Source organism: Aythya fuligula, chromosome 1 (assembly GCF_009819795.1).
Source record: "Aythya fuligula isolate bAytFul2 chromosome 1, bAytFul2.pri, whole genome shotgun sequence".
NCBI lineage: Eukaryota > Metazoa > Chordata > Aves > Anseriformes > Anatidae > Aythya > Aythya fuligula.
Window position 1 is genome coordinate 81,763,392 of NC_045559.1, and position 105,251 is coordinate 81,868,642.

The following is a 105,251-nucleotide window of genomic DNA, read 5'->3' on the forward strand; positions in this document are numbered from 1 at the left end:
AAGTCATGCTTGACTAACCTCACTGTTTTCTTCAATGGAGAAACTTGCTAATGTGACGCCCATCTATGAGAAGGGTCATAAGGAGGATCCAGGGAACACACAGGCCTGTCAGCCTGACTTCAGTTCTCCTTATGCCTTTCACTGACCCTTCTTTATCTGAGAAGCATGAAGTTGTGGTACACACAATTGGAATTTTCCTTCCTGGCATCAGGAGAGGCAAGTATCACCGGGGACATGAGCACATTCCCACTTCCTTCTCTTTCCCTGTTACCAGTCAGAGCTCCAAGGCAAAGGTCCTGCCAGTTTCAAGGAGGAGGGAAAGGTTCTGTCAGGAGGTCACAGCGAGCTGAGTTTCCCCATTCGGGAGAGCCATGTGGATGTCCTTCTGAAGAGAAACACGTGAGGGCGCTGTGGATAGCATGTTCTCCATTTCCCATGAAAATGCGAGCAGAGCAATAGGGAGCTGTCACTGGTAAAGCATGAGCAAACTGTGCTATCCAACCACTTTTAAGACAGCAGTGATGTCACCGACTGCATCCTAGCTGTGTCCTCCATACCCCTCTGTTGGCCAAGCTTATTTCTGCCAGAAAAGAAGACCAGCTTAGCTGGGGTGATTCACAGGGCAGATGGGACAATTGCAGAGATGGTCTCAGTCCTCAAGCACTTCTTGAATTTGCCAAAGTGTGCTTGTGAAGCAGAGCTGCCAAGAGGCAACACCTAACTGAGACGTCCAGGACTCCCCACCTAAGTCCCGGGTCCCAGAGAGAAGCTTCCTCTGAAGGAACCCAGGCTACTGCCTGTCAGCAAAGAAGGCAGAAGGAGAAGCCGCCCTGTGCCTGATCACAAGCACCTCCTCTCCCTCATGCCTTTCACTTTTGTCTGCACTCTTTATTCTTTCTTGCTCCACATGGCAGAGCACTGACAGTTCCTGAGCTCTGCAGAGGCATTTGGTTTTCTCTCCCGTTCCTCTCCTCAGCTCTGTGGGACCAGGACTGGAGGGAGCACTGACCCATCCTATGCCTTGCATCCGCATCACAGGGATCACTGCAGCAGCCTGAGCACTAACAGCTCTGAATGTGGTGTGACTGGCCTGTCTGGAGTGCGCAAATGCACAGGACTCTGAGCGTCTCTTATCTCTGCAATCCCTCTATGGAGGGAAGAGGTCTGGGGAAAGTAGCCAGGGAAGGGGGTTGTTTGTTTCCTGCCCCTTCTGATCCCAGGAGGAGAGATACGGTGTGGGGCAGATGGGACTAAATCCCACTGTCCTTTGTGGATTTACGAAATTTTCCCCAGTCTGATACAGAGAGTAAGAGAGACTCACTGCAATGTGAATCACTGTTTCATGCAGGAAACAGGTCTGGGGAAAGCAGCCAGGAAAGGGTATTCTTCCACATGAAACCTCGGCATATTCTTATCTGTCCACTGCCAGCCTCCCCTGCTCCACACCGTTTTCTGCAGGGTTTATACTTTCCTGTAATTGCATGCGTCATTCCGCAGCATTCTCAGCCAGCCAATCCTGTCTCACTTTTCATGCCCTCTCATTGCTCTGCCCAGCCCCAGTGTGTCTCATCCTCCTTTAGTACTTTCTTGTCACATACCTCTGAGCAGCTACAAAGACAGGTCCCTGAAAGGAACAGGAAGGACAGGTGTTTTCACATGGTTTCACGCTGGTTCTTTGTGGCCCTTCTGGCCCCGGTGGGTAAGTGAACTCAACAACCCCCTTAGCACCTGCATAGATTCCCGTGCTGCTTGACTCAGCTGGATGCCTATTTCCCAAAGCTTCCTGTGGTAAGGACAGACGTTGAAGAAGATGGGCAAGAATCCATGAGCCTCCTGCAATGTCTATTTCTTTCTTGTGTGCACAGCACCCAAGTATTTTGTCTAAGGACACAAGCTGCCCAAGAATATTTCTTGCCTTTCACCTGGATATTGGAAACTCACACACTGATCTAAAGAAGTATGCCATTCCTTCCCCTTTTCCCTAGCCTGTCCTGTTCCTTCTCATCCTTCTTTCTAACAACACACCATGCCTAGTGCATGCTTTTTCATTGTGTCTGAAGTGATATCCTGCCCTGCTTTGTGCTTGAGTAGCTCTCCTCATCTCTCCATCAATCCATTTCTCCCCATCCTCCTTAATGCTTCTCCTTTTCCATTCCAGTGTTGGCTCTGGAACAGTCGCCAGACACAGTCATATGGCAAGGAGAAACCATGAATCTGACCTGCTCCAAAATGAAGTCCTCCTATACAATTATGTACTGGTACAAGATGCCTTTGGGAAATGGCTCTGGGCTGATCCTAGTGGTTACTGCAATAAAAGGTAACAAAGCAAGTGTTGAAGCGGCATTCCAAAGCCACTTCAAGAGCAGTGACATACAAGGAGACGGGATGACCCTCTCGATTGAGGGTGCCTTTCTCAATGACTCTGGCATTTATTACTGTGCTGAAAGTGAAACACAGTGGGTAGGTTGATGAGGCACCTGAGCACAAACCTCCCCCTGCACAAAAGTGAACGACTATCCTCCTCCTCAGCACTGCGCAAGGCAGGAGAATACCATTGTACTCATTACTGTCTCTGCTATCTAGCCTTCCTTTCCTCCTCAGGCTCTTTCCTTCTTTCTCTCCTTCCCTCTCCACTCCCTGCCTCTCTCTTTGTTTGGTCTCATTTCGATTATATTCCCCTCTGACAATTAGTCTAACCTTTTCTGCCTCCTTTCTTCTCCCCAACTTTTTTCCAGCTCTCCTCAATCCTCACTCCATAGACTTCCCTTCTTCTCATTTAAGTCCATTTTTCTGGCTTCTCTCATCAAACCTCCCTACTCTCCCTGTCCATTTGACAGCTCTCTTTCCAAATATTATAGTCTTTCCAAATATTATTAGTTTTAGGTTAGATGTTAGGAAGAACTTCTTCACTGAAAGGGTTGTGAGGCACTGGAACAGGCTGCCCAGGGAAGTGGTGGAGTCACCATCCCTGGAAGTCTTCAAAAGACGTTTAGATGTAGAGCTTAGGGATATGGTTTAGTGGAGGGCTGTTAGCGTTAGGTTGGCGGTTGGACTCGATGACCTTGAGGTCTCTTCCAACCTAGAAAATTCTGTGATTCTGTGATATTATAATTAATTTTTTCTTTTTTCTTTCTGTGTAGGGCCAAGTATCTGCATCTTCCCCAGCCTGCTGTTCCTGCTTATTTGCTAGCAAACTTTAAGCTGGACTAGACAACAAATAGTAGAGGTCTCAGAGCTAGGCTAGCTGTGGGTCTATACTGGTACTCCCAGGTGGACTTGAGAAAGTGGTATGCCAGAGGGAAAAGTGTGAGAGTGTGTGAGTGTTTGCGGTGAACTTCAAGCTGGACTAACCAATGTGAGGGTGACTGTGGAGCAGGTAAGAGTGCCCAGGATGTGTGCAGTAGTGCTGGGTGGACAGAGGAGCTGTGCCAGGTACTCTAAGGATCCACAATGGTATGTGTGTTTATGAACATAGAAAGAACTTTATGTGTGTCTTCACTATGAACTTCTATCTTTACCAGCCAGAGAGGAGGAAGGGAACTCGGTTGTCTGTGTCTATGTTTACATGATGGCGTGTAAATGTTGTTGAAGGTAGCCCTTCACCAAGGCAGCGGGTGTGACTAGTTGTGTCAACATCCAGTCTGTGTGTGTGTATCTGTGTGTCTCTGGGATACATGCTCAGCTTTGCTACCGGTTGAACATGTGCAAAAAGGAAAGCAGCAGCCACGTTTCCCAACCTGAGCAGATACTCCGGGTCCCCTGGCACTGGGCTGGATGCCACTGGCCAAACCAGAATGGTCCTTGAGTTGGAGCAGCTGGAGGGGGTGTCCGTGTTCACGTCATTCTTCGTTTCCACTTAAAAAGCACATTGGCCAGAGTTGTCCAAACCCAGCATATGCTGGGCATGTTTCCACATCCCTTGCCTGAACTGGGAGCTCTGTTGGCTTGAATCCATAGACATTGAAGTTACCTCTGATCTCTTCTTTCTAAAGGGTGTATCCTGAAGAGAAAAGAAAGGGTCAGGATGTACTGACTCTCCAACGTAACCAGGGTCTGATGAGGAAAGGGTTAAGGATGAAGGCAATGCACATTATGCTGCTGAATCCTAGCATTCCTCTTTCCTTGGAGCGAGGGGAAAGGAGACAGAGTCGTGGCTTTGGCTGGAGATACAAATATCTGTTCAGGTGGGGTTGGGCATGGAGGGTTGGTACCAGATATAGAATTGAAAAGGCCACCAGGCAGTTGATCCTCATAGCAAGGCACTTCCAAATATATAGTTATATGTGGCATTAGTAACTTCTTAAGGAAAGCTAATGCTACTGAAGGATGTTCCCTCTCAGGCTTCTTCCTGAGGCTGGGATATAATTCCAGGGAAAGCCATTCCATTGAACGTGCAGAGTACTTGAGGGAAGCCATGAAGCTTATATAGCTTCAAGAACATACAGCCCTATATTTAACAAAAAAACATTTACCTGAGACTAGATGGGAATACTCTAAGGTATTCCATTTTCATAACGGAAAGAAGATTCCCCAAGACACACAGATCTGTGAGATCTTCCCTTAGCCTTCCAACAGGCTGTGCGGTGACTGAGATGGTCTCCTTCCTTAAACTACCTCCAGGTACTGGAGCTAAGTAGTGTTCTAGGGACCTTGCAGTGTAGAAGCAGGCAGCAGGGACAACAAAGCAGGCCATCATTCTCCAGGCTGAGCACAACAGCTTCCCCAATGCACCCACACCATATGTTCCATTTATTATTCACACAGTGTTTTTATAAACACACACAATGTGTGGAGAGGTATGCTCACAGGATGTGGTCCAACAGACGTATTACGCAGAAGACAGCACTCACACTCCTGCCTGCCCTAAGGGAGGATGTATCTTTCTCTTCCCTTGCAGTTTTTTCTCATCTTTCTGTCTTCCCCAACTCCATTTCTTCACTTCTCTCCCAAGGCCAACGGCCCCTCCCCACTTTCTGTGCTGTTTCTTCCTTCCTTCCAGACCCACACGGTTCCTGTGAAGTTAATAGCTTTCTCACAGAGCTGCACAAGCACTCTTTAATAGTCCCACAGTGCTTACTGAAGGAGGCAGACTATAAGGAGAAGCCCTGCTGTAGGCAATGGGAAAGCAGAAGTGTGGAGGTGCTCTTCTACAGGTCTAGTGAGAAGCCGATGACCCTCACGCAGAGGCCCTTGATAGCCCAGAGCAGGCAAAATGATGGGACGCTCCCTGGCACGAAGATGGCATGAACAGCATAGGGCTGAGCAGAGAAGATACAATAGTGCAATCTGTGTGGCCAGGCCCTGTGAAATTTTGGGAAGTCAGATGTGGGAGAAATATAAAACCAAACTCCTTGTTTGCAGGCAAACTTGATCTCCAGTAGAGAAAGAGTGAGCCAGTGCATCCACCAGAACTGGTGCCCTTAATATAAGTATTTATCAGTGGACAAGACCCAAAGTTTTTGCTAGAGACAAACATAATTTGTAGGAGCTTGATTCCCAGTTACATGCACCTGATCAGGTTTCCCAGTCAAATTTACAGCATAAAGCTTCCCATATAATATTGCAAATGGACTTCCTTTTTCCCAAGTTTCCAGTTTCTGAAGTGCGTAAATGCACAGGACTCTGAGCGTCTCTTGTCTCTTCAATCCCTCTGTGGAGGAAACAGGTCTGGGGAAAGCAGCCAGGGAAGGGGGTTGTTTGTTTCCTGCCCCTTCTGATCCCAGCAGGAGAGTTATGATGTGGGGCAGATGGGACTGAATCCCACTGTCCTTTGTGGATTTACGAAATGTTCCCCAGTCTGATACAGTGTAAGGGAAACTCACTGCAATGTGAATCACTGTTTCATGCAGGAAACAGGTCTGGGGAAAGCAGCCAGGAAAGGGTATTCTTCCACATGAAACCTCGGCATATTCTTATCTGTCCACTGCCAGCCTCCCCTGCTCCACACCGTTTTCTGCAGGGTTTATACTTTCCTGTAATTGCATGCGTCATTCCACAGCGTTCTCAGCCAGCCAATCCTTTCTCACTTTTCATGCCCTCTCATTGCTCTGCCCAGCCCCAGTGTGTCTCATCCTCCTTTAGTACTTTCTTGTCACATACCTCTGAGCAGCTACAAAGACAGGTCCCTGAAAGGAACAGGAAGGACAGGTGTTTTCACATGGTTTCACGCTGGTTCTTTGTGGCCCTTCTGGCCCCGGTGGGTAAGTGAACTCAACAACCCCCTTAGCACCTGCATAGATTCCCGTGCTGCTTGACTCAGCTGGATGCCTATTTCCCAAAGCTTCCTGTGGTAAGGACAGACGTTGAAGAAGATGGGCAAGAATCCATGAGCCTCCTGCAATGTCTATTTCTTTCTTGTGTGCACAGCACCCAAGTATTTTGTCTAAGGACACAAGCTGCCCAAGAATATTTCTTGCCTTTCACCTGGATATTGGAAACTCACACACTGATCTAAAGAAGTATGCCATTCCTTCCCCTTTTCCCTAGCCTGTCCTGTTCCTTCTCATCCTTCTTTCTAACAACACACCATGCCTAGTGCATGCTTTTTCATCGTGTCTGAAGTCATGTCCTGCCCTGCTTTGTGCTTGAGTAGCTCTCCTCATCTCTCCATCAATCCATTTCTCCCCATCCTCCTTAATGCTTCTCCTTTTCCCTTCCAGTGTTGGCTCTGGAACAGTCGCCAGACACAGTCATATGGCAAGGAGAAACCATGAATCTGACCTGCTCCAAAATGAAGTCCTCCAGTACAGTTATGTACTGGTACAAGATGCCTTTGGGAAATGGCTCTGGGCTGATCCTAGTGGCTACTGCAATAGAAGGTGGCAAAGCAAGTGTTGAAGCGGCATTCCAAAGCCACTTCAAGAGCAGTGACATACAAGGAGACGGGATGACCCTCTCGATTGAGGGTGCCTTTCTCAATGACTCTGGCATTTATTACTGTGCTGAAAGTGAAACACAGTGGGTAGGTTGATGAGGCACCTGAGCACAAACCTCCTCCTGCACAAAAGTGAACGACTATCCTCCTCCTCTGCACTGCACAAGGCAGAACAATACTTTTGCACTTGTTACTGTCTCTGCTCCCTAGCCTTCCTTTCCTCCTCAGGTTCTTTCCTTCTTTCTCTCCTTCCCTCTCCACTCCCTGCCTCCCTCTTCTTTTGGTCTCATTTACATTATATTCACCTCTGACAATTGTTCTAATCCTCTCTGTCCACCTTTTCTCTACCCACTTTTTTCCATCTTTCTTCAGTACTGGGAAGGACTGGAAGTTTGTATACACAGCCTTCCAGCTCATGCCTGTGCTTTCCCCAGTTTGCTCCTTCCTGGTGACAGAGATGGCACTTCTTTACAAGACAGTGATAGCACAGTAACATGTTGCTCAGAAAGGTTGTGGAGGCTCCTGCTCTGGAGATATCCAAAACCCACCTGGATGCCATGATGCACAATATGCTTTAGGTGTTCCTGCTTGGCACAGGGTTTAGAATAGATTATCTTCAGAGATTCCTCCAAACTCAAACATTAGTGATTCTGTGTTTCCAGAAAGGAATTTTTCTGCACTGAACTCTGCTCGGAACCTTGCTGTGCTGGTTCTGCCAAAAAGCATGTGAGGAGAAAACCTGACCTCTGTCATTGAGTCAGCGGTAGCACTTGATGTGGTTAAAAAATCATGGAGAGCACTCAGGGTGCACAGAGGCTTGGACTCAGTGATCAAGGCCAAAGCAGCCAGAGATTTATCCCAAGTGTATGGATAAGTGTACTAGTGTCTGCCTCACTGATGATACCAGAATGACAGCTGAACTACAACAGCAGAACTCGATAGGCACACTGGTATTGGAGAGGAAAGCTCACAAAACAAGGTCCTGTTCACTGGCTGAGATGGTGCTTTGCATGGAGAAACCTCATATGCAGATGTTTCTTTGCAAGATGAGAAGTCTGTCACAGATTTTACCCACCCTCTTTTCTGGATGTTTCCCATCTTGGAGTCTAACATCTCGTATCAGCTCTGCTGCGTGAGGATTGTGTGGAACCCTGTGCATGCACTCAGAGCTATATTGCTCACACTACAGTAATCCTGTCGTGGCCAATCTCTCAAAATCCATTCATGTTGCCAGTCTCAAAAAGCCATCTCATATGACCCTGTGGGCTGGAGTGGGGAAAGGCTGAGGATTCTCTTACCTGCACCAAGGTCTCTTGCACTCAAAGGTTATGCTGCCACCTGTCTGTTGGGGGTTTGAGAGAGAAATGGGGCATGTTTCTTTCTAGATCTCAGTAAGAAAAGTCAGGCAAGAAATGGCTAAATGAAATACCTCCTGTAAAAAGATAGAATAACAATAATAATAAGGAATGTAGATAGCAAGTAAATATTACTTCCCTCCAGATGCTGAGCACACTGCGTTGATACAGCATCAGACAGAACAGAGAGGGTTTCTCTCACAGCATGCTATGTAATTTCCATCCATGGAGAGAGGTTCCAACTTTTTGGTCCTTCAAGCTATTGCAAGTTTTCTTACAAGGAAACAACTATATTCCTAAAGGATGTTTGCATGTGGACTGCTTATCGAACAGTCAGATAAAGGCAAGGCCATAGCGTTGGTGCAAGCACTGGTACCAAGTGGGGGCTTCCTGCAGGCTTTTCTGTTACAATGAGCTGAGTTCATTCTGTGGCCAAGGGAAATGTGCGACCAACATAGCCTGAAAGGCCAAGCTGTACGTACAGCACAGCACAGCACAAGTTTGTACCTCTTCAGGATAACTGACCACTAGTCTCTGAGTGTCACCTTCAATCCAGTTTCATATCCACTGTTTCCAGTTTCATGTCCACCCTTCAAATCCATCTGTCTCCAATTTGGAGATCAGGATGTCATGTGGGACCTTGTCAAAGGCCTTAGAGAAGTCCAGGTAGATGCACTGGCTGGATGCCATTGGCCAAAGCAGACTGGTCCTTGAGTTGGAGCAGCTGGAGGAGGTGTCCATGTTCATGTCATTTCCATTTCCACTTAAAAAGTACATTGGCCAGAGTTGTCCAAACTTTGATCTCTTCTTTCTAAAGTGTATATCCTGAAGAGAAAAGAAAGGTTCAGGATGTATCAACTCTCCAACATAATCAGGGTCTGATGAGGAAAGCGTTAAAGATGAACGCAATGCACATTATGCTGCTGAATCCTAGCATTCCTCTTTTTTTTTTTTTTTTTTTTTTTTTTTTTTTTGGGGGGGGGGCGTGGTGAAGGGAGACAGAGTCATGGCTTTGGCTGGAGATACAAATATCTGGCCATGTGGGGTTGGGCATGGAGGGTTGGTACCAGATATAGAATTGAAAAGGCCGCCAGGCAGTTGATCCTCATACCAAGGCACTTCCAAACATGAGGAAAAATGAGGCATTTATAATTTCTTAAGGAAAGCTAATGCTACTGAAGGATGTTCCCTCCCAGGCTTCTTCCTGAGGCTAGGATTTAATTCCAGGGAAAGCCATTCCATTGAACGTGCAGAGTACTTGAGGGAAGCCATGAGAGGCTGTTGAGCCAGAGGAAGAACGTGGGCCCTGGATGCAAGGCCACATCAAGCTGGAGATTACCCCTTCTCCCTATTAGTGTGGGAAATGCCTGACCAGATGGGGGACTGATGAGGATGTGAAGAAGCTGAGTGTAACGGAATGAAGATCCCCCAAGACACACAGATCTGTGATATCTTCCTTTAGCCTTCCAACAGGCTGTGTGGTGACTGAGATGGTCACCTTCCTTTGACCTAACTCCAGGTACTGGAGCAAAGTAGTGTTCTAGGGACCTTGCAGTGTAGAAGCAAGCAGCAACATGACAGGGACAACAAAGCAGGCCATCATTCTCCAGGTTGAGCACAACAGCTTCCCCAATGCACACACACCACATGTTCAATTTATCAGTCACACAGAGTTTTATAAACACACATTTATGAACATGTGTTATCTGTGGGGAGATATATAACATCTCCTTTTCCTCTGTGTCAGTTTCCTATCTCTCTGCCTATTATTCCTTTTTGAAATCCTATACCACATGTCAATGTGTGGACTTGAATCATGGCCACTGCAAGCAGACTTACTTGCATTTGTGTATTCTTTTGTTTCTGTTTTTGTCTTTTCTCCTTTCTACTTCATCTCAATTATTATATACCTTATATGCTACCTCAGTTAATTAAGAAATAGACATTCCTGAAATTCAGAGTTAATTAGTTACCAGTATCACCATCATGTTCCTGTTATTGCACACATACACACATATTAAGACAGATGTGCAGAGTTTGTACCACACTATTTTGTGTATTTCTTACTGTTCCTAGGCAGCCAACAGCTTTTTCACATTTTGGGCAGTCTCACATTGCTCCGCCCCCTCTCTCACCCCCCAGCACAGTGCATCCATTCCTTCCTCAGCATTTCCTCATCATACCTCTTTCTGCATGAAAGGTCACTGCTGCCACAAGGCAGCCTTTCTCCATGGTTCCCTGCTGGTTTCTTGTGGCCATCCTTGTCTCTGTAGGTAAGTAAATTTTCCTCTCCCTTCAGAATATTAATTGGTTCTTCTGCTACTGCCTCAGTGCTCAGTTGTTGGCAGTGCTCCTTTCCCCATGGCTTTCTGGGGGAATATGGACAATGAATGAGGTGAAAAGATTTTCCTCAGCCTCTTACTCAGAAAACTCAGCAAGTCTATCTATTCAGTGTTTCTGCCGCATTTTGATAAAACAACTGAGAGCACTTAAGTTATTATTAAATATACATATTTAATTTCTAGTACATTTGAAATTGTTTTTTCTTTCTCCTATATGTCTCTGTCAGAGAAATGGGACACTGTCCCATATCCTTGCTGACATTTTTATACCACCCCATCCCATGTCATACTTCAGGGATCACAGAATCACAGAATCACAGAATTTCTAGGTTGGAAGAGACCTCAAGATCATCGAGTCCAACCTCTGACCTAACGCTAGCAGTCCCCACTAAACCATATCCCTCAGATGTGTCTTTGCATCCCTTTCAAACTATTTCACTCCTCACATTTCCTTTCTTTTTTTTTTTTTTCAGGATGGGCCCTTCAGCAATCACCAGACACAGTTGTCTATGAGGGAGACGCTCTGATTCTGAACTGTTCAGAAAAAAAAGAGAGTGCACTCTTGACCATGTACTGGTACAAGCTGCCTGTCGGGAAGAATGCCACTCTGCAGCTGATTGTAAATTCAGTGGAAGGTGGCAGAGCAGAGATTGAAAAGGAATTCATAAACCACTTCCAGAGTAGTGGGACTAAGAGCAGCTGCTTGTCGTTGGAGACAACTCATGTCCTACTTAATGACTCAGGCACTTATTTCTGTGCTAAGCAAGATACACTGTGAAACAACAGCTGGAGGAGCATACCAAAAACCTCTCCCTGAAAAAGGAGATCTGTGTCAAGCCCATACAGCCCTTTATTTAACAGTAAAACCATTTTCTGCTCTCACCCTCCAGCTCTGTCTACTTAAGGAAAGTGGTGTTTTACTTTGTCTCTTCTGTTCGTTCTCTAGTGTTTTTTTTTTTATTATATATTTTTTTTTTAAGTTTTCTCTACTTTTTTTTTTCCCCTGTATTTTCCTATCCCCAAATCACTTTTTGCCCTAGCTTTCTTGTACTCAGCTCTCTCCTCATTTCTCTGTCATCCATAGATTTCTCTTCACTTTCTTCTCTAGTCTTCTCTCTGTACCCCTCCTCTTTCTTCTTTGTCCTCTGTGACACCTGTCTCCCACCAATTTCCTTAATCCTCTTCCTTTTCTTATTGTTTTCTACATGTTGAATTAACTCACAGACATGCAGGATGTGGAATTAGTTCACATAGATTTTCTTCCATCAGCTGAAAAGCCAAGTTTTTTTTTTTTTTTTTTTTTTTTTTTTTTTTTAAAGCCAGGAAATTAATTAAAGTCAATAATTAATTAGTTACTGGTATCCCCATCATGTTCCTGTGATTGCACACACACACAAATACTAAGACAGATGTGCAGGGTTTGGACCACCCACTAGTTTTTCAGATTTTGGGTGGTCTCACATGTCCTTTCTACAAACTATTGAAGGCCAAGGGACAGATATGAATCTCCCTAGAGCTTTGGGCAAATACATGAGGGATAAAAACAAAAAGGGAGGCAAAAGTGAAACCTCAGTAATATTGGTTGGAAGAAGCAACATCAGGACTAACGAAGAAGGTTACTGCAATCAAAGACCTCCACTTCAATCAAAGTGTTAGTAAGAAAAGAATCAGCTACAACATCCTATGTTCTTGGCACCCTAAGTTCTTTATTCAGAAAAGAACATAGAGCAGTATTAGTTAAGACTAGCTTAAGTCTAGCTTTAGGATGACTCTAGCTAGGGCACACTTGGCAGACTAGAAAAATCAGACTCATCATGTGGTGATGTCTAGTCACAGTTTTTGCTTTCAGGAAAAGAAGTCTGGCAGGGATACCTCCCTTTCTTTAATTTGGAAGTGAATTAGGAAGTACTGCCAGGAAGGTTGAACTATAGGGAATATGATTCACTAACCAGAAAACTGAAGAAACTAAGATGTGACTAAGCACATTTGTTTGTGTCTCCACTATCTTTGCTTCTGTCTGACACAAGTTCTGAGTTGTGAGGTATAGGCATCTTTCACTATTGAGAAGGTCTCTCGAGAATGGAACATATGTTTACATTTAAAAGAATGTAAATGTACTAGCTCTGGCAAGATGTCCCAAGTCATTTCCACAGGCAAGCAAATATCCCCTAGGTCCATGCCTGTTAGCTCCAATGCACAATGATGAAATGACTGACAGTACAACATTCAGGGAGCATTTTTTTGGTCTGCAGACAGTCCCACATTTTTGTCAATGAGATCAGAACTGTGCCTCTCTTGCAGACAGGCTAAGCAACACTTAACAGCCACATGAATGCTTGGCTTTGCTTTTAGTGGCTCACTAACAAGGGTATCAAAGGTGAGCTGTCTCTTCTCCCTCCTCTAAACAAGCTTGATGGACGAACCAGAACACTTCACCCCTCGTCCCTTCATCTAAACCAGAACACAAATTAACCCAGAATTATTACAGTCTTTGACAATATCCAGGCCATGCATTGCTGGTTACCTCTCCCAAGTATCATCCTTACCTCAAGTTGCCCTACATTGGGAACCAAAAAGGACTGTTGTGGTTTAACAGTGATAGACAGCTAAGTACCACAAAACCTCTCGCTAAACAGGGCCTCAATAAATGTAGCGGATGTTCAGGAAGACGAATGCTTTCATAACGGAAGTACCCTCTTCTTTCTCTCCTTGCCTCCTTTCCCCCGCTTTTATTGCTGAGCTTGATGTCATATAGAACGGAATATCCTTTTGGTCAGTTTAGTCTTGCCCACCCCCAGCTTACTGACCTTTGGTGGCAGTAGGGGGGCAGAACTGGAGATAGAGCCTTCATGCTGTGCAAGCACTGTGCAACAATAGCCAAAACATTGGTGCGACACCAACACTGTTCTAGTTACAAGAACAATGCAGAGCACTACAAAGGCCGCTGTGTGAAAAGTTCTGCCCCAGTCAGATGCAGTCAGCAAAAAAGGGAACAACTTTGTTGGCTGTCTCTTCATGGCACTGTTCACTAGTGGCACAAGTAGTTCTCTAGCCACGTAAGAGGTGAGAGCCCGAGGACATTCCAACAATTTGAGAATCAAGTCTGACATGTCATCTGGAAAGTCGAATTTCTTCTTTACCCACTGAAAGCCCTGACACGTGGGTGGACAGTGACAGAGATCTGGGACTGTTTCCAAACTTCTCTTCTCCACATGCCTGTCCCTCTTAGTTGAGAATGTACTCTGACTGCTGATATAAAAGTTTATTTTCCTCCATTTTGACTCATCCTCCCCATGGTCCTCCAACTTCTTTTGTCCCCTAACATACCAGGCAAAGATATTAAACAGTCTCCACTTGCAGTGGTCAGGGAAGGAAAGACTGTGACTTTCAATAGTTGCAAATACTCTAAAGGGAAGGATGCCCTGACTTTTCTGAAAAAAAAAAAAAAAAAAGGAAAAAAAAAAAAGGAAAAAAAAAAAAAAGGAAAAAAAAAAGGAAAAAAAAAAAAAAAGTATTTGAGGGCAGATTCTGAGAAGGAAATCAAGAAGAACTTCCAGAACAATGCGACACAAAGCTGTGGTTTGTTATCATTTGTATATTGTGCTGTTCCCCGACTCAGGCAACCATTACTCTAAGCATCTGATAGAGCACAAACCTCTCTAAGTGAAAACAGTATTTGTTCCTTCAAGCCCTGCTCTTCTCCTCTCCTTTTCCTCCAGTCCTGGCAGTCCCCAGTTACTCTTGCACTTGTTCCCATTTCTCCCTGTCTCTGTTTTTTCTTTTTACTTTATTTTGTTTATTTGTTTTTAGAAAGCTACATAGTCCACTTCTGCAGCTTTTTCATGGACTTTCCCAGTGCCAGTTAGAGTTAGGGGAATTTAAAACCAGAACCCAGAACAATCTGTTCTCTTGACTGGTCCAGGAAAACTAAGCCCAGCACACCCTGTTAACTGAGAAAAATGGTATAGACAGGAGCCCCAATTACTAAAATAGCCTCACTAGGTCATATCATTGGTACATTAAGAAAACTAGTCCTAGGAAGAGGTTGCTTTCATTTCCCAAGTACAGCTCTCAGGAATTCTGCACCAGGAAAAGTTTAGACATATGGCTGGGGGCCAGGGTTGATGGGGAGAGTTCATGTTCTGACTGCTATTCTCTCCCGTAGGTGTATGCTGCTGCCTGAGTGTTCACCACACTCTTTCAGATGTTTCAAGGAGATGTATAGCACCTGAGTACATGCTGATAAACAGAAAGCATCTTCTACTCCAAAATGGTTGTACACAACAGATTCAAAGACTCCTGAAGATGATGCTACAAAATGTTCCAAGGTTCTTCTAGCTGATAGGAACTACAAACATTTAATATGTTTCTGTGGTGGTTTTACCTTGCTTGGCATCAGAACTCTACCACAGACACCCTCTCACTCTCTGTCTGTAGAAGAGGAAGGGAAGAATAAAGTATGCTCGAAAGAAAACAAACAAAAAACCAAAAAAAGAAAACCACAACTTATGGTTGTGAAAAAATTAATTAAAGGGAAAAGGAAGAAAACAAACAAACAAACAAAAACAATAAGCAAAGGCCGCATGGAAGCACACACAGAGAGAAAATAAATTACACTCTATTTCCCATCAACGCATGATAGTTGGCCACACCCCAGAAAGCATCGCCTCAGTACATGTAGTAGCTGTTTGGGAGGACAGACATTTTTGTAACAAGAGCCCTGCCACTCCCCGCTTCTCCTTTCCCACCTTTTATTGCCAAGTGTGACATCATATGGTATAGAATATCCTTTTGGTCAGTTTAGGACAACTGTTCTGGTGATGTTCCTCACCATCTCTTGCCCACCCCCAGCCTGCTCATTCTTGCAGGTTGTGGGCTTGGAGGGAGTCCTGATGCTGTGCTAGTATTGGTCAACAATGGACAAAACACTGGTGTGATATCAATGCTGTTCTAGCTACAAGTGCAGCCACAGCACTGTATGGGTCACTGTAGTGAAAGTTAAGTCCACCCCTGCCAGACCCCGTACATTTCCCCAGAGTGTTCTGTGTCTCTGTCCTCTACATGATAACCCATGGAAGTACCCAGAGGAACTCTGCACAAAGAAGGTCTGCCTGAAAGCCTTTATTTTTTGATAAGTTTTGTATGTCCAATTCTAAAACAGAAGAAAATGATAAGGAGAAAAAGCAGGTCACATAGAAGACAGTGTCTCAGTTGGCAGCAATAGTTGATTGGATCCAGGAGACATAATTGCAAACCTTAGTGTAAACTCCAGGATAGCCTTTCTGTGCACATCCAATGCCCCAGGAAACAATACCTTGGAGTTGCCCATTGCAGACTACTGGACCACCAGAATCCCCCTATGCAGATAAAGGATACAGACATTCAGCAAACATTTTCAGCATAAACAATAAGCCAGATGTCTCAGAAAACACTGAAATTCTGGAGAGCTCTGCTGGGCTTTTTTCACACAGAAACTCTACAATCATCATTTCAGATTACCACTCTAGACTTGATGCTAGTGTGCCTTACTTTAGCTTAGCATAGCTAAGAGTGAGTAAGCTGCCTGTTTTTCGCAGATGCAGTTCTTGGTTGATGCTCAGGAAATTTGTGTTTTACACATTATTCTGTCAAATATTTCCCTGGAGTTAGGCATAAGTAACACGCAGAGCAATTGCCAGTTGTGTTCATTTACCAGACTTCTTGGAGATTGACATACTGGGTATTTCATTTTTAGTGAGTCCAAAAGCAACCTTTGCATCCTAAGCTCTATATCCACTGTGATTATTATTGATTCTGTGGTGCAGCACTCCTCCATTTTCAGAGGCCTAAAGTGCAGAAGGTGGCATACTCTGCTTGTGGAGAATTAAGCCAGAGAGGTGCATCATGTCCCCAAAACAAAAACAAAACAACTCATCAACAACAAAAGAAAATGCCCAAGAAGGACAAATTGAATGAAAAACCTAACCTGCTCAGTAAGTAACCTCTACCCTAAGCCTCCACTGTTAGTCAAAAAACAGGGTTCAAACATGCCACTGAGGATAGCAGCTTCTCTAACATGATATCCTCTTCCACTAGCAAACTGCAGGAGAGATACACGTAGGAGAGGCAGATGTTTTACCTGGCAGGAGTCTTTCCCTCCTTCCAGGTATCCTACACATATCATGTTGCTAGTAATTCGGCCGGGGTAGGCACTGCTGCACTGGCTTGAGGAGAGTACAGGAGCTTTCAGGCACTGCAACTTATCTGGATACAGACCTACAAGAAAATAGAGAAATGTCTGATGACATGTCTGATTTGATTTCAGAGCCCGGAGAAGCCATCTTTCTTCTCAGAAAAGTCATTGCTCAACACCTTAATTTATTAGTCCTCATTTTTCCTCTGAAGGAAAATCACAGCCTGGATTCTATCTAGGTGGAAGAGATTCTGCCCATGGGTCCACTGTTCTACATTTCAGCTACATAAACATTTGTGATATCTAGAAAACCATCAACTGGCAAGTGTGGAACTAAGAGCTATTCCTTTAGTGCATATGTTGGAGAAAACATGGGTCTGAGGAAAAGCATCCTCTCCTCTGGTGTAGGTTTGGTGGTTTTCAGAGAATTAGATAGCAGCCACCATCTGCACTTCTGACTATTGGTGTAAGAGAGTGGAGCTCTCTTGTAGCAATTTTATATGAACACATTTTTATCATGTTCTCAGAGAACTGGCAACTCTATTAACATTAGCTAAATTGCTAGCGCTTGGCACTGCATAGTGCCAAGGCACATAATGTATGGTAATTTGGCATCCTAGTGAAGGGCACTTGGATGACCTAAATGATTCCATTTTCATAACATAGAACAAGAGGAAGGACCAGGCTTGCCGTTAGAGCATTTAAATGGTTACTGTCCTACACAGATCATTTACAGTCATTCCTCAAAAAGGCCTAACCTGCAGCAATATTCTGTTCTTTACCCTGTACTGTTTGGACCTAATTGTGAGGTCTTAGAATGGCCCTCAGAATGCTGTACATTCTCTCTGAGCACTCACTGCCACTGCTGAGTGTGTTGCCCCATCCAGAGATTAGGCATGTGGTGCCAGTGGCCACACAGCTGGTAGGAAGAGGAACTGTGTTGACATAGGAGTTGAGTGTGGCTGCTTTGGAAAGTTTGATGAGCATAATGTCGTTGTCCAGCGTGTAGGCGTTGTAGCCAGAGTGGCGGATGACTTTAGATGAACTTATGGTCTGCTCAGTGCCTTCTTGGGTTGCCAGGTTGTGTTCCCCAAGTTTCACTTGGATGGAACTGGAAAAGATAAAGAATGTCATGTACTTTACAGTTACTGACATTGTAGTTTGTAGAATCCTCCCTGTCACTGTATGCACTAGCTTCAACATCATTAAAGTAGTAGCTTTTTTCACTCAGGGTACCTTTATTGTCCTGCAATAGCTCCTGGGCATCCTCAGTGAGATCTTATGCACACCCAGTTCAGCTGGTGAATTCAGGAAGGATTACTTTTCTGAGCTGAGTCAAATTAAATATATTACAGTGCCTTTTACAAACCTTCTGGAAAAAGACAAACTGGTACCACCAAGAGGTCATTCCTCTTCTTGTTCTCCAGTAACTAAGTCGTAATAAGATTAATGCAATTTACAAGAGACCACAGCCCATAAATTGTTGTTAGATAATCACACTGTCATTTCAGAAAGTAACCTGCATTCACAGAAACATTTGCAAAAATGGAAAACCCCATATGATGCCCCAGCCCAGCTTTCTGAATGAACCATCCATTCCTTGATTGTCTCCTGTCAGAACAGGGTCAGTTGCATATTTGAATCTCATACATATTAGAATCTCACTGTTAAAAGTGAACTGGAAGAAATAGGTTATGGAAGAATATATTTTTTCCACTCACAACTTGTAGCAGTGAGCCGCTGACAGGACCCACTGGCTGCTGATGAGAGAACCTCCACAGAAGTGATACCCAGAATTCAGGGACACCTGATATGGAACAGAGTTCTTTGTACAGGTGTAGCCTCCCACAATCTTGTCATCGTCATCATCACTGATGGGGAAGGCAACTGGGAGATAAGAAGTAGCATATGTAAACATCTGACATAAGGAACTTTGTGGTGCTGTGATTGCCTGAAGCATCTCTTTTGTAGGCTCTGGTCCTATTAAAACACACAGTGGCAGTGGTGGGCAAGTCTAACAGACATTTGTTTACTGTTCCCTATAATAAGCTGATTGAACTTAGATTGGTAGCTCATCTATTTGCATCTAAAGCACTGGCTGCTGGTCCCAGGCTGAAACTAAGAATACAGAAATGTTTTTGTTGGACAGGATCAAGGGTCTGTTTGTCCCAGGATCCTTGTGGTGGTTTTACTCAGGTGGGTAGCACAGTTCCACCACGGCCGCACTCTCATGCCCTCTCTTCAAAGATGAGGGGAAGCAGGAAGCAGGCCCTGGGAAGCAGCACCTCAATACACATAGTGGTTGTTTGGGAGGAGACGCTTCCACAACAAGAGCCATCCCCTCTCCTTCCCCTTTCCCACCTTTTATTGCTGAGCGTGACATCAGGTGATATGGAATATCCCTTTGGTTGGTTTAGGTCAGCTGCCCCGGCAATGTCCCCTCCCCATCACTTGCCCACCCCCAGCCTGCTGGCTCTTGGGGGCTTGGAGGGAGTCCTGATGTGGTGCCAGTATTGTGCAGCAATACACAAAACACTGGTGTGATACCAGTGCTGTTCAAGCTACAAGTGCAGAGCACAGCACTGTATGGGCTACTGCTAGGAAAGTTAACTCCATCCCTGCCAGACCCAGCAAAATCCTGTCTGCAGGAGTAGTCAATAGCAGACTGAGTCAAAGTACAGGATAAGTCTGCAGTGGTATTTCCTTGGAACACTCCTCGGTATTCCAAGAAATAACAACAGCAGGACTTCCTGAGCAAGACATATTATCTTTGTACTTCATTTTTCTTGACGGTCATGAATTTATAAAGTCAGTTATTGAAACTATATAGTAATTTCAATATTCCTGGGTCAAGAACCCTTATGAGGGCATTCATTCCACAGTCTGTGAAACAAACTATCCTGAACAGATATGTAGCAGTCAAAAGAAGTTGCAGTGCTCTTAAAACTTTTGCAAGGTGTAATTGGACTTAACTTTTTCACAAGAGACTACCTTGCAAATTTCTTCAGAAATAAGCTTCATTATACATTACAAAAGTAAATTTAAAAATATACTCACCACCCACACCAACAAAGGCGACAAACAGTATGTATTTCATGATCTTGACACAGCCTCAAGCCCAGACTGGTGGACTGGAAATGTAACCTGCTGGAAATATATTTTCTGAAATGGCCTTATCTGTGGCCCAAGGTTTTCTCCAGGGAAAAATACACAGTGGAAAATTTGAAGATCCAAATGCAGATATTAAAAGGAAGTGGCAGAAGGTAAAAATAACTTATCAACTAAGCACAAACCTTTCTTAAGATAGCTCTCTTAAATTATTTCAAAGAGTAACCTTCAGTATAAAAATATATTTTGGCTTTGGAAGTTGTGTATTTGTTTGTCCTTCTCACTTTTGTATGCAGCACTTGTTGATAACAAACTGAGATTCCTCTGCACTTATGAAGTCATTTTTAAGAACATATGCTTTTTCCATAAGCTGAATATTGTAGGTAAAAAACTATAGGACAATTTACATTTATTTTAAAAACAAAAAACAACCAAGTAAACAAACCAACCAAACAAACAACAAACAAACAAAAGTGAAACTTTGTGTTTTCTTAAGTTTACTTTAAAAAAACAATTTCCTTAATTATCTTGTTTTCTCATCTATACAGAGTGCTTACTAAAAATTATTCATCAGTAATTTCAGTAAGAGAGTATGAGAAAGCTATCCTGTATCATCCACCACTTCTTAAGTTAAATTTTCCAAATGTGGGAATGCTCACCAGTTTTCTTTGAAAGCATTTTTCTCATCTAATCTAAATGATCATAATAGATTAAGCAGTGAATCACATTTTCTATTTAATTTTGGAATATTCTACATATAGTGGCTTTTGCACAGAAAAATTTCCGTATAAATTGATATTTATGGATATAATGTATGTGAACAAAAATACTGTGATCACAAATAATGAGATTTCCTGAGATACTTCTCCGAATGTGTGATAATTTCTTCTACGATAATGAGCTCCTTAAAGCTTAATGTGTTAGGCAATTAACAATTTTCCAAGCAGCTGCCATGACAGTTCCTGAAAGACATCAGAAAATCTCAAGTATCCATTAACAGAAGTAATATACTCTGTGATGGTAAAATAGTATGAGAGACTAAATTGAAATTATCTTTTTATGGGGTATCGGGGAATACTCCACACCATTGGATTAATTTTCTTGGGCTTTAATCAGCATACAATTTTCTTACAAAAACTCTTAATATGAAAAACAAATAAGGATTAGAGATATCTTCTGGAAAAGGAATTATAATGTTAATGGTAGTAAGCATGGTAGAAAGTATCAAGCAAACTAAGTGCATCACACACAAATAGGGCAAAAGCATTTCCACGCTGAAATAGTGTTTATTTTGATTCTGCTCTGGATTTTTAATTTCATTCATAAAGACGTACCACTGCAATAGAGAATGGCTGTCATCAGGCATTTTAAATGTTGTTTCTCATGAAAAATCTGATAACTGATTTTGGTAACTTACAGGCTACAAAGGCTATCTCCCGTTCCTATTTTGCACATTTATTTATGCTAGTTTACATAGCAAGTTTCTTCTCCCTCCTCCGACCATGCTTCATGGACAAATCAGAGCATGGGGGGGCATCAGTCTCTAGCCTCTTCTCTCTTAATGCACACTGTTCTGGAACAGCTGCTCCTAACCATGCTGACCATTTTGCTTGCTCTTCTGCCTGGTGAGAGACAACAGATCCATCTGCAGCATCATCCAGGCCATGCTGGACTGGTATGAGTTGAAGGGCCATTTTTGGCCACTGTCCATACTTCTCCTTTCCACTTTTTCTCTCTGAATCATGCAGGTGCTGGGGTCGGAAAACTCATCACGCAATGGCCAGAGGAAACCCTCAAGAGAGCTGGAGAGACTGTGGACATCTCCTGTTACCAGAATGATAGCCACCAACTTGCCTATATGTTCCGGTACCAGCAGCCTGCAGGGAGTGGCCTGAAGTTAGTAGCCAGCACCTCTCTGTGGTTGCAGAAGTCTTTTATGGAAGGTTACAGTGAGGCCAAGTTTAAGATCAGCAGAGACAACAGTGAACTCTCTGTTATAGATATCAAGAATGTGAAATGCAAGGATGCAGCCACGTATTTCTGTGCTGCTAGTGATCACACAGTATCGTGAGGGGGTTGAACACTAACATAAAATCCCCACCTTGCCAGAATGGGAGACAAAGTCTCTGAAAACTGTGAGACAGATTGGAGAGGGGCAGAGGAAGAGCAGAAGGAACACAAGGGCAAAGTAAGTTAATGGAACCGGGACTCTTTGGAGGGAAGAGGGTCAAGCAAAACAATGCAGCAGCACCTAGCATTTTTGAAGACAAAAACCCTTCAGACATACAAACACACAGGTTGGCATTAAGGATTGAGGCACTGCTGGCGTGGTTAGTAAAAGGCAGCAGATACTTCTCAGGACTAGTGCTACAGCAGCACAGCCGTGTTCTGGGCCACTATCCCCACAGCAGGCCCTACCGTGGCACCAATCAGAGAGAGAGTGTGGTAAGAAATGGTTGGCTGTTGAGGGAGGAGAGCCCAGCCTCTGGCAATGGACATGGGAGGCTGACACCAGTCCAGGTGGGAGGAAGCATACCCAGGGCACCAGGCATTCAATCCACTGTGGAGAGGGCAGCCCCTTGGCAGCTTCACAAGTAACAATGTGCCCTGGCAGACACTTTTAGCCACCTGCTCCACACACCTCTTAACTGCCACAGGAACGCATACAGTTCTGAGCAGGAATAAGGCATCTCTTGATGGCAAAACTGCATGGCTAGAGTGCTGCCTAACTAGGCTTGCAATTTCCCTAACCCACCTCCCCCTTTTAAGGCTCACTTCAAGACCCAGGGAAGGAACCGTCACCCCCCATGTGGAAGCACATGGTATGTGGGCTCAGCTATGGTCTGGTCTGCTCATGTGAATGTCAGGCACCTCGGCATTGCTACATGGGACACTAGTACTGTAGGCAGTCAGTGAAAAAGGAGCTTAAAAAACAGATCATCCACTCTCAAAGGCATATATCACATCGCAGGGGGCTGGGTTGGTAATCTCCTTAGAGGGAAAAGGTCTCTCAGACAGTCTCTGTGCTACTTGCTTACGTCAAGCAGGAGACATTCCTGACCCCTTCCCAGACTAATGCCAGAGCTTGCAGCAGAAGTTCTGGATCCTTGTTCCTAAGTCCTTGATGAGAGACATATAGTGAAAGTACTGCATCCGAGTCCCTACCTATTCTCTGTGAATCCCAGTAATCAAGAGGGCACACCTGTCGGCGCAATAGTGCTGGAGCTCATGGCACAAACAGATCTCAAATGGACAACTCAGAGATCATCCAGGAGACAGACCCCATCAGAAAAGAATTCAGGCTGTTCGTCGGGAACTCTGAAGGATGAACTGACTCTTTTGTGTTCAGGTTCAAATTAGAACAACAAATTAGAACAAATTAGAACTTCTTCCCACCTCCTCCTCTTTCTTTAAGATGAGGAAACTCTCCGTGGAATGTAAATGCCCTCTTCTGCTCACTGTGGGTGAACATCCCACAGGCCCATTATTCGGGCTCTTTCCAAACATAAACTCCTGGGGTGGGTCCAACTCTCCAGCTGCAAACAATTCTCTCATTGAGTGCAGTGGCACTGCAGCAGAATGCTGGTGGCTCCAGGGGCATGGGAGAAAGGAGAAAGGAGAGTTGCTAAATGGAGAGCAGCCGTGTTGGGTATTATCAGTGGTCTGGCAATGACAGCTTGTATTTCTACATGTAGAAATATGTTCTCCTAGTTCAGGTATTTCAGTCAGCTGTGTCATTGCTGTACTCAGATAAAATAGGTAAATTTGTCCAGTCTGATGCAAGATCCTGGGAAAGGGAAAGCTGGACAAACTGTATGCTGACAAAGATAAAGCTCTCCAGGAGCATAAAGCAGAGGAGCTTCTGAGGCTAGTCCTCATCCACATCACAGAGCTTGGTTGTGGAGGTACCATGCATTCTCTCTTCCTCCTTCTATCTTGGTGGGAGCCGCTGGTACGTTCTTTAAAGCTGCTGAGTCTAGCTACCCGCACACCCAAGCAAACCTCTCACAGCCTCTTGCCTTGTCCTCCCTACTCTTTCCCCAGTAGCATGACATTCTGTTTTTCCTCAATTTCCACCCATGTCAGAGACAAGGACAGTCTCTGACAAGGAGCAGTTTCTCCTGACAAAACCTGAAGTGGCAAGAACTGGCAGGGACTGGACAGGCGCCATGGTCATATCCCTCCTTCTCATATGCTAAGTGCCAATGGGCCCTAGGGCCACTGGAGAGCATACAAAGCTTTCACACATCACATAGAATATATTTTCCTCTACTCTGGGAAGAAACTATAGCATTTCAGGCGATTTCTGTTTCCTTCTTTAAAAGCAGGTTTTAAAAAGAGAGATGGGAAATATTCACGATGAATTCTTCTGAGATGTACACCACTCTCACAGACAGAGCATGCCCTTTCTACAAATATTTGAAGGCCAAGGGACAGGTATGAATCTCTTTAGAGGTTCAGGAAAATACATGAGGGATAATAACAAAAAGGGAGGAAAACATGAAGACCTCAGTTAGCTAGGACACACTTGGCAAAATAGAAAAATCAGACTGATCATGAGGTGATGACTAGTCACAGCTTTTGCTTTCAGGAAAAAAAGCAGTTTACACTGCCTCAGGGTCCTTTGGAGAATGTCTTTCTTGCCACCCTCTACAGATCATATGGTGGATGAGATGGGTTAAATAAATCATTTAAAACTGGAACTCCCCAATTTTCTATGTATTTTCAGGGCCCAAAGCTTCTGCCAAAGCTGATCTCTGTCTTTCCTTTCTTAACTGATTTCCCTCGATGCTTTACACTGCAGTAATGCCCAGGAATCTTTCCAGCCCGTTTGCTATTTTCTGCCTTTCCCTAGCAGCTAGTCTGTGTTACCTGCTGGACCCTGTCCACATGTCTCGAATGTCCTGGAGCAAGTGAAGGAGAACATATCACTGCCCACAGGTGTTGCCTGTAGCCAGATTGCTCTGTGCTTCCGGATTCTGCCTGCTGTCCCACCTCGTGCCATAGCAGTAATGGCCACCATCAAAGCTGTTACGGTGCCAGTGAGAAGAAAACTTTGCCACTGGCAGGAGCAAAGTGGAACTCTGCTCTGCTGCTGTAGGAACCCGCTCCCCAGAGACCTGCTCCTTTTCTCAGTAAGAGGGCCAGGAACAGAGAAAAGGAGGTGCCTGGCTCAGAAGACTTCTTGGATGGTGGAATAGTGCCATATTCCCGTAGCCCGACAGCCCAGCAGCTCTAGGGTGCTGCTCCCAGTGCACACACCTGAACTGGAACAACACGGAAGGTTCAGGAGGAGCTGGTGGAAGGCTGCAGGGAACCCCACTTGTCTCTGATGAGCTACAGTCCCCAAAGTAAATGTCTGTAAGGCTCTTTAAGTTAGATATTTATTTGTGCTGTTGTCTTCTTAGGGAAAGCATTAGGGCGGGAGGGTAGTGGCCAAGGAGCCAGGTGGTTGTCAAGGTATCAGTAGGCTGCAATGGTCTCTTGGATCCAATCAACATAATTGCAGACCTTGGTGTAGACACCGGGATAACCTTTCAGAGCACACCCGATTCCCCATGACACAATGCCCTGGAGTTCTCCGTTGCACACAACTGGTCCACCTGAGTCACCCTGGAGGGGAAAATTTAGAGGCACAAGATGATTTAAAAGCAGAATCTCACCCAGAAAGTTTTTGACTTGGCACAAAGAATCCAGGGAATGCAAAACAAAGCGCAGCAGGCCCTGATATGGGAGCACAGAGAGATACCACCCCTTGCTTGCTGGCCTCCTCTAGCCCCCAAAAATTCACTGGTACCATGCTCAGTGCCAACCAGCAGATGTGGCTGGGCCTGCTATTTTCAGTGAAGTCCACCCTGCACCCAAAGCGTGCTGCAAAGGGTGCGTCAGAAGAGAGCACCTGGCGAGGAGGAGGCTGAAGCTAAGCAGGCTGCCAAGCTCCAATGTATACCGTGCAGCCTGGGGCACCCTGGCAGTGTGTGGCCCAGGGCTCTGCGCAGACATCAACTCCTACCTGGCATGAGTCTTTCCCACCCTCCAGGAATCCTATGCAGATCATGTTGCTGGTGATTTCACCCGGGTAAGCATCTTGGCACTCTTGGTTACTCAGAATTGGCGCTTGCAGGCACTGGAGGAGTTCAGGGTAATTGGCTGCCGGGAGAGCAGTAACAGTTTTAGGTTTTGTCTTGGGACTCAGTACTGTCAGTGAACAGAAAGACCAACGACCTATATGCGAGAGCCATCCAGCAGAGCAGGGTAAAGTAAAACAGTGAAGTGCATTGTAGATTGAGACACACTGGCAGGGCAGCGTGAAGTCAGGGCAGCGTGGAGGACTTGCGGGCACAACAAGAAAAGGCTGCACAGAAGGGGTGAACTGTACATGGGTCTCACAAGCGTGGTGGTAGAGCAGGAGAAGTGTGAAAGCTACATGCGGTGTGCGTAGATACTCACTGCCACTGCTCAGTGTGTTTCCCCAGCCCGAAATCAGGCACTCCGTCCCTGCCTTGGCACAAGAGGTGGGCAGGGCTATGGGTTGAACGTCGGCACTGTACTCCACGGCGGATGCCAGCTTGATCAACATAATGTCATTATTAAGGGTTCTTGAACTGTAGTTAGGATGGCGAATGATTACGGAAGAACTCCTGACTACTTCACTGCCTTCCTGCACATCAATGTTGTACTCTCCCAGCCTCACTTGTATACGGCTGCAAAATTGTCAGCAGAGAAAAGCAGCAGTTAGCCATGGGTAGAACAACTGGCTGCCACGTGGGGACCGGCAGACACTTGAAAGCGAGTAAGGGAGTGCTGTGCTAATCAATGGTTTGTGTGTCACGCAGCTCTAGGAACTTCATGATTTCATGGAAGACTGAGTTGGGAGAGCATTGCCAGATAGGCAAGAAAGGGAGATTCAGTTTCCTGTTTCTCCCTCTGCACAGAAGTGTGCCCTAAACTCAGGACGAGGGAGATCCATGGAGAAAGTCTAGAGGAATGACGAAGAAAGCGGTAATAATAAGCCCCATGGACTTGTAAATGTAGACCGAATGGCATGTTAGGATGCACAGAAAAGGATGCTATGAGTGCAGGAATACTGGAAAGACCATGTAACACAGCAGGACTGAGGCTAGGGTTTCTCCTTTGGCTTCAGGTACACCATGCATTGCCCCGCCCCTGTCCCTCCCCCCATGCATGTATGGTCTTCTCTTGAGAGGCACCGGAGTTCTAGATGTGGTGGGTTTGTAAGATTTGAGCAGAATCCACCCGGATACACAACCCAAGCCATACGTACGATTTGTAGCAGTGAGCAGCTGACAGGACCCACTGGTTGTTGATGAGGGATCCTCCACAAAAGTGATAGCCAGCATTCAGGGACACCTGGTAGGGAACTGAATGCTCTGGGCAGTTGTAGCCTCCCACAATCTTGTCATCATCAGCAGCTCCAGGGAAAGCAACTGAGGAAAAGAGAATTGGGTTTCACAGCACCATGCCTGAATCCGTTCTCTTTAAGCATAGCAGCAGCCAGTGAGCTACAGAGAATGAGCAAGAGCCAAGACAGCTTGAAACTTCAGAAGTCTCCAGGCAACTCCTGAAATATCCTGCTGAGTTCTTTCTGCACTACTCTGAAACACCAGGCTTTGTCTGTACCACCTGAAGTCAGGAAGAGAACAGGAGAGCACAAGCTGCCAAAGAACCTCATAAATGAATTGTATGCAGCCTTCACTGTGTTCCTTCCGGGGCACCTTTGGGTTGGGATGAGACAGCTGTGCCATGGCAGAAAGCGTATGTAAAACGGGCAAACGCAGTTGAGAGAACTTCATTTGCAGGGGTGAGACAAAGAGTGAGCAAGAGAGGTAGAAAAACTTGGTAGTGAAGGATTCAGAGAGAACACAAAGGCTCCACAGAGTTGGAGGATGATGTCACAGTAGAATGTAAGAAAGAAGATATTTGTTGGAGCCAACAGAACGGTGGTCTCCAGCCTTTTTGATTCCATAACCCTATCAGTAAAACACCTTCCCACAGCCCTGACATATGTCTATTTGTTCATTTCGAAGTTACGTACTTGCCCTACTGAACTTCGAATGTTTTCCTCCCACACTGTAATGCACAACCCCAGATGTGCATGCACCCCATTTTAGAACCCACTGCACTAGAACATTGCAGGCTGGGATCCTGCCTCTGACCATCCATTACAGATGCAAGGAGCAGAAGATGACTTCATAAACCTCAATGGACTTCTCTTTCACAAATGTGTTGCCCGACCATCCGTCCCATCCTCTTCCCCTCTAACTCACCTTCACCCCCCCCAAATTTTAACAGGCCTTGTCCTTTGCTGTTTTTGAACCTGCCAAAATGCCTAGCTGTCTTTCATACTCCCTAATTCTTGTAGACAAGGAGACAGCAAGCCCTGCATTGTTTTATGCACCCTTGTCTTGTCCTACCTTCTTCACCTCTCTAGGAGGCTGAGAGTCTGTCTCTGACATGAGTGGAAATTGAGGAAGAACAGAATGTCATGCTACTGGGGAAAGAGAAAGGCCAGTAGAGAGGACAAGGCAAGAGCCTGTGAGAGAAGGTTTGCTCAGGTGTGCAGGTAGATAGACGATCAGTATCAATAGAGAACGTACCAGCGGCTCCCAGGCAGGAGAGAAGGAGGAAGAGAGAATGCATGGTGCCTCCACGACCAAGCTTTGTGACGTGGATGAGGACTAGCCTCAGAAACTCCTCTGCTTTATGCTCCTGGAGAGCTTTATCTTTGTCAGCCCATGGTCTCTCCAGCTTTCTCTTTCCCAGGATCTTGCATCAGACTGGAAAAATTTACCTATTTTATCTGAGTACAGTGATGACACATCTGACTGAAATACCTGAACTAGGGGAAAGTATCTCTAGAAATGTAAGCTATCATTGCCACGCCACTGATAACGCAGAATACAGCTGCTCTCCATTTAGCAACTCTCCTTTCTCCTTTCTCCCATGCCCCTGGAGCCACCAGCATTCTGCTGCAGTGCCACTGCACTCAATGAGAGAATTGTTTGCAGCTGGAGAGTTGGACCCACCCCAGGAGTTTATGTTTGGAAAGAGCCCGAATAATGAGGCTGTGGGATGTTCACCCACAGTGAGCAGAAGAGGGCATTTACTTTCCACGGAGAGCTTCCTCATCTTAAAGAAAGAGGAAGAGGTGGGAGGGAGGGAGGGAGGGAGGGAAGATGTTCTAATTTGAACCTGAACACAAAAGAGTCAGTTCATCCTTCAGAGTTCCCAACGAGCAGCCTGAATTCTTTTCTGATGGGGTCTGTCTCCTGGATGATCTCCGAGTTGTCCATTTGAGATCTGTTTGTGCCATGAGCTCCAGCACTATTGCGCCGACAGGTGTGCCCTCTTGATTACTGGGATTCACAGAGAATAGGTAGGGACTCGGATGCAGTACTTTCACTATATGTCTCTCATCAAGGACTTAGGAACAAGGATCCAGAACTTCTGCTGCAAGCTCTGGCATTAGTCCGGGAAGGGTCAGGCGTGTCTGCTGCTTGACGTAAGCAAGTAGCACAGAGACTGTCTGAGAGACCTTTTCCCTCTAAGGAGATTACCAACCCAGCCCCCTGCGATGTCATGTGTACCTTTGAGAGTGGATGATCTGTTTTTTAAACTGCTAAAGATTAAAAAAAAAAAAAAAAACAAAAGAGAGAGATAAAAAGAGAGAGAGTCGTATTTCAGAGTGGGCTTCCTGAGGCCTCGTGAGGAAGAGAGGCCCCACCTGGGGTGCAGAGTGCTGCTTGAAGGATGTGCTGTTTTGCAGCTCCTTTTTGACTGACTGCCTACAGTACTAGTGTCCCATGTACCAATGCCGAGGTGCCTGACATTCACGTGAGTAGACCAGACCACAGCTTTGCCCACATACCATGTGCTTCTACACGGGGGGTGACGGTTCCTTCCCTGGGTCTTGAAGGGAGCCTTAAAAGGGGGAGGTGGGTTAGGGAAATTGCAAGCCTAGTTATGCAGCGCTCTGGCCAAGACGTATTCAGTTTCTGCCCACAGCTGGCTGTCACAATGGATGCACCATGTGATAGCAGCCTTTTGCAGTTTCCTTTCTCTGTGACATGCAGTTTTGCCATCAAGAGGTGCCTTATTCCTGCTCAGAACTGTATGCGTTCCTGTGGCAGTTAAGAGGTGTGTGGAGCAGGTGGCTAAAAGTGTCTGCCAGGGCACATTGTTACTTGTGAAGCTGCCAAGGGGCTGCCCTCTCCACAGTGGATTGAATGCCTGGTGCCCTGGGTATGCTTCCTCCCACCTGGACTGGTGTCAGCCTCCCATGTCCATTGCCAGAGGCTGGGCTCTCCTCCCTCAACAGCCAACCTTTTCTTACCACACTCTCTCTCTGCTTGGTGCCACGGTAGGGCCTGCTGTGGGGATAGTGGCCCAGAACACGGCTGTGCTGCTGTAGCACTAGTCCTGAGAAGTATCTGCTGCCTTTTACTAACCACGCCAGCAGTGCCTCAATTCTTAATGCCGACCTGTGTGTTTGTATGTCTGAAGGGTTTTTGTCTTCAAAAATGCTAGGTGCTGCTGCATTGTTTTGCTTGACCCTCTTCCCTCCAAAGAGTCCCGGTTCCATTAACTTACTTTGCCCTTGTGTTCCTTCTGATCTTCCTCTGCCCCTCTCCAATCTGTCTCAAATTTTTCAGAGACTTTGTCTCCCATTCTGGCAAGGTGGGGATTTTATGTTAGTGCTCAACCCCCTCACGATACCGTGTGATCACTCGCAGCACAGAAATACGTGGCTGCATCCTTGCGTGTCACATTCTTGATAGTCATAACAGAGAGTTCACTGTTGTCTCTGCTGATCTCAAACTTGGCCTCACTGTAACCTTCCGCATAAGATTTCTGCAACCACAGAGAAGTGCTGGCTACTAGCTTAAGGCCACTCCCTGCAGGCTGCTGGTACCAGAACATATAGGCAAGTTGGTGGCTATTATTCTGGTAACAGGAGATGTCCACAGTCTCTCCAGCTCTCTTGAGGGTTTCCTCTGGCCATTGCGTGATGAGTTTTCCGACCCCAACTCCTGCATGAGTCAGAGAGGAAAAGTGAAAAGGAGAAGAAGAAGTATGGACAGTGGCCAAAAATGGCCCTTCAACTCATACCAGTCCAGCATGGCCTGGATGATGCTGCAGATGGATCTATTGTCTCTCACCAGGCAGAAGAGCAAGCAAAATGGTCAGCATGGTTAGGAGCAGCTGTTCCAGAACAGTGTGCATTAAGAGAGAAGAGGCTAGAGACTGATGCCCCTCCCCATGCTCTGATTTGTCCATGAAGCTTGGTCGGAGGAGGGAGAAGAGCAGCTGACCTAAACTGACCAAAGGGATATTCCATACTGTATGATGTCACACTCAGCAATAAAAGGTGGGAAAGGAGAAGCGGGGCATGGGAGGGCTCTTGTTACAAAAATGTCTGTCCTCCCATGCAAGCACTACATGTACTGAGGCCATGCTTCCTGGGATGTGGCCGAACGGCACACGTTGATGGGAAATAGTAATTTATTTTCTCTCCGTCTGTGCTGCCATGCAGTCTTTGCTTGTTGGTGTTTTGTTGTTATTGTTGTTGTTTTTTGTTTTGTTTTGTTTTTAGTTTTCATTCTTCATTTTCCTTTAAATTTTCCTTTAATCTGTGAGTTTTGTTTGTTTGTTTGTTTGTTTTGTTGTTTGTTTTCTATCGATCATACTTTATTCTTCCTCTCTTCTTCCAGGAATGGGGACTGAGTGAGAGAGAGGTTGTGGTGGAGATCAGATTCACAGCAAGGTAAGACCGCCACAGGAAAATATTAAATGTTTGTAGTTCCACTCAGCTAGAGGAACTTTGGAACATTTTGTAGCCTCATCTTCAGGAGTCTTTGAGTCTGTTGTGTACAACCATTTTGGAGTAGAAGATGCTTTCTGTTTATCAGCATGTACTCAGGTGCTATACATCTCCTTAAAACATCTGAAAGAGTGTGGTGAACACTCAGGCAGCAGCATACACCTACGGGAGAGAATAGCAGTCAGAACAAGAACTCTCCCCGTCGACCCTGGCACCCAGCAATATGTCTAAACTTTTCCTGAGAGCTGTACTTGGGAAATGAAAGCAACCTCTTCCTAGGACTAGTTTTCTTAATGTACCACTGCTATGACCTAGTGAGGCTATTTTAGTAATTGGGGCTCCTGTCTATACCATTTTCTGATGCCCTTCCCTGTGCTCTGATTTGTCCATGAAGTTTGGTTGGTGGAGGAGGAAGAAGAGACAGGCTATATAAACTAACATTAATAAACGTGCAAAATGGGAACGGGAGACAGCGTTTGTAGCCTATGTACTGGGTCTGGCTGGAATGTTAACTTTCCCGGCAGCAGCCCATACAGTGCCGTACTCTGTACTTGTAGCTGGAACAGCAGTGTTATCACACCAGTGTTGTGTCTACTGCTGAGCAGCAGTGGCACAGCATTGGGCCTTTCTCTAACCCTCCTAGGGGGTGGGCAAAAAGTGAGGAGAGAAACATCACTAGGGCAGCTGACTTAAACCAATCAAAGGGATATTCCATACCATGTGATGTCACACTCAGCAATAAAAGGTGGAAACAGGAAGAAGAGGGGAGGGGTGGGCTCTCGTTGGGAAAACATCGGTCCTCCTCTCAAACACTGGCTGCGTACGTTGAGGCCTTGCTTCAAGGACATGGTCAATCATCGCTCATTTGTGGGAAGTAGAGAGTAATTTCTTTCCTCTGCACTTCCATATAGCCTTCATTTATTTTGTTTGTTTGTTTTCCTCCCTTCTTTTTATTTTTCCTTTTTCCCTCCCTTTTTCCCTTTCCCTTTTTATTTCCCCTTAGTTAAATTGTTTAGTTCATGGTAATCTTTATTTAATTATTATAATTAATTCCCTTTAATTAAATTATCCTTATCTCAACCCGTGAGTTGTTCTTTGCTTTACTTCTCCCCCTCCTCATCTAACGGAGGGGGAGTGAGAGAGCGGTTGTGGGGTTTAGCTGCCCAGCACGGTAAAACCACCACAGCCTATAAGTTACCAAATTCAGTTATCAGATTTAGACATCAGGAACAATATTTAAAATGTCTGGTGACAGTCATTCTCTATGCCAGTGGTATGTTTTTGAGAATGAAATTAAAAATCCACAGCAGAATCAAAATAAACACTATTGCAGCGTGGAAATTCTTTTGCCCTACTTGTGTGTGATGTACTTAGATAGCTCTGATACTTTCTGCCATGCTTACTACCATTAACATTATAAATCCTTTTCCAGAGGGTATCTCTAATCCTTATTTGTTTTTCGTGTTAAAAGTTTTTGTAAGAAAACTGCATGCTGATTAAAGCCCAAGATCGTTAATCCAATAGTGTGGAGTATTCCTTGATCTTGGGATTGTCCTTTTTAAGGAAGGAAAATTTCCACCTCTATGGTGCCACCAATCCTTAATGAAATAGAGTAAAAAGATCATTTTGATTTAGTCTCTCATGCCATTTCAAAGTATATGACTTTTGTTAATGGATACTTGAGATTTTCTGATGTCACAGATATGACCCAAACAGCTATACTTTTTCCCCAGAGGGGAAGAAAGTATATTCTATGTGATGTGTGAAAGCTTTGTATGCTCTCCAGTAGCTCTAGGTTGAGCACTGCTAGGATGAGAAAGGTTGAGACACGTCCAATGTTGAGACAGTTGCATGGGCCACTGCTGTTTTGATGTATGCCTTAAAATCATAGAAACACAAGGTTGGAAAGGACCTATGAAATCATATAGTCCAACCATCTTCCTATCAACAATACTACCAACTAACTGGGTCTGTGAGAGACAATGCTTTCCCAGTGCTTCCCTGCTGTGTGTCTATTACCTGATATAAACAGTGAGTAGATCAGGGGCCCGAGAATTTCCTGAGGAGCAAATAGGTGAGTGCTCCCTGAGAACAAGGAACGCTGTGCTACACTCCTTGCTGAACAACTCCTGAAGTAAGAACATTGACTACCAGGGTGTGCAAGGCCCTTTCAGAAATGTCTTTTTTGGATTGCATTAAGTCAGGGTAACAAAGAAAGTTAGCCTCTTCAGAGCCCTCTATATGCCCAGGGCAGGACTACAATTAACATAAGTATCTGTCATGCGTCTGTATCTCCCTAGTCAAGAAGAGTGTAACTTATTTTAGGGCAGAGCCTGGAAGCAAAGTAAAACTTACGCAGCTTGGTTGACCAGGAAGAAGCTAGGATCCTGGCATGACAGTGAGTGATCCATCCTGGCACTACAGAAGTCTCTCAGAAATTGTGGTAAAGCGGAGTATGGGAGGGAGGATCTAGCACAGATCATGCGCCCAGATGCTTCCCTGACCTTGCTCTTACCAGCTATTCTCTTCAGCCCCCAATCTTTTTGTTTGTTTGTTTGTTTGTTTTGTTTTTCCTGTGATCAGAAGAACTCCAAAATATACAACTCTATAGCCGTACTTTCTTAAAGATACCTTTTTGTTCTTCTCTGTGAACTTCCCTTTCTTTGAAGAAATGGTAAATGCTAGGTTATGTAATCCGAGTCAATTTAGCTGTATAAGATTTATTTATGGGGTCAATAAAAGGCAAGTAAACAGCGTTGGGTGCGCAGGGAGCCTGGGCTCCTCCAACACACACACAAGTTACATCAGGCCGATGGTCTTTATGCTCCTAGGCTAATACATACTCATTACTACTTCTAGAAAAGGCAGAGTTATTATAACTAATTCAAGGAATCCGAACCCTCCCACTGATGCATATATATGAGTCTCTGGTGGTCCCTCTGGGGGTCTCTTGTGCTGAAGGCTCGTAGTCTTCCTCCCAGGCTTTTTCCTTGTCCTTCTCCTTTGTCCATCTAGGCCGGATATCAGAGACTTGCGCAGCATCCCATGCAAGCTTTGTCTTTTAGTCATCCTTCAGCTTTCCCCTTCTCCTTAATCTCTTGGCCAGATATCAGAGACTTGCGTAGTGTCCCATGCAATAGTCACAATAGTTAGCAGTTATGCTGAACTGCCCGCCCCCCCCCAGATGTCAGAGACGGAAGGTTTAACCTGCAAGCCCTCTATTGACACGAATTGCTGAAACATTCCTTACAATGGGAACCCAAATTTCAGAGCTGAAGAAACAGCTTGTTCAACCTCTACCCAGAGCTATCCCCAAAGAGCAATAAGCCCCATGATCCAGCTGTGAAAGCCATCTACATGAATCAAGGCGAGCAGCTCTCTGGATCACTTCTGGGTCTCATGGGTCTTACTGCTTACAGGCATGGAACATGCTAAGGGAATCAGGAGAACAGCACTTGGGGATTGCATCAGACTTAGGGGATGGTTATGTGAAGAACCAAAGGCAAGGCAATGGAGGGAGTTAGGTGATCTGGGGAGGAATGAATTCAGGGAAAAACGAGGAATAAAGGTATAGAAAGGGCAAGCTGCTAGTGAGTATGCTTGCCTGGCTATGCCCTATGCCTCTACCTGTCCCTTTCCTTTTATTAGGTTCTACTTCTAACAGTTTCCCTGAGTGAGGGACTCTAGTCTGTGTACATGTCCTTTGTGTTTGGGGGGCTATGTGTAACGAACTGTAGTCAGACCACAGACCACAGGTACCAGCGACTGGAGAGACCAGAGTGAGTGAACTTAAGCACTAGGAACTCGAAGAAGGCCACGGGTAAATGGGCCCATGTTTTTCTGATGCCAGCTACAGGAGCAAGGCAGGGTATGACAGTCTGTATGATTGCTAGTGAACATCAGGCTGGACTCCACGGAACGTAGGCAAAAAAACCATGGGTGGTACATGTGTGTATGTATCTGATGGCAGGACTAGAGTGGGAACTGGAAAGCAAAGGGACCAGGGTTGTCCCAGGCAGCTGTTTGCAAAGATGTCTCTGGTGGTTTTACTCAGGTGGGCAGCCTAGCTCCACCACAACCGCTCTCTGTGTTGTAGAAAATACAACACAGAGAACTCAAGGTCTGAGATGAGAAAGGTTTAATTAAAGGGAAAGGGAATGGGGAGGAAAAAAGAAAGAAAAGAAACAATAAGTCCGTGTGGAAGCACAGAGAGAGGAAAAAAAAATATTCTCTACTTCCCATCAACGAGCGATATTCAGCCACATCCTGGGAAGCCTCAAAACACGCAGTGGTTGTTCAGGAGGAACAGCCCCCTCCCCCACGAGAGCCCCCCTTTTTATTGCTGAGTGTGACATCAGGTGTTATGGAATATCCCTTTGGTTGGTTTAGGTCAGCTGCTTCGGCAATGTTCCCTCCCCATCACTTGCCCACCCCCAGCCTGCCGGCTCTTGGGGGCTTGGAAGGAGTCCTGATGCTGTGCCAGCACTACGCAGCAATAGACACAACACTGGAGTGCTCTCAGTGCTGTTCCAGCTACGAGTGCAGAGCACAGCACTGGGTGGGCTGCTGCAGGGAAAAGGTGACTCCAGCTCAGACAGACCCTACACAGTGTCTCTGTGATTGTGCTTGGGGGCTCATAGGACCAGGTACCAGTGAAAGCAGAGACTGGAATCCAGGGGCAGCTACTGGCCAGACAGTGTGTCTGACCACAGCTATAGGAAAGATGCAAATTGTACTTATAGATGTCCATATTTCCCCAAAACGAACCTTGCTTGTGGGAAGAACATGAAAAGGCTCCGAAGAAGGCGTGGTTCCATGTACGTGGTTCCATGAACATGGTGGTAGAGCAGGAGAAGTGTGAACAGCTACATGCAGCGTGTGTAGATACTCACAGTCACTGCTCAGTGTGTTTCCCCACCCAGAAATCAGGCATGCGCTTCTTGCCTTGGCAAAAACAATGAGCAGAGAAGTGTATTAAAAAAGCCAACAAAACGAAACTCCAACCAAAATAAAACCCACAGCCAAACAAACAGCCAAATCACAAAAGAAAAAAAGAAAAATGATGCTGGTTTTGTTGGTGTGAATGTGAGTGTGAGTCTATGCTGATCTGTGTGCTTGGCTGCAAATGTAGGTATGCATGTGTTGTGTTGCAGGAAGCACGGCCGAAAGCATGTCAGACACCAGTAGAGCCAGATCCTGCTCCATTTTATTGCCCGAATAGACTGACTTTTATAGTGAACTTAACAGGGGCGGACAGTGTCTCACACATGATTATTGGTCAAAAGCACTCAGACAAACAACTACAAGAAAACAACCCCACCTGTAAGAAAACAACCCCCTTGTGATTAGCAGTCACGTAGACCTTGTCCTTGAAGACAGATGCTGGTAACAATATTTTTCTAAATTCCTCAATTGGGCAATGTGGGAACACTGTCATGGGAACTTCTCATAGTTGCCCTGGTAGCTTGGTTTGCTCAGCTGCAGCAAGCCATGGGAGTTTTGCTGGTTCAAAAAATCCCTCAACAGCGTTGCATGTATGAGTTCCTACTGAGAACACATTCTCAGCCTTGCTACTGGCTGGGCCTGGGTGTGTGAGGCCATGGCAGCCACCCCTCTGTCGGGCTACCAGTTTCAGCTCTACCCAACAGTAAGTCTTGGGGAAAGCAGAGAGATCGCCCCTTAATAAAAAGGAGACTATCGGGAGGGTCAGGGCTCACCTGACTGGAGACAATTCTTGCAGAAACCTTTCCACTTGACTCTCCACCACTCGACTCTCCACCTCACCACCCTTGCAGGAATCTTGCACTTTTCCCAGTCTCTCCTCAGCCTCTCTTTTTTTCCTCGCAAGCTCCCCATCCCAGATTCTCACAAGAAAGAGGCAGTTTCTAGGTTTGGAGAGGCTAAAGTTGCTCTGTACTGGCCCAGTTTACACTGCCTCAGGGTGCTTTGGGGGAGGTTTCTCTTCCACCTTCTATAGATCATGTGTTGCATGAGATGGGTTAAATGTACACTTAAAACTGGGACTCCCCAGTCCTCTATGTCCTTTTGGAGGCCAAAGCTTCTGCCAAGGCGGCGATGTCCTTTCAGGGCCCAAAGCTTATGCCAAAGTGGCTGTTGAGGGTGGCTGAAGAGGCGCGAGGGTGGCTGAAAAGATGCAGCAGAGCCAGCAGAAGCAGTGGCAAGCTATTTCAATCAGGTGTCACCGCTATTTCATGGCCACTCAACAGGTGATCAGTTCCAAGGCAGTTGCCTACTGCAGAGGAGCAGCAAGAGGCCGCTTTTCTGCATTGAGGCCGCTCAAGGCTTCTGAGGCAGCCACCACGACCCGGCCGCCCTCATGAGGCTGCCTCATGAGGTGCAGGCGGAGCCAGCAGCTCTCCCTATCATACAAAGGCAGCCCCTAGGAAGCATGAGCAACCAGGCAGGAAGCACTCACTGAAGTGCTTGCCAAAACCACTATGGAACCCCAGACTGAGTGCCTGCCCAAAGATGTGGCTGTTCAGGTCTCTGGCTGCAGGGAGTGCCTGAGCCTGCTGCTGCCAATGGTGGGTGAGAGATACTGCCTGTGTGAGGTGCGAGCGGGTAGAGGATGTGATCAGCCTGGTGGCAGAGCTCAAGAAGGAGGTTAAGGACTATCAGGGAGTGTGAGCAGGAGTTGGGCTGGTGGAGTCGCTCCCTATCACGCCTGAGAGAAAGGCACTGGGGCAACGCACCCAAAATAGTGGTGGACCTCCCACCCTGTTCTTGTCGGGCAGACGGAGGGGGCCTGAGAGATGGAGAGGAATGGATACTGGTCCCTGTTTGGCATCGCAGGTGGCACCATCCCTACCCGCCTCTCGACCCCAAGTGCCCTTACACACTAGATTTGAGGCCCTGGAGTGCAAGGGACAGAGTGGTGAGGATGTGGGGGAAAGGCCACACAGGACGCTGTCTCAGGCAAGGAAGTCACCTCCGCTCCTCAAGACTTCCTCCACCAAGAAAGAAAGAAGGGTAATGGTCAAAGGCGACTCCCTTCTGAGGGACAGAGAGGGCCTGCAAGCTCCCCATTGCAGATTCTCACAGCCCAACAGCTCTAGGGTGCTGCTCCCAGTGCACACACCTGAACCGGAACAACATGGAAGGTTCAGGAGGAGCTGGTGGAAGGCTGCAGGGAACCCCACTTGTCTCTGATGAGCTACAGTCCCCAAAGAAAATGTCTGTAAGGCTCTTTAGGTTAGATATTTATTTGTGCTGTTGTCTTCTTAGGGAAAGCATTAGGGCAGGAGGGTAGTGGCCAAGGAGCCAGGTGGTTGTCAAGGTATCAGTAGGCTGCAATGGTCTCTTGGATCCAATCAACATAATTGCAGACCTTGGTGTAGACACCGGGATAACCTTTCAGAGCACACCCGATTCCCCATGACACAATGCCCTGGAGTTCTCCGTTGCACACAACTGGTCCACCTGAGTCACCCTGGAGGGGAAAATTTAGAGGCACAAGATGATTTAAAAGCAGAATCTCACCCAGAAAGTTTTTGACTTGGCACAAAGAATCCAGGGAATGCAAAACAAAGCGCAGCAGGCCCTGATATGGGAGCACAGAGAGATACCACCCCTTGCTTGCTGGCCTCCTCTAGCCCCCAAAAATTCACTGGTACCATGCTCAGTGCCAACCAGCAGATGTGGCTGGGCCTGCTATTTTCAGTGAAGTCCACCCTGCACCCAAAGCGTGCTGCAAAGGGTGCGTCAGAAGAGAGCACCTGGCGAGGAGGAGGCTGAAGCTAAGCAGGCTGCCAAGCTCCAATGTATACCGTGCAGCCTGGGGCACCCTGGCAGTGTGTGGCCCAGGGCTCTGCGCAGACATCAACTCCTACCTGGCATGAGTCTTTCCCACCCTCCAGGAATCCTATGCAGATCATGTTGCTGGTGATTTCACCCGGGTAAGCATCTTGGCACTCTTGGTTACTCAGAATTGGCGCTTGCAGGCACTGGAGGAGTTCAGGGTAATTGGCTGCCGGGAGAGCAGTAACAGTTTTAGGTTTTGTCTTGGGACTCAGTACTGTCAGTGAACAGAAAGACCAACGACCTATATGCGAGAGCCATCCAGCAGAGCAGGGTAAAGTAAAACAGTGAAGTGCATTGTAGATTGAGACACACTGGCAGGGCAGCGTGAAGTCAGGGCAGCGTGGAGGACTTGCGGGCACAACAAGAAAAGGCTGCACAGAAGGGGTGAACTGTACATGGGTCTCACAAGCGTGGTGGTAGAGCAGGAGAAGTGTGAAAGCTACATGCGGTGTGCGTAGATACTCACTGCCACTGCTCAGTGTGTTTCCCCAGCCCGAAATCAGGCACTCCGTCCCTGCCTTGGCACAAGAGGTGGGCAGGGCTATGGGTTGAACGTCGGCACTGTACTCCACGGCGGATGCCAGCTTGATCAACATAATGTCATTATTAAGGGTTCTTGAACTGTAGTTAGGATGGCGAATGATTACGGAAGAACTCCTGACTACTTCACTGCCTTCCTGCACATCAATGTTGTACTCTCCCAGCCTCACTTGTATACGGCTGCAAAATTGTCAGCAGAGAAAAGCAGCAGTTAGCCATGGGTAGAACAACTGGCTGCCACGTGGGGACCGGCAGACACTTGAAAGCGAGTAAGGGAGTGCTGTGCTAATCAATGGTTTGTGTGTCACGCAGCTCTAGGAACTTCATGATTTCATGGAAGACTGAGTTGGGAGAGCATTGCCAGATAGGCAAGAAAGGGAGATTCAGTTTCCTGTTTCTCCCTCTGCACAGAAGTGTGCCCTAAACTCAGGACGAGGGAGATCCATGGAGAAAGTCTAGAGGAATGACGAAGAAAGCGGTAATAATAAGCCCCATGGACTTGTAAATGTAGACCGAATGGCATGTTAGGATGCACAGAAAAGGATGCTATGAGTGCAGGAATACTGGAAAGACCATGTAACACAGCAGGACTGAGGCTAGGGTTTCTCCTTTGGCTTCAGGTACACCATGCATTGCCCCGCCCCTGTCCCTCCCCCCATGCATGTATGGTCTTCTCTTGAGAGGCACCGGAGTTCTAGATGTGGTGGGTTTGTAAGATTTGAGCAGAATCCACCCGGATACACAACCCAAGCCATACGTACGATTTGTAGCAGTGAGCAGCTGACAGGACCCACTGGTTGTTGATGAGGGATCCTCCACAAAAGTGATAGCCAGCATTCAGGGACACCTGGTAGGGAACTGAATGCTCTGGGCAGTTGTAGCCTCCCACAATCTTGTCATCATCAGCAGCTCCAGGGAAAGCAACTGAGGAAAAGAGAATTGGGTTTCACAGCACCATGCCTGAATCCGTTCTCTTTAAGCATAGCAGCAGCCAGTGAGCTACAGAGAATGAGCAAGAGCCAAGACAGCTTGAAACTTCAGAAGTCTCCAGGCAACTCCTGAAATATCCTGCTGAGTTCTTTCTGCACTACTCTGAAACACCAGGCTTTGTCTGTACCACCTGAAGTCAGGAAGAGAACAGGAGAGCACAAGCTGCCAAAGAACCTCATAAATGAATTGTATGCAGCCTTCACTGTGTTCCTTCCGGGGCACCTTTGGGTTGGGATGAGACAGCTGTGCCATGGCAGAAAGCGTATGTAAAACGGGCAAACGCAGTTGAGAGAACTTCATTTGCAGGGGTGAGACAAAGAGTGAGCAAGAGAGGTAGAAAAACTTGGTAGTGAAGGATTCAGAGAGAACACAAAGGCTCCACAGAGTTGGAGGATGATGTCACAGTAGAATGTAAGAAAGAAGATATTTGTTGGAGCCAACAGAACGGTGGTCTCCAGCCTTTTTGATTCCATAACCCTATCAGTAAAACACCTTCCCACAGCCCTGACATATGTCTATTTGTTCATTTCGAAGTTACGTACTTGCCCTACTGAACTTCGAATGTTTTCCTCCCACACTGTAATGCACAACCCCAGATGTGCATGCACCCCATTTTAGAACCCACTGCACTAGAACATTGCAGGCTGGGATCCTGCCTCTGACCATCCATTACAGATGCAAGGAGCAGAAGATGACTTCATAAACCTCAATGGACTTCTCTTTCACAAATGTGTTGCCCGACCATCCGTCCCATCCTCTTCCCCTCTAACTCACCTTCACCCTCCCAGATTTTATCAGGCCAAGTCCTTTGCTGTTTTTGAACCTCCAAAATGCCTAGCTGTCTTTCATACTCCCTAATTCTTGTAGACAAGGAGACAGCAAGCCCTGCATTGTTTTATGCACCCTTGTCTTGTCCTACCTTCTTCACCTCTCTAGGAGGCTGAGAGTCTGTCTCTGACATGAGTGGAAATTGAGGAAGAACAGAATGTCATGCTACTGGGGAAAGAGAAAGGCCAGTAGAGAGGACAAGGCAAGAGCCTGTGAGAGAAGGTTTGCTCAGGTGTGCAGGTAGATAGACGATTAGTATCAATAGAGAACGTACCAGCGGCTCCCAGGCAGGAGAGAAGGAGGAAGAGAGAATGCATGGTGCCTCCACGACCAAGCTCTGTGATGTGGATGAGGACTAGCCTCAGAAACTCCTCTGCTTTATGCTCCTGGAGAGCTTTATCTTTGTCAGCCCATGGTCTCTCCAGCTTTCCCTTTCCCAGGATCTTGCATCAGACTGGACGAATTTACCTATTTTATCTGAGTACAGCAATGACACAGCTGACTGAAATACCTGAACTAGGAGAACGTATTTCTAGAAATGCAAGCTGTCATTGCCAGACCACTGATAATACCCAACACGGCTGCTCTCCATTTAGCAACTCTCCTTTCTCCTTTCTCCCATGCCCCTGGAGCCACCAGCATTCTGCTGCAGTGCCACTGCACTCAATGAGAGAATTGTTTGCAGCTGGAGAGTTGGACCCACCCCAGGAGTTTATGTTTGGAAAGAGCCCGAATAATGAGGCTGTGGGATGTTCACCCACAGTGAGCAGAAGAGGGCATTTACTTTCCACGGAGAGCTTCCTCATCTTAAAGAAAGAGGAAGAGGTGGGAGGGAGGGAGGGAGGGAAGATGTTCTAATTTGAACCTGAACACAAAAGAGTCAGTTCATCCTTCAGAGTTCCCAACGAGCAGCCTGAATTCTTTTCTGATGGGGTCTGTCTCCTGGATGATCTCTGAGTTGTCCATTTGAGATCTGTTTGTGCCATGAGCTCCAGCACTATTGCGCCGACAGGTGTGCCCTCTTGATTACTGGGATTCACAGAGAATAGGTAGGGACTCGGATGCAGTACTTTCACTATATGTCTCTCATCAAGGACTTAGGAACAAGGATCCAGAACTTCTGCTGCAAGCTCTGGCATTAGTCCGGGAAGGGTCAGGCGTGTCTGCTGCTTGACGTAAGCAAGTAGCACAGAGACTGTCTAAGAGACTTTTTTCCTCTAAGGAGATTACCAACCCAGCCCCCTGCGATGTCATGTGTACCTTTGAGAGTGGATGATCTGTTTTCTAAACTGCTAAAGAGTAAAAAAAAAAAAAAAAAACAAAAGAGAGAGATAAAAAGAGAGAGAGTCGTATTTTAGAGTGGGCTTCCTGAGGCCTTGTGAGGAAGAGAGGCCCCACCTGGGGTGCAGAGTGCTGCTTGAAGGATGTGCTGTTTTGCAGCTCCTTTTTGACTGACTGCCTACAGTACTAGTGTCCCATGTACCAATGCCGAGGTGCCTGACATTCACGTGAGTAGACCAGACCACAGCTTTGCCCACATACCATGTGCTTCTACATGGGGGGTGACGGTTCCTTCCCTGGGTCTTGAAGGGAGCCTTAAAAGGGGGAGGTGGGTTAGGGAAATTGCAAGCCTAGTTATGCAGCGCTCTGGCCAAGACGTATTCAGTTTCTGCCCACAGCTGGCTGTCACAATGGATGCACCATGTGATAGCAGCCTTTTGCAGTTTCCTTTCTCTGGCCATGCAGTTTTGCCATCAAGAGGTGCCTTATTCCTGCTCAGAACTGTATGCGTTCCTGTGGCAGTTAAGAGGTGTGTGGAGCAGGTGGCTAAAAGTGTCTGCCAGGGCACATTGTTACTTGTGAAGCTGCCAAGGGGCTGCCCTCTCCACAGTGGATTGAATGCCTGGTGCCCTGGGTATGCTTCCTCCCACCTGGACTGGTGTCAGCCTCCCATGTCCATTGCCAGAGGCTGGGCTCTCCTCCCTCAACAGCCAACCTTTTCTTACCACACTCTCTCTCTGCTTGGTGCCACGGTAGGGCCTGCTGTGGGGATAGTGGCCCAGAACACGGCTGTGCTGCTGTAGCACTAGTCCTGAGAAGTATCTGCTGCCTTTTACTAACCACGCCAGCAGTGCCTCAATTCTTAATGCCGACCTGTGTGTTTGTATGTCTGAAGGGTTTTTGTCTTCAAAAATGCTAGGTGCTGCTGCATTGTTTTGCTTGACCCTCTTCCCTCCAAAGAGTCCCAGTTCCATTAACTTACTTTGCCCTTGAGTTCCGTCTGCTTTTCCTCTGCCCCTCTCCAATCTGTCTCACAGTTTTCAGAGACTTTGTCTCCCATTCTGGCAAGGTGGGGATTTTATGTTAGTGTTCAACCCCCTCACGATACTGTGTGATCACTCGCAGCACAGAAATACGTGGCTGCATCCTTGCATTTCACATTCCTGATAGTCATAACAGAGAGTTCACTGTTGTCTCTGCTGATCTCAAACTTGGCCTCACTGTAACCTTCCATATAAGACCTCTGCAACCACAGAGAGGTGCTGGCTACTAACTTCAGGCCACTCCCTGCAGGCTGCTGGTACCGGAACATATAGGCCAGTTGGTGGCTATCATTCTGGTAACAGGAGATGTCCACAGTCTCTCCAGCTCTCTTGAGGGTTTCCTCTGGCCATTGCGTGATGAGTTTTCCGACCCCAGCACCTGCATGATTCAGAGAGAAAAAGTGGAAAGGAGAAGTATGGACAGTAGCCAAAAATGGCCCTTCAACTCATACCAGTCCAGCATGGCCTGGATGATGCTGCAGATGGATCTGTTGTCTCTCACCAGGCAGAAGAGCAAGCAAAATGGTCAGCATGGTTAGGAGCAGCTGTTCCAGAACAGTGTGCATTAAGAGAGAAGAGGCTAGAGACTGATGCCCCCCCATGCTCTGATTTGTCCATGAAGCATGGTCGGAGGAGGGAGAAGAAACTTGCTATGTAAACTAGCATAAATAAATGTGCAAAATAGGAACGGGAGATAGCCTTTGTAGCCTGTAAGTTACCAAAATCAGTTATCAGATTTTTCATGAGAAACAACATTTAAAATGCCTGATGACAGCCATTCTCTATTGCAGTGGTATGTCGTTATGCATGAAATTAAAAGTCCACAGCAGAATCAAAATAAACACTATTTCAGCGTGGAAATGATTTGCCCTATTTGTATGTGATGCACTTAGATTGTTCTGATACTTTCTACCATGCTTACTACCATTAACATTATAAATCCTTTTCCAGAAGATATCTCTAATCCTTATTTGTTTTTCATATTAAGAGTTTTTGTAAGAAAATTGTATGCTGATTAAAGCCCAAGAAAATCTATGGGATGGGAGGATCTAGCACAGATCATGCGTCCAGATGCTTCCCTGACCTTGCTCTTACCAGCTATTCTCTTCAGCCCCCAATCTTTTTGTTTGTTTGTTTGTTTTGTTTTTCCTGTGATCAGAAGAACTCCAAAATATACAACTCTATAGCCGTACTTTCTTAAAGATACCTTTTTGCTCTTCTCTGTGAACTTCCCTTTCTTTGAAGAAATGGTAAATGCTAGGTTATGTAACAAAAACTGAAGCAGAGAGGCGATGGCAGACGGGGGGACACCCTAGCATCACTTCTCCCAGTCCTACCACACAAGAGTGATTAGCCCATCAAAGGTTCACCTCTACAATCAAAGAGACACGAGGCACAATGGGAGGCGGTTTTGTTAGAAATTCCGAGTCAATTTAGCTGTATAAGACTTATTTATGGGGTCAATAAAAGGCAAGTAAACAGCGTTGGGTGCGCAGGGAGCCTGGGCTCCTCCAACACACACACAAGTTACATCAGGCCGATGATCTTTATGCTCCTAGGCTAATACATACTCATTACTACTTCTAGAAAAGGCAGAGTTTTTATAACTAATTCAAGGAATCTGAACCCTCCCACTGATGCATATATATGAGTCTCTGGTGGTCCCTCTGGGGGTCTCTTGTGCTGAAGGCTCGTAGTCTTCCTCCCAGGCTTTTTCCTTGTCCTTCTCCTTTGTCCATCTAGGCCGGATATCAGAGACTTGCGCAGCATCCCATGCAAGCTTTGTCTTTTAGTCATCCTTCAGCTTTCCCCTTCTCCTTAATCTCTTGGCCAGATATCAGAGACTTGCGTAGTGTCCCATGCAATAGTCACAATAGTTAGCAGTTATGCTGAACTGCCCGCCCCCCCCCCAGATGTCAGAGACGGAAGGTTTAACCTGCAAGCCCTCTATTGACACGAATTGCTGAAACATTCCTTACAATGGGAACCCAAATTTCAGAGCTGAAGAAACAGCTTGTTCAACCTCTACCCAGAGCTATCCCCAAAGAGCAATAAGCCCCATGATCCAGCTGTGAAATCCATCTACATGAATCAAGGCGAGCAGCTCTCTGGATCACTTCTGGGTCTCATGGGTCTTACTGCCTACAGGCATGGAACATGCTAAGGGAATCAGGAGAACAGCACTTGGGGATTGCATCAGACTTAGGGGATGGTTATGTGAAGAACCAAAGGCAAGGCAATGGAGGGAGTTAGGTGATCTGGGGAGGAATGAATTCAGGGAAAAACGAGGAATAAAGGTATAGAAAGGGCAAGCTGCTAGTGAGTATGCTTGCCTGGCTATGCCCTATGCCTCTACCTGTCCCTTTCCTTTATTAGGTTCTACTTCTAACAGTTTCCCTGAGTGAGGGACTCTAGTCTGTGTACATGTCCTTTGTGTTTGGGGGGCTATGTGTAACGAACTGTAGTCAGACCACAGACCACAGGTACCAGCGACTGGAGAGACCAGAGTGAGTGAACTTAAGCACTAGGAACTCGAAGAAGGCCACGGGTAAATGGGCCCATGTTTTTCTGATGCCAGCTACAGGAGCAAGGCAGGGTATGACAGTCTGTATGATTGCTAGTGAACATCAGGCTGGACTCCACGGAACGTAGGCAAAAAAACCATGGGTGGTACATGTGTGTATGTATCTGATGGCAGGACTAGAGTGGGAACTGGAAAGCAAAGGGACCAGGGTTGTCCCAGGCAGCTGTTTGCAAAGATGTCTCTGGTGGTTTTACTCAGGTGGGCAGCCTAGCTCCACCACAACCGCTCTCTGTGTTGTAGAAAATACAACACAGAGAACTCAAGGTCTGAGATGAGAAAGGTTTAATTAAAGGGAAAAGGAATGGGGAGGAAAAAAGAAAGAAAAGAAACAATAAGTCCGTGTGGAAGCACAGAGAGAGGAAAAAAAAATATTCTCTACTTCCCATCAACGAGCGATATTCAGCCACATCCTGGGAAGCCTCAAAACGCGCAGAGGTTGTTCAGGAGGAACAGCCCCCTCCCCCACGAGAGCCCCCCTTTTTATTGCTGAGTGTGACATCAGGTGTTATGGAATATCCCTTTGGTTGGTTTAGGTCAGCTGCTTCGGCAATGTTCCCTCCCCATCACTTGCCCACCCCCAGCCTGCCGGCTCTTGGGGGCTTGGAAGGAGTCCTGATGCTGTGCCAGCACTACGCAGCAATAGACACAACACTGGAGTGCTCTCAGTGCTGTTCCAGCTACGAGTGCAGAGCACAGCACTGGGTGGGCTGCTGCAGGGAAAAGGTGACTCCAGCTCAGACAGACCCTACACAGTGTCTCTGTGATTGTGCTTGGGGGCTCATAGGACCAGGTACCAGTGAAAGCAGAGACTGGAATCCAGGGGCAGCTACTGGCCAGACAGTGTGTCTGACCACAGCTATAGGAAAGATGCAAATTGTACTTATAGATGTCCATATTTCCCCAAAACGAACCTTGCTTGTGGGAAGAACATGAAAAGGCTCCGAAGAAGGCGTGGTTCCATGTACGTGGTTCCATGAACATGGTGGTAGAGCAGGAGAAGTGTGAACAGCTACATGCAGCGTGTGTAGATACTCACAGTCACTGCTCAGTGTGTTTCCCCACCCAGAAATCAGGCATGCGCTTCTTGCCTTGGCAAAAACAATGAGCAGAGAAGTGTATTAAAAAGCTGTCATCACTACGTCTGCACTTTGATTAGCTGCCACAGATAAATTCTAATGACTCTCTTCTCTTTCTCTGTGTAACATAAAAGGAACTAAATTTACCGATGGCCTAAGCAGAGCAGCCAATTTATCTTCGTAAGGTAGCGTTTGCTTTTCAGTTCAAAAGATCTAATTCTTTCAAGCTATTTTTCCAATAAGGCAAAAGAAGGGAAAAAAAAAAAAAAAAAAAAAAAAAAAAAGGGAATGACAAACCATAGTAAGATGAAGATATGTATGATTGAGTTCCCCAGCACAGAGCTGGATTTTCCCCAAATTTGGGCTTAAAAAAAAGACCTATAAGGTAACAAACATTAAAAAAAAAAAAATCCAACAAAGCAAAAATCCAACCAAAATAAAACCCACAGCCAAACAAACAGCCAAATCACAAAAGAAAAAAAGAAAAATGATGCTGGTTTTGTTGGTGTGAATGTGAGTGTGAGTCTATGCTGATCTGTGTGCTTGGCTGCAAATGTAGGTATGCATGTGTTGTGTTGCAGGAAGCACGGCCGAAAGCACGACAGACACCAGTAGAGCCAGATCCTGCTCCATTTTATTGCCCGAATAGACTGACTTTTATAGTGAACTTAACAGGGGCGGACAGTGTCTCACACATGATTATTGGTCAAAAGCACTCAGACAAACAACTACAAGAAAACAACCCCACCTGTAAGAAAACAACCCCCTTGTGATTAGCAGTCACGTAGACCTTGTCCTTGAAGACAGATGCTGGTAGCAATATTTTTCTAAATTCCTCAATTGGGCAATGTGGGAACACTGTCATGGGAACTTCTCATAGTTGCCCTGGTAGCTTGGTTTGCTCAGCTGCAGCAAGCCATGGGAGTTTTGCTGGTTCAAAAAATCCCTCAACAGCGTTGCATGTATGAGTTCCTACTGAGAACACATTCTCAGCCTTGCTACTGGCTGGGCCTGGGTGTGTGAGGCCATGGCAGCCACCCCTCTGTCGGGCTACCAGTTTCAGCTCTACCCAACAGTAAGTCTTGGGGAAAGCAGAGAGATCGCCCCTTAATAAAAAGGAGACTATCGGGAGGGTCAGGGCTCACCTGACTGGAGACAATTCTTGCAGAAACCTTTCCACTCGACTCTCCACCACTCGACTCTCCACCTCACCACCCTTGCAGGAATCTTGCACTTTTCCCAGTCTCTCCTCAGCCTCTCTTTTTTTCCTCGCAAGCTCCCCATCCCAGATTCTCACAAGAAAGAGGCAGTTTCTAGGTTTGGAGAGGCTAAAGTTGCTCTGTACTGGCCCAGTTTACACTGCCTCAGGGTGCTTTGGGGGAGGTTTCTCTTCCACCTTCTATAGATCATGTGTTGCATGAGATGGGTTAAATGTACACTTTAAAACTGGGACTCCCCAGTCCTCTATGTCCTTTTGGAGGCCAAAGCTTCTGCCAAGGCGGCGATGTCCTTTCAGGGCCCAAAGCTTATGCCAAAGTGGCTGTTGAGGGTGGCTGAAGAGGCGCGAGGGTGGCTGAAAAGATGCAGCAGAGCCAGCAGAAGCAGTGGCAAGCTATTTCAATCAGGTGTCACCGCTATTTCATGGCCACTCAACAGGTGATCAGTTCCAAGGCAGTTGCCTACTGCAGAGGAGCAGCAAGAGGGCGCTTTTCTGCATTGAGGCCGCTCAAGGCTTCTGAGGCAGCCACCACGACCCAGCCGCCCTCATGAGGCTGCCTCATGCGGTGCGGGCGGAGCCAGCAGCTCTCCCTATCATACAAAGGCAGCCCCTAGGAAGCATGAGCAACCAGGCAGGAAGCACTCACTGAAGTGCTTGCCAAAACCACTATGGAACCCCAGACTGAGTGCCTGCCCAAAGATGTGGCTGTTCAGGTCTCTGGCTGCAGGGAGTGCCTGAGCCTGCTGCTGCCAATGGTGGGTGAGAGATACTGCCTGTGTGAGGTGCGAGCGGGTAGAGGATGTGATCAGCCTGGTGGCAGAGCTCAAGAAGGAGGTTAAGGACTATCAGGGAGTGTGAGCAGGAGTTGGGCTGGTGGAGTCGCTCCCTATCACGCCTGAGAGAAAGGCACTGGGGCAACGCACCCAAAATAGTGGTGGACCTCCCACCCTGTTCTTGTCGGGCAGATGGAGGGGGCCTGAGAGATGGAGAGGAATGGATACTGGTCCCTGTTTGGCATCGCAGGTGGCACCATCCCTACCCGCCTCTCGACCCCAAGTGCCCTTACACACTAGATTTGAGGCCCTGGAGTGCAAGGGACAGAGTGGTGAGGATGTGGGGGAAAGGCCACACAGGACGCTGTCTCAGGCAAGGAAGTAACCTCCACTCCTCAAGACTTCCTCCACCAAGAAAGAAAGAAGGGTAATGGTCAAAGGCGACTCCCTTCTGAGGGACAGAGAGGGCCTGCAAGCTCCCCATTGCAAATTCTCACAGCAAACTGGCAGGTTTTCGGTTTGGAGAGGTTAAGTCTCCACTGTAGTGGTTCTTGTGGTATTCCAGCCATGTTAGAGGGGAGAGCCTCTGAGGACATTCCAACGATTTAAAATGAATTCTGACATGTCATCTGGAAAGTCGAATTTCTTCTTTTCCCACTAGAACCCGTGACACATTTTGAGAGTGACAGAGGTCTGGGATTGTTTCCAAACTTCTCTTCTCCACATACCTGTCCCTCTTAGTTAAGAATGTACTCTGACTGCTGATATAAAAGTTTATTTTCCTCCATTTTGACTCATCCTCCCCATGGTCCTCCAACTTCTTTTCTCCCCTAACATACCAGGCAAAGATATTAAACAGTCTCCACTTGCAGTGGTCAGGGAAGGAAAGACTGTGATTTTCAATAGTTCCCTTCAAGCCTGGTGCAAATACTCTAAAGGGAAGGATGCCAGGACTTTTCTTAAAAATAAAATAAAATAAAATAAAATAAAATAAATTCCCAAGTACAGCTCTCAGGGGTTCTGCACCAGGAAAATTAAATCATACGGCTGGGGGCCAAGGTTGATGGGGAGAGTTCATGTTCTGACTGCTATTCTCTCCCGTAGGTGTATGCTGCTGCCTGAGTGTTCACCACACTCTTTCAGATGTTTTAAGGAGGTGTATAGCACCTGAGTACATGCTGATAAACAGAAAGCATCTTCTACTCCAAAATGGTTGTACACAACAGACTCAAAGACTCCTGAAGATGAAGCTACAAAATGTTCCAAAGTTCCTCTAGCTGAGTGGAACTACAAACATTTAATATTTTCCTGTGGCGGTCTTACCTTGTTGTGAATCTGATCTCCACCACAACCTCTCTCTCACTCAGTCCCCATTCCTGGAAGAAGAGAGGAAGAATAAAGTATGATCGATAGAAAACAAACAACAAACAAACAAACAAACAAACAAAAAACTCACAGATTAAAGGAAAAATTAAGGGAAAATGAAGAATGAAAACTAAAAACAAAACAAAACAAAAAACAACAACAATAACAACAAAACACCAACAAGCAAAGACTGCATGGCAGCACAGACGGAGAGAAAATAAATTACTATTTCCCATCAACGTGTGCTGTTCGGCCACATCCCAGGAAGCATGGCCTCAGTACATGTAGTGCTTGCTTGGGAGGACAGACATTTTTGTAACAAGAGCCCTCCCATGCCCCGCTTCTCCTTTCCCACCTTTTATTGCTGAGTGTTATGTCATACGGTATGGAATATCCCTTTGGTCAGTTTAGGTCAGCTGCTCTTCTCCCTCCTCCGACCAAGCTTCATGGACAAATCAGAGCATGGGGAGGGGCATCAGTCTCTAGCCTCTTCTCTCTTAATGCACACTGTTCTGGAACAGCTGCTCCTAACCATGCTGACCATTTTGCTTGCTCTTCTGCCCGGTAAGAGACAATAGATCCATCTGCAGCATCATCCAGGCCATGCTGGACTGGTATGAGTTGAAGGGCCATTTTTGGCCACTGTCCATACTTCTCCTTTCCACTTTTTCTCTCTGACTCATGCAGGTGCTGGGGTCGGAAAACTCATCATGCAATGGCCAGAGGAAACCCTCAAGAGAGCTGGAGAGACTGTGGACATCTCCTGTTACCAGAATGATAGCCACCAACTTGCCTATATGTTCCGGTACCAGCAGCCTGCAAGGAGTGGCCTGAAGTTAGTAGCCAGCACCTCTCTGTGGTTGCAGAGGTCTTATATGGAAGGTTACAGTGAGGCCAAGTTTGAGATCAGCAGAGACAACAGTGAACTCTCTGTTATGACCATTAAGAATGTGACACGCAAGGATGCAGCCACGTATTTCTGTGCTGCGAGTGATCACACGGTATCGTGAGGGGGTTGAGCACTAACATAAAATCCCCACCTTGCCAGAATGGGAGACAAAGTCTCTGAAAAATTTGAGACAGATTGGAGAGGGGCAGAGGAAGATCAGAAGGAACTCAAGGGCAAAGTAAGTTAATGGAACCGGGACTCTTTGGAGGGAAGAGGGTCAAGCAAAACAATGCAGCAGCACCTAGCATTTTTGAAGACAAAAACCCTTCAGACATACAAACACACAGGTCGGCATTAAGAATTGAGGCACTGCTGGCGTGGTTAGTAAAAGGCAGCAGATACTTCTCAGGACTAGTGCTACAGCAGCACAGCCGTGTTCTGGGCCACTATCCCCACAGCAGGCCCTACCGTGGCACCAAGCAGAGAGAGAGTGTGGTAAGAAAAGGTTGGCTGTTGAGGGAGGAGAGCCCAGCCTCTGGCAATGGACATGGGAGGCTGACACCAGTCCAGGTGGGAGGAAGCATACCCAGGGCACCAGGCATTCAATCCACTGTGGAGAGGGCAGCCCCTTGGCAGCTTCACAAGTAACAATGTGCCCTGGCAGACACTTTTAGCCACCTGCTCCACACACCTCTTAACTGCCACAGGAACGCATACAGTTCTGAGCAGGAATAAGGCACCTCTTGATGGCAAAACTGCATGTCACAGAGAAAGGAAACTGCAAAAGGCTGCTATCACATGGTGCATCCATTGTGACAGCCAGCTGTGGGCAGAAACTGAATACGTCTTGGCCAGAGCGCTGCATAACTAGGCTTGCAATTTCCCTAACCCACCTCCCCCTTTTAAGGCTCCCTTCAAGACCCAGGGAAGGAACCGTCACCCCCCGTGTAGAAGCACATGGTATGTGGGCAAAGCTGTGGTCTGGTCTACTCACGTGAATGTCAGGCACCTCGGCATTGGTACATGGGACACTAGTACTGTAGGCAGTCAGTCAAAAAGGAGCTGCAAAACAGCACATCCTTCAAGCAGCACTCTGCACCCCAGGTGGGGCCTCTCTTCCTCACAAGGCCTCAGGAAGCCCACTCTAAAATACGACTCTCTCTCTTTTTATCTCTCTCTTTTTTTTTTTTTTTTTTTTTTTACTCTTTAGCAGTTTAGAAAACAGATCATCCACTCTCAAAGGTACACATGACATCGCAGGGGGCTGGGTTGGTAATCACCTTAGAGGGAAAAGGTCTCTCAGACAGTCTCTGTGCTACTTGCTTACGTCAAGCAGCAGACACGCCTGACCCTTCCCGGACTAATGCCAGAGCTTGCAGCAGAAGTTCTGGATCCTTGTTCCTAAGTCCTTGATGAGAGACATATAGTGAAAGTACTGCATCCGAGTCCCTACCTATTCTCTGTGAATCCCAGTAATCAAGAGGGCACACCTGTCGGCGCAATAGTGCTGGAGCTCATGGCACAAACAGATCTCAAATGGACAACTCGGAGATCATCCAGGAGACAGACCCCATCAGAAAAGAATTCAGGCTGCTCGTTGGGAACTCTGAAGGATGAACTGACTCTTTTGTGTTCAGGTTCAAATTAGAACATCTTCCCTCCCTCCCTCCCACCTCTTCCTCTTTCTTTAAGATGAGGAAGCTCTCCGTGGAAAGTAAATGCCCTCTTCTGCTCACTGTGGGTGAACATCCCACAGCCTCATTATTCGGGCTCTTTCCAAACATAAACTCCTGGGGTGGGTCCAACTCTCCAGCTGCAAACAATTCTCTCATTGAGTGCAGTGGCACTGCAGCAGAATGCTGGTGGCTCCAGGGGCATGGGAGAAAGGAGAAAGGAGAGTTGCTAAATGGAGAGCAGCCGTGTTGGGTATTATCAGTGGTCTGGCAATGACAGCTTGCATTTCTAGAAATACGTTCTCCTAGTTCAGGTATTTCAGTCAGCTGTGTCATTGCTGTACTCAGATAAAATAGGTAAATTCGTCCAGTCTGATGCAAGATCCTGGGAAAGGGAAAGCTGGAGAGACCATGGGCTGACAAAGATAAAGCTCTCCAGGAGCATAAAGCAGAGGAGTTTCTGAGGCTAGTCCTCATCCACATCACAGAGCTTGGTCGTGGAGGCACCATGCATTCTCTCTTCCTCCTTCTCTCCTGCCTGGGAGCCGCTGGTACGTTCTCTATTGATACTGATCGTCTATCTACCTGCACACCTGAGCAAAACTTCTCTCACAGGCTCTTGCCTTGTCCTCTCTACTGGCCTTTCTCTTTCCCCAGTAGCATGACATTCTGTTTTTCCTCAATTTCCACCCATGTCAGAGAAATAGACTCTCAGCCTCCTAGAGAGGTGAAGAAGGTAGGACAAGACAAGGGTGCATAAAACAATGCAGGGCTTGCTGTCTCCTTGTCTACAAGAATTAGGGAGTATGAAAGACAGCTAGGCATTTTGGCAGGTTCAAAAACAGCAAAGGACAAGGCCTGTTAAAATTTGGGGGGGGGTGAAGGTGAGTTAGAGGGGAAGAGGATGGGACGGATGGTCGGGCAACACATTTGTGAAAGAGAAGTCCATTGAGGTTTATGAAGTCATCTTCTGCTCCTTGCATCTGTAATGGATGGTCAGAGGCAGGATCCCAGCCTGCAATGTTCTAGTGCAGTGGGTTCTAAAATGGGGTGCATGCACATCTGGGGTTGTGCATTACAGTGTGGGAGGAAAACATTCGAAGTTCAGTAGGGCAAGTACGTAACTTCGAAATGAACAAATAGACATATGTCAGGGCTGTGGGAAGGTGTTTTACTGATAGGGTTATGGAATCAAAAAGGCTGGAGACCACCGTTCTGTTGGCTCCAACAAATATCTTCTTTCTTACATTCTACTGTGACATCATCCTCCAACTCTGTGGAGCCTTTGTGTTCTCTCTGAATCCTTCACTACCAAGTTTTTCTACCTCTCTTGCTCATTCTTTGTCTCACCCCTGCAAATGAAGTTCTCTCAACTGCGTTTGCCCGTTTTACATACGCTTTCTGCCATGGCACAGCTGTCTCATCCCAACCCAAAGGTGCCCCGGAAGGAACACAGTGAAGGCTGCGTACAATTCATTTATGAGGTTCTTTGGCAGCTTGTGCTCTCCTGTTCTCTTCCTGACTTCAGGTGGTACAGACAAAGCCTGGTGTTTCAGAGTAGTGCAGAAAGAACTCAGCAGGATATTTCAGGAGTTGCCTGGAGACTTCTGAAGTTTCAAGCTGTCTTGGCTCTTGCTCATTCTCTGTAGCTCACTGGCTGCTGCTATGCTTAAAGAGAACGGATTCAGGCATGGTGCTGTGAAACCCAATTCTCTTTTCCTCAGTTGCTTTCCCTGGAGCTGCTGATGATGACAAGATTGTGGGAGGCTACAACTGCCCAGAGCATTCAGTTCCCTACCAGGTGTCCCTGAATGCTGGCTATCACTTTTGTGGAGGATCCCTCATCAACAACCAGTGGGTCCTGTCAGCTGCTCACTGCTACAAATCGTACGTATGGCTTGGGTTGTGTATCCGGGTGGATTCTGCTCAAATCTTACAAACCCACCACATCTAGAACTCCGGTGCCTCTCAAGAGAAGACCATACATGCATGGGGGGAGGGACAGGGGCGGGGCAATGCATGGTGTACCTGAAGCCAAAGGAGAAACCCTAGCCTCAGTCCTGCTGTGTTACATGGTCTTTCCAGTATTCCTGCACTCATAGCATCCTTTTCTGTGCATCCTAACATGCCATTCGGTCTACATTTACAAGTCCATGGGGCTTATTATTACCGCTTTCTTCGTCATTCCTCTAGACTTTCTCCATGGATCTCCCTCGTCCTGAGTTTAGGGCACACTTCTGTGCAGAGGGAGAAACAGGAAACTGAATCTCCCTTTCTTGCCTATCTGGCAATGCTCTCCCAACTCAGTCTTCCATGAAATCATGAAGTTCCTAGAGCTGCGTGACACACAAACCATTGATTAGCACAGCACTCCCTTACTCGCTTTCAAGTGTCTGCCGGTCCCCACGTGGCAGCCAGTTGTTCTACCCATGGCTAACTGCTGCTTTTCTCTGCTGACAATTTTGCAGCCGTATACAAGTGAGGCTGGGAGAGTACAACATTGATGTGCAGGAAGGCAGTGAAGTAGTCAGGAGTTCTTCCGTAATCATTCGCCATCCTAACTACAGTTCAAGAACCCTTAATAATGACATTATGTTGATCAAGCTGGCATCCGCCGTGGAGTACAGTGCCGACGTTCAACCCATAGCCCTGCCCACCTCTTGTGCCAAGGCAGGGACGGAGTGCCTGATTTCGGGCTGGGGAAACACACTGAGCAGTGGCAGTGAGTATCTACGCACACCGCATGTAGCTTTCACACTTCTCCTGCTCTACCACCACGCTTGTGAGACCCATGTACAGTTCACCCCTTCTGTGCAGCCTTTTCTTGTTGTGCCCGCAAGTCCTCCACGCTGCCCTGACTTCACGCTGCCCTGCCAGTGTGTCTCAATCTACAATGCACTTCACTGTTTTACTTTACCCTGCTCTGCTGGATGGCTCTCGCATATAGGTCGTTGGTCTTTCTGTTCACTGACAGTACTGAGTCCCAAGACAAAACCTAAAACTGTTACTGCTCTCCCGGCAGCCAATTACCCTGAACTCCTCCAGTGCCTGCAAGCGCCAATTCTGAGTAACCAAGAGTGCCAAGATGCTTACCCGGGTGAAATCACCAGCAACATGATCTGCATAGGATTCCTGGAGGGTGGGAAAGACTCATGCCAGGTAGGAGTTGATGTCTGCGCAGAGCCCTGGGCCACACACTGCCAGGGTGCCCCAGGCTGCACGGTATACATTGGAGCTTGGCAGCCTGCTTAGCTTCAGCCTCCTCCTCGCCAGGTGCTCTCTTCTGACGCACCCTTTGCAGCACGCTTTGGGTGCAGGGTGGACTTCACTGAAAATAGCAGGCCCAGCCACATCTGCTGGTTGGCACTGAGCATGGTACCAGTGAATTTTTGGGGGCTAGAGGAGGCCAGCAAGCAAGGGGGGTATCTCTCTGTGCTCCCATATCAGGGCCTGCTGCGCTTTGTTTTGCATTCCCTGGATTCTTTGTGCCAAGTCAAAAACTTTCTGGGTGAGATTCTGCTTTTAAATCATCTTGTGCCTCTAAATTTTCCCCTCCAGGGTGACTCAGGTGGACCAGTTGTGTGCAACGGAGAACTCCAGGGCATTGTGTCATGGGGAATCGGGTGTGCTCTGAAAGGTTATCCCGGTGTCTACACCAAGGTCTGCAATTATGTTGACTGGATCCAAGAGACCATTGCAGCCTACTGATACCTTGACAACCACCTGGCTCCTTGGCCACTACCCTCCTGCCCTAATGCTTTCCCTAAGAAGACAACAGCACAAATAAATATCTAACCTAAAGAGCCTTACAGACATTTTCTTTGGGGACTGTAGCTCATCAGAGACAAGTGGGGTTCCCTGCAGCCTTCCACCAGCTCCTCCTGAACCTTCCATGTTGTTCCGGTTCAGGTGTGTGCACTGGGAGCAGCACCCTAGAGCTGTTGGGCTGTGAGAATCTGCAATGGGGAGCTTGCAGGCCCTCTCTGTCCCTCAGAAGGGAGTCGCCTTTGACCATTACCCTTCTTTCTTTCTTGGTGGAGGAAGTCTTGAGGAGCGGAGGTGACTTCCTTGCCCGAGACAGCGTCCTGTGTGGCCTTTCCCCCACATCCTCACCACTCTGTCCCTTGCACTCCAGGGCCTCAAATCTAGTGCGTAAGGGCACTTGGGGTCGAGAGGCGGGTAGGGATGGGCACCCCTGTGATGCCAAACAGGGACCAGTATCCATTCCTCTCCATCTCTCAGGCCCCCTCCGTCTGCCCGACAAGAACAGGGTGGGAGGTCCACCACTATTTTGGGTGCGTTGCCCCAGTGCCTTTCTCTCAGGCGTGATAGGGAGCGACTCCACCAGCCCAACTCCTGCTCACACTCCCTGATAGTCCTTAACCTCCTTCTTGAGCTCTGCCACCAGGCTGATCACATCCTCTACCCGCTCGCACCTCACACAGGCAGTATCTCTCACCCACCATTGGCAGCAGCAGGCTCAGGCACTCCCTGCAGCCAGAGACCTGAACAGCCACATCTTTGGGCAGGCACTCAGTCTGGGGTTCCATAGTGGTTTTGGCAAGCACTTCAGTGAGTGCTTCCTGCCTGGTTGCTCATGCTTCCTAGGGGCTGCCTTTGTATGATAGGGAGAGCTGCTGGCTCCGCCCACACCGCATGAGGCAGCCTCATGAGGCAGGCTGGGTCGTGGTGGCTGCCTCAGAAGCCTTGAGCGGCCTCAATGCAGAAAAGCGCCCTCTTGCTGCTCCTCTGCAGTAGGCAACTGCCTTGGAACTGATCACCTGTTGAGTGGCCATGAAATAGCGGTGACACCTGATTGAAATAGCTTGCCACTGCTTCTGCTGGCTCTGCTGCATCTTTTCAGCCACCCTCGCGCCTCTTCAGCCACCCTCAACAGCCACTTTGGCATAAGCTTTGGGCCCTGAAAGGACATCGCCGCCTTGGCAGAAGCTTTGGCCTCCAAAAGGACATAGAGGACTGGGGAGTCCCAGTTTTAAAGTGTACATTTAACCCATCTCATGCAACACATGATCTATAGAAGGTGGAAGAGAAACCTCCCCCAAAGCACCCTGAGGCAGTGTAAACTGGGCCAGTACAGAGCAACTTTAGCCTCTCCAAACCTAGAAACTGCCTCTTTCTTGTGAGAATCTGGGATGGGGAGCTTGCGAGGAAAAAAAGAGAGGCTGAGGAGAGACTGGGAAAAGTGCAAGATTCCTGCAAGGGTGGTGAGGTGGAGAGTCGAGTGGTGGAGAGTCGAGTGGAAAGGTTTCTGCAAGAATTGTCTCCAGTCAGGTGAGCCCTGACCCTCCCGATAGTCTCCTTTTTATTAAGGGGCGATCTCTCTGCTTTCCCCAAGACTTACTGTTGGGTAGAGCTGAAACTGGTAGCCCGACAGAGGGGTGGCTGCCATGGCCTCACACACCCAGGCCCAGCCAGTAGCAAGGCTGAGAATGTGTTCTCAGTAGGAACTCATACATGCAACGCTGTTGAGGGATTTTTTGAACCAGCAAAACTCCCATGGCTTGCTGCAGCTGAGCAAACCAAGCTACCAGGGCAACTATGAGAAGTTCCCATGACAGTGTTCCCACATTGCCCAATTGAGGAATTTAGAAAAATATTGCTACCAGCATCTGTCTTCAAGGACAAGGTCTACGTGACTGCTAATCACAAGGGGGTTGTTTTCTTACAGGTGGGGTTGTTTTCTTGTAGTTGTTTGTCTGAGTGCTTTTGACCAATAATCATGTGTGAGACACTGTCCGCCCCTGTTAAGTTCACTATAAAAGTCAGTCTATTCGGGCAATAAAATGGAGCAGGATCTGGCTCTACTGGTGTCTGTCGTGCTTTCGGCCGTGCTTCCTGCAACACAACACATGCATACCTACATTTGCAGCCAAGCACACAGATCAGCATAGACTCACACTCACATTCACACCAACAAAACCAGCATCATTTTTCTTTTTTTCTTTTGTGATTTGGCTGTTTGTTTGGCTGTGGGTTTTATTTTGGTTGGAGTTTCGTTTTGTTGGCTTTTTTAATACACTTCTCTGCTCATTGTTTTTGCCAAGGCAAGAAGCGCATGCCTGATTTCTGGGTGGGGAAACACACTGAGCAGTGACTGTGAGTATCTACACACGCTGCATGTAGCTGTTCACACTTCTCCTGCTCTACCACCATGTTCATGGAACCACGTACATGGAACCACGCCTTCTTCGGAGCCTTTTCATGTTCTTCCCACAAGCAAGGTTCGTTTTGGGGAAATATGGACATCTATAAGTACAATTTGCATCTTTCCTATAGCTGTGGTCAGACACACTGTCTGGCCAGTAGCTGCCCCTGGATTCCAGTCTCTGCTTTCACTGGTACCTGGTCCTATGAGCCCCCAAGCACAATCACAGAGACACTGTGTAGGGTCTGTCTGAGCTGGAGTCACCTTTTCCCTGCAGCAGCCCACCCAGTGCTGTGCTCTGCACTCGTAGCTGGAACAGCACTGAGAGCACTCCAGTGTTGTGTCTATTGCTGCGTAGTGCTGGCACAGCATCAGGACTCCTTCCAAGCCCCCAAGAGCCGGCAGGCTGAGGGTGGGCAAGTGATGGGGAGGGAACATTGCCGAAGCAGCTGACCTAAACCAACCAAAGGGATATTCCATAACACCTGATGTCACACTCAGCAATAAAAAGGGGGGCTCTCGTGGGGGAGGGGGCTGTTCCTCCTGAACAACCACTGCGCGTTTTGAGGCTTCCCAGGATGTGGCTGAATATCGCTTGTTGATGGGAAGTAGAGAATATTTTTTTTTCCTCTCTCTGTGCTTCCACACGGACTTATTGTTTCTTTTCTTTCTTTTTTCCTCCCCATTCCTTTTCCCTTTAATTAAACCTTTCTCATCTCAGACCTTGAGTTCTCTGTGTTGTATTTTCTACAACACAGAGAGCGGTTGTGGTGGAGCTAGGCTGCCCACCTGAGTAAAACCACCAGAGACATCTTTGCAAACAGCTGCCTGGGACAACCCTGGTCCCTTTGCTTTCCAGTTCCCACTCTAGTCCTGCCATCAGATACATACACACATGTACCACCCATGGTTTTTTTGCCTACGTTCCGTGGAGTCCAGCCTGATGTTCACTAGCAATCATACAGACTGTCATACCCTGCCTTGCTCCTGTAGCTGGCATCAGAAAAACATGGGCCCATTTACCCGTGGCCTTCTTCGAGTTCCTAGTGCTTAAGTTCACTCACTCTGGTCTCTCCAGTCGCTGGTACCTGTGGTCTGTGGTCTGACTACAGTTCGTTACACATAGCCCCCCAAACACAAAGGACATGTACACAGACTAGAGTCCCTCACTCAGGGAAACTGTTAGAAGTAGAACCTAATAAAAGGAAAGGGACAGGTAGAGGCATAGGGCATAGCCAGGCAAGCATACTCACTAGCAGCTTGCCCTTTCTATACCTTTATTCCTCGTTTTTCCCTGAATTCATTCCTCCCCAGATCACCTAACTCCCTCCATTGCCTTGCCTTTGGTTCTTCACATAACCATCCCCTAAGTCTGATGCAATCCCCAAGTGCTGTTCTCCTGATTCCCTTAGCATGTTCCATGCCTGTAGGCAGTAAGACCCATGAGACCCAGAAGTGATCCAGAGAGCTGCTCGCCTTGATTCATGTAGATGGATTTCACAGCTGGATCATGGGGCTTATTGCTCTTTGGGGATAGCTCTGGGTAGAGGTTGAACAAGCTGTTTCTTCAGCTCTGAAATTTGGGTTCCCATTGTAAGGAATGTTTCAGCAATTCGTGTCAATAGAGGGCTTGCAGGTTAAACCTTCCGTCTCTGACATCTGGGGGGGGGCGGGCAGTTCAGCATAACTGCTAACTATTGTGACTATTGCATGGGACACTACGCAAGTCTCTGATATCTGGCCAAGAGATTAAGGAGAAGGGGAAAGCTGAAGGATGACTAAAAGACAAAGCTTGCATGGGATGCTGCGCAAGTCTCTGATATCCGGCCTAGATGGACAAAGGAGAAGGACAAGGAAAAAGCCTGGGAGGAAGACTACGAGCCTTCAGCACAAGAGACCCCCAGAGGGACCACCAGAGACTCATATATATGCATCAGTGGGAGGGTTCGGATTCCTTGAATTAGTTATAATAACTCTGCCTTTTCTAGAAGTAGTAATGAGTATGTATTAGCCTAGGAGCATAAAGACCATCGGCCTGATGTAACTTGTGTGTGTGTTGGAGGAGCCCAGGCTCCCTGCGCACCCAACGCTGTTTACTTGCCTTTTATTGACCCCATAAATAAATCTTATACAGCTAAATTGACTCGGATTACATAACCTAGCATTTACCATTTCTTCAAAGAAAGGGAAGTTCACAGAGAAGAACAAAAAGGTATCTTTAAGAAAGTACGGCTATAGAGTTGTATATTTTGGAGTTCTTCTGATCACAGGAAAAACAAAACAAACAAACAAACAAACAAAAAGATTGGGGGCTGAAGAGAATAGCTGGTAAGAGCAAGGTCAGGGAAGCATCTGGGCGCATGATCTGTGCTAGATCCTCCCTCCCATACTCCGCTTTACCACAATTTCTGAGAGACTTCTGTAGTGCCAGGATGGATCACTCACTGTCATGCCAGGATCCTAGCTTCTTCCTGGTCAACCAAGCTGCGTAAGTTTTACTTTGCTTCCAGGCTCTGCCCTAAAATAAGTTACACTCTTCTTGACTAGGGAGATACAGACGCATGACAGATACTTATGTTAATTGTAGTCCTGCCCTGGGCATATAGAGGGCTCTGAAGAGGCTAACTTTCTTTGTTACCCTGACTTAATGCAATCCAAAAAAGACATTTCTGAAAGGGCCTTGCACACCCTGGTAGTCAATGTTCTTACTTCAGGAGTTGTTCAGCAAGGAGTGTAGCACAGCGTTCCTTGTTCTCAGGGAGCACTCACCTATTTGCTCCTCAGGAAATTCTCGGGCCCCTGATCTACTCACTGTTTATATCAGGTAATAGACACACAGCAGGGAAGCACTGGGAAAGCATTGTCTCTCACAGACCCAGTTAGTTGGTAGTATTGTTGATAGGAAGATGGTTGGACTATATGATTTCATAGGTCCTTTCCAACCTTGTGTTTCTATGATTTTAAGGCATACATCAAAACAGCAGTGGCCCATGCAACTGTCTCAACATTGGACGTGTCTCAACCTTTCTCATCCTAGCAGTGCTCAACCTAGAGCTACTGGAGAGCATACAAAGCTTTCACACATCACATAGAATATACTTTCTTCCCCTCTGGGGAAAAAGTATAGCTGTTTGGGTCATATCTGTGACATCAGAAAATCTCAAGTATCCATTAACAAAAGTCATATACTTTGAAATGGCATGAGAGACTAAATCAAAATGATCTTTTTACTCTATTTCATTAAGGATTGGTGGCACCATAGAGGTGGAAATTTTCCTTCCTTAAAAAGGACAATCCCAAGATCAAGGAATACTCCACACTATTGGATTAACGATCTTGGGCTTTAATCAGCATGCAGTTTTCTTACAAAAACTTTTAACACGAAAAACAAATAAGGATTAGAGATACCCTCTGGAAAAGGATTTATAATGTTAATGGTAGTAAGCATGGCAGAAAGTATCAGAGCTATCTAAGTACATCACACACAAGTAGGGCAAAAGAATTTCCACGCTGCAATAGTGTTTATTTTGATTCTGCTGTGGATTTTTAATTTCATTCTCAAAAACATACCACTGGCATAGAGAATGACTGTCACCAGACATTTTAAATATTGTTCCTGATGTCTAAATCTGATAACTGAATTTGGTAACTTATAGGCTGTGGTGGTTTTACCGTGCTGGGCAGCTAAACCCCACAACCGCTCTCTCACTCCCCCTCCGTTAGATGAGGAGGGGGAGAAGTAAAGCAAAGAACAACTCACGGGTTGAGATAAGGATAATTTAATTAAAGGGAATTAATTATAATAATTAAATAAAGATTACCATGAACTAAACAATTTAACTAAGGGGAAATAAAAAGGGAAAGGGAAAAAGGGAGGGAAAAAGGAAAAATAAAAAGAAGGGAGGAAAACAAACAAACAAAATAAATGAAGGCTATATGGAAGTGCAGAGGAAAGAAATTACTCTCTACTTCCCACAAATGAGCGATGATTGACCATGTCCTTGAAGCAAGGCCTCAACGTACGCAGCCAGTGTTTGAGAGGAGGACCGATGTTTTCCCAACGAGAGCCCACCCCTCCCCTCTTCTTCCTGTTTCCACCTTTTATTGCTGAGTGTGACATCACATGGTATGGAATATCCCTTTGATTGGTTTAAGTCAGCTGCCCTAGTGATGTTTCTCTCCTCACTTTTTGCCCACCCCCTAGGAGGGTTAGAGAAAGGCCCAATGCTGTGCCACTGCTGCTCAGCAGTAGACACAACACTGGTGTGATAACACTGCTGTTCCAGCTACAAGTACAGAGTACGGCACTGTATGGGCTGCTGCCGGGAAAGTTAACATTCCAGCCAGACCCAGTACATAGGCTACAAACGCTGTCTCCCGTTCCCATTTTGCACGTTTATTAATGTTAGTTTATATAGCCTGTCTCTTCTTCCTCCTCCACCAACCAAACTTCATGGACAAATCAGAGCACAGGGAAGGGCATCAGAAAATGGTATAGACAGGAGCCCCAATTACTAAAATAGCCTCACTAGGTCATAGCAGTGGTACATTAAGAAAACTAGTCCTAGGAAGAGGTTGCTTTCATTTCCCAAGTACAGCTCTCAGGAAAAGTTTAGACATATTGCTGGGTGCCAGGGTCGACGGGGAGAGTTCTTGTTCTGACTGCTATTCTCTCCCGTAGGTGTATGCTGCTGCCTGAGTGTTCACCACACTCTTTCAGATGTTTTAAGGAGATGTATAGCACCTGAGTACATGCTGATAAACAGAAAGCATCTTCTACTCCAAAATGGTTGTACACAACAGACTCAAAGACTCCTGAAGATGAGGCTACAAAATGTTCCAAAGTTCCTCTAGCTGAGTGGAACTACAAACATTTAATATTTTCCTGTGGCGGTCTTACCTTGCTGTGAATCTGATCTCCACCACAACCTCTCTCTCACTCAGTCCCCATTCCTGGAAGAAGAGAGGAAGAATAAAGTATGATCGATAGAAAACAAACAACAAAACAAACAAACAAACAAACAAAACTCACAGATTAAAGGAAAATTTAAAGGAAAATGAAGAATGAAAACTAAAAACAAAACAAAACAAAAAACAACAACAATAACAACAAAACACCAACAAGCAAAGACTGCATGGCAGCACAGACGGAGAGAAAATAAATTACTATTTCCCATCAACGTGTGCCGTTCGGCCACATCCCAGGAAGCATGGCCTCAGTACATGTAGTGCTTGCATGGGAGGACAGACATTTTTGTAACAAGAGCCCTCCCATGCCCCGCTTCTCCTTTCCCACCTTTTATTGCTGAGTGTGACATCATACAGTATGGAATATCCCTTTGGTCAGTTTAGGTCAGCTGCTCTTCTCCCTCCTCCGACCAAGCTTCATGGACAAATCAGAGCATGGGGAGGGGCATCAGTCTCTAGCCTCTTCTCTCTTAATGCACACTGTTCTGGAACAGCTGCTCCTAACCATGCTGACCATTTTGCTTGCTCTTCTGCCTGGTGAGAGACAATAGATCCATCTGCAGCATCATCCAGGCCATGCTGGACTGGTATGAGTTGAAGGGCCATTTTTGGCCACTGTCCATACTTCTTCTTCTCCTTTTCACTTTTCCTCTCTGACTCATGCAGGAGTTGGGGTCGGAAAACTCATCACGCAATGGCCAGAGGAAACCCTCAAGAGAGCTGGAGAGACTGTGGACATCTCCTGTTACCAGAATAATAGCCACCAACTTGCCTATATGTTCTGGTACCAGCAGCCTGCAGGGAGTGGCCTTAAGCTAGTAGCCAGCACTTCTCTGTGGTTGCAGAAATCTTATGCGGAAGGTTACAGTGAGGCCAAGTTTGAGATCAGCAGAGACAACAGTGAACTCTCTGTTATGACTATCAAGAATGTGACACGCAAGGATGCAGCCACGTATTTCTGTGCTGCGAGTGATCACACGGTATCGTGAGGGGGTTGAGCACTAACATAAAATCCCCACCTTGCCAGAATGGGAGACAAAGTCTCTGAAAAATTTGAGACAGATTGGAGAGGGGCAGAGGAAGATCAGAAGGAACTCAAGGGCAAAGTAAGTTAATGGAACCGGGACTCTTTGGAGGGAAGAGGGTCAAGCAAAACAATGCAGCAGCACCTAGCATTTTTGAAGACAAAAACCCTTCAGACATACAAACACACAGGTCGGCATTAAGAATTGAGGCACTGCTGGCGTGGTTAGTAAAAGGCAGCAGATACTTCTCAGGACTAGTGCTACAGCAGCACAGCCGTGTTCTGGGCCACTATCCCCACAGCAGGCCCTACCGTGGCACCAAGCAGAGAGAGAGTGTGGTAAGAAAAGGTTGGCTGTTGAGGGAGGAGAGCCCAGCCTCTGGCAATGGACATGGGAGGCTGACACCAGTCCAGGTGGGAGGAAGCATACCCAGGGCACCAGGCATTCAATCCACTGTGGAGAGGGCAGCCCCTTGGCAGCTTCACAAGTAACAATGTGCCCTGGCAGACACTTTTAGCCACCTGCTCCACACACCTCTTAACTGCCACAGGAACGCATACAGTTCTGAGCAGGAATAAGGCACCTCTTGATGGCAAAACTGCATGTCACAGAGAAAGGAAACTGCAAAAGGCTGCTATCACATGGTGCATCCATTGTGACAGCCAGCTGTGGGCAGAAACTGAATACGTCTTGGCCAGAGCGCTGCATAACTAGGCTTGCAATTTCCCTAACCCACCTCCCCCTTTTAAGGCTCCCTTCAAGACCCAGGGAAGGAACCGTCACCCCCCGTGTAGAAGCACATGGTATGTGGGCAAAGCTGTGGTCTGGTCTACTCACGTGAATGTCAGGCACCTCGGCATTGGTACATGGGACACTAGTACTGTAGGCAGTCAGTCAAAAAGGAGCTGCAAAACAGCACATCCTTCAAGCAGCACTCTGCACCCCAGGTGGGGCCTCTCTTCCTCACGAGGCCTCAGGAAGCCCACTCTGAAATACGACTCTCTCTCTTTTTATCTCTCTCTTTTGTTTTTTTTTTTTTTTTTTAATCTTTAGCAGTTTAAAAAACAGATCATCCACTCTCAAAGGTACACATGACATCGCAGGGGGCTGGGTTGGTAATCTCCTTAGAGGGAAAAGGTCTCTCAGACAGTCTCTGTGCTACTTGCTTACGTCAAGCAGCAGACACGCCTGACCCTTCCCGGACTAATGCCAGAGCTTGCAGCAGAAGTTCTGGATCCTTGTTCCTAAGTCCTTGATGAGAGACATATAGTGAAAGTACTGCATCCGAGTCCCTACCTATTCTCTGTGAATCCCAGTAATCAAGAGGGCACACCTGTCGGCGCAATAGTGCTGGAGCTCATGGCACAAACAGATCTCAAATGGACAACTCGGAGATCATCCAGGAGACAGACCCCATCAGAAAAGAATTCAGGCTGCTCGTTGGGAACTCTGAAGGATGAACTGACTCTTTTGTGTTCAGGTTCAAATTAGAACATCTTCCCTCCCTCCCTCCCTCCCTCCCACCTCTTCCTCTTTCTTTAAGATGAGGAAGCTCTCCGTGGAAAGTAAATGCCCTCTTCTGCTCACTGTGGGTGAACATCCCACAGCCTCATTATTCAGGCTCTTTCCAAACATAAACTCCTGGGGTGGGTCCAACTCTCCAGCTGCAAACAATTCTCTCATTGAGTGCAGTGGCACTGCAGCAGAATGCTGGTGGCTCCAGGGGCATGGGAGAAAGGAGAAAGGAGAGTTGCTAAATGGAGAGCAGCTGTATTCTGCGTTATCAGTGGCGTGGCAATGATAGCTTACATTTCTAGAGATACTTTCCCCTAGTTCAGGTATTTCAGTCAGATGTGTCATCACTGTACTCAGATAAAATAGGTAAATTTTTCCAGTCTGATGCAAGATCCTGGGAAAGAGAAAGCTGGAGAGACCATGGGCTGACAAAGATAAAGCTCTCCAGGAGCATAAAGCAGAGGAGTTTCTGAGGCTAGTCCTCATCCACGTCACAAAGCTTGGTCGTGGAGGCACCATGCATTCTCTCTTCCTCCTTCTCTCCTGCCTGGGAGCCGCTGGTACGTTCTCTATTGATACTGATCGTCTATCTACCTGCACACCTGAGCAAACCTTCTCTCACAGGCTCTTGCCTTGTCCTCTCTACTGGCCTTTCTCTTTCCCCAGTAGCATGACATTCTGTTCTTCCTCAATTTCCACTCATGTCAGAGACAGACTCTCAGCCTCCTAGAGAGGTGAAGAAGGTAGGACAAGACAAGGGTGCATAAAACAATGCAGGGCTTGCTGTCTCCTTGTCTACAAGAATTAGGGAGTATGAAAGACAGCTAGGCATTTTGGCAGGTTCAAAAACAGCAAAGGACAAGGCCTGTTAAAATTTGGGGGGGGTGAAGGTGAGTTAGAGGGGAAGAGGATGGGACGGATGGTCGGGCAACACATTTGTGAAAGAGAAGTCCATTGAGGTTTATGAAGTCATCTTCTGCTCCTTGCATCTGTAGTGGATGGTCAGAGGCAGGATCCCAGCCTGCAATGTTCTAGTGCAGTGGGTTCTAAAATGGGGTGCATGCACATCTGGGGTTGTGCATTACAGTGTGGGAGGAAAACATTTGAAGTTCAGTAGGGCAAGTACGTAACTTCGAAATGAACAAATAGACATATGTCAGGGCTGTGGGAAGGTGTTTTACTGATAGGGTTATGGAATCAAAAAGGCTGGAGACCACCGTTCTGTTGGCTCCAACAAATATCTTCTTTCTTACATTCTACTGTGACATCATCCTCCAACTCTGTGGAGCCTTTGTGTTCTCTCTGAATCCTTCACTACCAAGTTTTTCTACCTCTCTTGCTCATTCTTTGTCTCACCCCTGCAAATGAAGTTCTCTCAACTGCGTTTGCCCGTTTTACATACGCTTTCTGCCATGGCACAGCTGTCTCATCCCAACCCAAAGGTGCCCCGGAAGGAACACAGTGAAGGCTGCGTACAATTCATTTATGAGGTTCTTTGGCAGCTTGTGCTCTCCTGTTCTCTTCCTGACTTCAGGTGGTACAGACAAAGCCTGGTGTTTCAGAGTAGTGCAGAAAGAACTCAGCAGGATATTTCAGGAGTTGCCTGGAGACTTCTGAAGTTTCAAGCTGTCTTGGCTCTTGCTCATTCTCTGTAGCTCACTGGCTGCTGCTATGCTTAAAGAGAACGGATTCAGGCATGGTGCTGTGAAACCCAATTCTCTTTTCCTCAGTTGCTTTCCCTGGAGCTGCTGATGATGACAAGATTGTAGGAGGCTACAATTGCCCAGAGCATTCAGTTCCCTACCAGGTGTCCCTGAATGCTGGCTATCACTTTTGTGGAGGATCCCTCATCAACAACCAGTGGGTCCTGTCAGCTGCTCACTGCTACCAATCGTACGTATGGCTTGGGTTGTGTATCCGGGTGGATTCTGCTCAAATCTTACAAACCCACCACATCTAGAACTCCGGTGCCTCTCAAGAGAAGACCATACATGCATGGGGGGAGGGACAGGGGCGGGGCAATGCATGGTGTACCTGAAGCCAAAGGAGAAACCCTAGCCTCAGTCCTGCTGTGTTACATGGTCTTTCCAGTATTCCTGCACTCATAGCATCCTTTTCTGTGCATCCTAACATGCCATTCGGTCAACATTTACACATCCATGGGGCTTACCATTACCGCTTTCTTCTTTGTCATTCCTCCAGACTTTCTCCATGGATCTCCCTCGTCCTGAGTTTAGGGCACACTTCTGTGCAGAGGGAGAAACAGGAAACTGAATCTCCCTTTCTTGCCTATCTGGCAATGCTCTCCCAACTCAGTCTTCCATGAAATCATGAAGTTCCTAGAGCTGCGTGACACACAAACCATTGATTAGCACAGCACTCCCTTACTCGCTTTCAAGTGTCTGCCGGTCCCCACGTGGCAGCCAGTTGTTCTACCCATGGCTAACTGCTGCTTTTCTCTGCTGACAATTTTGCAGCCGTATACAAGTGAGGCTGGGAGAGTACAACATTGATGTGCAGGAAGACAGTGAAGTAGTCAGGAGTTCTTCCGTAATCATTCGCCATCCTAACTACAGTTCAAGAACCCTTAATAATGACATTATGTTGATCAAGCTGGCATCCGCCGTGGACTACAGTGCCGACGTTCAACCCATAGCCCTGCCCACCTCTTGTGCCAAGGCAGGGACGGAGTGCCTGATTTCGGGCTGGGGAAACACACTGAGCAGTGGCAGTGAGTATCTACGCACACCGCATGTAGCTTTCACACTTCTCCTGCTCTACCACCACGCTTGTGAGACCCATGTACAGTTCACCCCTTCTGTGCAGCCTTTTCTTGTTGTGCCCGCAAGTCCTCCACGCTGCCCTGACTTCACGCTGCCCTGCCAGTGTGTCTCAATCTACAATGCACTTCACTGTTTTACTTTACCCTGCTCTGCTGGATGGCTCTCGCATATAGGTCGTTGGTCTTTCTGTTCACTGACAGTACTGAGTCCCAAGACAAAACCTAAAACTGTTACTGCTCTCCCGGCAGCCAATTACCCTGAACTCCTCCAGTGCCTGCAAGCGCCAATTCTGAGTAACCAAGAGTGCCAAGATGCTTACCCGGGTGAAATCACCAGCAACATGATCTGCATAGGATTCCTGGAGGGTGGGAAAGACTCATGCCAGGTAGGAGTTGATGTCTGCGCAGAGCCCTGGGCCACACACTGCCAGGGTGCCCCAGGCTGCACGGTATACATTGGAGCTTGGCAGCCTGCTTAGCTTCAGCCTCCTCCTCGCCAGGTGCTCTCTTCTGACGCACCCTTTGCAGCACGCTTTGGGTGCAGGGTGGACTTCACTGAAAATAGCAGGCCCAGCCACATCTGCTGGTTGGCACCGAGCATGGTACCAGTGAATTTTTGGGGGCTAGGGGAGGCCAGCAAGCAAGGGGGGTATCTCTCTGTGCTCCCATATCAGGGCCTGCTGCGCTTTGTTTTGCATTCCCTGGATTCTTTGTGCCAAGTCAAAAACTTTCTGGGTGAGATTCTGCTTTTAAATCATCTTGTGTCTCTAAATTTTCCCCTCCAGTGTGACTCAGGTGGACCAGTTGTGTGCAACGGAGAACTCCAGGGCATTGTGTCATGGGGAATCGGGTGTGCTCTGAAAGGTTATCCCGGTGTCTACACCAAGGTCTGCAATTATGTTGATTGGATCCAAGAGACCATTGCAGCCTACTGATACCTTGACAACCACCTGGCTCCTTGGCCACTACCCTCCCACCCTAATGCTTTCCCTAAGAAGACAACAGCACAAATAAATATCTAACCTAAAGAGCCTTACAGACATTTTCTTTGGGGACTGTAGCTCATCAGAGACAAGTGGGGTTCCCTGCAGCCTTCCACCAGCTCCTCCTGAACCTTCCATGTTGTTCCGGTTCAGGTGTGTGCACTGGGAGCAGCACCCTAGAGCTGTTGGGCTGTGAGAATCTGCAATGGGGAGCTTGCAGGCCCTCTCTGTCCCTCAGAAGGGAGTCGCCTTTGACCATTACCCTTCTTTCTTTCTTGGTGGAGGAAGTCTTGAGGAGCGGAGGTGACTTCCTTGCCCGAGACAGCGTCCTGTGTGGCCTTTCCCCCACATCCTCACCACTCTGTCCCTTGCACTCCAGGGCCTCAAATCTAGTGCGTAAGGGCACTTGGGGTCGAGAGGCGGGTAGGGATGGGCACCCCTGTGATGCCAAACAGGGACCAGTATCCATTCCTCTCCATCTCTCAGGCCCCCTCCGTCTGCCCGACAAGAACAGGGTGGGAGGTCCACCACTATTTTGGGTGCGTTGCCCCAGTGCCTTTCTCTCAGGCGTGATAGGGAGCGACTCCACCAGCCCAACTCCTGCTCACACTCCCTGATAGTCCTTAACCTCCTTCTTGAGCTCTGCCACCAGGCTGATCACATCCTCTACCCGCTCGCACCTCACACAGGCAGTATCTCTCACCCACCATTGGCAGCAGCAGGCTCAGGCACTCCCTGCAGCCAGAGACCTGAACAGCCACATCTTTGGGCAGGCACTCAGTCTGGGGTTCCATAGTGGTTTTGGCAAGCACTTCAGTGAGTGCTTCCTGCCTGGTTGCTCATGCTTCCTAGGGGCTGCCTTTGTATGATAGGGAGAGCTGCTGGCTCCGCCTGCACCTCATGAGGCAGCCTCATGAGGGCGGCTGGGTCGTGGTGGCTGCCTCAGAAGCCTTGAGCGGCCTCAATGCAGAAAAATGCGTGCCCGCTGCGATCCCCCGCTCCTCTGCACTACGCAACTGCCTCAAAATTTTTCAGCTGGTTAATGACTGTGAAATAGTCGTGATGCCTTATTAAAATAGCACACCACTGCTGGCTCTGCTCGCATTTTGTCAGCCACCTTCCTTTAGGCTGCTGTGTCCTGACAGTTTTTTCAGCTGCCTCGAGTTGCCTTGATGCTGAAAAGCAACTGCCCGACACTATACACCAGTCTGCTGCAGCATGTTACTGCCTCGGAACCAATCACAAAATCCTGTGGGTACGTGTCCAGCGGTAAATAAATAAATAAATACATTCCTGTTTAAAGCTCTCCAGTTTTAAAGTCTGTATTTAACCCATCTCATGCAACACATGATCTGTAGGGAGTGGCAAAAAGACGTCCCTCAAAGAACCCTGAGGCAGTGTAAACTGGGCCATTACGGAGCAACTTTAGCCTCTCCAAACCTAGAAACTGCATCTTTGTTGTGAGAATCTGGGATAGGGAGTTTGTAGGAGGAAAAAAGAGAGGCCTAGGAGGGACTGGGAAAAGTGCAAAATTCTTCTAAGGGTGGTGAAGTGGAGAGTTGGGTGGTCTAAAAATGTTAGGAAGGAGTTTAGAAGTGGGAGCTACTAAGTTTGGCATAGTGAAATAGAATGAAGGAGGAGGGGAAACTCATACCACATCAGCAGGTGCAGTTGTATCAGAAATGGCATAAGAATGGACTGTTTGGGTATGAGAGGTGTGAAAGAATGAGCATAGGACTGACTGGCCAGGGGATCTGGGATGGCAAGCCCCAGGTGGAAGGGTTTCTGCAAGAATTGTCTCCAGTCAAGTTCCGGGGGAACTGTGCACCAACATAGGCTACTGAATGAAACTGGCATGAGATGCTTTACATCCATTAAAGCCAAGAAGCCATCTGATGGTAATCGCACACAGCCACAGTTTAGCTGGACAATCCTAGTTGTGGCGTTAAGTGTTAAGCATCTGTCGAGCTTTGGAAGTGGGCTGCCAGTGCCTTCGTTGCATTGCAACCATCATTTGTCCCTGTCACGACTGGAAAGCCAGTCCTTACTTGATGTTCTCAGTCAAAATATTAGCCTCCAAATCCAATAGAAACTTCTGCCAAGCAGCTCTTACTGTTCCCAGCTGTCCTTAAACACCCTTCCCTCAATAGGAAGCATTTCCTTGATCCTTTGGTCCTCTTCCACCTAGGCAGGAGACATCAGCCCTCTGGTCATTGCCACATCTCTTCCTATAGTCCCTATTTTATTAAAGGGGCGATCTCACTGCTTTCCCCAAGACTTACTGTTGGGTAGAGCTGAAACTGGTAGCCCAACAGAGGGGTGGCTGCCATGGCCTCACACACCCAGACCCAGCCAGCAGAAAGGCTGAGAATATGTTCTCAGTAGGCGTGCATACATGCAATACATGCATACCTACATACGTAGCCAAGCACACAGATCAACACAGACTGACATACTCAGCAGTCATGCCAAGAAAACCAGCATCAATGGTCTCACCTTAGACATCTTCATTTTCCTTCTTTTCATTGTTTTTCTAATGTTTGTAGTTTATAGGCTTTTTTTTTTTTTTTTTTTTTTTTTTTTTCCAAAAAAAATCCAGTAGTTCAGAATCTGAACTGGTAAGCTCAATCATACCTATCTTTATCTTACTATGGTTTGGCTTACAAAACATACAAAGCATTAAAAAAAAAAAGCATACAAAGCTTTCACACATCATATAGAATATATTTACTTCCCTTCTGGGAAGAAACTATAGCTGTTTAGGTCATTTCTGTTTCCTTCTTTAAAAAGCAGGGTTAAAAAGGAGAGACAGGGAATATTCACTACCAATTCTTCTGGGATGTACACCACTCTTACAGGCAGAGCATGCCCTTTCTACAAATCTTTGAAGGCCAAGGGACAGGTATGAACCTCGTTGAGCTTCAGGCAAATACGTGAGGCATAACGCCAAAAAGGGTGGAAAAAGTGAAAACCTCAGTAATATTGCTTGGAAGAAGTAACATCAGGACTAATGAAGAGGGTTACTGCAGTCAAAGACCTACATTTCAGTCCAACAGTCCTGTGAAAGTTCTAGGAAAACCAGTTTATGCCAGAATCACTATGGAATATAAACACCATGATGGCAACTTTGGGAGTGTTTTTTTTTTTTTTTTTTTTTTTTTTTTTTTTCGTCTCCTTTAATAAGTTACCAGTTCCTGAAATTCATAATATTACAGTCCTAGTTCAGACCTCTCCCTTAAACATTGAAAACCAGTTCTATTAGCTTGGGAACATAAGCAAAAATCTATTTCTCAGCTCCCAGTTACGTTTTTTGTTTGTTTTTTTTTTTTTTTTTAATTTTATTTTTGTATGAGAAATGCAATTGTAAGAGCCTTTTAAAGCAAATTATCAGTAGCCTTCATTCCAGTAAATAAATGAGCTGGTTATTGACTGGTCACAGCTGTGTAGTTTCCAGTTGCAGTGGAAAACCATCCATATCTCTAGTGGACTTTGTCAACTTGAAGTTCTGCAGCCACAGTGCCCAATTCCAGCTCTGAGGTAAAACTTGATCCTAGGCATTGGTTCTTTTGCAAGCTTGGGATGGCACCGAAAATAACCTGCTATTCTAAGAATAGTTTATCATGAAATAGCTATTTTCCTTGTCTCATTCCCTGTCCTTATATTTATTCTTCTTCAACTCCTGCTGTAGTGGATTTTAGGGAAGCTGTAATTACAGAAACCACAGTCAAAGGTACCTGTTGCAGATGTCCAGCAATGACATTCCAGACATAACTGTGTAAACTGTTGTATATTCACGGTGTTGTATATTCACAAAAATAACAATTTGTCAGTAATAGCCTACCAGCAGTCTAGAAATTGATCTGGCTTCTCAAAAGATAATATGGTGGAAGGAGAGGATATGTAAAGTCACATCCCTATGCAGAATATGCCAGACCACCCTATGTATGTATATTTACTTTCCTTCCATTCTCTCCTAGCCTGTGTATACTCAAGCTTTGTATTAGAGCCACTGGTTTGCACCCAAGTTTTACTTTAGTTTTACTACTAAGGAACAATATTGTTTCCCAAATGCCCATCTGCTCCCAAGCTAGTGCCTATACTGGGCAATTAGCACAAGGTCATCTGTCCTGTTATTTCTGTTCTGTCAGCTCTTGTACCACAAGAAGCCTGAAGAACAGCATCTGTAGTCACAATTTTTCAGCTTTTTCTTCATTGTCTGTTCTAGCTACTCAGACTTTTTCTGCCTTTCTCCTTTTAGAAAGTCAAGCTTATAAGTCTTGGAATGAGGAAACTGACTTTTGCTTACCCAGCTAGGAAGCTTGATCTCTCTGTTCTCCACTATGCAGCGCAATTATGCTCTGAAAGGGCTGTTGCTTAATTTTAGGGGTTCATGATCTGAAGTACTGAACATTTGTGAAACAAACTTCCTAGTGCTCCTAAGACAAATTTATAAAGCTCAAGACTTCTCTGTATTTTGCTTCTTCTGTGTATTAGAGAATAATCCAAGACAGACATAAGCAATGAGATCATTATTTCCTTTGAAATTCCCTCACTAAAATGATACTGTTTTTACATAATATGGCCTTAAATGTTTCTTGTTGACAAATCCTTACCTTTCCTTCTTGGCTGGAGTTTTACACATGAAGCCTCCTATCAGATACATGGAAACCCAAAGCAATAAACAGTCTTTGCTTCCCTCCCACTTGTTTAAATTCATGGCCTACAAGGCCTTTCCTTTTGAGGAGGGATGAGGGGGATGCAAGGGGGGGGGGGGGGGGGGGGGGGAATGGTGGGAACTAAAAATGAACTCTAAAGTGGGACAAGACTGCTGTCTGCTGGCACTTTTGGAAATTACCTCATAATAGTGACCATCTATGTGATGTTAGCATCACATAGAAGTACTCCTTCAAAATTAATACAGAAGAAGTGGTTTGAATGGTTTTACATGAAAGACACAATGTTGGAGAGAGTCTGCTAATGACAAAAAGGACCATAATGGAGCTGTAGACTGGTAAAGGAAACAGAATAATCTTAAAGGGATTTCAGTAGAATGGTTTTAGACCCTGAGTAAACACTGCTGACATCAGAGACAGAATTAGACCAAGGCAGGCAAATAATATCACACTATTAGTGTTATCATGTAGGCAGAGACAGACCAATAAAAAATGCTAAATGTATTTTTAAAATAACTCAGTCCAAACAAAGACAAATGTCTGCCATCATTCTTATAATTGGTGAGTTAAACATACAGGCAAGTTAAACACACAGGGCATCACCTGTCACCTGTCCAATATTTTACATGGCTTTCTGTAGTCTTCTCTTTTGGTCCTAAATGTTTCAACTTACTCTGACTTTCTCATTCACCTCCCCTGAGGACATAACAGATGTTAGGAGCTTAGCAGAACAGCACAAAAGAAAAAGAAATATTTTGCTTGGAGAGCTATCTATTTTCAAATAATTGTATGTATCCTATAGTAACTGACTGCTATTTATATCAAGACAGGATGGAGTGAAACCATTAGAATGCAACATGAATTGTAGGTATTCAGTAATGTTGCTAACTATGTCCTGACTATATACACAAGAAGATGAGGCCTGGATCAGCTAAGCATGTCCTAAACCTAAATTTGTTTGTTCATGCTCCTGTCTCTCCCTGTATAGCCTCAATGTCTGTTGGTATACACAGTTGCACTGGCACAGATCTTTCCCTCTTGGAAGCTACATCATACCTGGGCACACCTAAGGGGAAAAATGCAGTTTTGTTTCTTCATTTAATTACGTGTGTGAGAGAGAAAAAAAAAATAATAAAGTACCCTTCCACCTTAAAGTTCTCACCACCTTAAAACAATCTCCAACATGAAGGTGTGCTTGTACTCCTAGATGAAGCTTTTTTGTAGTCATAGATACCCAGGAGAAGATTATATTTCTGCTTCCTGGAACAGGGTAGTCAGAGTAGTAAAAACCTAAGAGCTCAAAATCATACTTCTTGCCCTTTCAGAGCAGCCAAAAAGTATTGCACAGACAGAAGAAGATATTCACAACCAGGCAAGACTACAAGTATAAACACCAGTCTGTAGTAAGCAAATCAATCTCAATGCAAAACAATTACAGTTGGTTTGCGTTCTTCTTATCATTCTGTGTTGGAAGAGTGAGAATGAAAGCACCATAAACACTACCATGAAGTTGCATGGTGAAAAATAACTGCATATAAAACCAGTTAATAAAATGGGAAGAAAAAAAAAAAAAAAAAAAAAGACTAATTTTTGTCTATAGGAAAAAAAAATTAAAGTTGGAAATATAGATTCTGGGATAATGGATACACTAAGAGGTGATCAGATTATCTCACAGACAAAGCAATGGCAGTGGAAGGAAGGGGCCTGTGGTTGCCACAACTTCTCATGGTGACTGGATGACAAAATGTGAGGGTGGAGACATGTGGGATTGTTTTTGTATGAGGTTGTATCGTTGTGGGGACAGGGGATCCACAATGATATATTCTCCAGGAGGTCTTTACAAAAACCCATATGTGCATAAACCTCAGGGGAGAGTGTATTTAGACAAATACAGAGCATTCTGAAGCACAATGGGCATGTTCTGTCTTGGTTTCTCCTGACAGACCCAGTATGCTGAGACTTACTTTTATCATCTGAGAACTGCAAGCCTAAGCCTATCCTGTCTAGAAGACAAGCCAGAAGATTCTGGGATGACTTTGAAATAATTTTCAACAAACCAGATTGATTGGAGATGCACCTAAAACTTATCAGAGTATGTGAAACACACAACTAATATTTTTTCTGATGCAATAATGCCCCCACCCTCCACCCCATGACCCCCTCCCAATTGTTCTTTGCTAACATGACCAAAGTGTTAGGAAAAAAATCTGAAAAGTAGCAGGTATCAGTCAAAGGCAATATATAAAATGGTGTTGGGGCTTTCTCTGGGCAAGTCTCCAGTGTCCACTAAGACATGCTTGTCAGGGCAATTTTCTTTTCTCAAATCCTCCATTCTTTCTCACTGCAGTTTTTCCTAATGGATGCAAAAGGGTTTGTCTGAGATTAGCCAACGGATTCTTCTGGACTGTACTTATGTAGATTACTTTTAACCTATCAGGAATTTTAATGGGATGTCTGGCCTGCCGCTGAAGGGAAACAAATGAGTTTGTTTTAATTCAATACCACAAAGCTGAAGCACCTATATGAAAACACATGACCATGACCACCACAAAACAATTTGATTATTAAGCTTCACAAGCTACAGAAATGAAGGCTTCCCTATGCTTAGAGTACTAGGCTGACAAAACAGAAGCTGTAGTTGTAGAGGAATTATATTTGTAGACTTTGACAGCCTCTGGTATTTTGAGTACCTCTGTATGGTTTCTATGTCTTCAAAATGAGAGCAGCAGGTGATATCAATGAGAGTAAATGGAGATTAGGCCGTGAAACAACTGGAGGTGAAATGTAGACAACAAAAATAAGTATCAATAAACTCTGAAAAGTGCTCTTATAAATGCTACAGATTATACAATAGAATTTCAAGCTGGTGATCTGCCATAGTCTTTCAGAGACTAAGGACATCTTTGGGTTTCCAGATACAGTAAACATTACCTAAGTTTCTGCTTACTAAACTCAACTGCAGCACATCCATTTTCTTAGCTTATAATACAACAGTTTGTCATTGTGACCAACACTAAGGTGATTTTTGGTTTTGGCACAAAAGTTACAGTGATGGGTAAGAAAATTTTGTTTTCTCTTTAAATAACTTTAAATCCCTTTAAAGTTTAAATCCCTTAAAACTTTAAAGTTCTTCTTTTCAGAGAATTTCAACTTTATCCTCCTTTTCATCATTAAGCTGGTGTTTTACTAATGTTCTAATATCCCTGTCTGCTTTGGAGACCAGATTAAGTTTGCTACTCTATTTAATTACATACATTTCACGTTGGAGAACAAAGGCATCTTCTGTGAATAAAGGACTGTCCATAAAAAAGATAGACGGGTTGAAAAATATGTGCATGTTATCACTGTATCTTCTTAATAAATTAGCATCTGCAAAAATCATTATTTTTGAAAGTATAGCTATGCCCCCATAATGCTAGTTCTCCTGCGTTTCCAGGTTATCCATAACAGTTGTCTAAGTTATGTTTACATTTAGGGCAGGTCTAGAAAACAAATGAAGAATCTACAAACGAATTACTTTGAGTCTTTTGAGGGTAAACTAAAACATGTTATCTCAGATGACTGGGAAAGACAAATAAGTATACTACTGTTTTTGGTTAACAAACAGAAGCAAAAATATTCAGCTTTATCATAAGCAATAATATCAGCTCTCTGCAGCTGTTTAATTTCTAGTTGTTCTAGAAAACTACTGTCCATAGCATAGCAAGTTTTTCTTCCACAGAGCACACTTATCAGGATTATAATAAAAATTACTCTTACAGTTTTTACTATTATTATTATTACTATTATTAAATAAAAATACTATTCCTATTACTATAATTACTATTTCAGAATAGATTCTGAAAGGCCACTGAAAATCACCAAAAGAGAATGTGTGGTTCATTTCGAATAAAAGTAACTCCTGTGGAATATTTCTATCTGGGCCACACTTCTGGATTTGGACTGTTTCCAAACCCAAGGGAAAGCAAGGCTGTTTCTGGGACTGATTAATGATGGTGATCTCTCCTTCTCATTATTATTCCTGGAATTAGAAGAACCTCACACTTTTATACCAGACCCTTCCTCACAGAGAAAAATGCTTTCAAGTGATAAATTTTAGTCTTCATAGGAAAAATGGAGGCTCTTCCTCAGACATGATCAGACATTAGAAAAAAAAATACAGTGCAAATCAGTGGTTCTGATGGAAATATTAAAAGTTTATTTTACAAGAGAGTAACATTCACTAGATTGAAAAAAAAAAAAAAAAAAAAAAAAGAGGAAATAAGGAACTGAGTCTGTTCAGCAGAAAATAATCAAAGAAAATTGCTCTGTCTGCATCTGAGAAATATTTTCTAACACTGCATGTGTCCTCTAAAGAAATGGTGAAAGCTGCAGCAACTGATTCACCTAAGGCTGAAGAAGAGAGCTCTGGAAGAGTTATTTCTTAGATTGGTTTCACTGGATCAGACACATAGGTGTATTTGCTGTTCCTTTACACATCTTTACACATCTTTTTTTTTTTTTTTTTTTTTTTTTTTTTTTTTTTTTTTTAGGGGACCATGAATTAATGAGCTCCTAGTTTCAGTATTTGCTAGTTCTGCATGAGGGAGGGTTAGTCCAGAGGTATGGCTCAGAGGACTAACAGTAGCAGAGAGGTTTTACTGCAGCTGCAAAATAGTGTGAATAATGAGAAACTGTTCTTTGGCACTGGGACAAAACTCACTGTCATAGGTAAGACAAAAATCAGATCTCTGTATTATGCATGTAATACTGTTTTAGGGGACAAGAACATTTTTAATTCACAGCAAAATAATGATCATGTTTCACTCATCTATGATGACAGAATTAATGATTTATTGGTTGTTTATTAGAAACAGAAGTTCTGATATAAAAGTGTAGGGTTTTCAGGCACCAATTTTAAGATTGTTTTGACTGTGAAATTCATGATGGGAGAAAGGGAAAAAAAAACACTGCTCCCATTGTTCAAGAAAACATTACAGAGTTTGAAAATGAAGGGTCCTTCTTTAGTCTGCAAGGTGTTTTTGTTTGTTTGTTTGTTTGTTTGTTTTTCAGTTCTTCTGCCCTGCTGTCTAACAACCAAAAGCAAAATTTCAGGGATACTGTCAAGTTCACAAGTATGCTTGTGGTGGCTCGGAATCAGGCAGGGAAGGTGCAGTCTTGCTGGTATTTTGCTTCCCTCCCCATAGATGGTAGGCAGGCTGCCTGAAATTGCACTGGGACACTGTTTCCTTTTAACATTCTTTTTCACTGTTAAAAAGGATATTTTAAAAAGCCTGAATTATCTTTCTATTACTTTTCTGACAAGAGTGCACTTTTCTCCACTATTCATTCTCTTCTTCCCTACATTCTTTCTCTGCCTTCTCCCCTCCAAGGAAAGGATTTAGCATGACCTGCTCTGTTAATACCATCTTCCTTTAACATCAAGGTGGTTCTGTTGAGCATTTTTGAATCACAGGACAAAACAACCTTATCACTCTGCCACTGCCAGCTCTAATAGCAAACTGTAGAAATACACATGGGCTTGATCCTTTAAACATTCCCATTTTGGGGAACTAAGTAGCAGACAAAAACAGGAAAAGGCCCCTTTGTGTTACTGGTGTAACACAAATGGTGTAATGGTGTACACCTGTGCTTTTTGACTGTACCAGTTATATTTAGAGTTGGCACTGTGTTCAGAGTTATATTTAAGCTCAATGTGAGGGACATTTGAAAATTTTCCTTGCATTAATTATACATAACATATACGCAGATGATTTTCAAATGGGAATAGAGGTGAAAAATAGCAAGATATTATTAAAATGATCTTGCTATTAGGGGAATGGGAGAACTGTGATACTTTTTCTCTTAGATAGATGAAGAATGTTTGACAGGGTATACATGTATTTATATACATAAATACAGTGATTAAGCATTGCACCAGTGATCTTCCGTGACCAATGTGGAAGATCAGAACAGAATGGGCTGTTGATATATATATTTTTCTAATTCTCTCTGCTCTTGCTTATGTCAGTCTCCTAATTCTTTATTCCATTTCAAGTATGCTCATCTCTGGCTTTTTTTTTTTTTTTTTAATTTCAATACTTTTTTTTTTTTCGTTTTTTTTTTTTTTTTTTTTTTTTCTGCCAGCCTTTTTCACTGCCTTCCTTTCTCTCTCTCTCTCTCTCTCTTTTTTTTTTTTTTTTTTTTTTTTTTCTTTTAGCATGTTGAATCTTTCTCACTATTCTTTTCTGTTCTCCTCATCTGTTTCAGTGTCTTCACTTTTAGCCACTGGGGCTATGAGACAATGAACTTATGCTAGAAAGAATTTTAAGGTTAAAAAAATAAATCATCAAGCCATGTACTAGAAGGAGCAGTAAAAGTGATCAGCCTTACTTTTGGAAGGAAAGCAGTGCCAAACTTGCTAGTGAGCTATGAATGTAACTATCTAGTTACCTCTTCTGAGGTCTGTATGAGCTCATGTTTTCACAGAAAGGCCTAAGGTTCTTTGTAGAGTAGGCACTGACAATCATGATTAAGGCTAGCGGTTGAAAGAAAACTCCAGGGCTTATGGGTCAAGATCTATGCAAGATAAATTTCTGTTTATTTATGTATGTCCACTCCAGAAAGGAGGGAATGATCAGGAAGAGCATCCACAATGTATTGTAGAATCATAGAATGGTTTGGATTGGAAAGGACCTTAAGGACCACCTAGTTCCAATCTCCCTGCCATGGGCAGGGACACCTCCCACTAGACCAGACTGCCCGGGGCCTAGCCCAACCTGATCTTGAACACCTCCAGGAATGGGGCATCCACAGTCTGCCTGGTCAACCTGTTCCAGTGCCTCAACACCCACAGAGTGAAGAATTTCACTCCTAACATCTAATCTAGATTTCCTCTCTATTAATTTAAAACCATTCTCCCTTGTCTTATCATTATCTGCCCAATCAAAAAGTTGCTCTCCATCTTTTTAATAAGCACACTTTAACTCTTGAAAAGCTGCAATGAGGTCACCCTGGAACCTTCTCTTCTCTGTGATGAACAACCCCAGCTCTCTCAGCCTTTCTTCATAGGAGAGGTGCTCCAGAGCTCTGATCATCCTCATGGCCCTCCCTGGACCTGCTCTAACAAGTAAACATCTTTTTGTGCTGGGGTCCCAGACCTGGACACAGTATTCCATGTGCGGCCTCACAAGGGCAGAGCAGAGGGGGACAATCACCTCCCTAGAACTGCTAGCCACATCTCAGTTAATTCTATCATATGGAATAAGTAAAAGTTTACTCTTTATCTCTATAGTTCTTTCTGACTTTCTGTTTCCATGTGCACTCTGCAGACCTGGCAGAATTATCAAGCTTGATAAAAGAAAGGAATTATAGTAAAACATATAACAAATATAAAAAGATATAAAAAAGTGGCTTTTAGAGTCACTGCCTAGTTTCTAAGTAGCATCTCATTGTTACTTTGTACATCCCTTCTGACTGCAGATATACATATAAGATATACACATATCTGCATATTTTATATGTATACATGTATATATATGTAAGATTAAATGTCTTAAACACTCTTGAGAATAAAAATATTAAACACTCTAGGACATGGAATATCTTTTGTTTTCTGAGTGTATAAATTCTCACTTTACTCTGAAAAGTGTAAGGTGAGGTTTTCTCATACCCAGGATAATCTAAATAATAAATAACATAAATATGATATTTCGTAGTCTTAAAAACGGATGGCAAGTAAAGATCTAGAGCTAAACTTGCCCCAGGCAGGCTCAGGTTACCTACCTAAAGTGTTATTCACTTCAGATAGTGAGAAAGATTATCTCTTTCTTTTCATGTCACACCTCAGCTGGGGCTCCAATTAGGGTATCACATGGAAATACAATTCTGAACACTGCAGTAACAGTCCTGTCTTACTACAATTTCAGGAATGTGCTGCAGTCAGCTAAAGATGCTTATGCCTTATAACACAGGCTTTTACCTGTTACTACAAATACAGGCCTTTTGGTTACTTTACTTTGTTCGCACAGCTTTTTATAAGCTTTCCTGTTCTTTTGACAGGGACTATGCCAGAAATACAATCAGTGCTCCATTTCTGTAGCCAGGCCTTTTATATTTCTGTGCAATGAGTGAATTTTTGCACTTTCTTGATGTCTTTCTGTCTAACAGATAATAATATCTCTAATAAGCATTCGTTAAAAAGCCAGATGCACCAGGAGTCACACAGCACAAATACGATGCACAATTACAAGACCTTCTTGGCTAAAAACAATAATGGAGACTCTGGGCTGTATTCCTTTCTGTTTCAGAGAAAAACGATGAAATCAAACCACCAGCTGTGGCCATCTTTTCCCCATCAAAGCAAGAGATCCAAGAGAAGAGCAAAGCCACACTGGTATGCCTGGCCTCTGGTTTCTACCCCGACAACCTCAATTTAGTCTGGAAGGTGAATGGTGCTGAGAGGACAGAAGGGGTGGGGACAGATGAGAATTCCACATCATATGGGAATACTTATTCACTGACCAGTCGACTGAGAATCTCATCCCAAGAATGGTTCAACCCTTTGAATCGTTTTGAGTGTGTTGCCAATTTTTTTAAGAATGGAACACAGGAATCAATACACAAATTCATCTATGGTGATGCCGGTAAGTAAAAAAATTAAAATAAAAAGAGTATAATCATCATCATGGTGTACAAACTAGAAATCACTTAAAGTGGGAAAAAGGCTATGGGTTACTTATTTCTATGTACAGTGGTGTGTTCATGGCACAAATTATATGTAAATGTGTACCTATTTCCATGTATCTCTTTATATTCCCAGCCCTGTGTATCTGTTATTATCATTATATATCTATGAATTTTCAAAGGTTTCTTCAGATTTTCTTAGTGTAAATATATAGTAAAATATTTATTATGATATAATATATACTATATTTATATTTTATACTATATATATTTACTGTACTAAATATATACTGATGTAAAATATATAGTATAGTAAAATAAATACTGTGAAATTAAACTGCTAAAATTTGTGTTATATTCACATTGAAGAGAAATGTAACTTTCAATTCATTTTTGTCTTTCAGGATGTGCACTTACTGAAGGTATGTGTGTCTTCTCACAAGCAAGTAAATATCTGCATTTATTTCAATTCTGGTTTTACTGATGTTACGTACAAGGGAAATGAGATATATATATATTTTTTTTTTCCCAATAAAATAATAACTTATATTTCTACAGCTAAGCAGCATGAACGTCAGATTTAAGAAAAAAAAAAAAAAAAGACTCAGGAATGTCTGGACCTGCATGTTGTATGTAGCTATTTTTTTAGCTCTTCTTTATGTTTACATTTTGAAATGGTGCAAGAAACAGTGGAACTTTACTGTACTGTCTTCTGCTTTTTTATCTTCTCCAGTCCTCAATGCTGCTTTCTATTGGGAAGCTGCTTGCTTACCTTTTTTTCTAGAAGAAAAATAATCCCTGAAAGAACAGAAATCATAGTTAGCAAAGTGATTATGACCTCAAAATTATAACACCAGAATTCTTAATATTTCTTATTATTGAATTCAGAATGTTTCTTATTAAAAGTCACATATTTCCTTCAAACTGTGAAGACATTCATATAAATAACTATGATTATTTCCTCTATGTATTCGTAATTACATATTCTTGGTTTTGACCAACTTCTTTACTGCTTCAAGTATCTGAAGGGTGAAATGAAATCAGGCTGGTTTCTCAACACTACCACTGTACCTTGAGAGTGAAAAAGATGTAAGAATGAAAGGCTAGATTTCAGGTTATTCTGGACTAAGTAAAACTTTGCTTATATATCAGCATTTACAAGGCTACTGAAAATAATGAGTGAAAAAAAAAATAAAAAATATATATATATATCTTGTGATTCAGCTTAATTTCAGTTCCTAAGGGTGATTAACAAGACCACCCTAGTTTTTCAATGTGTGGTAACACAATGGTTAAATGTTCCCAATTAAGACATAGTCTTTTAGAATAAAGCCAATCTATGTCTTTTCTAGGGTCATTTTCTTCTTTGGTTCTTTGAATAACAATGTTCTATCCGCTCCTGTGCTATCACAGGTGTTAACATAGCTATTTATTTGGCTCTAGTTCCTTTGCTTTGCTTAGGTAAAGATTTCAAGAATTCTTATTTGATTAAAGCTACATTAGATCAGTCTCTCCTGATGATGATAATTCAATACAACAATGATATTTGGTTTGCAGAGTCCTACATACTGCATGGAAATTCTCTGAAGCTCACTTACCTTATTCTCTGTGGGAAAGCCTTCCTGTACGCTATTTTGGTGTGCACTCTGATGTTGACAGCCAAGGTAAGCTTGTGTATCACTTCCAGGGTGATTTTGTTCACTAGTACAAGCATAAGACAAAACCTGCTTTCAGGCATGGGGTGTTCTCCATATGCTCTGCAGAGCTATGTCCTGCCTTGTTTGAAAAATCACAAGTGCTGAATTTTCTATTACTGTTCTTCCACATCTCAAACAAAATCAGTGCTAACACAGCAATTCCTTCTATAAATATTCTTTAAACACATGGAAAAAGAAGAACAATTATGTACAACTTACCCAGAAAGTAAAAAAAGGAAATATCATATATATCATACTTTTCTATAAGCACTGAAAAGAGACACATGTCTGCAGTAAAAGTAATAAACAGGGGTTTGAGGAGATATGTGCAATGAATGGGATAAATCTGAAGAAGTGGGAGAAGTTTAAATAGCTAGTAACTGCCATGAAATACTTTTTATCCATGAGCTTCTCATACATCTAGCAGATAATTACAGTAAGAGTAGTGGAAGTCTCAGCATCTGTTCCTTTAGAAACAGGACGGGGAGGTATGTTTGAAAAGGGACCTGACAGAGCTGAGAGTATGAACAGAACCTCAATTATTTTCAAGGCATTTTTGTCTCCTTTTTGAAGGCTGCTTGAGGAAGTAGGTTTGTACTTTACTGGGTCACAATGATCTGTGAAAATTCGTGTGTAAAACTATTAGGTCAGGATGTAAGAAAATATTATGTACAGGTTAAGATACTTTCTTGCTACAAAGAGAGGATGAAAACATAGAGCTACAACATGCTCATTTTTGTTAATATTCTCAGGAAACACAACAGTTTAGACACTGATATATCAGGTCTACTGTTTACTAGATTGTTGTATTTTTGGCTTTTGCTTGTTTGTTTATTCTGTTTTGTTTCCATTTAGGCTGGTGGCACACTGTATACAGAATGAATGAACAACCCTCTCCATTGCATCATCAGGACCAAAGCAAATTCTATTTTTTACTGTATAAAGGATCCAAGCTTCTGTCTAAGATCTTCTTTGTTTCTTGTGTTTCTCTGTTCCCTCCTGTTCTTTCTAATTTGTTGTAATCACTGGTGGGTTTTCCATGGACATCCAAAAAAATCTCTGTCATAGCTTTAAAACTAACACCTTGTTGCTTAGAGAGTTGCATCAAGTTGCATCAGCTCCTTGAATTGGAAATAAAGTTTTATCTTCGTTCCATTTGAGAAGCTTGAATTTTATTTTATTTTATTTTATTTTATTTTATTTTATTTTATTTTATTTTATTTTATTTTTTATTTATTTTTTGTAGCAATAGTCTACTACACCACAAGTTCCAGTGACCTGTTGTGTTGTGAGGAACTCACATTAAAAAAACATTCACAAACAGTCCTGAGAGAAACTATTTCTTATGAAAATATTAGAAGGCTCATCCACTGCTGATACTGTATACCAGCAACTGGAGTGGACTCCAAGCTTCAGAAGCTTGCACAGTGCAGTCCAGTGACTGTGAGAGGGGTTACCAAACAGACTGCATGTCTAAGTCAAGTTGCTGGGAGATGCATAGTACATATGTGTAGGTCCCAGTGTGTGTGCAGGTGTGTGGGGTAACTGGAAGTCAGTATCTGTGAACGGGAGGGTCTGTACCAGGGAGTGGAGTGGGACTGCAGGCCTCAGGGGCTCAAATGTCCAGCTACGAGCATGTGAGAATGTGAGGAGCTCAAGGATCCAGGCCAGCTCCTAGACAAACAGAATGTCTAAGGCCAGCTACTAGAGGGATCCATACTGTATATCCCTCCTGATCAGACCTTTATCCTGATCTGCTAGAGGGGCACAGAATGAGGCTAGAACAGCCCTTTTTCTGTTGGATTCAGTAACCCCAACTAAAATAATTGGAACTTATCATTCCCTCCTAGAGCATTCTCTCCTTCATCTTGGGGCACCTAGGACATCATCAACCCATGCACAGCATTGGTTAGATGACCAGTGGTACATTTTGTGTTAACAGTCTTGCTATGCTTCATCCCTACTTTGTCAACAGTTTTTGTGCTACAGCAGTTCATAAATTGAGAAGATGGATCCAACCTCAGTCTAAATGAAGAAAAGAAAAATGGGGGTTTAGGTAGAAGGGGTATTCCTGTGATTTGACAGTCATAAATTTACTGGGGGCCAAGGAAGAAAAAAATAGTAAGTTTTTTGTAATTTTTTGGTATTGCCTACAATACCACACGATGCCAGCTGTGAAGTATGGAAGCATTCTCACACCAACACAGATCCCACATTCAGACCATTATTTTGATGTTTTTATTATGAAATGAAACCCTCACTGCTGATACATAAGGGACTAACTTCTGCTTCTAACATCATAGAAGCCAAAGTCTAACCAGGTGATAAAAACTGAGTTTCTCTTTCCCTTATATTACAGAAGATAAGTTAAGGGTAAATGCAAGAAAATTAACTTCATAAACTTACCTGGGCAAAAGAGAGTTTACATTTATTTCAGGGCAGGAAAACAAGAAAATTCCAAATGTGTATTTAACTCCTGCATAAAGTTAAACACTCACAGTACATGCATAAACGGTACTCCATCTCCTGTGTCTACTCCAACCAATGCTGGCCACTGTTGCTCAATCACCACTATATACCAGGTTCAGGTTACACAGAGCTCATACAGTGGCCCAGGACTTCATTAAATTTACTTAGGTCAAACAATAGCTACCTTAAATACCAGCAGCTTGTTTCCCTTTCAGTACCACTGAATAAAGCCTGACTCTGTATTCTTAAAACCATACCACATATAGTTCTGTACATTGGTGAGATTCCACCCTTAGTCTTCCATTCTCCAGTCTAAACAGTCACAGGTCCCTCAGCCTTAGCAGTTTCTTAATCATGTTAGTGGCCCTTCGCTGGACTCTCTTCAATATTTCCACATCTTTCTTGTATAATGGAACCCAGAAATGGGCACAGCAGTTCAGATGTGGCCTCACCAGAGCTATGTAGAGGGAAAGATCACTTCTTTCAACTTATTAGCAACACTCCTAGGGCAGCCCAGGACACAATTAGCTTTCTTTAGACTGGGCCAATGGGCTGAGGTCAACTGCATGAAGTTCAACAAGGCCAAGTGCCAGGTCCTGCACCTGGGGCACAACAACCCCAAGCAGAGCTACAGGCTGGGAGATGAGTGGTTGGAAAGCTGCCAGGCAGAGAAGGACCTGGGAGTGTTGGTTGATAGTCGGCTGAATATGAGCCAGCAGTGTGCTCAGGTGGCCAAGAAGGCCAACGGTGTCCTGGCTTGTATAAGAAGCAGTGTGACCAGCAGGACTAGGGAAGCGATTGTCCCCCTGTACTTGGCTCTGGTGAGGCTGCACCTCGAGTGCTGTGTTCAGTTTTGGGCCCCTCGCTACCAGAAGGACATCGAGGTGCTCGAAAGAGTCCAAAGAAGGGCAATGAAGCTGGTGAGAGTTCTGGAGAAAAAGTCTTACAAGGAGCAGCTGAGGGAGCTGGGATTGTTCAGCCTGGAGAAGAGAAGGCTCAGGGGTGACCTTATCACACTGTACAGGTACCTTAAAGGAGGGTGTAGTGAGGTGGGGATTGGTCTATTCTCTCACGTGCCTGGTGACAGGATGAAGGGGAATGGGTTAAAGTTGTGCCAGGGGTGATTTAGGTTGGATATGAGGACGAACTTGACTGAAAGGGTTGTTAGGCATTGGAATGGGCTGCCCAGGGAGGTGGTTCAGTCACCATCCCTGGAGGTCTTTAAAAGACATTTAGATGTTGAGCTTAGTGATATGGTTTAGTGGAGGACTTGTTAGTGTTAGGTCAGAGGTTGGACTAGATGATCTTGGAGGTCTCTTCCAACCTAGATGATTCTGTGATTCTTTGCCATAAGGACACATTACTGCTTCATGGTTTCATGGTGCATGGCCTCTTGGTGTTGGTCTGTCCAAGAGACAGGACCAAAGACATGACTGGAGACAAGCTACAGTGTGCATATGAGAGGTCCATCTAGAAAACAAGCTACCAACAATGAAGGTCCAAGGTCCACTCAGGAGGACGGATACAGGTACACCGAAAACATAGCTTAGGCAAGAATTGAAGGCCCAGGTCCAAGCTCAAATGCAGATCCTGGGCTCATGGATCCAGGTGAGGGTGATCAGGTACGTTATGGCTATTAGCACACTCAGGCCTTGACAGAAAGTATCAAAGTGAAACCTGCCTGAAAGTACCACTCAGACAAAATGAGGCTTTGACTACATTTGCCTGGTTCTCATTCATTACATGATTCTATGAGGTACAGAGAAATAAAACACAGATCACTGTGATGGGGGAGAGTTCCAGACTGCATCCTCCAAAACTGTTAAAAGGTTTTCATCTTTGTTTTATACATGTATACGTGGTGGGAAGCTAGAAGGTGATCGCAACAGGTAACAATTGTTAATGGGCTTCAAATAGGGATAAAGTCAAAGAGGTCAGTCTGGTGTGACATGACTAGGAAGGCAAATGCTGACTTGTGCCAGCCATCTAAGGCAAAGAACAGTAAATAGTTGAGACAAACTTCCAGGCAAAAACATTAATGATGTCCAACACTGTAGAAGACAACTTGAGGTGAACATTGTAAGCCTGGTGATCAGCCTGGACTCAGACTCACTGACCAGTTGGAGTGAGTGTTATGTTTATCCACATCCAGGGTGCTGGCCACAGCTTTTATGGAGGGCTTGATTGATGTATTTTGCGTATTCTGTGTCTGTGTGTGTGTGCCAGAAATCTTAGAATAAAAACTGCTATCCACCCATTATACCCAGCCTAATATATTAGAAAATGTATTTTAGATACTATGGCACTTGGTGGTGGTGTTTTGTCTTTGTAACTATCTTTCCCCTAAATTATACTATAACAACAAGTTTGCACTCGTCTTTTTTACTGCACCTGTGCTGTTTACCTTCCTAATAGCGTTTAGCATCTCTGTGGTGTGCTCATACCCATGTTTGTGTCTTTCTAGTTCTCAGCCTATCACAGCCATCTCCCCTTCCTGTTTGTCATCAGATATATACAGGACTGGGCTGATGTGTGGTAATGTATTGGAGGAGACAAATAGCATAGTACAGCTCTGCACACAGAGGGAGAGAAGCGCTTTATTCTCCCCAGATATCTTTGCAATATGATCACACAGTCAAGACCATCCATTTTCTATAGTTCAATCAGTGTAAGCACAGACTTTGGCATTTTCTCAATTTGCCCTTGGTCACTGAGGGTGGAGCATCAGAATGAGAATCAGTCATTGTAGGAACACCAGTAGGAGAATGATGCATTCCTTTGGTAGGCCTTTACAGAAACCCTCCCTAAGAAGGGATACACTCAGAAACTCTCAAGTACACTCAGCAAGAACAGGTAGACAAAACATAATGAATTCTCTCCTCTTGATACGCAGAAGTCACCCACATATTTTTATTTTTTATTTTTATCTTGTAATGAAATCCTGGCAATGTTCCTGTTTTTCTTCGTGTGGGAGGGTTTGCAGTCTAGATGTCATTGAGGACTTTGTAAGTAGAAAAAAACATTTTGCTCAGTCCATCAATGATCTGTAGATATTTCCAACATGACAGGACAGTCTCAAACGAGACATCCTCTGTACAAAAATCAGTAAGTTTGTGGTCATTAGTAAATGGCCACATGGGAACCATACTGCTTAATGCAATGTCTTTCTGCTCTCCAATGAGGTCCTGGAAGATTCTGTCAGGCTGGGGCTTAAGGAAAAATGAATACAATATTATCATGAGGAAAAACAAACAAACAAACAAAAACTAATTTTGACAGGCTTATGAGCATTGCTCATGCTGGGAAGGAGTACCAAATCAGGCAAGTGACTCCTAGGAAGGAGGCCACAAGAAGGCCTACATCTACCTCCCAATCCCATGTCATTCTTTTGACAACATATCCAGCAGAATACTTCTTCAGATGTTGTCCAGTCTAGTTTTCAGTTTCCAACAAAACAGCATTTATACCACTTCTTTTGGGGAAGCAGATTCTGTGGCCTACTTGTTAGCTCTATTAGCATTCTTGCACGTTCTCCTGCTAGCCTCAGCCTCTGTCTCCTCTCTGGATTTTTCACGTGGTGTAGTCATATTACTCTGTCCCCTTTTTGTTATGGGGAGGGGCATATTTTGAGAGAGCCTCTGTAGTACCGTGATACATATTCGGTTGAGTTTGGTCCTGGGACCCACATAACAGTACTAGGTAAGGAGAAGAAGCCTGTACTTTTAACAAATCCATGACAGTGGAGTTTTTTTGTAAGAGAAAATTGAAGAGTTGTATGAAGATTGGGCAGGAGGGAAGACAGGCAAACTAAGCACAGAATGGGCAGATGGGTGAGTTCCAGAAACTCGAGCCTTCATTAGCACAACTTAGTGTTGGCAGAAAGAAGATAGATTCACTGTTGCTGCTTTTGTTTCCAAAAGTTTTCTCAGACTGAATTCTGAAACTGAGAAGTAGAATACAGAGATGAGAAGAGTTACTTCCTACAGAGGCTGGGTTCACTAGATACAGCATCTCCTGAAGTAATATTCAACCTGTTTCAACACATTTTTCAGAAAAGTATAGTATTTTTCTAACACAAATGACAGCATAATAGTCCCTTCAGTGTCTGGTCTCACAAAAGTTATGGTATATCCTGATATCATATAGGTTTTATGTGCAGTTGATAGTTTGTAGTGGCACTTTTTAGTGGCACTTCAAAATACTGTGCAATCTCAACAACTGCATTTTGGAAAGGGTACCCAGCTGACAGTGCTTGGTAAGTTTCTTTTGTTCCTTTATTTGTTACTCTAGGATATTAATTCATTACAGAATAAAATGCTGGAACAACCAATAAAAAGTGATAAAGGTTTGATTATCTTGGCAAAAGGCAGTTGAGAGTAATTGCTAAATCTTTGTCTACTGACATGAAGGAGAAAAAGAAGTTTGCATTACTAAGCATATTTGTAAACTAAATGTTTATGTGGATCTGGTGTGAGATCATATAGGTTAATGTAGGACAATACTATAAATGATTTTTCAATTTTCCTGGAGTACCTGAACTGAAAAGTGCTGGAGATAAGAGCATTTTAGGGAAGTAACTTCTACATGCCTTCATTAGTCTTATGGTCTTCACTTGATATTTATTCTTCATGAACGCAGAGATATGGTGTTAGTTTAGTGGAACCTTTCAACATGACCAACACAACTATTTTGACATTTTTGCATTCCTGTTAAAAACAAATGCAGCCAAATCAGTAAGTGGCAAAGCTTTAGAACATATTCCATTGTATTTTCCTGTGTTATGGGTGTGAAGGAGGAGCTTTCTTACATTTCTTTTATCTGTAATCTAAGCAAATGTTCAAACAACTGCTAATAAAAAAATGTGCTGATTTCTAGCCAAAGTAGATGCAGGATTCTAGCATGGTAGATACAGGAACAGAACAATAGCTAGATGAGAAATGACACCCTTTCAGGAGAGAGATGGTAGCTGCTGTTTCTATCATTGTGTTCTTACTCTGGAGTTTGGTGATTGCACCAGGCTTGTTGTGGTAGGTAAGAAAAGTGAATTGATTTGGTGAATAGATTAAAAGTCCTGTCAGTTAGTACATTTGTTGTTCTTGGTACTTGAAAAGGATTTGATGACAGATTTTAGTGTAACCTGGCATATATTTTTTAATGTCATTATCAGAAAAGTTGTATACATATATATTGGTACTACTGAAAAGATAGGCTTAGAGCCCATGAAATGGGCTTGCCACTTACTTCATCTGTTGAAAACTCTTTGAAACAGGAGAAAATATCATATTGAACAGAGGTTTGTTTAGTACTCTGATTACAGATGTCACTTATGTAGTCTCGTGATAGTTCCAATCAAAAGGAACTGTTTTGTGTGAAACTGCTTTTTACAAAAAATGCCTTTATGAGTGTCAAATTCACAAGGCACGAACAAAAAAAGGCCTTTCTATTATCACTTATTATCACTGACTAACCAATGTAATGTGCCTCAATAATTCACATAAAGTCTTAGCATTTATTTCTCCACCAAGAAAGGAATTCTGAGTTGATTTCTCTTTCACACTGACTCAGATGATAAAGAATAACAATCATAGCCATTTGGACTTCTACCTTCAAGTTTTTAGCAATAATTATTAGCAAAAATAATTTGCTTACACACAGCCATTGCAATTTAGAGCAGGGTCCAGGCAGATTGTTGCAAGTAAGAAAATGTTGTTTAGAATGTGTGTTTAAAATAAAAGACAGGAAAGCTAGAACTGCTACTTATAAGAATTTTGTCTTTCAGTTTTTCTGTTTGTTTGTTTAAATCATAATTTTCTATTTTAAATAAGTATGTATAAGTTATTCTGTGTACCAGTGAGAGTGGTGATCAATCTTATACCTACATTTGCTAGCTCATAACTAATTTTTGCCACATTTGCAATGATAATTGTAAAAGGTGTTCCTAGGATTTTTTTTTTTTTCCTTGAGAGAGTGAAAGAAATATAATAATAATAATAATAATAATAATAATTTAAAAATATGGAATAAAAACAAAGAGAAACGCAGGCAGGAACGTATGAGGGGGGAAGCCCTTAGGAGAAAGTAGAAGATTAAGAGAATTTACTGGACTTTTTTGATTCTTGAAGTAAAACTCATTAACTGGAGATAAATTGCAGATAAAGACACTAAAACTCTGTTCAGGAATTGAAAGATAGATTGAGGGACAAACCAGAGCTCTATTAATATAATTTATGAGGAGGAGGAGGGTTGATGAAGTACTTAAAGACCAGGACAAACATTAATTGTGAGATAGGAGAAAACAGGTCTTGTAGTTTAAGCACCTGATAACAGAAAAGATAACCTTATAACAGAGAAGGGAAGGGAAGGGAAGGGAAGGGAAGGGAAGGGAAGGGAAGGGAAGGGAAGGGAAGGGAAGGGAAGGGAAGGGAAGGGAAGGGAAGGGAAGGGAAGGGAAGGGAAGGGAAGGGAAGGGAAGGGAAGGGAAGGGAAGGGAAGGGAAGGGAAGGGAAGGGAAGGGAAGGGAAGGGAAGGGAAGGGAAAAGAAAAAAGAAAAGAAAAGAAAAGAAAAGAAAAGAAAAGAAAAGAAAAGAAAAGAAAAGAAAAGAAAAGAAAAGAAAAGAAAAGAAAAGAAAAGAAAAGAAAAGAAAAGAAAAGAAAAGAAAAGAAAAGAAAAGAAAAGAAAAGAAAAGAAAAGAAAAGAAAAGAAAAGTTCTTGGTTATTGTTTGGGGCAGTTAAAGTCAGGGGTTTTATAAATTCCTTGTCTAAAGGCAAGTCTTTGTAGGTTCATAAGGAAAATAGTGACTAACTCCAGCACAGCTTAAATGTTTTTGTTTTTGTTTTTGTTTTTGTTTTTTTCTTTTTTCTTTTTTCTTTTTGTTAGGCTTGAAATAAAGGGAAGTAAAGTTAGTAAGTGACTGCAAGGGAAGAATGGACAGGATTTTCGCCATGGTCCTAGTATTTTAATGCTGTAGACTTTACTTTCAGAAGTAGCATAATGTATCTCCAGTGGCTTTTATAACAGTTCCAGTGGTGGCTTTTCTGAGAATGAAGGACTAGGAAATAGAGAACTGTGACAATAAGGAGGAGGAAGGCAGGGCAAGCTCCTCAGACATTTTCATGTAAAGGTCAGCAGCAATACCATATTCTGAAGAAGGAACATGGCTCACTGTTCTAGGTAAGAAAAGAAGTGTACCGGAAGGGCTTGAATCAGGAGGGTCTCACTAGGAAGGCTGCAAAGATGTTTCAGGAAAGACAGGTCAAGAAAGAGGGAAATAGTAGGTATTGTGAAGAAGAAGGGGACAAATTAAACAATTCATTATTATTATTAAATTTGCCCGGGGAATTGGATGTGTTGATATTATACAGTCAGATTAATAAACCTAGCAAGAAAACTAGCAAGCAAGCAAGATTAATGGAAGAAATTGGAGTCAGAAGGAAAAGACAATCAAAGAAGAGACCTCAAGTCAAATAAGACTGACTTGTAAGTATGTGTATTCTGGAAGAACATATACTACCTTTGAAATGCAGAAGTCCCAAAGACTATTCAGGGTTCAATGAGTCTACGGGTTGTCTTCTACTAGAAATGAACTATATTCCTGACCAAGTTTTTTTTCCACAGAATTAGGATACCTGTAGAATGAACCAATCCTTATGATTTCTTCTTATCCCTACAGTCTATCTCCCATTGTCATATTCAAATAGAATGTCTGTCCATGAAAGAAAAGGATGGAAGAATTGGGAGGGATGTACATATATTCATAAGGAACTGGCAAAAGACATGGAAGCTGGAGGGAAAATGAAAATGTATCCAAAAGAAGGATGGATTTTTCATTATGCTTCATAATTCCTAAAAAGTGTGAGGATATACTGATGTCATAGTACAAGAGAAGAGTAGACAATAAATTGTTTTATTAATGGTTTATTAACGACAGAGAAATGAGCTATGATTTAGACAATATGCTATGATATAACTACCATATAGATAATTGATACACCTTCTTTTCAGTTAACCTTTGGCTACTACTGTGGGAAAAAAAAATCATATCTGAACCTTTAACACATTTATCACTGGACAGCAGTGCAAGACAGGAGTGAGTAGTTTTGATATTAGACTGTGAGACTGTGTTTTATCAATAACCAGTATTTTGGAGAAGGAACAAAAATAACAGTTCTGGGTAAGTGGGAGTCCTAAGTGACTTATTTTGTACAAGGAACAAGATTCTAGGAGTGTAATGGAGAAAGACGAAATTCAGTTGATTCAGATGAAGGATCCTCTTTTCAGAATGTCTCATTATTGATGCTTTATAGTTACTGTAGACTAGAATGAAATATACCATTCCATTTTTATGAAAGCACAGCAGAATGGAATATAAAAATAATTCCATCTCTGACTGGAGCATATTAAGATGAATATAAGGACATCTGGTGAACGTGACTGTATTTATCAAGCCTACGAAAAAATATCCTGACCAACATATTGCTTACACACAGACTTACAGAGTGGATATGGTGGAGCTTTGTATGAGTGAGTAGAGGAGAGATTTGGGGGTGGCCATTTTGGATCAAAAATAAGATAGTGTGTTATCAAAGACAGAGAGTACATTTTGGAGGAGGAATACACTTTAAAGTTCTGTGTAATAAAGAAAGAAAGAAATATACCAAACACTAGATAATTCCTTTATGATTCTAAAATAAAAAGAAAATGTATTTTTGATGGGAACTAAAACAGTAAAATCTGGTGATCTTCAGTGGGATTCTTTAGGAAAAGATAGAGAGAAAGGAGACAGGCAACACAACAGATTTAAGAATAGAGGGGAATGGTGGTGCATGAAAGTGCGTGAGTGAATGAATATACCCTTCTCCAGCTCTGGTGAAAATACATTGCTGGAGAAAAACAGCTCAAAGTTGCAGATAGATTGCTAACATCTATGACTTTCCTAATTGACAGCATTTATAATTTCGGAAGGTAGGACCAGTTCAGGGGAAAGAGAAGTGACCTACACATCCACCTACATGAAACGTGGGAAAATGCATTTCCTCAAATTAAGTGCTGACCCTGACCTATACCAATGGATCCAGAAAAAAAAAAAAAAAAAAAAAGAGTTGCTAGTTTAATTCAATGACTGATAAAGCTTCCACTAATTTCACTAGAATCAAGATTCCACCCTCCCTTTGTTAGTTTTATTCTGGCTTCTGACACACCAATTAGTGTTGCGGAAGTTATTTTTACCATGATATTTCTGGTTGTCTACCTGCTGTCTGGCTATTCAGATTTCAGAAGGATTCCTAGCAGAGAGATGAGGAAAGAGAAAAAGAGGAGAAGGAAATAGTCAAATGAGTCTGAGAGAGAACATCGGCAAAAACTGTAAATGTTAATGAGGGAGATAAATCTGTAGTGTCATCCATGAGAGCATAAGAAAAGACAAAAGGGAAGAGTTCGAATTAAAGAGTTAATTAATAACACTCAAGTATTTATATTGTCAGACAAAGACAAGTAAACTTTTGGTAAAAAGAATTCTTGTCTAGCATTTAGACATGTCTGTTTTTTTCTGAACTCCATTCATTTCCACATTGCCATGGATTTATGCAAGAAAAAATGAGTGACGTTTATAGAAAAGATGGAACTGACAAGTTCTGTGATAATGGCATGAGAAACACAGTTGAAGTCCCATTTGCTTTTTTGCATACTATAATGAACTTGCACTTTGCACTATTTTTGGCACTAAGGATATAATACACGCGTTTCTTATCAGGCAGAGTGGAAGTTGTATCATTGGTGCAGAATCAAGCCTTCAAAATTTAAATCCATGTTTTCCTCAACAGACAGAAAGCAGGAATTTATTACTGCTTTATGTCCTCATGGTTTGGATATAAGCAACATTTTGTGGCAGAAATTAAACTGTCTGGCTTGGGTAAGAAAACATAGCCTGCTATTTCTTTGCTAAGAAAGAAAACGTTGTCATTCCTGATTTTTTGGGGAAAATTTGTAGGTTAAAAAAAATAGAAGATTATAGGTCTGGGGAATTCAGTTTGTTTTCTTTTTCTTTTTAAAACTGTAAGACAAAGAGAAAGAGGACTTGAGGTGAAATAAGCCAAGATATTTCAGAAAAGTCTTGACTCAGAGAGTGAGGAAACAAGCATACACAGAGACATAAAGACCCAACAGAAGGTGAATGCAGAGGACCACTTTGACCCCTGCTCATTGTCTAACTTAGCACAGAGAATTAAAGGAGGAGGAGGAGGAGTATTCAATTAGCATTTAATGTTTAGTATTTTAGCTATTTGGTCAAGAATAAGAAAAAATATTTTGTACTTGCTCTGCACATTTACACTTAAAATCCTCATACCAGATCCTGTTCAAATATCCTATTAACTTTGACTCAAGTGGCATATATAGCATGACATATGTAGTACATACTATCCTGGAAAGACACTTATAAGCTAATGTATGCATACTTGTCTTTTAGCCCAAAGATCATGGTCCTGCATACTCAGTGCTTTAAGTCAAAATGAATTGTGAATTCACTATACAGCTTCCCATACACAGATTTCTACAAACAAACAAACAAAACAAAACAAAACCAACTAATCAAACAAACAAAATCAACAAAAAACACCCATACTTTGATATCTGCATGTGTGATGGTAAAGTCATTGATGGAGGCTCTGGGCTGTATTCCTTTCTGTTTCAGAGAAAAACGATGAAATCAAACCACCAGCTGTGGCCATCTTTTCCCCATCAAAGCAAGAGATCCAAGAGAAGAGCAAAGCCACACTGGTATGCCTGGCCTCTGGTTTCTACCCCGACAACCTCAATTTAGTCTGGAAGGTGAATGGTGCTGAGAGGACAGAAGGGGTGGGGACAGATGAGAATTCCACATCATATGGGAATACTTATTCACTGACCAGTCGACTGAGAATCTCATCCCAAGAATGGTTCAACCCTTTGAATCGTTTTGAGTGTGTTGCCAATTTTTTTAAGAATGGAACACAGGAATCAATACACAAGTTCATCTATGGTGATGCTGGTGAGTAAGACTTATGTGGGTGTGGGTGTCATCCTCTGTAGGCTCCTTTCTCTAGGGCAAGTAGTCATCACTGCAAGCATGTTTCTTGGCAGTTCTAGTACACTTAACTCAGATCTGTCAGTACCCAGAAAACTGAAACCAGTCAAAGGAATCCATTCAATTCCGTTTTATTTCAAACTGGCTAAAAACTATATCATTCTCATTTTTACATCAACCCTCCATTATACAAATAATTGCACAAACACAGGAAAAGGTGAGCTGATACACATCACTGCTCAAATAATAACTCCTATTCCTTTCCTTCTGCTTTTAGGCTGTATTATCTTCAAAGGTAAGCTAAATCACTGTTTTTTTCTTCTCTTGACAAAGCATCTGTTACTTTGTGCAAACACTTATGTGTGCAATGAGAGATGTGTCCTGTGTAAAAGTGTCTCAGTGTGTCCTGTGATTGTTTTTTCTGTCAGGCATGGCAGTTTATGCCTGTGTACATAGATGCAAGTATGTGTGGACATATACATTAATGTTCTACTGTATATGTGTGAACATCCAACTTCTGTCTGTTCTCATCAAACATTCCATGAGACTGGCTGCTAAAACTCAGCATTTTGGCATAAAAATATCTCTCACTGCGGCACAGCTGCTCATAGTGTAAAGCTGGATGCTGATTTTCTAGTGAGAAGTCAGAACACTTGGTAGGTCACTGACAGCAAAGACATTCTGCAGCATGTTGTCTCCTTAAATACAATGCAGAATTAGAATAAATTATATTCCCATCTGAAAGACTCCAAATAAAATTTCATTTGATGCTTCCAAATTCTGATTTTTCAGATCAGCTCCTAATCAGTCCCACCACTGTGAATGTGAGAAATCTAATAAAATTAATGATTAAGATTATATTTAAGCTAAGGGCAGCCGAGTTATAACTTGTGCAAATGAGTGTTGTACAAGTTTTCTTAATCAGCAGGTTGAAAAGTAATGTCCTTGCCCAGGAAAATTTTGTAAAAAAGAATGTTTTCTCTGTTGGTTTTTATTTTATTCTTTTCCCCCTACTTTTCAGAAAACTATCAAAGAAGTGCTACAGCTGGGAAGTTTTTGTACATCATGCTCATTTTGAAGAGCATTTTGTATGGGATATTTGTAATGGGGATGATGCTTAGGTCCAAGGTAAGGAACAGAGTTTTTTTTACTCTGTACGCATTTGTCTTAATTCATTCTACAGGAGACCCATCTGGGCAAAATGAAGTCATACAGTTGATATTTATACAAACCCACCTCTCTTAAATTATATTGTGTGTTTCATCATTTTCAAGAGAAAAAAATAGTGAGGATAGAAGGAAGATCTCCAGACAAAAAGAGGGAAAGGTGACAGGGAGGTAGGCAATGAATTCAATATTACCAAAATCTATAGTGTCTTTAAATAAAAGAATAAAGAACAATTAAAGTGTGAAACAATACAGAGAAAAGTAAGATAGACAAAGAAAAGCAAAGGAGGAAAACAAACAAACAAAAACCTACCACTCCAAGAAAAAATGGAAGAGAATTTAATCTATGGGGGAACGGGAAGGGGAAAAAGTAATGGTTCTTTAAAGCCATGTTTGTAGGCACCATTGATTTGTCGTTGAAAACTTTCTCCTTCCTTCCTTCCTTCCTTCCTTCCTTCCTTCCTTCCTTCCTTCCTTCCTTCCTTCCTTCCTTCCTTCCTTCCTTCCTTCCTTCCTTCCTTCCTTCCTTCCTTCCTTCCTTCCTTCCTTCCTTCCTTCCTTTCTTCCTTCCTTCCTTCTACCCATTATCTCTTCCCTCCTCCTTCCCTGTTCCTTTCTTCCTATCAACTTTATTACTTAAACACAAATAATCACTTTACATCTAGATACATAATGTATTCTAAATCCTTTTGTTGTTGTAAACAAAACCATCTAGTTCTTTTATCCATTGCAAGAATTTAAATATTTGTAGACTGAACTGTGGAAAACTTGATTATTCCCATTCTTCCTTTCTCACTCAGAGAAACAATTTATGTAAGAAACATTGCTTGGACTTCAGTAATTTCAGTGGCACATCCTTAATCTCTTGCTCTTTTCCTTCTTTATGCAGTAAATATTCTAGATGTGCTTTGCCCTGAAGAGGAAGATGGACATATGATGCAAGCTTCATATCTTTGAACACAAGTCCTCATTTGCTTCAGGAACCAGCCTTCTATACTAACAAAGGCAGGAGAACAGCGATTTGGCAACATAATTCTATTATTGCTTGTTTTCAAAATTATCTTTTTATAAAAGTCTATCTTTAATAAACTTCTCTGTAATTTCCTTTATAAGCTATAGGATGACACAACTGTTTGATTTCTACTGTTCTCAAAGAACTGAATGGATACAATTAGCTCTAGGGAGAATATACAAGTGAACAAAGACGACCTCTACTTATTGGAGTAATGTGGTACTCCAGATCATGTTCTTATGGTATATTTAAATTACATAGGGCATAAAAGGAAGTCTCCATATCTCAGGGAGGAAGGAAGGAAGGAAGGAAGGAAGGAAGGAAGGAAGGAAGGAAGGAAGGAAGGAAGGAAGGAAGGAAGGAAGGAAGGAAGGAAGGAAGGAAGGAAAGGGAGTAAGGAAGGAGAGGGAGGGAGGGAGAGAGAGAGGGAGGGAGGGAGGAAGGGAAAAGAGGGAGAGGGAGAGGGAGAGGGAGAGGGAGAGGGAGAGGGAGAGGGAGAGGGAGAGGGAGAGGGAGAGGGAGAGGGAGAGGGAGAGGGAGAGGGAGAGGGAGAGGGGAGCGAGTTAGAATGGGGACAGAGGAAGAGAGAGGGAGAGAGGAGAGTGAGGGAGAGGAGAGAGTGGGGGGAGAGGGGAGGAAGGGTTTGCAGGGCAAGAGAGAAAGCACAATCCCAGACATTACTACAGATTGGGGGATGAATGGATTGAGAGCAGACTTGTGTGGAAGTACTTTGGGGTGTTGGCTGATAAAAAACTCAACATGACACAGAGATGTGTACTTGCAGCCAAGAAAGTCAACTGTATCCTGGGCTGCATCAAAAGAAGTGTAGCTAGCAGGTCAAGAAATGATTCTCCCTCTCTACTCTGCTCTTGTGATACTCCACCTAGAGTACTACATTCCGGTCTGAGGTCCCCAACGTGGATCTGTTGGAGTCCAGAGGAGGGCCATGAAGAAGATCAGAGGGCTGGAGCACCTCTCCTATGAAGACAGGAGAGATCTGGAGTTGTCCAGTCTAGAAAGAGAAGACTCCGGGGAGATCTTATAGCAGCCTTCCAGTAACTAAGGGTGCCACAAGAAAACCGAAGAGGGATTTTTTTATAAGGAACTGTAGTGATAGGAAGGTGGTAATGGTTTTAAACTGAAAAGAGGGTAGAATATGTCAGGAAGAAATTCTTCACTATAACTTTGGTTAGGCACTGGAACAGATTTCCCAGAGAAGCTGTTGATGCTCCATTCCTGGAAGTGTTCAAGGCCAGATTGGATTGGTCTTTGGGCAACCTGATCCAGTGGAAGATATCCCTGCCAATTGCAGGGGGATTGGAACCAGAAGTTCTAAGGTCCCTTCCAACTCAAGCCATTCTATGATTTCTAGGCTGCAAACGCACGTTGCCGTCTCATGTTGAGTTTTTCACCAACCAACACCCCCAAGTCCTTCTCCTCAGAGATTAAGTGACTAAATGTGTTTGAAAATCTCTTTAAGGGAACAGCAGTTGAGTTTTAGCCAAAACAGGATGCGGTTTGACATTTACTCAGAAAAGAACCGTTTCATTAACTCACCAGCGTCTTACCGCAGCACCCCCCCAGCCTCTCAGGATGAGGCATAGGGCACAGCTGTCTGTTCACCAGGTTACAGTTGGACAGATATAGTGACATATATGGGTCTTATGAAAGCTGTGGTTTTTTTTTTTGTTGTTGTTGTTTTGTGTTTTTTTCTCTCATTATCTCACACAATCTTCTTGCTACTGAAGTCTGTAGATGGTTTTGCATGTGCAGCTGCAGTTTCTGTTGTTCAATGCCAAAAAAATAAAGACTTGTGGGTTTATGGGGGAGGGTTGCTGACCTGCTTTTAAAATTTAGAACAATTACAACAACAATAAACAACCTACCATAAAAAAAAAGCAACATAAAAAAAATCAGGTGTTTGCTAGGTGTCTCAAAACAACAAAACAAGATGATAAAAAACATTGACTTGTAGAAAAAATGATGGAAAAGGACTTCAGTAGGTTTCTCAATCTGAATTCCTGTTCAAAATAGAGCTAATTTGAAAACTAGGTCATGTTGTACAAGGGTTTGTCCAGCTGAATTCTAGATATCCTCTAGGAAATAGATTTAATACGCTTTCTGAGAAACTGAGTGCTGAAGTACCATTGTAGAAAAACATTTGCTCCTTATGTCTAATCAATTTCCCCTACTGAGTTTTTTTGTTTGTTTGTTTGTTTGTTTGTTTGTTTGTTTGTTTTTACCACTATCCTTTCACTGTGCCCCTCTAAAACACCAACTCAGGCTAAGACACCAAAACTCCGGGGGGGGGGGGGGGGGGGGGGGGGGGGGGGGGGGGGGGAGGGAGGAGGAGATATGCAATTAGCTATCCTTTAGTCTCCTTGTCTCCAAGCTGAACAAAATTGATTTTCTGAGCCTCTCTTCTTATGTTTCTTTTCCAACCTTCTGACCATTTTAGTGATCCTTGGCTGGACTTTCTCCAGTTTGTTGGTACCTCTGTTGCACAGGGGCTGGGACAGGGTGAGTTGGGGTGTATGGACAGTAGAGGTAGTATTCCAAATACAACCCTGCAAGTGCTTCAACATACTAACTGCATTCTTGCTAATGCAACCAAAAATGTAATTAGCATTCAAATAGCTGAAAGTCTCACAGCTTACTCATGTTGAATTGCTTTCCCACAAAGCTGCTCCCTACTCAGTCAGTTGGTGTTTAAATGACTCAGATAAAGGTTCTTTCACCTTTTCACCAGGGGATGTACATGTAATACAATAGTTCCTTTCCCAATGAAGAAATGCGACATAGTAATCAATAACAAAATTTGTCATAAAGGTTCAACAAGTTTGGTAAAACTGTGTGAAAGTTGTGTTTATTTATGTTCAACATGACAGTTGATAAATATTCCTTTGCCCTAAAGCACTTACAATATAATTTAACATAATTCAAACTGGGATAAGAATAATGTCAGAATGTGTATGCCGAGTCTGTATTTATTTAATAGTTGCATTCTATGTCCTTTCTTTAAGATTTTCCAGCTTTTTTAAAAAAAAAATAAATAAAAATAAAATAAAATAAAATAAAATAAAATAAAATAAAATAAAATAAAATAAAATAAAATAAAATAAAATAAAATAAAATAAAATAAAATAAAATAAAAAACTTCCGAGTGGAAACAGATTATTCTTCTTATGCTAAGAATTTAGGATATGTTGTTATAACATCATAATTTAATGCTTAGACCATAGTGTACCTCATGCTATGATCAATCCATTCAAAAAAACATTAACACAACTACCTG

General features: G+C 44.2%; 6 protein-coding genes across 7 annotated transcripts; 3 read left to right on the plus strand and 3 right to left on the minus strand.

Moving 5' to 3' along the window:
• The first annotated feature begins 1,656 nt into the window (after window positions 1-1,656).
• Window positions 1,657-102,906, plus strand: LOC116490542 (M1-specific T cell receptor beta chain-like). Its single transcript, XM_032189858.1, has 9 exons — window positions 1,657-1,699; window positions 2,159-2,317; window positions 11,045-11,345; window positions 76,756-76,762; window positions 80,558-80,597; window positions 84,176-84,511; window positions 100,056-100,073; window positions 100,800-100,906; window positions 102,844-102,906. The coding sequence occupies exons 1-9, from the start codon at window positions 1,657-1,659 to the stop codon at window positions 102,904-102,906; spliced, it is 1,074 nt and encodes a 357-aa protein (XP_032045749.1).
• LOC116498208 (trypsin I-P1) lies at window positions 15,779-19,840 on the minus strand. Of its 2 annotated transcripts, XM_032202469.1 has the most exons (5): window positions 19,801-19,840; window positions 18,465-18,630; window positions 17,601-17,854; window positions 16,690-16,826; window positions 15,779-15,928 (listed from the first exon to the last, which is right to left on the minus strand). In XM_032202469.1, the coding sequence occupies exons 1-5, from the start codon at window positions 19,838-19,840 to the stop codon at window positions 15,779-15,781; spliced, it is 747 nt and encodes a 248-aa protein (XP_032058360.1). The 2 variants fall into 2 exon arrangements, with proteins under 2 accessions (XP_032058360.1, XP_032058368.1); XM_032202477.1 differs by lacking the exon at window positions 19,801-19,840 and having other exon boundaries at window positions 18,465-18,703.
• On the minus strand, window positions 25,315-28,512 carry LOC116498187 (trypsin II-P29). The gene is made up of 5 exons (XM_032202447.1): window positions 28,470-28,512; window positions 27,137-27,299; window positions 26,302-26,555; window positions 25,865-26,001; window positions 25,315-25,464 (listed from the first exon to the last, which is right to left on the minus strand). The coding sequence occupies exons 1-5, from the start codon at window positions 28,510-28,512 to the stop codon at window positions 25,315-25,317; spliced, it is 747 nt and encodes a 248-aa protein (XP_032058338.1).
• LOC116498177 (trypsin II-P29) lies at window positions 38,994-42,189 on the minus strand. Its single transcript, XM_032202436.1, has 5 exons — window positions 42,147-42,189; window positions 40,816-40,978; window positions 39,981-40,234; window positions 39,544-39,680; window positions 38,994-39,143 (listed from the first exon to the last, which is right to left on the minus strand). Exons 1-5 carry the CDS (start codon window positions 42,187-42,189, stop codon window positions 38,994-38,996), a joined length of 747 nt encoding a protein of 248 aa, XP_032058327.1.
• LOC116498167 (trypsin II-P29) lies at window positions 54,284-57,483 on the plus strand. The gene is made up of 5 exons (XM_032202427.1): window positions 54,284-54,326; window positions 55,500-55,662; window positions 56,244-56,497; window positions 56,798-56,934; window positions 57,334-57,483. Exons 1-5 carry the CDS (start codon window positions 54,284-54,286, stop codon window positions 57,481-57,483), a joined length of 747 nt encoding a protein of 248 aa, XP_032058318.1.
• On the plus strand, window positions 67,967-71,166 carry LOC116498197 (trypsin II-P29-like). The gene is made up of 5 exons (XM_032202459.1): window positions 67,967-68,009; window positions 69,180-69,342; window positions 69,927-70,180; window positions 70,481-70,617; window positions 71,017-71,166. Exons 1-5 carry the CDS (start codon window positions 67,967-67,969, stop codon window positions 71,164-71,166), a joined length of 747 nt encoding a protein of 248 aa, XP_032058350.1.
• Window positions 102,907-105,251: the final 2,345 nt, after the last annotated feature.

Excerpts from the sequence above, each read along its gene's own strand:
- LOC116498167 (XM_032202427.1), top strand. The coding sequence starts at position 54,284 with ATGCATTCTCTCTTCCTCCTTCTCTCCTGCCTGGGAGCCGCTG. Across the intron at positions 54,327-55,499 it reads CTCCTGCCTGGGAGCCGCTG|TTGCTTTCCCTGGAGCTGCT; the intron begins GTACGTTCTCTA and ends TCTTTTCCTCAG. Across the intron at positions 56,935-57,333 it reads GTGGGAAAGACTCATGCCAG|GGTGACTCAGGTGGACCAGT; the intron begins GTAGGAGTTGAT and ends TTTCCCCTCCAG.
- LOC116498177 (XM_032202436.1), bottom strand. The coding sequence starts at position 42,189 with ATGCATTCTCTCTTCCTCCTTCTCTCCTGCCTGGGAGCCGCTG. Across the intron at positions 39,681-39,980 it reads AAACACACTGAGCAGTGGCA|CCAATTACCCTGAACTCCTC; the intron begins GTGAGTATCTAC and ends CTCTCCCGGCAG. Across the intron at positions 39,144-39,543 it reads GTGGGAAAGACTCATGCCAG|GGTGACTCAGGTGGACCAGT; the intron begins GTAGGAGTTGAT and ends TTTCCCCTCCAG.
- LOC116498187 (XM_032202447.1), bottom strand. The coding sequence starts at position 28,512 with ATGCATTCTCTCTTCCTCCTTCTCTCCTGCCTGGGAGCCGCTG. Across the intron at positions 26,002-26,301 it reads AAACACACTGAGCAGTGGCA|CCAATTACCCTGAACTCCTC; the intron begins GTGAGTATCTAC and ends CTCTCCCGGCAG. Across the intron at positions 25,465-25,864 it reads GTGGGAAAGACTCATGCCAG|GGTGACTCAGGTGGACCAGT; the intron begins GTAGGAGTTGAT and ends TTTCCCCTCCAG.
- LOC116490542 (XM_032189858.1), top strand. The coding sequence starts at position 1,657 with ATGGTTTCACGCTGGTTCTTTGTGGCCCTTCTGGCCCCGGTGG. Across the intron at positions 2,318-11,044 it reads AGTGGTTACTGCAATAAAAG|GATGGGCCCTTCAGCAATCA; the intron begins GTAACAAAGCAA and ends TTTTTTTTTCAG. Across the intron at positions 80,598-84,175 it reads GACAAAACTCACTGTCATAG|AGAAAAACGATGAAATCAAA; the intron begins GTAAGACAAAAA and ends TTTCTGTTTCAG.
- LOC116498208 (XM_032202477.1), bottom strand. The coding sequence starts at position 18,703 with ATGCTTCAGGCAATCACAGCACCACAAAGTTCCTTATGTCAGATGTTT. Across the intron at positions 16,827-17,600 it reads CAACACACTCAGCAGTGGCA|GTCTGTATCCAGATAAGTTG; the intron begins GTGAGTGCTCAG and ends ATTTTCTTGTAG. Across the intron at positions 15,929-16,689 it reads GAGGGAAAGACTCCTGCCAG|GGGGATTCTGGTGGTCCAGT; the intron begins GTAAAACATCTG and ends TTATCTGCATAG.
- LOC116498197 (XM_032202459.1), top strand. The coding sequence starts at position 67,967 with ATGCATTCTCTCTTCCTCCTTCTCTCCTGCCTGGGAGCCGCTG. Across the intron at positions 70,181-70,480 it reads AAACACACTGAGCAGTGGCA|CCAATTACCCTGAACTCCTC; the intron begins GTGAGTATCTAC and ends CTCTCCCGGCAG. Across the intron at positions 70,618-71,016 it reads GTGGGAAAGACTCATGCCAG|TGTGACTCAGGTGGACCAGT; the intron begins GTAGGAGTTGAT and ends TTTCCCCTCCAG.